Source organism: Pyrus communis, chromosome 1 (genome assembly GCF_963583255.1).
Source record: "Pyrus communis chromosome 1, drPyrComm1.1, whole genome shotgun sequence".
Taxonomy (NCBI): Eukaryota; Viridiplantae; Streptophyta; class Magnoliopsida; order Rosales; family Rosaceae; genus Pyrus; species Pyrus communis.
Window position 1 is genome coordinate 13,865,353 of NC_084803.1, and position 121,143 is coordinate 13,986,495.

Genomic DNA, 121,143 nt, shown 5'->3' on the forward strand with positions numbered 1-121,143 from the left:
TTGTATAGATGTGACATCCCACATCGCTCAGGGGAGTGATCCTTAAATGTATATTCCCATCCCTACCCAGCACGAGGCCTTTTGGGAGCTCACTGGCTTCGGGTTCCGTAGGAACTCCGAAGTTAAGCGAGAAGGGGGCTAGAGCAATCCCATGATGGGTGACCCACTGGGAAGTTGCTCGTGAGTTCCCAAAAACAAAACCGTACGGTAGCTGGGTGGCTGCGACATAGTCCAGGCCCAGAATGCCAAAGCGGACAATATCCGAGAGGTTGGAGTCTGGGATGTGACAATTTGGTATCAGAGCCAGACTCACGGCCATGGTGTGCCGACGAGGACGTCGGGCTCCCTAAGGGGGGTGGATTGTAGTATCCCACATCGCCCGTGAGGGCGTGGTCTTTGGGCCTTATATATCCATGCCCAGAGCTTTAACTTCATAGAGGCCTTTTGTGGACTACGGTCCACAAGAACAAAACCGTGCGGTAGCTGGGTGGCTGCGACATAGTCCAGGTCCAGAATGCCAAAGCGGACAATATCCGAGAGGTTGGAGTCTGGGATGTGACAATTTGGTATCAGAGCCTATCCCTGGCCGGAAATGTGCCGACGAGGACGTCGGGCCCCTAAGGGGTGTGGATTGTGACATCCCACATCGCCCAGGGGAGTGATCCTTAAATGTATATTCCCATCCCTACCTAGCACGAGGCCTTTTGGGAGTTCACTGGCTTCGGGTTCCGTAGGAACTCCGAAGTTAAGCGAGAAGGGGGCTAGAGCAATCCCATGATGGGTGACCCACTGGGAAGTTGCTCGTGAGTTCCCAAAAACAAATCCGTGAGGGAATGGTAAGCCCAAAGCGGACAATATCGTGCTACGGTGGTGGAACGGGCTCGGGAAGTGGTCCCACCCGGACCGGGATGTGACAATAGACCCTTGTAACTCTAATAGGCTAGGGTCTCTAGACACAAATTCATCCATTATTTTAACTTCCAAGTAAAATCGAAATTTGAATTTGCTACACAAAAATATTTCTCAAAACATAAGAAACAAAAATCATGGCAAAACTAATCATGCATGCATTACTTGACAAATTCCCAAGATTCTCATCGTGCCTTGTATTTTACCAATCATGACACTGCACTCACGCCATGTCTTCTCGATCGAGTTTAATCAGACATTCTGTTTTCTATGAAACGTTTATTCGATATTCCTTTAAGATTTTTTTTTTTCAAAAATTAATATTATTAAGGGGAGGGACTGAGGAGGATTTAAAATTGTTATAATAATTTAGGAGATGAGAAGTTTAGAATCCAAACGCATAAATGAAAACTCAATATCTTATCTATTGAAATATTGGACCACATAGAAATATTCCTTAACTATCGATTTTAATCAGACATGATTTTGTTTGTGTTATCTATATATATAAGAGGGATGTTAACTACCTTCACCTCTTCCCTTTCCCATTCATTCGATGCCATGTGAATTCCACCATCACTAATTTTTTAGGACTTCCCCATTCATTCGATGCCACGTAGATTCCACCATCACTAATCTTCTAGGACTTGAGGTGTATATGAGAAAACAAAATAATCAGTTTTTCAAGACATTAAATACTTAGTTTTTAGTTATGGTGGAGGCCATGTGGCAACGAATGAATAGGCCGCGTTGTGGCAACGAATGAATATGCCGCGTTGAATTCTCGAGCATTTCATGAGTCTCTGAGACAATCCTTGGGTTCCATGTAGTAGAAGCAAGAGTGGGAGAGAGAGAGGAAAGAAAAGAAAGAGAAAGTACAGAGAGCAGGGATGGATGACACCAGTTAAATTGCCGGCAGGTGATGAAGGTTGGTGCACTAGATGGTTAATCGGCATCTCAGATTGATGCTCGTGAGCTTCTGATTATTGTAGTGTGAATTTTTAAAATAATTGGCATTTTTAATTAAAAAGAATAAAATATGCACATGTTAAATTTTTATTTGTGGAACTCCAGTTCAGCATATATTTCAGGTATATGGAAAAATTTCTCTCATTTCAGACCTTTTAACTCCCCACAAACATTTCGACTCCCTTTTTTTAAGGACATAATGAACTGCGTTGAAATCTCAAAACTTGCAATTAGTTAAACTTCATGTCAGTGAGCCTAATGAACTTTTGTAGTAGTTCATCATAAGTTTTTGAAATGAACACGGCCTATTTTTTTACTAGCCAAAATTTTTGGGTTCATCCCAAAGAGATGTAAAGAACTTATGAAAAGTAGGTCAAATGTCTGAAGGCAATTTATTCCTCCACCTCCTAGTGTAAAGATATTTTTTTATAAAATGAAAATAATAACTGGTGAAAATAAGGTAAAAAATCTGAAATAACCCTGAATACAAGTCATATGCCATACATGTGACTTATTCTAGATGGAAAAGTTAATGGAGTTAAGGTGATATGATAAATTAATGATTTCAGAAAATTGATATGACACTTAAAATGTTAGTTCTTATAACAAATTAAAAAATGTGTATAAGTTCATATGACATTTTAAAAAATTTCCTTATTTTTATTGTTTGGGTTTTCTTATATGTTTAGGGTTTGGGCCAGACCGTTTAAATTTGGTTTTCGTTTAGAGATTAGGGTCAGTTTATTATAAATAGTATGTTTGTTATTCAGTTGAGAATAAGTTAGTTAAGATATATTCTTTTTCTATCTATGCAGCCTTATTGGCAATTTACTGTAGTTCTTTGTTTAACAAAGTTTACCTCTGATTTTCAAATTTAACAAATTAAAATGTGGGTTATAACATAAGTCAAATAGTTATACCCAACGATATGAATGTCATATTATAAAAAACTTCCATGCGATTTGGATGTTTAACTGATGTTACTTATTTTTCCTTTTTTAATGAATCGATCGAGATCCACAAATCAAATTGTCTAGAACAACGAGTTTCAATTACGGAACCTCGTGCTAAATGTTGAAAGAATTGTAGTCATGATGAAAGAATTACGGCATGAACTACATAAAATCTTGTCAAACAATAAGTAAAGTAAAAGTGAAACCTTCCAAACAACTATTGCCAGTTTATGACGTGTTCGAATTAACAGGTAAATAGGTAAAATATGTTGCTATAAAAATGCTTACAATATAAAGTTGATGAATATACATGTGAATCTCTCATGATTATTGAAGGTTCGAGTACCAACTAAAGCTTGCAAATACATATAGGCATTGGATCCTCTTTCTTCTTGGAATTAATACTATTACTGTTATCTGCAAAGAAGAGCAGAGGAGGAGACAAAACGTACGCAGGTAGGAGAAGAGGAGGATCGTACGTGGTCCATTGAAGGATAGATATTGCTTGACGTACCCTTTGTAATTTCCAGTGTGATTCTCGTTGTGATCAGTAGGCTCTTATTGCATTCATAGCTACATAAAACTATAGAAATTGATAGACCCAAAAAACCCTAACTAGTAGTACGATTAATACTCCAACATTCATAACAACATTGTTTAGCTAGCCCTTCTTCTCTTCATCATCATTTAAAATTCGTCTCTAAAAAGTTTTTTTTTTTACTTAAAAATAGTTAGAATTATGAAATTTATATGGTTAAATGATATCACATAGTCATGTAAGGAGAAATGACTCTTTACATGTAAGGCCATCTCCAGTCATGTAGGGCTAAACGTAGCTCTCGACTATATTTTAGCTCTCTAAAAATTAATATTTTAAAGATTACTTTAGGGCTAGATTTTTCCATCTCCAACCTTGCATGACTATATTTTATGGTGGTACCACATACACCAAATTCATGCACCAAATATATGTATCAAATGATGGGGCACATTCTTAATCACATATATTTTTATTATAATTCTTAATCAAATTTCAACTTGAATTAAAGTAAAAATTTGATTGACGCCACATTATTTGTTGCACAAATTTAGTGCAAAAATTTAGTGTGCCTAGCATTTATTCATATTTTACTCACCTTCATATTTTATTACTTTTTGGAGTGGAACTGTTATTAGTAACTCCAAAAAATCTTATTCTACACTCTTTCCAAGTATATTTTTTCTTTCTAATTATAAAAAAATTTGGAGTCAAATAAGATTTTTGGAGTGCCAATGACGATTCCTTTGCCTGATGCCAAACTTAGCCTAATTTCTTCAGTCCAGTTCCTTTTAGCCATGATTGGGGGCCTATTTTGTCAATTTAGGGCACGTTTGTTTGGCTTCCCTAACCTCGATTGGACTGGACTGGATTAGTTTTTAGTGTAATCCTCTGTTTGTTGGCTACCAGGACTAAGTTTAATGGTATTAAGTGGGACTTGTTTTCACTAACTCCGTCGTTAGGTGGTCTTAGTGAGACCCCCAAATATGAGTGGACTAGCTAAGACCGTCGTCGTCTTCCTGCTCGCTCGCCTTTTCGTGTTCGTCTCGTTCGTCCTGCTCGCCCTACTCGCCATGCTCGTCTTGATCGTCCAGATCGATCTCATCCTGATTGCCCGACTAACTACATCGACCATGCTCGCTTGCTCGAGCAGGCCAAGAAATCGTCAGTCTTTCTCTCACTTATTATTTACAAATTCCATTTGTTGTTTTGATTATGTGAAATCTGGATTGCATTGATTATGTGAAATCTGGATTGCTTTGATTATGTGAAATATGGGTTGGTCTTATGTTGTGAAATTGCTTATTCTTCAATGATTTCTGCTTCTGGGTATTTTATGACGTACTTGTACGAATTTGATTTCCCCTTATGGGTATTTATTATCGGTTATGGTTGTATATTTATTTCGGGTATCTTCTGCTGAAAATTGGTGGAAATTTCGTCCCCTTAAATTTCTTTCCTTTTCTGCAGCCAAAGGAGAGAACTTTGTGCAATGGCTTGATTCAGAATTCTCATTCGGTAAAAATTATCAAAACCTAGATATTGTAGCTAATTGAATTCTCAAACTTTTTAACCAAACAAGTTGTAGTATCTATTTATATGGATCCTTGTCTAATGACAAGTTAAGCATAGAAAATATATCTCTAGGCATGAACTTTTTATGATTTGTAATTTTCTTTTATTTCAAGGTTTTAGGCAAACTTGTGTTGTTTTACCTGCTTTATGTTAATATAATCAAAAGTAGGCTTGCTAATTACTAATATAGATTTTGTTCTAATTTGCAATGTATTTTCTTATTGTTAGATTGAATTGAGATCTGATACTTTTTAGTTGAGTGAATTCGAAGAAGAGTAAATAACACACATAGAAGAAATGGAAATGGTTGCTTCTCTCTGCAAGTCACATATGAGCTATATGGATTCTCATTAGATTGCTCTTTCACACCCTCTCACACACAAGTCGTGCAAGGATAGATATTACCGTTATAGAGAATGCTGGATCCCTCTCTCTTTTAGCTTAGATCATAGCCACTCATCTAACTAATAATAAGAGTAAAAAAACACATGACACTCATGGCCTTTACAAATTAGAGTTTTACACTTGGCATTCTTTGCACAAGTGAATACATCATTTAATCCACAAAACTTATTCTAATTATATCAACTCACAACTTCTAATTCAACACTCCCCTTTAAGTTTTGAGTTGATTTCACACCAAACATGTCCTTGAGATAGTTGAACTGATCCTTGGTTAAAGCCTTAGTGAATATGTCTGCCACCTGCTCTTTTGTTGGACAGTACACTAAGTCAATTATCCCTTCTTGCAATGCATCCTTGATGAAATGATATCTTCTGTCAATGTGCTTGGTTTTCTAGTGAAACACTAGGTTTTTAGTGATTGCAATTGCAGTTATGTTGTCACAATGCACTGAAGTTACTTCATTTTGTAACTCCCCAAAGTCTTCAAGTATGAATCGGAGCCAAATAGCTTGTGCACTTGCTTCAAAAGCACCGATGTACTATGCTTCTGCAGTGGAAAAAGTTACACCACAGACTCCTATGAGAATACTCCACTGCCAAAAGAGAAGGCATAACCAGAAGTGCTTTTGCTGTCATCAACAGATCATTCCCAATCACTGTCACATAATCTAATTAACATTACATTCTTCCCCTTCACATACTCCAAACCATAATCCAAAGTGCCTTTGATGTATTTAAGCACTTTTTTGCCTGTTCCAAAATGTTTGTTTGTAGGACAGTGCATAAACCTAGCTAGGAGACTTGCAACGTACATTATATCTGGTCGAGTGGTAGTGAGGTATAACAAGCTTCCCACAATCCTTCTATCTTGTTCTTCACTTGTTGGACCACTACCATCATCCTTGCATAGCTTATCTGATGAAACAAGAGGTGTGAACACAGATTTACACTCATTCAAACCAAACTTATTCAACAAAGAGGCTGCATACTTATTTTGGTGAATAAATATGCTTGAGTGAGTTTGAATGACTCCCATGCCAAGGAAATGATGAAGAAGTCCCAAATTAGTCATTTCATACTTGATCATCATGCCCTCCTTGAATTCCTTCAATAACTCATTGCTATTCCCAGTATACACTATGTCATCTACATAGATTGAAACAATTAGAATTTCCTTGCTTTGGTGTAGAGAGTAGCTTCACTTTGGCTTTTCACAAATCCACATTGTGCAACATAGGTGTCAATTTCTCCATACCAGGCTCTAGGTGCCCGTTTGAGACCATAGAAAGCTTTGTGCAGTTTATACACTTTGTCTTTCTTCCATTTGATCACAAAACCATCAGGTTGCTTTACATAAACCTCCTATTCTAAAACACCATTTAGAAAGGCAGATTTGACATCAAGTTGATAGAGTTTCCAACTCTTTTGTGTAGCCAATAAGAGTTCTGATTGTATCCAGTCTAGCAACTGGGGTAAAGGGCTCATTATGGTCTAATCCTGGTTTCTAAGCATATTCCTTTGCAACAAGCCTTGCCTTGTTTTTTTGCACAGTTCCATCAAGGTTGAGTTTGGTCTTGAACACAAACTTTACACCCATTATAGGCTTGTTAGTTGGTTTTTAAACATATTCCTTTGCAACAAGCCTTGGCTTGTTCTTTTGCACAGTTTCATCAAGGTTGAGTTTGGTCTTGAACACCCATTTTACACCTGTTATAGGCTTGTTAGTTGGTATGTCTACCAATTCCTAGGTTGCATTTTTCTCAATCATGGAGAGTTCATCCTTCATGGTTTTCATCCAAGACTCATCCTTAGCAGCATCTTATACTTTTTTGGTTCCATAATGCACAAGTTGCACTGAGCAAGTGCATCATCCATTTTCCTCCATTTTAATGGAGTATGGTCAATAGCTTGAGTATCTCTCATGCCTGCACATGGCTGCTAGAAGACTCACTTGAATGTGCCTGTGGGGTAATTTGTGCATAATCAACATCACAAAGAGCTTCTCTCAATATGTTAGGTGACAAGCAATTTGAGGCTTGAGTTTCATCTTCTGTAATCTCACTTCCTGGTGCCTCAACAAACTTCCATTCACAGTTGGGCAATGACACATACTTCTATGTGCTTCCTTGCCAATCCCAAGTTGAGTTTTCATCAAACACAACATCTCTTGACAGAATCAATTTCTTAAAGATTGGATCAAAGACTTTGTATCCTTTCTCACACTTTGGATATCCAACAAAGATTCCCTTGATACTCTTAGCCTCTAATTTATATCTTAGCTCAGATGGTGTGTGAACATAACAAATTGAGCCAAAGACCTTCAAATGGGCAATACCTGGTTTCTTTCCATTATAGGCTTCAAAATGAGTTATGTTGTCAAGAGACCTGGTAGGGCATCGATTCAATATATAAATTGCAATGTGCACATCTTCTACCCACAAATAGTAAGGCATCCCTTTATCATGTAGCATAGACTTAGCCATTTCAACCACTGTTTTATTTTTCCTCTCTACCATTCCATTTTCATGTGGAGTGTATGTAAGAGAAAGTTGTCTTTGAATGCCTTATGTATCACAGAATTGGTTGAATTCAGTAGATAAGAACTTCCCTCCTCTATCACTCCTCAAACATTTCATCTTCAATCCACTTTGTAGCTCAGTCATTGCCTTGAATTTCTTGAAACAAGTGAAAGCATCAGATTTATATCGAAGGAAGTATACCCATACCATTCTAGTTGCATCATCTACAAGCAATATAAAATACTTATTTCCTCTTATAGATTCATTTCTCATTGGCCCACACAAGTCAACATGAACCAATTCGAGTGGAGCGGAGCGCTAGCCCTTTGTGCTTGGCCACTTAGAAAATTTTCCCTGTTGTTTACCATATTGGCAGCCCTCACAAACTACATCATACTCTTCTAGATATGGTAGACTATGGACCATGTCTTTATCCTTCAACTGTTTGATTCCACCAATATTCAAATGGCCTAATCTTTTGTGCCAGGTCCATGTACAGTGGGCAAAACTAGTCTTCAATACAAGCTGTTTCTCAAGCATTAGAGATAAGGGATAACATCTGTTTCCTTTCATTTTCACACTAATAATTTGACAATCGAGAGAGGAGCCATAAAAAGCGTTGCACATTCTTTCACTAAACACAAGATAATACCCATGTTCATCCATTTGCCCAACACTGAGCAAATTCTCCTTTACACTAGGTAAGCACATGACTTCTTTGATGTATTTTCTTCTCTGTTAGTTTCAATTGCTAGTGATCCCATTCTTGCCACATCCACTAGTACACTTGTTGGCATTTGAACTTTCCCTGAAACATTAGTCTTCACATCAATAAGGAGATTGACATTCCCTGTCATATGATTGCTGCAGCCACTGTCTATATACCATTCCCTATTAACTTTTGTTTTAGCAATAACACAGTTTGCTTTCTGACAACTCCATTTGATTTGCACAGTTTGCTTTCTGAACAGCTTCTCCCACAGTACATTCCCTGGCCCAATGCCCAAACCTATCGCAGTTGTGGCACTTACATTTTCCTTTATACTTACATTCACTATAATGGAACTTGGAGCACACTTTGCACTAAGGTTTTACAACTTCTTGACCTATGATATGAGAATGAGTACCATTATGTGCAGCATTAGTAAATGACTTTTGCTGAAACTTAGGTTTTGAGTCCCACTTCTTACCCTTTTGATTCTAATTTCTCTGTGGCTTAAATGTACTAGGCTGAGCATAACCTTGACTCTGTCATTTTGATTTAACAGTGAGAGAAGCAAATGTTCTTTCAGTTGCATCAGAGGAATGCAAATCAAACCTTTACTCTTGACTCTTCAATATAGCTATCACTTCTTGCAAGTCAACATATTCCAGACTTTTTGTATTTTTCTATCACTAAGCATATAAGATCATACACCTTAGTGAGACTAATTAACACCTTTTGAACTAATCTTTCATTTGAGAGAGTTTCTCCAAATGTCTTCATTTGATTAATCAGATCATTTAAACGAGTAAGATACCCAGACAAAGATTCATCATCATGCATTATAGTGTAATCAAATTCTCGTCTAAGATTTTGAAGTTTCACAGACCTTACCTGATCCCCACCATGATATTCTCCATATAATAGATCCCACACTGCTTTTGCTAAGTCTGTGTTTGCGATTCGAGAGAAGGTTTGTCATTTTTCATGAAGGTTGCAACCTTTTTCTCATCATCTTCACCATCAGTGTCTATGTCTTCCTCTTTCTTCGTCTTCTTCTTCGAATCAAGAGTCGTAATCCCTTTCTCCACCAGATTCCATACCCCATGTGACTTGAAAATGGTGACCATTTTTATTCTCCAGAACTTGTAGTTCTCACCGGAGAAGATCGGAGTCCGAACTTCAGCACTTCCAGATCTAGCCATCGCGAGCTTGAGTGTACCTAGAAACACATAGTTCTCAAATTACAAACAAACTCTGGCGAACTTCACCTGACCCTGAGCGAACCCAGAAAACCCAACGTCGGTGATGTTCGAATTCATAGTCCATGCCCAGTTGTAACCGCAACCTGATTCTGAGGTCATGTTAGATTGAATTGAGATTTGCTACTTTTTAGTTGAGTGAATTCGAAGAAGAGTAAACAGGACACAAAGAAGAAATGGAAATGGTTGCTTCTCTCTACAGGTCATAGATGAGCTATATGGATTCTCATTAGATTGCTCTTTCACACCTTTTCACACACAAGTCATGCAAGGAGAGATATTATCGTTAGAGAGAATGTTGGATCCCTCTCTCTCTTAGCTTAGATCACAGCCACTCATCTAACTAATAATAAGAGTAAAGAAACACATGACACTCATGGCCTTTACAAATAAGAGTTTTACACTTGGCATTCTTTGCACAAGTGAATACACCATTTAAACCACAAAACTTATTCTAATTCTATTAGCTCACAACTTATAATTCAACAATTATAACTTCAAGTATTTTGGAATTTGTATATTTTAGATTATGGGGATCTGTTGTAGTGGAAGGATATGGTGATCTTAAAACGAACTGATACTCTTGCTACTTTTCATTATGTTGATGCCAATAATTGTATTTCTCAATCCATCTACTTGGATCAAATGCTACAGCTGCCAGCTATATATACAATAATAATTTAGTACTTTGTTTTATTGAATCAAATTGAAAGTATATATGGCTGGTGCCTCTAACATGGAAATCGCTATGGAACATTGTAGTCTAAAGGGTAGATTATAGACCAATGATGTTGATACTGAAAATAGTGGTGAAGTTATGGTTCATTCGTTTAGTTGTTACTGCTCCTATTCTTACTTTTAACTTAATGGCTGGTGCCAATTCAAATTTGAATGAAGTTGAAGCTATGGAATGACTAAAGATGATTACGTGTGATTCTGCATTTGCTAATTTCTTATCCTTTGTAATACTGCATTTGCTAATTGGTAACATCTTATTGTTGTATTGAGCTTTGATATCACCGACCAGTAGGTAATATTGAAATCTGATGCCAATGGCTGGCTTTGTAAAATACTTTGCTAATTTGGACGTTGATTCTATTAGTCTGCCAAGTTTCTTATTACGTTGGTTTTTATTTATGCAGGTGATGTTTATGCATTATGACAGAAAGCATTTTGACCAGACAAGTATCAAAATAGCATAGTTTTGAGTTTATTTGTTTAGTGAGCTGTATTTTAAATACCTTTACTTACAATTCTATGTTAACATTGGGATGAATGAATATGGTATTATTCATCGATTTTGGTAGGCTGTGAAGAAGAAATGGAAATTTTCTTCCTCCAAATTTGTGGTCTAATGAGTTTGAGTTTTTAACAATTTTGGGACATTTGGTTTGCTGAACGTTTCAATGTTTATAGATTTCTCAATTTTAGAGGCTTAGAGGGATTTTAGACCAAAAAGTGAGAAAGTTGGATGAACTGATTCTGAATTCCTAAGTTGTAGTTGAAAGCACTATTTGTTTTTGCAAATTGCAATGCTACAATGCACAAAAACTCAATATTTTCTTTCGTTTCCAAGCAATTGCCGTTAAGTACTCTTAATGTAATTATATCATTTGATTTGATTGTGGGTATTTTGCGGTTAAGTTGAATGTAATTCTATTGTTTAAATTTGCAATTTCATTATTTTTCATTATCCTGGTTATTAGTTCGACATTGCATCAAACACTTCACTAAGTCAGTCCAGTTTAGTCTATTATAAGCCAGTCCAACTTAATTCCTGAAGCTAGTCTCGTCCGAGATAGTCCGGTGCAACAAACGCACCCTTAGGCCTTGTTTGACAACTCGGATTGTACTGATTATTTCTGTTGGATAGGATAAATAGCCATCCAATAGTACTGACTAAATTAGTCGAGCGTTTGGTGTAATATTAGACTAATGACCGTATTATTTATACTGTGTTTGGTACTGAACCGGATAAGAAGGGGGAAGAAAAAAAAATTTGACAAGTTTCGCATCTCAAACACTGATCATACTTCTCATTCAAGTTGTAGAACGCATCAATCTCTATAAAAAAAAACATCTGCCTGAATTCTCACAAACTCTTTTTCATGCTCATGAAGATGATGAGTTTCACATCTCAAACACTGATAATACTTCTCATTCAAGTTGCCCTTCTTCCAATGTTGCTCCATTGCAAGGTTTTCTTCTCAATGGATGCCAATCTCATCACCCAAACATGCAGAGTCTGTCCTCTTTTTCGTCCACTCGGTGGGTTGGGATCGAAATTCCAGAAAAGGGTTCAAAGGTTTTGGATCAAAGAATCGCAGGAATTCAAATAAAAAGGAAATGGCCTTTGAGAGCTTCGAGTCTCAGGTATTCGACCCCAACAATAAACCCTAAATTCGAAAATTTTAATTAAAACACAAAATTACATAATCAATTGCATAATTATAGAGAAAACAATAACTAGATTCAAACAATTGAAAGAAAATTGCAAGAAAAATAGGAGGGGAAAGAACAGAGGGAGGGGTGGAACCTGGGAAGAAGAAGAAGAATGAGAAGACAAACCTGAGAGCGGTGCGTTTGGAGAGAACCGGTGCGGCTAGAGAGGAAGGAGAGAGCAAGAGATTTTCTTGTACTGTCTGGAGAGGAAGAGAGAGCGAGAGTGCGTTTTTAGGAGGAAGGAGAAAGCGAGGGTACATTCTCAAGAAGACGACTAAATTGTACCGTGATTTTAAAGGGGATAAGGAAACGGGTGCTTACCGTATAAAATAAGTGGGCCTAAATTATTTAATCCGGTGGCTATCTAATACGAACGAACACCAAACACCGTACTTCGTATTATTAATCCTATCCGGTATCCTATTTGGTGTACCAAACACGACCTTAGGGTTAAATGTAGTCTGAAGCCCTTGGACGGAGATGGCGTAAGAAGCCTGGTAATATCCCATTAATATAAGAATCAACGTGCAAAACGGCATCACACTAAAATACGGTTCGACTGTGCAATTGATATCCTCGATTAGAAGTAAACTTGGATCTGCCTTATTAAAGTTAAATGAATATGCATGCAGCTGCCCAACATTAAACTACTACATTGAACTCCCAAGTCCCGGAGTACATATACTAATGGACTAATTAAACATGGTTAAACTAAATTAATATTTACAGAAGGCCCACATGGTAATGAAATTAAATATGAGTGGAAATGGTGCCAACCAGAATTTTGATGAAGATTTGGTACATGTTGTAAATTAAAGAGACCTTAGTTAGTGAAGATATTGGAAAGCGTGACTGTGGATGATTAGCTACGCTTTGTTGTTGATTGGTTAAGCTCTGATGGGAAACGTGACTGTTCATGATTAGTTAAAGATTGAGGTAGAGATGGAGAAATTTTTTATTGTGACGGAAACACAAGTGGCACACCACGTGTTTTAATAAAAGTGATAGGAAATTTTTTTTTTTTAACTTATTAACTTTTTAGCATATATATTCTACCATTTGTATAATGACACATATTCTATGTACCGATCACATTGAAAAATCTCTTGTAGAGATGAAGATCTCAGTCATTGAATATTTATGCTGATGCCATGTGGTGTGGGATGATTTGGATTCAGCTCTGATAACTGTGTCCGTTGTTTCTGTTATTTGGAAAACAGTCTATGCCATAGAGAATCTATGATATATAATTGTCGATTTTTGTTGTAGTTTTATAATTTACAGTACTGGCAAATCTTTCATACATGAGATTCCACCAAACATGAGATTTGAGAACAATGCCATGCTTGTGCATTAACAAGTAATTTTCTAACAATGTCATGTACCTAATTGGTATACTAGAGATGCACGTAATTTTCTAACAATGTCATGTACCTAATTTAAGTCTGAAAAAAAAAAGTTACTATACATTGGATTTTTATCGATGGTTGAGGTTAAATGCTTAGGTAAGATTAGAAAAAAGAAACTGATACGTGCTAATTATGTTTCTCCTCATTCATTATTCACACATTTATACATGCGGATACACACACACACACACACATTTATATATGCGGATTTATATATACACACACACATATACCTTCATGTACGTGTATATCAAAGCATATAAGTGAGAGAAACAAAAGATACTCTACTATTATTGGTAGAACCTTATTTAGTAATAAAGTAAAATATTACTCCACAACCCCCAAGTGTTTGGCCTTCAAGTGGCAGCTAAGCTTTATTACCCTACTAATTTTTTTATGTTCGGATTACCGTTGAATTACCATTAAATTACAACATGTATTTTATTTTAAAAGTAGTACAAACATGTTAATTTCGTAGTCTTCTCGTTATAACACGTGAAATAATAACACTTCATACTACTACTTTCAGTGCACAAAAATTAATCCTGCTAAAGGCTTTCACATGCATGCGCACATATATATATGTCCCTGCACATCACCATGTGGAGTAGTCTAAGGCTCTAATCAATCAAACACAGTCCAAAGCTAGACTGTTGTTGTGTTTGAACTGAGAGAGAGAGAGAGAGAGAGAGAGAGAGAGAGATGGGGAGAAAACCTTGCTGTGATAAAGAAGGGCTAAACAAGGGAGCATGGTCAGCTTGGGAAGATAAAGCCCTTACCAACTACATTGAAACAAATGGAGAAGGAAAATGGCGAGATCTTCCTCAAAGAGCTGGTGTGTTTAATTGTGTGCCTATATACTTACATATTTAGATTTACAATATTTATTTTTTAAATTTTTTGTCGTTCATATATATATACACTTTCAATTAGGGTTCAAATTAACATTAATTATTTTACCGCAGGACTAAACCGGTGTGGAAAGAGCTGTAGACTGCGATGGCTGAATTATCTTAGGCCTGGCATTAAGAGAGGTAACATTTCCAGTGAAGAAGAGGAGCTCATCATTAGACTGCACAAGCTTCTTGGAAACAGGTATGTATGTTTGCGTGCATGGAAGATTGAGTTCAACTCCATTTTTATGTGTGATTATGGTGTTCCTCAATTCAATTCTGATTGTCGGTCATCTTTTGGCGTCAACAACATCTATTTGAACATTAATATTGAAGAAATAATAAGATAGAAGATTAGGTGTTGTTAGGTCTTTTGGATTAGAATCAAAGGAGAAATTTTTTAGTGTACCGGAAAATATGTCCGTCCTTATCTATATTTATTAAATTGAGGAAGGAATTTAAAAAATAAGAAAAAGTGGGAGTACATAATGAACATTACTCTTCATAGACAAATAAAGCTCACTAGAACAAATACATACAGTAGACCTAAAGAAAGAAAAACATGCCACAATAAGGATAGAGAAAATGGAAGCCAGTATATATCCATACTCATTAAAGTAGATATATTTTGAAACAAGATTAACTTTTGAATTTTTACATATTATGGTGGTGTATGTATTTCATCAGGTGGTCATTGATCGCTGGAAGATTGCCGGGGCGAACAGACAATGAGATCAAGAACTACTGGAACACCAGTCTGAGTAAGAAAACGGAACAAGGAAGTGACAAGGCTCCTCATGAGCGTAGTAGTACTGCTAAGTCAAACGAGTACACACCAAAACCGAAATCAGAATCAAAGTCACATCGGACGGTCCAGGTGATTCGAACAAAAGCATTTAAGTGCAGGAAGGTTGTCATCCCATCACATTTGGACGGTCACGATCAAATGGTTGATAGGTCAAATGTAAACCCTGGTTTGGTCCCGTGTGAAAGCCCTAGTCCATCAGGGGCTCAGGATCATCAGGAGGACTCACCGCTGTGTGGTATGCTAATCGATTTCAATATCGATGACCTCATATCTGATTTGCTAAACACAGATAAATTTCTTCAAGATCAAATCAATAAATGTGATCAAGAAATGGAAGATGGAATCACCAAGCTTGAAGATTTGACGGGTGAAGCAATGCTGGAAAATTGGACGGCTACTGATCATGATCATCACGATGACCCGATATTTCAGCCAAATGATGATCAAGATCGTGTCGACCGCCTCAATGCAATTTCATATTTTCTGAATTCTGAAGACGGTGATGAAAAGTGAAGGCATTAAAAATCGATCAAATCCTAGCTAATGTTAATGTTGACAATAAAACATTCCTTTAAGAGATATCCATTTTAGTTATTAGTTTCTGGTTTGATTTCCGTCGGTCAATAAGTGGGAGACATGTACTTTCTTTTTTGGTATGACTAGTTTCAGAACTTATATGGAGTACAATGCACATGTGAGCATGCTGAACACATACCATGCACATGCATGTGAGCATACAAAACACGTACGTGTCTTCAAAATTGTTTGTATATTTGCTTGCCAAGCCACGGGTGCGGCTATAAAAAAGAGTAATGTTAGGTAGACTAAATTTTTGAATCAAATTCACAAATCATATAATATGTCACTGATGGAAAATAAGCACGCCAATCAACACATAAATAATAATTCAATCATTAATAACCAAGTCATATGATTTTAAAATTTTGGTTTGAAAAGCTAGTCATGTGAGCTTCAAAGTTATAACACTTTATACTTCAAATGCATTAGAATTAGGGATCGTGCTACATAATTTTATCTAAAGACAAAATCTTTATACACTTGTTGATACATTCTCTAATAGAGATGAACCATACCATATATATATATATATATATGTATATGTATGTACATTCAGGGCGGATGTTAATAAAAGCTAGAGGGGGCACGTGCCCTCTCAAGTTTTCGGATGGGGGAGATTGTGGTCTTAGCATGAACCAAGGCTCCGCTAAAATTGCAGTCACCTTCCATCACTCAATTTGATGTTGAATCGAACAAATAATAATCAAATATCACCACAACCAGCAACTTTATCACTTGCTTCTCATTCAAAACTACCAAAAGGCGAATTTAACACAAAATTGTTTAGTGATGATTTTGGCAGCTCATGAAGAAAAAATCCGTCTTCCCATATGGCTAATAAATTTAACCTCCCAACCTTATGCATATTTAATTTATCTATTTGTTCACTATAATAATATTGGTCCTAAGGACACAATTAAAATGGCACAAAGGGGAGGGATGTACGCTAAGCAGACAATAGGTATATAAGTTGGCCAAGTGTTTGACAAAACATCTCACTTAAAATAAAATATAAAAAACAAAAAAAAAAAAGAAGGTTTGCGTTGGGCACTCTTTTTGGAATTCGACATTATTGCTTAGTTGCCCCCCCCCCCCCCCCCCAACCCCCTCAGAAAAAAAAAGAAGAAAAAGAAGTCATTTTTAGTTTCGTCCTTGTGTACGTTGAGTTTCAAATTGAATGCATTGAAGAAGATTAAATTAATAAAAGTGTGTGAGAGGTAAAAAATAAAAACGTGTATGGATAGTATTGTTTATGCACATTGATCAAATCATATGATTACAGAAATACGCGATGCATGCACCTTATCATCGTATATATTACTAAAATACACACTGGCGGAACAACAACTAGACTACTTTGGCCTGGCTATACCCCATGTAGCTTCACCTAGAAAAATAAAATCTTGCTTACATTACAATCTAGAATAATTAGTTTTGTCTCTTTTCACTTTTGTCTCATTTCTCTTCTTCTACATACTTGTAGTTCTTGACAAATTCAAGGATTTTTAATACATTTGTCTGTTAAAGTTCAACGGAAACAAAGTAATGGACTAATTTCTTTTCAAATTTCACACATCTCTGTTTTCATAATTAATCGTGAACAAGAAAAGACATCAAGCTAGTCCATCCTGTGGTAAATTCCTAGTTTTGCCCTTGAAAAAAGTTCTAATGCAAGTATATAATAATGTACGCACGTGAAAAAATTCAGCAAAAATCATCACTTCATTTGTTGTTGTTGTTTTTTGTTTTTTTTCATGAAAAAGGACGAGAATCCCATAGGTATAGGAACGTAGGATCCAAGTTGATGACAATGGATATCCAATGACAATATTGTACCTCTGCATGAAGCCTCGTGGTCCAGGCCGGGACCAGGCTACAACAGCACCACCCGACTTTCAATATATACCATAAGAATGGAGGTTGAGGAGGTAGTTTCGAATAACATGTGCGACTATTATGCTCGAGATAAGATAACTTATAATAATTATGTACGATTATTGGACATTATCAAGCATAACAAATTTGAGTCCTCCGGAGTACTAAGTCTTTAGGTATTTTAGCAGTTAAATTCTAATTTTTATATATTTAAACATAAATTTAATAGAAAATTTTATTTGAACCCATTTAATCTTTTTCTACACCCAATTTAAATTTAAATTGTTAATTTTCTATTTTACCCTATTGCATAATTACTATTAAGTATGTGGGTTTCAATTTTTTTTCATCAATCCGGAATGGGTTGTTAAACTTTCTGCAATTGGAAAATTATAAGAAAAAACTCATTACCAATGTTCTTAGATTATAAACATCCTTGCTTATTGATAAATATAAGGGGATGAATTGTTTGATTTGTTGTTTATGCACATTGGTAGAAAGAAAAAAGGTAAATGTCTAGGTTTGGTAGCAGAAAAAAAAAAAAAAAAAAAAAAAAAAAAAAAAAAGAGCCATGGAAATGCTAGTGGGAAGAAAAGAGAAGCAGGGGGGAAAGAGAAGCGGGCGCCCGGGGGGGGGGGGTGGGGGGAATGCCTCTTTAAAAAAAAAAAAATCAATTACAATGTTATTTTATAAAAGGAATGGGTGTAAAGATATTGAATTGGATTTGAGAAGGTAGTTTATGTAATAAATTTGAGTTTAAAAAGAGAATAATTATTTAATAAAAAATAATATGAGCAAAAAAAGTAAATTGTGTATAAAAAGATATTATATGAATGCAAATAATTTTTTTCAAATTTAATAGTTAAAACCTCCGGAATATTCGCTATTCCATAAGTCATGAATAGACCATAGATTGCACGACCCGTTTCAGTCATCAGCTCCAGTAATTCCTGTTAATTTGGAATCTTGTCCTCCCGTCCATACATGTCAATGGTTTTCCACGATTGATCATAATTATCCGACCATTCATTACTCTCTCTCATGAAGACCATTCAATCATCACGTGTCAATTACAACCTAGAATTTTTTTTTTTTTTTTTTTTTTTGAACAAAAGATAATATACAACCCTTTCTCTCATGACCATTCAATCATCACGTGTCAATTACAACCTAGAATTTTTTTTTTTTTTTTTTTTTTTTGAACAAAAGATAATATACAACCCTTTCTCTCATGACCATTCAATCATCACGTGTCAATTACAACCTAGAAGTCTTTTTTTTTTTTTTTTTTTTTTTTTTGAACAAAAGATAATATACAACCTAAAAGTTTTTCGATAATAAGGACATTGAAAATAAATCATACATTAATGGAGGAAAAATTTTGCATGAGTTTTTAAGTAAGTTGAGCTGTTTATTATATTGTTCAATTGGTTTTATGACGAAACTTCAACTTTTTTCATGGTATTAGAGTAGATTATCGACACACGTGAGGGGACGTGTTGAGAATAAATTTCACATTAGTGGTTGGCGGGACTCTTACATGGACTTATTAGAAAGTTGAGTCACTTTCTATATTGCCAATTTGATTTATAGTGAAACTTCATTCGAAAGAAATGTGTATATTTTTGGCAAGATTACTTCTCTCATTGTGTGATCAATGCATTAATTTTACAACTAAAATATTTTGGAACATTCAAAATGTTCCTAATAAAATTCTAAAAATGTTATCATACACTTCTTTCTTGTAAGAATAATATATATATATATATATATATATATATATATATATGCGCGCGTACACTTCTTTTTCTATCTTCTACTAAAAACTCCCTGAAGCCTTCACATTCTTCCAGCCTTATTTTACATCTTTCCCGACGATTTGGGTTGATTATTTGTGAGCCCACATCTCTGTCTCTCTGTAGTTGTTGTGAGTCTATTTAACCACATTGGCGTCTCAGTGTTAACTGGTGTAATTAATGTTTCAAACCAAAGTTTTCCAATGTCCCGTCATTGTTAATTGGTCAAAGACTGAACTGATTTTGTTTGAAATTTAAATTCCATGGTGCATGAAATGATGACAAGTAGCTAATTTCCTGGTTTTCTAAATTGGAATTTTATGTTGCCATATGATATGCATGTATATGATATGGACCATTTGATTAAAATTGTAAATATTTTATTCAGGCACCTCTTTGTATGTTTTTTTTCTCTCTCTCGTCGACATAAAAGAAAAAACGAGAATAAAAAAAGGTGCATGAAACAGTAAGACTAGCGTTACCTCTTTGTATATGACTTTGACATACACAATAGTACCGACCACTCCTATTAAGATTAAATTACACAACTACGTCTAAAACACTTACAAGCTTAAATTACATTTCAGTAAAAAAATAGTAATTGACTTGACAGCCAATAATTACGTCTTTATTTGTTATTTATGTAGTATCTCATTCCTATATGTATTTGTAGGAATCACCATTTTCAATACATCAAATACAGTTAGACTAACTACGATGATATTTCAGGAAAAAAAAAAGAACCAAAATAAAGCCACAATCATGATGCATATTATTTGGACTCACCCAAAAGTTCTTTGTCAAGTTTCACACCATAATCTCTGGCTTCAATTAGTAATGGAGCCGCCTTAGTCTTCTTGATCTCGACTTGCTTGTAGATACTTCAACCCACGTTTAAGGGAGTATTTGAGAGAAAGAGAAGGCAATTTCAACACGAGTGTTGTTCGATTGACTTGTACTTGTTCTCTTCTCTAAAAATAAGAAAGATCCGATGAAAAAGTGAAGGATTTCTTTATTAACACTAAAAGAAAACGTTTCATCAATTAAAACTTTCTCTCCCTCCACTCTTTTCTCTTCTCACTTAAATTGTCAAAGCAAGTGACCTTTATCGTAGTAGTAAAAATGTATTGAGCCTTTACATTATGACGTGGATTCAAATCCCGTCAATAACTAACATAATATTTAATCAACAAAAACTATTGTTTGACAAAAAAAAAATAAAAAAAAAAAACTTTAAAATAAATAATGTGTACCCTTAATCACTTTTTGGGGCCTAAAAAAAGATACAACTATCTATTGTAAAAAACTAAATCTTTGTTTGATATTTTATCACTAGGTACTGTAATGTAGTGGTATTTCTTCCACTTTTAGGTTACATAAGACCATCTCCAAAGGAGATGTCAAATTTTGAACATAAAATTTAAATTTTGACAGCTTATGTGGCATTTTGACATATTTTAAAGTTTTGTTTTCCAACCGATATGTCAAATTAAATTATTATTTTATAAAATAAATTATTAAACATATTAAAATTTAATTAGTAATCTGTTCACCTTCCTTGATTGAAAAGAAGAAAAAAGTAGGATAATTGCATCGGTCAACTCAACATTAATTATAATAAATGATTAAACTAATTAAAATTGGATAAAATACATTTAATAATTAATAAAAAAAACATTTGAAGCTATTTTCAAATTTGACAGCAAATTTGCTGCCAATCCATGTCATCGCCACATAGGATTTGATACTTCAGTTGGAGAATATTAGTGTGGTTTTTTTTTTACTGTTATAGCTGATGTGTACATTTTGGCATCTATTTTGGAGATGCTCTAAGTGCCCTTCTAACAGCACTACCATGCACTTACAAACATAATCTTTCATACTCTAACATTAGGTTCGACTCCTGTGGATGTTTGAACAAGATTATTGAGTCATTTAGTACTATAGTCTAGTGATACTTTTTCATCTTATTTTAAACAAAATTATTGAGTCATTTAATAATTACCAACAAAACCAAATTGTTCTAACTTGTAGTTATATTTTGCAGTAAATGGGTATGGATACAATGTTATGTCCTATTTAGAAGCACGAGTTTTATACACAATAGTTTTATACAAAATTTAAACGTGCAAAGATTCATTACATCTCTATATACAAATTTTAACCACTGATTTTTTGGATCACTTAATGATACTAGGGGTGCAACTCAGACGGGTTGGAAGGTCAACCCAACCCTAACCCAACATTCACAATTCAAGTTCGGGTTCGAGTTGGGTTTCATTCGGATCCGAATTTAATTTGGTTTGCGTTTACTTGGGTTGGGTTCGGTTGCCCAAGTTTTTTGAGTTTAATCCTTTAACAACTTATTTTGCAATAATTAAAAAAAAAAAAATTAAGTCAAATAGAATCAAAGCTAGTTAACTTTAATATCTTAAATTAGTCAAAACTTCAATTCAGTTCCAAAAATTGATATCCACTTACAAGTTAAACCAAATACGCAAATTTTAACCATGCAAAATTTGAATTAAAAATACAAGAAAGTACTATAGCTTGTACTAAAAGATAAAAAAGAGCAACACTTCATATCAATAACACCGAACTCAAGTTTTGTTGTCCAAATCCAATTTGCATTCCTATTAAATCAGAAAAATAGTTAGTTGTATATTATATATGGAATACATGAGGACCTATAAACTACCAAATAGAATGAAACCCCAATGCTAAAAGCTTCAACACTATCAACTATACCTATAAATGAAATTGTACCAAATATTATAATGGTTGTTGGTTGTTGGACTTGGGTGTAATATGTGTATTAGTTCATTTGGGTTATAAGTAATGGTGGATCCACATAGGGACCTGGAAGGTTCTAGGACCCCTCAAAGACTCCTGAATCGTTGCTTTAAAAAAAAAAATTTGAATCCCCATACCTTACTCATCCCTTCCCCCATCCAAAAACTTAAACCCCCAATTTTCACATATTGAATCCTCAATTTCCCAACTCTCAAAACCCTAAAATCCTACCCAATCTCGTATGTTAATTTTACTCCAATATCATATCTCAATTTGTTTCAAATATCCACACCACCACTGTTTGGTTCAAAATTCAAATAAGATTTTTTGGTATTCTAATCTAATCTAATCTTAACTAAATTATATTATATATTGATGGAGATTTATAATATATTATTGATATAATTAGTGATATGTTTTATGTTTCTATACTCATTTAATTTTTTGAATTTTGTTTATTGATTAATTGGTATATATTTTTGTTTTTTTTTTCTTCTATTAACGTGTAGTGTAGTGATAAGAAATATGGAAAGGTTTTTCAAGCCAAAACCAATAGCACCATCTATTTGTTTGGGTAGTTCAAGTTCAACACAAAATGAGTGTGATATTGATTTGAATAATCGTAAGAGACCTTGGAAAAAGAATTCAAACAAAGGATTATTTGTTTGAACCCGATTTTACACTATCTACCCGAGTAATCGAGGTCGTTGGACGAGCATAATTTTAAACCGTTGAATGACAAAGTGGTTGAAATGATTTTCAATTATTATTGAGAAATAATGTTGTGATTTTAATCATGATATTATCTCGTAGTAATATGTTAAATTATTTAAACCTAATATTTGTCTAAATCCCAGCTAGTTTGACCACATGGAATATTGGGATATGCATGACATCAATTGGATGGGTGCATGTATGGTTAGATCATGCAGAAGCCTAGATAGGCTTGGCTTGTGGTGGTGATATGACAAGCCTAGGATTCGATGGTGATGGAGTTATGATGAGGTAAGAAGCCTAGATAGGCTAGACTTTTAATGATAAGGGTTGAAAAGTCATGATGTATGGATCAGATGAAACTATGAGATGGTGATAATTAGAAATGAATTTAATATTCATTTAGATAAAGCCCATGAACATAGGTTTACTGGAAGGCTAGGTTCTTAATGCATATTTCTTGGGTTGGAGCTGTGAAGATGAATGGAGGAAAACAAGTGGTGAAGCCATGTCACCAAAGATCAAATGCAATCCTTTAACGATCAAGTCACGTCAGATACATGGGAATTTGAAATAGGACTCTACCCGAGGATCAGGCCGTGCCAAGCAAGTACATCAATCCTATAAATATAGAAGCAATGGCAACGGAAGAAGGACCTCCAATCCAACACACAACTGCCCTGCGCAAACCTCTCAAACACTTTGAGATTTTTTTTTTTTATTTTCCTTTTCCCGCCGATACATCTTCATTTTGGATGAACAACACTGTGAATGCAATCGGCGACCACCTTCGGTTTGGATAAACAACACTATTGCCGTAGAATCAGCTGACCATGAAGCACCTTCAGTTTGGATAAATAGCATTGCGTCGAGGCCGACTGGTTATCTATCTAAGTCTCGATCGAGAAGGATTTTCGAATCCTTATTGGCAGAGGTCATCTCATTAGCCTTCTCGGCAAAGTGAGGTGTTACCAGGTTACTACATTTGGCACCTTGAGATCCGAATTCGATATTGAACTTCGCAGAACTAGCAGCCTTGTCTCCAGGCTCGAGAACCAAAAGGCCGAGAATTGTTCCTTCCTCGGCCGCAATCGCAAGATCAAGAAGTCAGCAGTGCACTCAACGCAACATCAACAAATTTTACTCCTCAGCCGACGAGTTGACACGTCCCGCATTCAACCGAATGACGTAGTTAGCTTCTTAGTTACTCGGCCTACGCGCCATGTAGGCTTTGTAATTTTTACGGTTAACAATTATCCTCCTAATATTCAAGATGATGTCCAAAGAGAATATTTGCAAATGGAACATTTTCAGACTATGAAACATCTCGTAGACGCTTGAATTAGAATTTTATAACTTGTAATGTTATTTTGCGTATGATTTATGAATGAAATGTATCATAATTCAACTTTTAAATGTTATTTTTATCTTTTTTTTTTTTTTTTTTTTTTTTACCTTTATTATTGTGACTCTCCAAGTTTTTAAAATTTTGAATCCGCCACTGCTTATAAAGGTTGGAGTGGGTTGATAAATTGGGTTGGGCATAGGCGGCCAAAGAATTAACGCAACCCAACCCAACAAAAGACCGGGTTGAAGTTGGATTGAGTTTGAATAGGTTATAACTAAGTAACAACCCATTTATTTGGGTTGGCGCAATTCAAATTGTACCCTTATATAATACATACTATGAAAGAAAACTGAATAAAGTACTTGAAGTTGATAAAAATGTGTCCATCATGTGGAGGCAAATATCATAAGTACATTTTCACCCGACAAAAAAAAAAAAAACTATTATAAGTCGTTTTCCTCATCCGGGACATCTACCATATCATGAAGATATATTTTAACAATAGGTCATAGGGCCCTAGAATAAAAAGTACATGCGATGACATTATCTTTTTGCATTTCGACATTTCTTTGGAGGAATAAAGTGATTGGAGATATAATCAAGTTTGAAAGTTTGGTGGTAATTATTGGATCCAGAAAGCAAAACTTACCATTTTAGCGGGACACAATGATTTGTTTCTCGGAGGAGGATTATTTCTCATCTTAATCTTTTTTTTTTTTCTCTTTTTTCTTATTTGAACGATCACAGTTAAATCATATCAATATTTTATATTAATTTTTTTATAAAAATAATAACACAAAAAATAATGTATAAAAGGAAAGGGGAAGAATAAATGACAATGAGATGATAGAGAATCTTACTACCTGTTTCTCACGCCATAGCTGCAAGGTAAAACCTAAAGTCAATGATTTGGTAATATACCAACTACCTAATTTATTACTCCAATATACCAACTACTCCTTGACAGTTGACATCTAGGGCTCACCCTAGATTTTTGTCTCCAGCTTTTAAATTTCAGAGCTTAAATAAGATTTATTTTTTTATTTTTTATTTTAACATGGATTGTTTTCAAAATCTAATTCAAATTCATATTACTAGAACTTATCATATTTAAGTATTTATAGCACATTTATTTATTTGTAAACTTACCATAAAAAATTCTCTACCCATCCACATTAACTCTTTGTGCTTCAATCTTATTAATAGATAAAATTGTATTAAAATTTAATTTCTTATAATTTACAAAAACAATTTATATATATAAAAAAAAACTCATAGGTACAATATTATCGGTACATAAATTTCGGTACAATTGCTTTGGTATATAAGTTTTGGTACGATGTAGCGGTACATAAGTTTCGGTACAATTACTTTGGTACATAAGTTTGAGTACGATGTATCAGTACATAAGTTTCAGTATGAATGCATCGGTACATAAGTTTTGGTACAAAATATCTTGGCACATAATTATAATACATACATAGGTATGTAATATGCATATATATATATATATATATATATGTATGTATACAGCTTTTTTTTAGGGAAAATTAGAATCCTCTAAAGTTTTTCTATATCATTTAAATTAAACATCTGTGCCTTTTTAAAATTTGATTAAAGTGCTTGACCAATAATTACCTCTATTTTTTAAAATTAAAATAAATTTTGAATTTATTCTTTTATCTGTATGATGCACATTTCCTTCTTTAGTGGAGATATTAGTAATTAAACTGTATTTTCTCTTCTTCCAAATATGTTTTTTCAATCATAGTTTTTCTTTTTTTTTTTTTGGTTATGCAAACATTTAATATTATTTCTTTTTCCAAATAGTTTTTTCTTTTTCAAATAGTTGGTGATCAACATAAAAGCTCTGTGTAATTTTTTGAATTTTTTTTTGTAAAATTATATATATTTTTTTTTTGCTGTTTTTTTAAGTATAGTTGTTGACGAATTATTATTAGGTACAATACATAGCGGGTACGTTTGAATTTACAAAAATCATTAATTAGTACGATTATTTGCAATTTTGGTACGTTTGATTTGATACATATGGTTAATATTGGTACATTATTTTTATTTTGGTACGTTTTATTTTGTACATATTGTGTATTGGTATGTTTATATTATTCTCAATCCTATTTTCTTTTAAGGTACTAAAATGCATAGATGTTTGATCTAGAAAATTCAAAACTGGGATGCCTATATCAAAAGATCTTTTTTATTTTATTTTATTATTATTATGGGAACTTAATAATAATTAGCAAATAATGTTTCTATTGTTAGAATCAATATATAACCTACATACAAAAGCTCAATAATTATTACAACTTAGAATTAATATTTGATAGTTACAATTAAATGTCAAGGACTAAAGTTAGGTTTTTAATCTAATACACAGTTTTATTCTAAAAGTAACCTTCTTCATGAATTGAAATAGAATTTCTATTTATGTTTTCCTTATATTCAAGAAATCAAAGTCACGTTCCAATTTCAAACCTAAATTCAACCAGGAGCTTGCATCTGATCACGTCGGGAGAATTAGAGGACTTTGTATGTGTTTATAGATATTTTGGAATTAATTTTCACATTACCATTTAGTTCTACGGTGAATTTCAAGTTCATTCATTGTATGAGAACATGTAGCTCAAATGTTAACCAAATAACCCCCGTGCTCCCACATTGCTCATTACGATCATTAGAACTCTAACTTCCTTAAACCTACAGTATTTAGAAAATAAGGTTACCTTCTAATTCCAAAGCTAAACTCGAGCTCCATAATTGGAAGTAGACAACTTGGAGGAGAGTATTGCCCACTCAATGGTACGCTTCAATCATGAACAAATTTTTTTAGAAATTATAATAAGATTCCAAACTCTGCTACCTTTTGAACTTCGAAAGATCATAACTTGCTTTTGAATAATTTCTACAGTGTGGATGCAAATTTCTATCATCTCTTTTTTTTTTTGGACAAAAATGTACTTTTAAAATAATAACACTTAAGATTAAGGTCAAAACCTTCACACACCCACGATGATTTTTTTTTGAGGGGCGAGGGGGGCTTTGGCCGAAGAATATCAGTTGCCAAAGTTAGAATTCTGAAAATAATGTGTTTAGGAGTTTGTGGGTAGCAAATGACTTAGCATTTTAGTGTGATAATATGGATATTTATAGGGGAGTGGCCAGCCTTATTTGGAGAATAATGGCCGGCCATATATGGTGTATTTGGAGAATGCAAGATATTATGTGATCATATCTTGCAATTAACATGGTAATTAATCCCAAATTAAATAGGAGGTTTTGGGAGTTACCTTTTGAATAAAATCAATAAGGGATTGATGAGGAGTGATGAGAGGGATTTCAATAAATACCATATTGATCACCTTTGACTCTTCCTTTTTATTTTTTTTATTTTTGAGTCAAAAGCGATAGATTTTGAATTGAAGAGAAGGGGTAAAAGTACAGCAGAAGGAGCAATCATGGCTTCGAGTTACAATCCTCAAATAAAACATCTAAAATAATATATGGAGGCTCTTCGAACAGAGAGCAGGGCCGGAGGACGAGAGACTGTAGCGAGCGAGTCTATGAGCCACCTCGTTGGATTAGCGTCTGATATGACTAAAAGGGGAGAGGTCCGGTGAAGAGGCAAAAAAAGCTTAGATGATCTAGATCGAATCACTCTTAATGGTTAAATTATGGAAACCCCTGGAAGACGCAAGAGCTAGACCCTCCCGAATTGTAAGAGCTTCTGCAAAGAGGGGGGAGGGAACGTGTGTAGATGACTTTGATAAACCAGCCACAAATTTTCCAGCAGAGTCACGGATAACCATTCTCATTCCCCTGATGAAGCGATTAGCATCCCAGGCACCGTCAGTGTTCAGTTTCCACGGCCCCTGTCTAGGCCCAGTCCACAATGATGATGAAGAGGTCGGGGGATCGCGGAGAGGCAGAGAAGAGAATGTGACTAGTAAACAGTTTTGCCACCAAGAGATCATGCGAGAGACTACGGCATTGGGAGGGTCACATTTTCCGGACCAGAACATGGAATTCTGAGAAGACCAGATGGCATGGAAGAGCATCAAGAGTAAATCAAACCTGTGTTTGTCCAAAATGGGAATCAGGGACAACATCCATTCATGGATTGAGAAGGAAACATTTCCCTTGGGAAGGTGCCCTAATACCGAGAAGCTCCAAACACTGGTTGCAAAAGGACAGTCATAGAGGATATGAGCACCAGTCTCGTTTTCACATCCGCATAACACACAGCTAGAATCAGAAATGATATGACGTTTAACTAGATTTGCCCTTGACGAGATGATGTCCAAGTAAAGACACCACACATTCATCTGAACTTTTGGCGGGACATTTACACCCAAAATTCATTTCCAAATAAGGGAACTATGGGAATCCCCAGAAGAAAAGGCAAGGTGGGATCTATTCGTGACCAAATCAAGTGCAATATAATAGGCATTTTTGACAGAAAATAAACCTTTATTGTCAAAATGTCAGATAACCTTGTCATCCAGAAGGCACAGACTGATAAGGAGTGAAAGGATGAGGTTGGCTTCTAGCTTAGAAAATAGTTCTGCTATAACTTCTTCCTTCCAACATCTATTTTTCGCATCAATGAGATCGCTGACCAAACAGAGATTACAATCTGGGGGCTTGGGAGAAAAGATACGAAAAGATGATGGTAAGGGAAGCCATTTATCATCCTAAATCCTTATTTTTCCACCAGAACCAACCCTCCATCTCGAGCCCTTATTTACTACCTCCCGACCCTTGCAAATGCTCATCCATAGAAATAAGTCGACAAACTTCACAATCGCTTAGGAGAATGAAGATGAAGGGAAATATTTGGCGCAAAATATCTTAGCCATCAAAGAGTCAGGATCAATCTGAAGCTTCCAAGCTTGTTTAGTTAACAACCCGAGGTTGAACGCATAGAGGTTTCTAAATCCAAGACCCCCATCATTTTTGGGAAGGCAAAGCTTGTCCCAGGCTAGCCAGTGGATTCTCTTACCTTCCTCGGAGCTACTCCACCAAAACTGGGCCACAAGGTTGTTAAGGTCATAACAAAATAATTTGGGTAGTAGGAAGCAGTTCATTGCATATAGAGGAATTGCCTATGCGACAACTTTGACCAAGATTTCTCGTCCCGCCGAACTGAGGAACTTCCCTTTCCAACTTTGGAGGCGCTTCCAGAGATGTTCCTTAATGAAATTGAAACAGTGACCACGGTTTCATCCTACCAGTTTTGGAAGTCCCATATATTTATCGTGATGAGCCACCCGGGTTACCCCTAAGTGGGACGCCAAAGCATCCTGGACATCCCGCTTTACGTTTCGGCTAAATGAGACTTCACTTTTTTGCATGTTAAACATCTGTACTGAGGCAACCTCATACTTGCGAAGGATAAACAATATTTGCTGGCATTCCTCCATATTTGCTCTTGCAAATAAGAAATTGTCATTGGCGAACATGAGATGGTTAATCCAGGGTGTGCTAAAGCAAATCGAGACACCTTGGATGAGACCATCCCATTCCTTTTTCGTAATCAGTGCCGAAAGGCCTTCATCACATAAAAGAAAGAGGTAGGGTGACAACAGGTCGTCCTGCCGAAGCCCTCTTGATAGGTGAAGATTGATCATAAATGCATAAGAAACCGTTGAGACGCAGGTCATTATCAAATACACCCAGTTCCTGCAGAAACCAAGTCGAAGAAGGACGTTTCTCAAATAGCCCCACTTAATTTGGTCACAAGCTTTGCTTATGTCTAATTTCAAATATAAGAACCCATTTTTTCCCCTACGCCTCTTGAACATGAAATGAGAAAGCTCCGAGGCCAGCATGATGTTATCGGAGATCTGGCGGCTCGGGACAAAAGCACTCTGATGATGAGAAATGATATGTTGGAGAATGGGCTTGAGGCGGTTGACAATAGCTTTGAATGCAATTTTGAAGAGCACGTTGCAAAGACTGATGGGTTAGAGTTGAGACATATCTTCCAGTGCTTTAACTTTTAGAATGAGGGTGATGTAGGTGAAATTTACTTTCTTCAAAAGGTTGCCCAAGTTTAAGAAGGAAAGCAAAGCTGTAGAGACATCATCGCCCACAATGTTCCAAAATTTTTGAAAGAACAGAGGGGGGATTCCGTCAAGGGTTACATCTGGAACACTGCCGTCTTGATTTGATTGGCTTTGAATTCGCACATAAAGAAAGCATTCATGTCCTCTGTTACCCGGTTGTTAATAACATCAAGAATTTCCCCGTCCAAAGAAGAATGATTGGATGAGAAAATTCTTGAAAAGTAGCCAGTTATCACTTCTTCCATCCCTAAGTCATCCTCATGCCAAATACCGCTACATCTTTCAACCCAACAATTCAATTTTTCCCCCGGTAAGTGGATGCTCTTCAGTGGAAAAAGTTGGTATTCCTATCGCCATCTTTCATCCAGGCTATCCTGGAACTTTGCCGCCAATAAGTCTCATCTTGAGCCAGAAGTTGCAAGGCAAGGGCTTGTATTTCTGCAAAAGAGGAGGCTGAGAACGGTTGAGAGTCAATAAATTTGAGTTTTGAGCGAACCTGGCTTAATTCAGTTTGGTGTTTCTTGAAGGTTGCTCAGTGCCAAGACAACAGGGCCAGTCGAGGGTTCTTGATTTTCTCAACCACCTGGAACATAGGATATCCGTTAACATGTTGGGCCCAGGTCGAGCGAATCACATAAGCACAATCCAGATGATAGGTCCATTACTCCTCGAAGTGGAAGGATAGACGATGAGATTAACGGGTACTAGCCCGAGGCCTAGTAGTAAGAGTAATTGGGACATGGTCAAAATTAAGAGGGTCAAGGTGACGAACCACCAAACTTGGGAAGAGATGTTTCCAAGAATTGGTGGCGATGAAATGATCCAGCCTTCCTTGATGTCTCCACTCCTAGAAGTCATCCATGTAAAGGGGTTCCTCTTAAACCCCAGATCTCTAAGGCTATAGTCGCCCACTGCTTCTCTAAATTCCAATAGTTGGTTGAATGGCCGATTGACGCCTCCCAATTTCTCTCCCAAGTAAAAAATTTAGTTGAAATCACCCCCACCACCCACAGGATTGAACTTGCAGCAACAATCTATCTCAAAAGATTCCAAGAATGGTGTCGGTTCGCCTGACTTGGGCTTCGGTAGAATCCGGTAAATCTTCAGTGATCTGGGTCGCCCACTCCTCCAAATTCAGCATCAATATGGGATTGTGAACTGGAAAGGATATGGATGTTACAATCCTCTTTCTAAAGTAAGCAAAGACCTCCAGACTGGCCCGAGGCATCAACACCAAACAAGTGGTTGAATTTTGAGAAATTGTAACGAATGAACAAAACTTTTAGTTTTACAGAGAAATACCAATTTGAGATTTTCCAACGACATCAGGGTTTGCAGCACCTAAACTCGTCAAGGGTTCCCAAGCCCTCGACAGTTCCAAACTATAAGATTCATGGTTTTCGGCAGGGACAAATATTGGCTGCCGCTGCCGTTTGAAAGAATTCCTTACCCGCCTAGTTCTTTCTGCCCAAGAGCCTCGCCTTAGTTGCTTCTTCAAATTCTCTAGAGGGGCTGATGACTACCTCTGAAAGATTACTTTCGTTCAGATCGCCAAATCCAATATGAGGGTTCGTCTTCTGGTGCTGCTGACCCCTTCTTTTTCAAGCTTTTGATTTAGGCTTTACTGACCGGCTCATTGATAACCTAAGAGATTGGCCATTATTCACTTTAGGCTTTTTGGGGGTTTGGCCTGAAGGGGTAGTGGTTAATGGTGCATGAGAAGTTCCTCGTTTAGTCCTAGTTAGGATGTAGAGGGCCAATGTTTTGGGATGAAACCGTATTTTGGGCTGGATCTATTACCTCTTCAATCCGAACTCCTGGGAGGTAGCAGTCCAGAATGCTAAATGTGGGCTCTATTTCGCTTAGGTCGTGTGAGGCTTTTAGGAGCCCTTCAGCATTTGCGAAAGCCCAAGAGGGAAGGTTACGTGGATCACACCAGTCCTTTCTAAGGGAAAGCCCATTCACAACTATGATCAAAGAGCCGTTGCGAAGTTAGGTCCCATAGCTGTCAGGATGCCACATATGTCCTAGTTTGGTATCCTAGGACTGTGCTGCATCAGATGGGGCAATGAATCAGAGTTGCCAAACGTGACATACGTGGCAGAGGGCCCAGGTACCACCAGTGATTTAGGGTCAACATTTGTATTGTCTGTAATACTGGCCATGAACGTGGAAGTCCTGTCGTTGCTTTTGCTGGGAAAGAAATTCAGTCGCCGGATTTTCCCATGGCTGATCTGGAATACCATAAAAACTATCTGGCGTCTTCCAAGAGCTCATCCAATGGTGCTTATTAGCTCCAGAAACCAGAAGTGGTTTCTTCCGTTCCGGGAATAGTAGGGTACAGGCTCTCGGCGTGGCTTTTGCACGAATGTCCTCTCCGAAAGGGTTATCGTGTCCTCGATTGGGGTTTCTCGGCCACGGACAGCCGCTGGAATGACCAAGTCGACCGCATTGAGGGCAGAAGTCTTGGAGGCCCTTACACTCCAGACGGATAAATCGTGAGCCATTACTCAGGCATGGTATTGACACACAGGTCACGAGGGGTTTTGAAGCATCAAAATCTACCTTGAGTTGGAGGAAACCCCTAAAACCATCCTCCAGAGGATCCTCGATTTCCATGGCAGCCCCTAATCTTTCCCCCAAGTAGCGAGCGTTCTTCTTGGTGCATAGGTTTCTAGGTATACCATGGGCTTGAACCCAGAAAATCGCTCGGTATGCTTTGATGTCGTCTAAAGAATGGTACATTGGTCATGGCTTGATCGAGAATGCATAGCCCTTGACAAACCAGGGGTTCCCATGTAGGATTCGTCGGGCCACAGACTATTTGCCCACTTAGATGGAATACACATTTGGCTTTGCTCTGAAAACTCAAATCGCCCCAAACTTGTTCCATGTATACCGTAGTACGTCTTTCACCACATTCTGGGACGATTCCTGGTCAGTGATCAGGTGACCAGCCAGTTGAATGGGACTCTCTAGGCATTCATCGAGGTCGAGGCTATCCTCGAAGCAGACAAACATACACTCAACTTCTTCATCTTGGAGAGGCATTGTGACTTGAACCGGTCTGAAGAAAGCACATGAAGACCAGGTCTTACACTAGATCTCACAATGGCCTAGGAAAGGCAATAATAAAACCCAAAAGGCACCAACAAAACCCCGAGGGGCACTAGTAAACCCTGAAGGGCACCATCCAAAAAACTTACAAAGTTCACATTTAAAAATCTTACAAAATTCAACACACTTGCCTTCCACAAACGCATGGAAATGCTCTTAGAATGGCAGATTTGCAGCTGATTTGGTCTTACATCTTTAATTTGTTTGTGTCATGCCCATGCATGATTCACCTTTGACTCTTTCTTGATTGAGCCGTTATTGTCCATTGCATGTGCATGGAAATCCCGGTGTGCCTCGAGAGTAATTTTGTCTTACCCAAAGTCCACGTGTCACCTTCATAATTTTCTTGATTATTTTTTGCTCCACATACAGCATGTAAAAGAAGTTATAGGAATTAGAAAGCATTTAAGCTATATATATTACTAGCTAAATGTATCCTTTCTAATTTTATGTACAATCGCATTACTGTGTGCATACTATATATGTATCGCTGAACAGTCTAGATGACTAACCAAAAAATAAAAACAAAGAACAATCCAATTTTGATTTTAGTTTTGATTTTTGATTATCTTTATAATTGCTAAGCGATCGATCTATATGATCATATTTGACTAACAAAAAGAAACAAGGTAGTGAAAAAGGCAGAGACTGTAAAAAACACATGTACTACCGAACATATTTTATTTCATTCTGTGCATGGAAGCCAGGGTACACATCCACCTCAGTCAACCAATAATTCATCTTTGTCCGACCCATATGCATGATCGATAATACAGAGTGAATTCGATGAATATAGCATATGAATCAAAATGAATAAGTATTAAGCCAGGGACCATGCGTAATATGTGTAATTTTTTTTCTAGAAACTACGTAATGTGTTTAATTGTGTAGTGCATAATCAAAAGAAGTAGGAACTACATGCAATATATTGATGGTGACATGAACGATTCAAATCGATCCATGCGGTGCGGGGACCTCATGAGTCTGATTCACACACTTTCAAGTGACTTTACTTCCGAGATGTTAACACTCTCTTGGACACCAATCATGGAGGCATTAATAATAATATTCGTACATACTTTTTAGAGAGAGGGAGGGAGGCGGCTGTCCCTAACAAACTTTCAAGGGTTTTTTGGAATTGGAATGTTAGTTTGAGAGCAAGAAGCAAATGAGGCAGTCTCAAAGTGGACAACAACAGTATGTGCATTCAAAATATTTTACATACATTATATTTTTGTTTGAGAGTAAATGGTATGTTTTCATCTAACTGCTTACAAATTATTATCCTACTTTTATGTTCTTCTTCCAAGTGTGCGTTAATATTTAATTACTCATTTATCAACAATAAGTTGTGGAAGATTCTTCTGTCCTGACTTCTTTGTCACAAAATCTACACAAACAGCCATACGTAAATAATCCACCAACTCTGCTAACAAAGATAGTATAATAATGATGATAAATAATTATTAAATTTGTCAGTATTTCAGTGATGAAATAATGTGCACCAAAGAAAAATTTAAACCGAGAAAAATTAGGTAGTAAATAAAAGTTCATGGCCCGTTTGTTTGGCTTTGCTAAGTCTCATTAAACTAGATTGAACTAATCCTTGGTGTAGTCCTGTATTTGTTTCACGCATGGACTACGTTTAATGAGACTCGCCTATAGACTAAGTTCGACTAAAAGCTTTGCTGGAAGGTCTTAGCGAGATCCCTCAAAATTGGACGGACTGCTAAGACAACTTTGCTCCACTTCATCCCTCCTATCTACGTTTTCCTCGCATTCCACAATCCTTTTCAAACCTAGATCCTGTAAAATTCGAAACAAATAAAAAAAAACACACACACACACACACAAATCTACAGGGTTTCCCTCTTCAAAATTAGATCTAACTCCCAAAATTCGAACCCAGAAAACCCCAAAAAAATCTACAGTGGGATGAGCTTGAAATTTTCAATCCCAAATGCACCCAGAAAACCCAAACCAGATCAAACCTCATCTCCCACCTTCTACCTTCGAGCCAATCACACATGCACCCCACCTCCTTCAATCTCTTTGTTGCTCTGTGTTTTGATTTTAAAATTTGCAATCAATTTTGTGGGAAGAAGTGAAGAGGCAAAGAGGATTTGCAATCGAAAATGTCAGTCTATTCTTCTAAAAAGTAAAGGCAGCATACGTGATCATTACTTAGGGAGAAAATTGTAGCAACAGTCCCTTAACTTTAACCCAATTGGAGCAATAGTCCTTCAACTAAAAATTCGTGACTATTGGTTCCTTAACTCATCAAAACGTGCAGTTATGGTCCTTTTAGTCAACTTCATCAGAATTTTGTTAAAATGACTCATGTTAGAAGGATCATTGCTACAATTAGTTCAAAGTTGAGGGATCATTGCTTCAATCGAGTTAAAGTTAAGGGACCATTTCTCTATTTGGGTTAAAGTTAGGGACCATTGCTACAATTTTTTTCATTTCGTTTTCTATATTTGTGCCTTGATTCAACCTCACGTGCATGGCACATGACTTATTTTAATGGAAGTTTTAACGAAGTTGACGAAAATGACCATAGCTACACTTTTTGATGAGTTAAGGGACCAATGGACATGACTTTTTAATTGAGGGACCATTACTCCAATTGAGTTAAAATTGAGCGATTATTGCTACAATTTCCTCTTAATTAGGTTTTAAAAATTAAATTATTTCAAAATAATATTTTATAAAATAATATAGTTGTTGCCACTCAATACTACGGTGTGGTGGTATTCCTTTTTACTAGGAAGTGAGAGGTCTTAGGTTCGAATCTCATGGACGGTGAATTCGATACCAAATTAGGTTGCCCATTGTGTGACTTAGCCAAACTCCCCCTCCCCTTAATGTAAAAATATCGATATATTAAAAAAAAAAAAATATATATATATATATATATATAGTTGTTTTTTTTAGGCAAAAGTAAATTAAAATTTAGTAAAAAAATAATTTGAGTCTTAAAAATATCGTAGTTCATAGTTCAATCTCGTACTACACCAAACACTTCACTATTTTTATCCTACTTAGTCCAAGCCAAGCTAATCCAAGTCAAGCCAGTCCAGCTTAGTGCTGAAGCTAGTTCAATCCGAAATAGGCTGGTGCAACAAATGCACTCCATATATTTTCTGCAACATTTTATTTTTATGGTTTGTATCCAAAGGTTTAGAACCCTAAATCTAATCGAATTACGCGGATCATCTTATTCACTTTCTCCGCTTGACTAATTCCAGTGACTTATGATATTTGTTTTCGCATGGTTGTGCAATACCAACCAATACATATTTTTCTGTTAAAAAAAAAAAAACAAAAGACCAATATATATTATGATGTTCCCAAATTCAAAAAGAAAAACACAATAGGAACTAAGTTTTTTATATTAATGGCATTTTTAAGTAAATAGGATCAACTCTCCTCATTTAAAGGCCTTGTAGATAAGGAGAAATTTTTTAAAGTGCTTGGTATTCAAGCGAGTGTCATAAAATAAGTGAAGCAGGATGCATAGGCGGAGTCATATGGAGGCTAGAATAGGCAAGGGCGCATCCTGTAATTTCACTGATTTATATGTGATGTCTGCTAGTTTATACAATGAAGAGTATATGATCTATTGGTGTAGTAGAGTTTAAAGTTTCCAGCAAATCATGGATTCGAGATTTGTTTATGCAAACAATTATTTGATTTTCTTACCATCTTCTAAGCCTTATAGAAGATCCATTCAATCTAGAGGAAAATCCAATTATGTTGAAAGAAAAATCGCATGGTAATAATTTTAAGCTAGTCAAGACTTTAAATTTTGTTCGAATCAAAGGTGTTAATCATTTTTTATTAAAGCTCGTAAGCAAGCTCTATTCTTATGATATAATCATCTCAATACTAAATTTTTCATACAAATTTTAAAACTCCATCAATCTTGTTTGATTAAAATTTTCCATGACAATAGAAAACAACCAAAAAAAACCTCTGATTGTTTTCGAATTAATTATACTTGTAACTTTTTTTTTTTTTTTTTTTTTTTTTTTGTTTGGTTTCTTTCATTTAGCTTAAAAGCCCCTTTTGGAATAGAATTTTAACTTTGCCATTGGCAGCACATAAAAATATATCATTTTCTCAATTTAAATTGTGACATGTACAGTACAGCTTGAATACCGGACACTTACATCAAATTCTAAGCTTTCTCATTAGTCAGCATTGTTATTTATCCATTTAATAGTCTCAAATGTGCAAAGCAGTTTTTAAGTGAGTGGGATCAATTCTCCATTTGGAGGCCTAGCTAGTATATGAGAAGATCCGCTCTTAATCTGAACATTTGGACCTTTTAACGAAGACGTTTGAAAATATAGACATAAAAAGCTAAAGCAAATTCTAGCTTTCTCATCATTAACCTTGTCATTTATCCCTTCGGTCTCAAATGTGCAAAAAACACGACCTAATTGGTGTCGACCGCTTAGAAAACTGGACGGTGGAAACAGGTAAATAACAAAAAAATGAATCATGTTAGGTTTTGTTTTAGAGAGAAATGTTTTGACAGCTTGTTTTGCAGATTATTATTTGTTAAGTTTTGTTTTAAAGGAGTTAGGTTTTTTTTTTTTGTCAAATGATATATTTTGTTAGATTAGATGTTAGGTTAGCCACCGACGGAATTTGAACTCACGCCGTCATGCAAAGGCTTAATACCTTTCCACCACTGTGGTAAATGACCACTTGCGAGGAGTTAGGTTTCATGTCCCTCTTTTTTTCCTTGTATTTTTCTTATTTTCATTCTAGAAGAATAAGTTTATGTTCCATTTTTTTAATGTATTTTTCATTTTTTTTTTTTCTTATATTAGAAGGGCCAGGTAAGGTTTATTTTCTCTGGCTAAGATCAACTTCTATTCACTATTAAAATTCTCTCGCATCGTAGATGTTTTTTAAATAAAAAAACACGATGTAACATGTCATTCAGCCTACCACGTGACACAATAATTTTTTTTTCCATCTCAATGTGGTGTGATAATTTTTATTTTTATCTTTTAATTAGAGCATCTCCAACGAAAGTTCAACAAGGTAGCTACCTTAGGAAAAAAATTAACTTTTTAAACAGCTGCTCGCTAGATGTAGCGAGGAGGAGACAAAAATTCAAGGCTAACCAAACATATTTTAATGTTATTTCGCTGTACGCTCGCAAACCAGCCGTTTTCTAGAAGCTTATGAAACTCAATGAGACCGCCACGAGTATCCAATATGCACTAAGTTTACTAGCGATAAGTTAAATAGCAATCGCTATTGAACTCGACTGACTGCTAAATTAGGATTGGAGTGTTTGATAAAAATAAAAAAATAAAAAACCTAATGAAAAGTACTTGAAAACTTTGAGTTTTAATGATAAGGACAAAATAAAGGGTAAAGGGTATAGTACTAGGATTGACTTTTTAGTGTAAAAATATGATTTTTCGTTAAAGTAAACAGTACTGTGAACTTTTCGTTAAAACTACCCAAAAAAAAAAAAAGCATTGGAGTGATGGCTGGCTAAAATAGAAAAAAAAAAAAAAAAGAAGCTAAATCTAAGAGTGACGTTCTTAAGAGGAAATGGTTAGCATTGTCGATTGAATCAAGTGAGATGGTCTCGTTATAAATCTAGGACCATAGGTATTGGGTATTAAAACAACAGCATTATAGCAATTGTAGTAATAGTTCCTACACTTTATCTAGTTTAATTTTTGTTTTCAAATTCTCGTATTAATTTCTTTAGTTCTTAAACTTAACACGTATTGTATCATTGGTCCTTTTCATTAATGTCGTCTATTTTTCTTTTAAATTTAGGGGTATATTAGTAACTTGAACCCATATCATTAAAAATGAATTTTAAAATGAAAAATGAAAAAGTCAAAAAAGAACCCAAAGAATTATAACTTTTTTTTTTTTTTTTTTTTGTGTAAGAAAAATGAATACATAGGAATTTTTTTCGCAGTTCAATATGTGATTTCTTAGTTGGTCCAATCACAGTTCGATCTCCTGCTAACTTTGAAATTACATAGCCTAATATTTACAACTTGCTAAAGTCTGATCATTTTCCCTTTGTATTTTTATAGTTCAAATTTCATTTTGTTTTAAGTTTTAGATATTAATTTATAAATTTTCATTTGTTTTGTATCTTCTTCTTCCTTTTTTTTTTTTTTTTTTTTTTTTTTTTTTTTGAAATTTTAAGTTAAAGTTCCTAATATACACCTAGACTGAACGGAAAAAAAAAAAGACAGTGTTAGTGAAAATGACCAATGGTGCAACACATTATTAAATTCGATGACTAAAGAAACTAATATGAGAGTTCAGAAACTAAATTTAGACTAGAAATAAAATTCAGGAACCATTGCTACAATTAAGCATAACACAGTTTCCGCACGCTATGTTGTGTTTATATTATTACGAGTAATGCTAGGAAGACTAAATTTATAAACTAAATTTGCAAACTAAATAATATGTCACTAATAGGAAATGAGCACATTTACCAACGTTTAAATAATAATCTAATCATCAACTTCCATGTCATTTAGTTTACAAAATTTAATCTACAAATTTAATTTCTCTAGCATTACTCAATATAATACAAACACAACATAGCATGCGGAAACTGTGCAGCTATATAACTATCCGATTCCAAGGCCAAGGAGACCAAATCAAATACGCCTACGTCTTGGGGCTGCAGAGAGAAGGTCTCTGAGTGAAAAGTTATAGTTTTTGGTTGTGCAGCTATATAAGTATCCAGATTCCAAGGCCAAGGAGACCAAATCAATAAGCATACGTCTTGGCCAAAAGACCAGAGGCTGCAGAGAGAACAAGTCTCTGAGTGAAAAGTTATAGTTTTTGGTTGTGATCAAGCACCAAAAAAATAATGGGGAGAAGCCCTTGTTGTGCAAAGGAGGGCTTGAACAGAGGCGCTTGGACTGCTCATGAAGACAAAGTTCTCACTCAATACATCAAGCTCCATGGTGAAGGCAGATGGAGAAACCTTCCCAAAAAAGCAGGTAACTATTAAACCAAAATGCTAATCAGAATCATTAGTAGCTTACACATTTTTTCTAGTTACATTGGAGGGTTTCGAATCCTGAATCTAGCTTACTCCTGCGTACCTACCCTCACCGCTGGGCTAACCGCTAGTTCATTCCTGGGTTTATGTGGGTTTTCTAATTAATTAGTGCGTAATTATATAAGCAGGTTTGAAAAGATGTGGGAAGAGCTGCAGGCTTAGGTGGTTGAATTATCTGAGGCCAGACATTAAGAGAGGCAACATATCTCCAGATGAAGACGAGCTTATCATTAGGCTTCACAAGCTTCTGGGGAACAGGTACTTCTCTCTGATTTTTTTTTTTCTATTTTTTATTTATTTATTTATGCAAGGTTTTTTATTTTGATTGATTTTTTATGTTTTATTTTCAGATGGTCTCTAATAGCTGGTAGGCTTCCAGGGCGAACAGACAATGAAATAAAGAACTACTGGAACACAAATTTAGGTAAAAAAGTTCATGACCAACAACAACAAAGATCTGCTTCAAATCTCAAGCACCACAAAAATGGTGAACCAAATTCCAAGAACGCAAAAAGTACGGACATGGCATCACCATCATCCCTTGTTTACCGTACCAAAGCTGCCAAGTGTACCCAAGTTTTCATCAACCCACAGCCACACAAAGTCCTACTTGCTCATGATCATCAACACTGCACTGAAGAAACAAACACAGTACTAATGTTTGATGACAAGCCAGCTGCTATGGATGATGACCACATTAATAGGGCACTGTCGTTTTCTTCATTCTCTAATATCAATGCTGATCAAGAAAATTCAACCTCGGATTTTTTGGTGGATTTTGACATAGCCAGTCTTCTGAATTCGGATTTCCCTGAAATTAATCACGATTACTTGAATCATAATAATAGTGACAATATTACGTCACATTTTGTAGATGAAACCGCTCAATTTTTTTCAGAGGAAATGCTGCAACATTGGAATAATGGTGGTAGCGATGATGGTGATGATCAAGTTCAAGTTCAGCCAAATTTGGCTCTCAATTTCCATTCCTTCACTTCTTTTCTGGGTTCTGATCATCAAGGGGAAGAATGGCTTGGAGTTGGAGAGAGTAGTTGAATAATATTTCCTTATTATATCATTATATTTAACAGTGCCACTTGTGTATTTTTCTCGTGCTCCGTACTTGAGAAGAAAACCTTACCATTTAAGTTGTACTAAATAATTGTAGGAGGACCCTTAATTATATAATTAAGAATCGAATAATATATTGATGGATCATCTTGTCTCCATTATGTCCTACTTTTCTTTGTTTTATATGATCGGTGCAATTGCTTTTGAGATGTACTATTTTCCGATGGAATATTGCCCTTACGGTGTATTTCACATGTTGTCCTGCAGCGGAACAAGAACCTTTTGATTTGTAAGTTGAACTACATGCCATGAAAAAAAAGAAAGAAATGCTTTTTAGATAAAATAGTTTTAAGATTGACATAACTCTTCACTCTGATTTTTGAGATTTAAAATCAGTAAAAGTGGTCTTTAAGATTGTCCACTGTCAATCATTTTGGTCATTTTGTAAAAAAATATCCGTCAAATTGAAAAAACCACCGGTTCAAGCGAATGGGTTGATTTTATAAAAATATCCTCAATTTAAAAGATATTTTCCACGGTGGACAATCTCATGAGCATTTTTGCTCACCACCATTTAGTATAGTGTATGCTCATCACCCTATCTATCACCGTTAGATGAGTTTGAATTTTGATATTTGTGCTTATCTACTACATGAATCTCGAAATTTAATCTCATCTAACGGTGATAGATAGGGTAGTGAGCATACATCATACTAAATAGTGATGAGCAAAAATGTTTCCTAATAATAGAAGAAAAAAGGGAAATCAGTAGAGTTTTCACGCATGCTGATAAGAATCATCGACGTAGACCACACAACAACTGATAGATTTTAGATACATGGTTAATACTTAATTCTGTGGAATAAGTTAAATTACATATATGATAGGTACTCAGGGAAAGGGATCTCCCCGGATCCCTTCCATCAAATTCATTCAATCACCTAATCCGGACCCTTGAAATTTGATCAAACGGCTCAAGTTATTATAACTTTTAAAGGAACCCTTTGTTTTTAGCCATTGGATCAAATTTCAAGGGGTCCGAATTGGTTGATTTGGTGGATTTAGTGGAAGGGATATTGAGATGATCCTTTTCCGGTATTCAGATACTACTAGCAACAGTGCTTGCGCGATGCTGCATGTCTTAAAATTGTATAAAATATGCAGAAAGTTCTAAATACATACAATATGCAATACTATTTACATGTAGAAAACTATTTACAACCATATGAATTGGCGGTTCTATTGCCATTGTTCTAATATTTACATCTTTTCCGAATTGAACTCCTAACTGTCCTTCACCGTCCAAATTTTTTTGTATGTAATTTTATTTACATACAAAAAATAATATTTGATGTGTATATACATACTATTTACACACAAAAATTTGGTAGATAGTCCCTATTGATATCCTCATGAAATATGCAGATAAACAACCTATTTTACCTAATCATAACCAAACCGTGTGGTTGCAGTTGACTTTAAGTCGTCAATGAAACAAAAATACCTGAAGTCGAAGATAAACGTGAACGTAGAAACCTTCAAGCCCTAAACAAAGTGGCCCTGCTTTTGCAACAAAACAATCCTTTTATTATAGAAAATTACAAGAGAAACTTTTAAAAGTGGAAACAAAATTAAGTCAAATGATTAGGGCACCAGAATTTTCCTTGACCATACACAAATAAAATTTAAATTAAAAAATAAAAAAAATAAAAAAAAGCAATCTCATACGGAGATTGAAAACTCATTAAACAATTTATTAAGCATATATAGGTTCACCCAACAGATAATCTTATTTAATCACACTATTTAACTTATCAAATTGATTATTTAATCTTATCATGCTAAACAATTGTTCTGACAATGCCCTCTCATCCGAGTACGATAAACCAAAAATTCTTCAATCTCTTGCATGTCCATTTCAGTTCTTAAAATCGAATGAAAAGATTAAAGTTTCTTTCTTACCGAAATTCACCAATTTGAATCAAATGCACCAAAAAAGCATACATGTTCTTTCCTTAAATTATACATATATTTGAGAAGAATCAAATAAAGACTAAAATACAAAATTCTTTCTCTTTCTCCCCTTAAACAAAATTCTATACATGCATATAATTATCTTAACTTCCTGGAAACGATATTCGATAATGTGCAAACGTAGACATTATAATGCTCAGAAAATAGGCCATCTTTTACAGTGATAAACGGTAAGCTTAAGAAATTAAATTACCATTTCACTCAAGAAGTATAAAGTTCGAAAAGGGTAAGTAAATAGACACACAAAGATATATATCTTTGACGCAGTCTACCTTGGTCGTCAATGGATGTACAGCATCAGGAACACTGAAAAGCCTAGCAAATTTTCGTAATGGGGCTGGAAAATTGAAGTTCAAATAGTAAGTTAACAACTTAAAACACTAACTGGGATTGTAGCATAGCTTGTATTTCTGCAATATAAATAGTGACAAAAAGAATTAAATTCTTGAGAAGCACTTGAAAAAATCAAAAAATTTAGAGAAAAAAAAGTCATTAGCAACCCCCATGGTTGTTGTTAAGACACATATATCTACAGATATAAACTTTATCTCACCTCAAAGAGAACGGCAAACAACCACACTCAATCGCCTAATGAAAAAAAATTGAACAAATTAGGATTCAGTTGGTATTAAATTGAAATGGGTTGAATATTATAAAAAAAATGATTAAAGAAAATACATAATTTATATCTTTTGAGGGAAATCAAATTACCTAATTGAAATTTGTTGGAAATCAAAGGCTTTAACCTCGTATTGGAAATCAAAGCAGAAATATGTAAAAGAGCGGTGACATACCTGTGGAAGTCTCGAGCATGGAAAGGCTCTGGTTTCTTGCAAAACAACGGAAAATAAAATAAGAAACCCGCTAGAAAACTCGACAATAGATTGGTTAAAAAACACTTTAAAATACTATTTATACCACTTGGTGATGATAAACATTATTTGTTTCCGGATGAAACTAAGTATCCCAAAAATTATCTTTTCCATCTCAGAACATTCAAAATTTTCAATAGAACATGGATTTTATAATGTTGGTTAAAATTATCTACACTACACACATGCAGATTAAGGCAAATACAAAGCTAATTACGGAACAAAAAAATCATAACTTGTGTTTAACATGCATAACATACTTTAACTTACCAATAATGAATTTACATGCCTAGCATGGTTGGGGGAGTCTGGGACAGCGACAAAATAGTTGCCTCAGCTGCAATTCAATTCCTATGCATCTGCTCATGGATAACTCATATGTAAAAGAGGGTGTTCGTGCCCAAACGCGCATACTTTTAAAAGCACAGATATACGTATGCAGGTATAAATAAACGACAAAACAGAATTGTTAATTCTAACAAAATTGATAGCACCGAGTGGAAGTTTGTAAGACTCATTTGCACGAAGGTGCTCTATAGAAATTGAAAAGATAGAAAATTGATAGTTCATGATTTTGGTAGTCCATATTAGATTAGCTTTAGATTCTACCAGTTTATTGCATGTCTTTTATCCATAATTCATGTCCTAATTTATCTGTTTAGGTTTTAGTTCTTGCCTTTGGGGGAAAACCTGAAATCTCTACCTCAAACGCTCATCTGCAATCACACTAATGCAACAAATTAATCAATCAATTTCAGAAAAATAGAGCACAAATTAACAAACCTGAACAAATAGGATCGGGATGAATCTTAGAACATACCTGAGTTCAATTCAACTTGTCCGACAACAGTCCCAGCTTCGGGATCACTGATGATAACATAGACCAACACCCTGAAGAACTTGATTCGATGAGAAGGAATAGGAGGAAGAAGAAACAACCCAAGTTTAAACATCGTGGAAAAGAAACTGATGTCAGTACCATAGAGTTTGATTTGGGGATGTCTTTTCTGACTAAACATATAAACCAAGATTGTGTAATATGAATCACAACCATCCAAACACAAACTGTAGTTCATAACTACTGTACAGAGTATAACTCTTACCTACAAATCTAGCTTTACACAAATTGAAATGAATTGTAGTGTTTGACAAAGCCTAGGTGGGCGATTTTATTAAAAGATGAGTTAGGAAGCCTTTGAAACAGAAGAATTCAATTACTGCAAAATGCAAATTAACACACAACAAAGAGAGATTGAGCCATTCAATACGCCTAAAACCGAAGTCGTTAAGTTTCGTTCGAATCAACACAAATTCGAAATAAAACATATATATATATATATATATAATTGTTATACAATGTACCTGGTCGTGATTTCAAGGCATGGCGTGCCTGGATTGGACTGGAAATTCATCAGAAAGGCGGTTTGAACTCCAAGGTCGGAGACGAAAACAAAGACCAATATTCTCAAGGTCTTGCACCGACGATTGTGAGATTGAGATAAAACGGTTGAAACCAAATTTGAGGGCTTTGACAAAACATTGAGAAATCTTGGAATTGAATCACTAAGAAAACATGAAAATTTAAACACCAAAGAAGTTAATCGCTAAAAAAAACATTAAAACCCAAAATCAGAGGCCAAAAATCCATAAAATTAAAAGATTTAAAATATGGATTTTATTAATCAGGTAGTGAATCAGTAAAATACCACACATGCTACTGAGAGAACTAAATCAAACAACAGTAAAAATTAAACCCTACTTTATTTATTTTTTTAATTCCAAAAAAGGAAGAGGGTAATGATTTTTCTTCACAAACCTTTCTAACCCAATGAAGGACGTTCCTATGAAGTCCTTAAGTGAACATATCTCTTCTGGGTTCTTCATTTACCTACACAAAGAATCAAAAAGGTAAAAACCCAATAAAAAAATCAACCTTTTTTTCTCTAGAGATTCTGACAGAGAAAACTGGAGAGAAAATTGAAGAGATGTGCACTAACTTTCTAAGAGATAGGTCTAAATGGAGGGGATGCTGTCCAACGGATGAGGATGAGGAAGGAAGCTAGAGAATAAGGGAAGAACATGCCATCGTTTCTATTTTTCCAGAAAAAAAGATCTGCACTGGTTCCGTCGTTTTTAGCAAGAAAGTGAGAGAGAATACGCCATCGAGAGAACTCAAGAACGGCGATGGGATAAAATGCCCCTTCTGAGAACATGGAATGGAAGCAAATGGGCTTTTCCATTGCTTTCCTCGCCTTTCCACTGCTTTCCAATTCGTGATGACCAACACGTGTAGACGTGGGGCAGAAAAAGAAAAAACCGATTGCAGGAAATGGCGCGAGAGAGAGAAGCAAAATTAAAAGCAGAGAAATCGAACAGGAAAGGCCATGGATGAAGAATGCATGGCCATTGAGGGCAAAGTTGTCCTTTCGCTGTGCAAATGGGATAAAACATAGAACCAAGAAGAAGCTGAAGGGCAATTCGTCCGGACACTATAGATCAATAGTGCCGTCCTAAAACTCAGTTTTAGTACATATAAATTTAGGGGTAATCTCAATTTACTACCATGAAGTTTCATGATTTTTAATATTTGGTACATGAAGTTTTTTTCATCCCAGAGTTATACCTCAAGTCTTAATTTTGGAACAGTTTCATACATCTGTTAAGTTTTCCGTTAGAACTTCTGTTAATTGATATCGTGGCATTTGCGTGGCACAACTTTCTTCACATCTTAAATTTCAATAATTTGACTTTTTCACTCCAATTTGCATGAGGGCATGCCCTATAAAATTTGAACGAAGATCCTCTTTTGCGGGAATTTCAAAAATTTTTAAATTGTGTCTATTTATTATACATTATGCAGCCAATTTTTGTAATGCATTATTTATATTTAAATTTAAATAAAATTATATAAAATAATTTATAATCATATCATGTACAATGAACAAACACGGTTTGAAAATTTCTATGTTCCACACAAAGAAGATCCTCATTCATTTTTCAAGAAAACGATAATGTATTAGTCAAAAGAATTGGCAATCATAGAGGATCTTGACAACTCCGTCAGTATCATTTGTCGTATACGTATGCTTATTGTAACCAGAGAAATAAAGAGAAATATGAATACGACAAATGATTGGTAAGTTTCTCTTTTCAGTCATCTACGTCTTGCGTCATTTTACAGAGAATAAATATATTGTGTGTTTATTTCCTTAATAACGGAGAAGATTTCCTCCATCATGGAAATAATTACGTATCTATTTGTTATCGTGTGACTTGCTACGTGATTTGAACTTAACATAAAATTATAGACAACCTACTTAACATAACATTTTTAAGGATAATGCATGTGTTCTTCTCATGGAAAAACCTACTTGTCCCTCTACTTACGATTAACGAATCTTACCGTTCAAACATCATTATTGGAATCATTCATTCTCTTTATCATCATTTAGAGATCATATATGCCAAAAAAATCTTTTAATTTGGAGATCATTTTCATAGTGCCAACGAGACTTCCTTATTTCTTTGTCAATATTGTGCATATGGACTTTTAATTTGGTTTTGTCTCCTAATGTTCTAAAACGTGTCAACTTACTCTATTGTCGAATATGTCAAATTTAGGTTAAATTGAAGCTTATTTTTGTCCATTTAAGTGGAAAAATTGTCCGATTTTAAAAGATTAAGGAGACTCAAGACCAAAGTAAAAGTCGATATGGCAAATCAGAATGCCGTAAGTTAATTGGGCATTTCTAAATTTCTCCCCCTTCTTGAAATACAAGCAAAATATCAATGTATTTGGTTAGGACAACACCAAGATTGATCATCATGGACACAGAGCTGATGGAAGAAATTCTATTAAACAAGCAAGGCCATTTGCTAAGCCATCATATTGAATCCTCTCATTCTCATCCTAACTAGAGGACTTGCAAGTCTAGAGGTGAGAAGTGGGCAAAACATGGAAGGATTATCAATCCTGCTTTCCACTTGGAAAGACTCAAGGTTTCTATTGCCTCGAAAATCTGTTTCTGCTTTCAGAGACTCCATTCTTTTTCGGAATGATTCATTCCTTGTATTTGTCTTGTAGGAAATGATGCCAGTTTTTGCAGTCCCTAAACCCTGATTCATTCCTTGTGTTCCTCTTGGAGAAGGACGCTGTGCAGATGTTATTTCCCAAGCAGCGTTTGGAAGCACGTACAAAGAAGGAAAGAGGGTTTTCAAGCTTCAGAAAGAGCTTCTAGTGTTGCCGTTTGAAGCAATGACTACCTTATACATTCCTAGTTTCAGGTTCATTTCTATTGTCTAAAACCTAAACCTATCTATGCTTTCCATCTGCTATTAACTGTTTGAGTGCAAATTTGCTCAAACAAAAAAGAACCAGAGAAAGAAATTGGCCAAGGACATCACGTCAATGCTACGAAACATAATTGAGAAGAAAATGAACGCGATAAGGGCCGGGGTTCAAGGGTTGATGACTTTCTAGGAGTGCTCTTGCGGTCTAATAACCAGAAGGATTCATCAGAAAATGCAAGCAACACGAAAAGCAACGAGGTATCTGACAGTTGAAGAGGTGATAAGAGGAGTGCAAGCAGTTTTACCTTGCCGGCCAAGAAACACCTCAGACTGGATAACATGGTCATGGACCTTGATTGTCTTAGCCATGCACCCAGACTGGCAAGAGAAGGCAAGGCAAGAAGTCCTTCAAGTTTGTGGGAAAAATGAACCTGATTTTGAAGCTATAAGCCACTTGAAGATGGTGAGCATCTCGTTCTGCATGAAAACCCCTTAAAATCACAAAGAACTTTGCAGCTCCTTCTAAATGGTTGTGTCAAATTCTTTTGCAGGTAACCATGATACTTAATGAAGTTCTAAGGCTGTATCTGCAGGCGATACCTGGGTACCAACACACTTACAAGGAAACCAAAATCAGAGATCTCAATATTCCGGCAGGAGTTGACATTACTCTCCCAACCCTACTCATTCACCATGATCCCTGGCTGTGGGGTGATGATGCAGGGGAATTCAAGCCGGAGAGATTCTCTGAAGGAGTCTCCAAGGCATCGAGGGGACAGCAGCAAGCGTTCTTTCCATTTGGATGGGGTCCAAGGACATGCATGGGCCAGAATTTCGCCATAATGGGAGCAAAGGTTGCTTTGGCTATACTTCTGCAACACTAGCTCTTGCCTTCTTGCACTCATGCTCCGTATACGGTTACTATTCTTCAACCACAACATGGAAATCACATTGCACCAAATTTAGCTAGGGTTGCACAAGCCTGTCAATACGAAATCAATATTGTGGTTTGAAATCACAAATTGTGTGGATTTTACATTTCGGGTTTGCTTGTGCTAAAAAAATATAATGTGTTGTTCATAGTGAAAAAGTCCAGATTTAGGGTTTGCTTATTAAGTTCATTGTCTTCTGAGAGCCCCAACAAAGATATCACCACCATTAGGATTGTCTGTTCCAGTAATTCTGCGATTAAGAAAAATGCACTCGAAAGAGATCGACCCAACAGAGTGGTAACACAATGTGATCTTTGACTGCAGTGTCTTGTCTGCGGCATTGGATTCAGATGTAATGTCTATCAAGAACACCCGATTTACAAGAGCAGAAGATTTCCAATGTCAAACGAAGAATTGAAGATGTAATGTTATTTGCAAACAGAGAACTTAGAAACATCACAAGCACATAAAGAATATGGACTTTATTTCAATGCCATCAGAACAAAAAGGGTTAGTTGCAATACGTTCACTTGAAACAATCCACTCTTCTGCATATTATCAAGGTGTTTAGTCTTACCTATTGGAACTTGTTTTCTTGGATAATGTCGAAGGAAGAAAGTGCCACAGTTTTTCACTCTCACAAACGAAAACTGTATTGTAAAAGGGCAAAAAAAGAAACTACAATAAACCATCTATACTTTCCAAAACGGAGTCAATATCTGGGGTTGCAATGGCTCACTTATTCAGCTCGCTGATAATACCAAATCCCTTCTCGTTCTCATTAATAACCACAACATCCTGGGCAAAACCACACTTCATTCCTGAGGAGACCTGCAGAATATCGACAAGATTTTATACAAGAACGTAGTTAAGTCGAGTTTGTTAACACACAGAAATATAAGATCTCTTTTAAGGTATTTTCAGCATGAACGGTTAAGGCTAAAGTGGGGAAGACAAGAGACGACATTTGATTTAGCCTCTTTATTACGAAATGTACTCACATCAAAAAGGCTATCTCCTAGCTTCAGCTTGATAGCACCACTTCTGTACACCAGCATCTTACCCATGTGGCGAGGTGGTAACCAGACAAAGCACAAAACTTTGCATATTGCATGCGCTTCCAGGTCGCCCTGAGCTTTTTGTTGCCTCAGGGCCATCTGCTTTAGTTGATCGTTTTATCGTAGGCAGATATTGAGGTGACTGAAGAAAGAACATACTTGTTGCCTTATTTTCGTCCTGTCAACAAATTCTCAAATTAAATAAAAGGATACAAGCATGGACTGTTTGAATTTTAACTGTCGGAATGCCAACCAATAGATCAAGATCATTTGCTGGTTTCTTGAATTTTCATCATAAGTTGACTCATCTGAACATAAGGTGCATTTATTGAAACACAAGTCAAGGTAAACCTTGACAGCAGATGAAACCGATCTGATCAGATGGAATGCAAAAATGAAATGACTCGAGCCAAGTGGTCATCCACCTCTTAAATGTGGATCCTTTAACGTAAAAAGCAATGCCTAGACAACCTTTAACAGCTAAAATGTGTCAAGTTGCTGCAAAAATGATAATCTTAATGCTTTCCTCGTGCGACGTAGTATTTCCTTTTAAGAAATCATTCTACAACTTACCAGGATCTCCAGAATAAGGCAGTCTGAGAGAGAGAGTTACAGGTTAATAACTGTACTGATTCTGCAACAACATCCAAATTTAATTCAAACTAAAGTCGGACACACATACAAAACGTTCAGTAAGAGGGATATAGAAGAAACCAAGAACTATGCATATTTGAGTCGTAACGTAACTTACCCATGGCCAACTGTATTCTTTCTCCACTTTCATGCCCGAGGCAGCAGCTGCAGAACCACAATCCAGGGTGATGTACTATAAGCATCTCATTAGCAGATAAACAAAAAGACTACATTGAAGGACACCATACCATCAGTATTCCCGCCTTTGGGATCACCATACACTTTCATGGATGTGGAATTGTGGATGCAGCACCACCAAATGCAGTTTGTGTAGGCGCCACTGCAAATTTAAATAACAAATGAAAAACAATTCTAATCCCCCAAAATTGTAGGCAATATTATCTGCTTCAGAAAATGCATATCATGACGTGCAACTTCCCCCTACTTAAGCCAAACTCAACCAAATCCAACAAAACATCAAAAGTATAAAAATTTATAGCATTATCGCAATTGGACTACCGATTATTGAAGTTGGTTAACTCCATTGAACTGAGTAAATTGCAGGAGTCCGATGACAAAATAAAGTAAACAATGATATCCGGCCTACTTAAATCCGGATTCAAGAGTCACAACGCAGAGTTAGAAGAGCCTACATTTCGTTTCAACTTTCGGCCTTGCATCTTTCCTATAAGATGAGAGCATCCAACAACGAAAAAACAAAACAAAACATAACATGAGATATTGTGATAAAACTGAAATTCAGTACATTTGCTCAGTGAAGGAAGTTGAGGATTCATTCTCAACACTCAACACATTGATATCAATCCAAAACACAGTTCCATACACTGAAGCGTTTCAGCCAATCCCTAGCCTTTTCAGCATCAGACTCCTCAGTCGCATGGCCCGCTTCATCGAAGATCAAGAGATTAAGAACAACACAAGTTAAAAATCAAATTAAACCAACAAAGGGCATAAAGGCATTGCTTTCGAGTTTTAACTTTTAACCATAAGTGGCATACATTTTGACTTCAGGTTTCGGAACCCGGCGTGGGGCAGTTTTCGGTATGAATCTCCTCTGCAGCGAGCAAACAAATATCAGAAAAAACGCAAAAAGTAAAAACTTTTTAACGATTGAAACAAAAACAAGACAGAATTGACTAGCTGCAAAATATATATATATATATAAGTACTTATCAAACAAACCTTTCTGGGAGCTGGTTCTCCCTCCATTGGAGATTAAACGGCAATCTTCAGATAAAATATAAATAAAATTAGAGAAAAAATTGGTAACCCATGATTGTAAACAAGAAACCCAAATCAAAAACATGTTCAACCAATGCCAAAAAAAAAAAAAAAATGATTTTGGTCAAGTTGGTTCGCGCAAGACTATTGCTTTGGGCTATTTTTTATGCAGAATGATGATGGTGGTGGTGGAGGCTAACCTGCTAATCTGTATTGGAAGAGAGAGTGGTGGCTGATGGACACAAAGCCCAACAAACAGAGGTTTTATAAGGGCGGTGAGGCACTGTTGTGCTAGTGAGAATGATGATGGTGGTGGTGGAGGCTAACCTGCTAATCTGTATTGGAAGAGAGAGTGGTGGTTGATGGACACAAAGCCCAACAAACAGAGGTTTTATAGGGGCGGTAAGGCACTGTTGTGCTAGTGTGCGGCTTCACTTGGACGTGCGGCCCTTTTGTTCAGCACATATGGAAAGGCCCGGGTTAAAATGTGCTTGTGGATTGACTTGGTTAGTCACGACTCGTGTTGAAAGAGATAGGTATAACGGTTTCACTCAGGATTTCGACATTACTATCACGAGACAACATAATGTTATGTGTTTTAACTTTTAACTTTCTCTCGTAATATTGTATTATTGCTTTAAAATACCACGTGGCGTTCCGTACTATTAATATAAGAGCATCTGTTAGCTTTTTTTTCATACGTCTTTGTGTTATTAGCACAAGACACCACCGTGACAATGAACCAATGTAGTAAAATTATCATTTTTCAAGAGGTTTATTATTTTGTGGGGAACTCCTAATCATTGTTTTGTTTATGTATATGTACATATGTACGCCTTGCCGATTATTTCAAGAGCTTTATCAACAGAACAAATCCTTTTCTTTTTCAAAAAAGAAAACTTTTCCCCACAAAAATGGTTCCGTTTCTTGTCAATTCCTCTCTGATGGAAAGAGATCCTCTCCGGATCTCTCCCACCAAAGCTCAAGGATCAAATGATCTGAACTATTGAAATTTGATCTAACGGTTAAAATTATTATAACTTCTAAAAGGACCCCCTTTTTGTAGCCGTTGGATCAGATTTCAAGGATCCAAATCACTTGATCCTTAGGCTTTGGTGGGAGAGATCCAGAGAGGATCTCTTTCCCTCTCTGATATCATATGTTCATAGTCTGTCAGAGAAACAAGAACGAAGTTCTGGACATTAGGGATGTGGAAATATGATCATGTCGAAATGAGCACAGAAAATAAACGGAGAAACAGCGTTACTCCAAACCCTAATTAACAAGGTGATCGAAAAGGTTCTCAAGATACTACCATTTGATTTCTTGTCTTCCATGGACAATCGAACCCGCATACTTCATTCCTCCCCAACCTCTTATATTCAAACAGGAGTGCCAGTGCTAAGAACATACGGCAATGGAATCATCCGTTCATCAAACTAGTTGACAAGTGACATGACATACATCAAATTATTTTTCTTGCTTCCTAATTTCTTGCCGATTGCTGCACTGCTTGAACGGTTGCAATGAGTTGAGCCATAATGGCAGCATACTGGACAGCAGTATGTTGTGAAGTATATTGGTCTCCAAGGCCATACTCGGAAAAGTTTGGTTCCACATGCATGAAGTGTCCTGGCAATGATCTTTTCGCCAAAGCCTGCTGCCAAATATCCATGAACTCTTCCATGACTTGCCTCGCTTTTTCCATCGAAGAAATGGGAAGGTACTCCAGCTGCAGAACATAAGTAACTTCAATTAACAAGGATCTAGTACAATGACAACATGAAATTATTTCTCAGAATTGCAAATTTGCCTTTCTATGGGAAGTAATTGAAGTTAACAGGGAGATCCAGAAATCAATCCAACGGAAATATTTGACGTCGTTAATCTATAAGGTGAAAGCTTAGAACAATAATAAAGAAACCGACTTTTCATAAATTGCCAGAGCTTGGTTATTCACACTGCTCAGCAAAGAGTACTTCAGCATGTATTCCAATCTAGCGTGCAAACAAACTCTAATCGAGGTATCTAAACAAGAAAACTACTTTCGTCAGCATTACTATCAGCATTAACTCTTCCAACAAAGAGATCCTAAACAACCGTCAAAAACACTCGAATAAAACAAAAAGGCACTTCTTAAATTGCAACCCTAGTCAAATTTCTAATATATTTTAAAATGCACATCTAACTTCTTAAACACTCATAAGTTTGCTAAATATCGAAATGGCGAACCCCGTGAAAAGAAAAACTAATCAGATCTCAACCAAATTTAAAGCCTAGAGCAAGTCCATACCTCCATAACTATTCCTCTCAAATTTTCTGAATGAGTAGGAATAACTTTCCCCACTCTCAATTGGAAGTCCCCGAGTTGATAATGAAACCCCTACAGATTAAACCATAAACCACCAAAGAATCAAATAAAACCATTTTCTCAATTTCAACCTCCAAAATTCAGAACACCACACCTTCCAACTACACCAATTGAAGGGGGAAGGAGGGGGAAAACCTCAAAATAAAGCGAGACCCTTGATTTGTAAGACTGTAACTTCTCCATAATCGTCTGAATTGATGAATCTGCCTCGAGAATTATCCGCTGCAACCGCATTATCAGGTAGTACTTACTGGGTTGCTCCGGCAGCGCAATCCCCAGAAAATCACGCGCGGCCTCCCCCGTTAAAGAGGACTCTGATGATGCACATACAATGTACCATATCAAAATCTAATTTTTCAAACAATTAACAAAACCCACAGACAAGATAGAAAAACAAAACAAATAAAAACATAAAATATGAGATATTTAGTAATTTACCTCGCAGTATGGGTTTGTAGAAGGTGATGGTGGCTTTCCACCTGCCTTCCTTGACGCCATTGATGCTCTCGACGCACTGCGTGACTTCGTTTATGATCTGACTGTTGACCGTCGTCCCTGCGTTGGGCTGCCAATGCAAAACCCTAAAATTGCAACACCGCAAAAATCAAGCACAAAACTTTATTATATATAAATTGTCCGAATATGTGATTAGGGTTTTCAGTGATTACCATTTGAGCGGCATTGCCTCGGATATCGGAGGTTTCTGATTAGGATTTTGCAGTCGATGTAGGACACTGACGGAGGAGATGAAGGGTTTTAGTGAGATAAGCAGAAGTAAAAGAAATTGGGATGCAAATGCATAAGCTCCAGAATCAATGAGCAAAGAATTTGAGAGGTAAACGGAAGATGAGACTGAACAAAAATCTACAAAAAAAGGGGAAATTTCAGGTAGCAGGAGAGAGAGATACCTGGAGGCCGAGCTGAGAGGAAAGACAGATGGTAGAGGAGGGAGAAAGGGAGGGTGTAAATGAATTTTACGCGATTTTAAGAAGACAAATGAGTGGGATTACGTTTGATTTTCGTTAAAAGTCTATTTAAATTACATTTTGTTAATTTACTTTCTATCGTTTGTTTACCAAAAAAAAAAAAAAAAATTTCTCCAAGTTTGTTAAACCATTCTTTATTAATAGATTTTAAAATTAAAGTATAATTGAATATTTTTATTAACTAGTTTAAAATCTTGAATGCATACATTCGGATTTTTATGAAGTATTATATGTATTTTTAATCCTAACTGAATCACTGAATTTCCATAGATTAAATTAAATACATTTGAATATGTAAATTTTTTTCAAAATCCTTTAAACTTTTAATTGAACACACATAAGCCCTTTTTTATAAACTTTTTTACATACAATATTCATCGTTTTTTCTAAGTGAAATATTGTAAGTTCGATTGCTGCGAATTATGAATTTACAATTAAGTTATTATAATTTAGTCATCAAAATTTCAAGTCGTTGAGATTAGCTCAAGTAGCAAAATACATGAAATAATGTTGAAATTGGGATAAGTTCATTATTCATTTTCTTAAATGTAACTAAAAGAAAATTTTTAGCTCATACATTAACCTTTTTTTTGTTTTCTAGTACGAGATATTTTTTTGTGTTTCCACGACGCGGCTCAATACACCGCTAGTTCAATACATTTTTAACAATAGCGAGCATCTTATGTTCTCGAATATGACTATCATAAATAAAAGTTTTAAATTAATAATGACATCAACTAGAAAAATTATTAGACATTGACTTATATGTCTTTCGAAGTTTAGTCGTGAGCATCATGTGATGAAATTAACAGAAAATATAATAGTTGGCCGAGCACGAATACAAAGTTTATAGGGACGAGATCGAATTCAAAGTTTTTAAAGGGCGAAATCAAATTCAGTGTTTTTCAAGGACTAAATCGAATTAAAATTGAAAGGTCCTAAGAGCAAAGTAAAACCGAGGTTGAAAATTAAGTCCCTTTTGTTTATTTTATTTACAAAGGAGTCCCTGCTTTTTAGCGCGAGGCGGTTTAAAGAAAGTACAAGAAGAGAGCCTTGGTACATGAGGAGAGACAGCAGAAGGCAGAGAGTGACTGTGTGAGCGTCTTCGTCTTCTCTCAATCTCCAACCCCAAAATTCCCAGAAAAGTTGCGTTCTTTGCGTCCAATTGGCGGCATCCGTTCACATTCTCCGGCCAGTTCGCGAAGCCGAGAAGATATGCAAGGCGGAGCTAGGGTGCTTTCTCAGTTTTTGTGTGATTTGCGGAATCAATGGCGTGCGTGTACGTACCGGTGCAGAACTCGGAGGAGGAGGTGCGGGTGGTTCTGGATCAGCTCCCTAAGGAAGCTAATGATATCATCGACATCCTCAAGGCATTTTCTGCATTCAAGATTGTACTAGAAGGAGACCGAGAAAATGTTACTGCCCTTTTGGGTCTGGTATATTCATTGAATTTATCTGATTAACAATGCAATTATGCCTGCCGTTTTCATGGATTACATGCATGAAAATGTGATGAAAATTTCAGTATATGAAAAGCAAAACAGAAGATATTCGTAGCTTTTTACTTATTGCTCTTCCCTGTCTATGCTTTATCAGTGCATCAAAACTTGAACGCTGTCTCTTTTACTTTCAATAATTCATTCTATAGTCTTTTGATTATGGGTGCAAAACTTTTGTTGGGTGTCCACCATGTGATGTACTTGGCTATCCAGGAATCCATGATCGATTATGGTGCTCTGGCTAGCAAAATATTTAAGAGGAAAATTGGCAAAGGTACACTGGGGTGGATATTTTAACGGCAGATAGCAGCTAGGGAAATAAAATTTACATTGAGATTCAGGGGGAACTCATTTGAAATATAACAGAAACAGACCTGGTTGCCCCAGAGAGAACAAATTGGGACTCACTTGGTTAGTGGATAAACACTTCAATTTGTTGTGATTTGTAAACAATTTGCCGCTGATATCTGCAGGCATGCGTTGAATTCAATCGTGGGCACTATTCAGATTCATTGGAGCTCTACAAGGTTTGTATTTTCAATCCCACTGTTTGCTAATGGAAAGAACACAAGAATGCATACATTCTAACCTCTAGAATTTGTTATTTGTCTTTGAATTGATTGTGTTTGAGTTAGATCCAGAAAATGTTGAGGCTCTTGTTGCACTTGCAATTCTTGATTGGATACTGTTTATTTAGGTCGATTGATTATTGATATCATGGGCATCCTTCTCTCTTTCAACGAGTAGTCTAACATTCAGGCTATATTATACTTAATAACTGCTGGAATAAGGAAAGGAATGGAGAAAATGCAGAGAGCTTTTGAGATATACCCTTATTGTGCAATGGCCTCGAATTATTTGGCAAACCATTTTTTCTACACTGGTCAGCACTTTCTGGTTGAGCAACTAACTGAAACTGCATTGGCTGTGACCAACCATGGACCGACAAAGTCACATTCCTACTACAATTTAGCACGATCTTACCATAGCAAGGTTAGGAAAAGCTATGCTTTTTACTTTTTAAACGAAAAGGTCTTTCTTTTTCTTGGTATTATAATGTTGATGGGGTTCTTCACATTTTCTATATTGTGTTGGTTAAACATTTTGAGGTGGAAAGAGTTTTCTGCTGTACAACGTCAATGCTTTTTGGCGGCTTCTATGCGTGTCTCTGTAGATGTGGGTTGATTGTTCATTGAATGATTAATTTTAGGCCACATTTTGGTTCCAGATGCTACTATGCTTTCTAATGTGGTGTCTAGCTAAACAAATTCCTAAGGTGAACCCATGATGAAATTGTCAGTAATTTTAGTTACTAACTTGCTGCTGGAAATGAACACTTTCAAACAAGTGAAGATAAATTGTTAGTCTTGAGGCCTCATTTGATTTAATGCAATCAAGGCCATTAATTTTAGCCATGCAACCAGGATTCTAAATGTTACATCTGTTTGTTGTTGCTGGATTGCAGGGTGACTATGATAAGGCTGGAGTTTACTACATGGCATCCGTCAAGGAGATCAGTAAACCCCATGAGTTCGTATTTCCTTATTATGGTCAGTTACCATCAGCCATTAACAATCTTCTGTGCTTACACTTGTCATGAGAGTGATGTGTTGGCATAGTATTTGTAACGATTATGATGTATGTAATGTACCTTCTGCAGACTTCAACATAATTTCTCTCTCTATTTTTTTTTGTGGATCCACATCCTTTGTTGTCATTGTTTGCATTGGCATGCATACTTCAACCAGGCCTATGACATTTTCAGCACATTGTTGAAGCATGATTAGTCATGTAACATTGTTCGCATTCACTTAGTTCTTTCATAATATTGGGCTCTTTGCGACAGGTTTGGGACAAGTACAACTGAAGATGGGATATCTTAGAAGTTCGCTGTCGAACTTTGAAAAGGTTTTGGAGGTTTACCCTGTTAATAGTGACACATTGAAAGTGAGTTGAAACTTGAAATGGAATAATGTTAAATGATCCATTTTTTGGATTGTTTTTGTACCTTTTCAATTTCCCTTACCCATAGGTCCTTGGGCACGTATACGTTCAGCTTGGGCAGACTGAGAAGGCCTTGGAATTTATGAGGAAGGCCACAAAAGTCGACCCAAATGATTCCCAGGTAATCAATTCTCTATATTACTCTCTGATGTGTTCTGACCTTGTGGATTTTTAAGAACTGGTTTGTGTGAATCTGCTAGCTGAACACCTAAATCCACATTATGTTGAGCTCTTGACGATGATAAGCAGAATGGAGACGCCGATCTTGACGATGAGGATTAAGATCCCTTCATTATGTTGAGCTCTACAAGATCAGCGGTAAATATGTCTTACAATTCTGAACAAATAATAATCTTTAAATTAAGGCATGAACTTTCTTAGTTAGACAGTTGATGTGCCGGTGCTTTGTTTTTCTGTTGGTCGTCCTGTTGGCAATTGTCAGTCGTCGATAGAGATGCATTGTGTGGTTCAGCAGGAACGCCGTGCATCTGTGACGGGTTGATTTCTCCTTGAGTTGAAACGACAGTGCATAAGCTGAGAGCTTTCTGCTTTCTGTTCTTTCCGAAACTGAGGTATTTGATGGACAAAACAAAACCCACTCAGATTCTGAGACATGTGAGGATTGAGACCGTGAGACGTGAGAGTGCACATCACATCTAACTTCTCTGAACGTGCTGAAATCTGAAAGCACTTCTATCTGAAAAGCACTTCTCTGAAAAGCACTTATACCTAACCAGAGACCCACTCACTCAACACTGGCTTCTGCACCATTCAGATTACATAGTGCTGCTTCTGCTTAAAGCTTCCTCTGCTGCCTCGTTTCTATGACTAAACAACTTTCACGCCATGCTTTCTTTTTTCTGGTTCTGCAGGTTTAACTTTTAACAACTAACTTTAGCCCCAAGAAAGCACTACAATATCGAAAGGGTCCATTCCCACCTTTTTTCCCCTTTTCTCCGCTATTTCATCGCAGGCTAGTGATTTTCACGATCTCTTTTAGCCTCTATTTATAAAATATTCATTTTGGAGTGCAGACGGCTATCCATCTTTGGTACCGAGTGAAGAGGATTTTCTGCACATGCCTAAGTTTGTAGAATCATTAGTTAGAGTTAATTGTAAATTATGATTTAAATGCTTGGGATCCAACATAAATATTCTATTTAATACCTGAAGAATTGGCAGCTAGCTCTTTTGTATGAAGCAGCAGAGTGGTTGGCATCTTTTGAAAGCTTTTTTGGGACTAAATTTTTGTGTAATTTTATAAAAACAGTAGTGTATCTGCATTGTCCAATTCACCAAAATATTATCTCTGTAAATCTACTGCCTGTCATATTTATACTTTTTAAAGGAAATATATAGCTGGTGCACGTGCATCTCTTCCTTTTACCCTTTGTTGTTTTCCTTTTTCTGGTTTCTTTTACCCATAAATATCTGAATATATGGAAAGGGATGTGATATCCACGTACCTTTTTTTACTTCTCACACACCTTTTTAATTTTCGACCATCGGATCGGATGAATTGAAAAAGATCAATGAATAGAAATTAACAAAGGGTGTGTGAGAAATAAAATGGGGTGTGTGGATAGCACACCCCATATGGAAATACAAAGGTTAAAAAAGAGCAGGAGGACTGTAAACAGAGCTAATTTAAACGTAGGGCAGTGCTATCTACACACTTATTTTTACTTCTCACATATTTCTCTCAATTTTTTATCATTGCGTCAAATGGATTGAAGAATATCAACGGACAAATTAACAAGGATGTGAGAGGTAAAAATGGATGTGTAGATAGCATTACCCTAAATGTAAAGGATCAGTTTCTTAAATCTGCAAATCTCAGTGTTGCACGCATGGAAATTCACAATACACATGTCAAAATGTAATTTTTCTGACACGAGTGATCGCGAAGCCAACTGTTTTTCATTTACCTCCTAAGGAATGAGGAAAACTTATGGACGCTCAAACCGAATCATTAGTAGGTCAACTCTTACAAAAGCATGTATTTTAGTCATATTCAATTACACGTTGGTCACACCAGGTGCAAGAGTGTCAGGAAGCCTTACTAAAGTTTCCTTTTGAAAGAGGTGGAGGCACATCCATGGTCCTGATTCCTGAGGAGTCTTTTTTCGGCTAGCTCTCAAGAAAGGAGAAAAGTTTGTGTAGAAGCACCTAGACCGCGTATTGTAAAACATCTGTCACCAAAGTATGAGACCCCATGTATATTGATTTAAGTCGACTCCATTTCCGCGTTCATCCACCTAATGTGAAAATACCCTGATTAAACAGCTTTCTCAAAGTTTTGCTATAGAGAAGAAGGAAAGGCCATTATGATAGGAGTCGGATTCTCTCTCCCCTCACGTGTTCTACTTTCATTTTGGCCGTCCAAAAACATTTATAATATGCTAGAAACGAAAGTAGACACACAGAAAGGGGAGGAGAGAGAGAGACTTATTTTCCAAATTATAGTGGCTGGTGGATGTATTTATAAGGGTGATGAATGCTTGTAGCCTTGGGTTCAGAGATTTCCAAGGAAAGATTGGAGTTTACTCTTTTGCCAACAGAACCTGGGTTGAACTGTGGAAGCTCAGAGTCTCAGAGTCAGCACTGACAAATATTTTAGCCAAAATCTTGGGTCCATTTGGGTCCCCTCCTCAATTATGTCTTCAAACACAAAACATCAAAAATAATCTGATTCAACCAAAAAATAAATAAACCAGATTTGGGCTGACTCATTTGGAACTATTTATGATGAAGACCAGGACATCAACCAAGATTGTCAGAGATTGTCAGAGAAAGACTTAGGAGTTAGGACCCTTCATTTAGAACACAATAATCCGATTCAACCACATTCAGACATAATATTAAATTAAAATAAAATAATTAAAAATAAATATTCCAATACTAATTAGACATTGCATTACACACACACACTAAAATGAAAATAAAGTAGTGACACCCTGCAAGTACAGTTTTGGCCTTTGATTCAGAGAACGAGTACTGGAAAAAACTCAGCCATCTGCAAAAAACCAAAAACATATGGAACTTATTAGACAAAGATCTCAACTGGGTCTGAATAATTATGGACACTGTATTGGCTAATTAACTGAGGTGACTGTAGTCACATTAGCTAAAGCAGATGCACCCGAGTTTGAATCTCTTTCCGTAGTTTGAATTAATTTAAGGGCTTAGAGTAAATATTTGCTTATATCATAAACAAACTCACAAGTAAATGCATTTGTAAGTCAGCTTACTATTGTGATGTCTTGAGGTGAAGACGGGGAAGTCATGACCAGACGTAGGAATGGAGATTGAGAGCCTGGTGGTGGAAACCGATCCGCTGTTCGATGATTTATCATCCAAATCGAGCCACGAATCTTTATCTTTAGGGGGCCATTCGTCGAAGAATCGATGAATGGTCTTCTGGGATCCTTCATTTCGGTCCATAGCGTAGTAATGCTGCTGCTGCTGATGATGATGATCTTGCTTTTGATGTTTGATGCTCTGAAGCTGCTGATCCTGCTGATCACTCTGAAAAGCAGAGCAGCTTCTCTGTTTCGAAGACGAAGAAGTACTAATTGTGAGCGGTGTGAACTGCCAGGAATCGTCCAAGGATGAAGAGCCAGAGAAGCGTCTCACTGTGCCTGAAGGCTCTGAGAAGAATGCATGTTCATCCACCTCCTCCTTCATCCCGTAAGCATACCTGTTTCTTCTCCAACCAATAACAACAAAAACACAACTACAATCAACAAATTTTTTCTTGACAATACGATATTTTAAACTACTTAATTTGCATAGAGGGCAAACAAGCTCAATAGTCTAAAGAACGAACACTGCTCTGGCCAACCGGCATAAATCACAGACAGGCACATTGCTCTCGCCAACCGGCATAAACTCACAAAGGGCACACCGCCCGGCCGACCGGCTTAAACCAAATTCGTCTACGTTGCTATGGTCAACCGGCCTAAACCCACAAGCAATAAATAAGGACAGGCACACTGACATGACCGACTTAAACTTAGGACGTGCACACTACTCTAGCCAACCGGCATAAGGGCCGGGTAAGCATCGAGGACAAACACACCGCCCTTAACTGCCCTAAAATGCTTAAAACAGATGCAGGAAAATAAGTAGCATAATTTTGTGTTTGGGACAAACCTGTATTCTGAGCTGGGTTGGGGATAAGAACCAGAGTCCAAAAACAAGGAAGTAGCGTTTCTCTCTTGATGTGGGAATCCAATTCCGGGAGGCCTTGGAGAAGGTGAGTGATGATGATAGAGGAAAGGGTAAGGGTGGGAATCAGAGGAGGAGAGAGAAGAGAGCGATGAGGAAAGGGAATGAAAAGCTGCAGGACTTGGAGAAGCCGAACAAGTGTTGATTTTGGTGGTAATTGTTGAAGTGTTTGATGACTTTGATGTTTTGAGAACTTCCACAGGCTTTCTTGAACGGTTTTTCCCTCTGTGCATGTGCCTCTCGCAGTATTTCGAATCCAGAAACGCCTCTTTTGAGCACCTCCATTTTTTCCCATCTGTTCTTCTGCACCTTCCTGGCTCTGGGTCTATTTTTCTTCCTAATCCCATCTGGAAACAGTTCCATCCAACTGCAAGAAAAAGCCCACAACTCAAAACTTCAAAGTTCCATTCATTTCACAAAACCAACAAATATTATGCACTCAAAACTTCAAAGTTGCATTTCTTTTACAAAACCCAGAAATAATATGCACTCAAAAGTATAAAGTTCCCTTCATTTTAGATTGAGAGAGGGAGAGAGGCTTACTGTGAGGAGGGTGGTGAGAGAAGATCTTTGGAGGGAGAGGGGAGTCCAAGCTACAGGAGCTTCTTTTGAGGGAGAAGAGGAGATCAGGAGGGATGGAGATTCCAGAAACCATGTACTTGTAGATAAGAGCTTGGTGCTCAAGCTCCTGCCACTGAGATGGAGTGAAAGGAAACCTGCCGCTTCTTCCAGTGCTACTCATACTATTTTTTAATTATTTCCCAAATCAGAAGGAAGGAAGAAAGAGCAGAAAACCAGAAACTTGGTTTTCAAAGAAACCAAAGACAAAGAGAGAGAGAAAGAAAAGATGAAACCTGAGACTGGTTTATTTCAGATTTCAGAGTGCAGAAACAAAGAAGAGAGAAGGGTTGGGGGGAGAGAGAGAGAGAGAGAGGGAAAGAGAGAGAGGAGAGTTGCTAATAGGTATATTTATTTTCAGGGACCATTTAGCTGCAGAATCTTCTGTACATGGATAAAACTAATGGTTCTGATTACAGTACTGCCGCTGCTGCCTCTGCTGCTTGCCATTGCCATTTCCCCACCTCCCCTCTCTCTCCTCTCTCTCTCTCTGACTCTGCAAATATTATGACTGTACCTCTGTTGCTTCTGACTCTGCATCTAAGCTGCTGCAGCTGTGGCAGCTCTTGTGTCTGACAACTCTACGGAAATGCAGAAACTAAAGCCAAGTGAATATGTAAACAAATAAACAGTAAACACTTATTAGAAAAAGAGTAACAAAAAAAATCATTATTATTAGTAGAAAAATGATGTTTTCTTCACGATCATTTTTTCTTTCTTTTGCATTCCTGTTTATTTATTATTTTTATTTATTCACTTTAAAAGCTAAAATTAATAGACCAACAAAACAAGTTATTAATTACTTGCATCTTTTAGAAAAAGTAATAATTTTTATTACAAACGATATTATGTGTCACTATTTATACAAAAAAAAAGAGTATGTTTGAATTCGGGATGAAATAAATTGAAAAGAAAGATACTAATTACTAAAATAATCCACCCGTGCCCGAGAAATGAACATTCTTCATTCAAGCATATTGTAGCTTCACATACCAAAAAGTAATTCGTTAAAGAAAGTGAAAAATCTCAGCGCACACGTTAAACTGTGATTAATAAAACACAAGAAGTTTTACTTCGGATGCGAGTAGCAAAGTATTTTCTTTAATATGATTATTCTCTAGAGAGAGAGAGAGAGAGAGAGAGTTGGTGTGTGCATGTCTGGGTGGCCTGATCAGAGATTGTACGGTGTTGTTGGGGCTTTTACTGCAGCTACTAACCCTTTTACTTTTATTTTCTTCTGTTCCTTTACCTCAGGGAGAGTCAGAGTCAGAGAGAGCCACTTACAATCTGGCCTTTCTCTATTTCGGAAATTTAGAAAAACCCCAGTGATTCAGATTTCAGAGCGGCAAGACCGCTTCTGGCTTCTGATTTCCCACATCAAACACACCACCACCTCACCTCACTTTACTTATTACCCCTTCTTTCTTCTTTCTTTCTTTTTTTCTTTTTCTTTTCTTCAATTTTATTGTGATTTTTATTTTTATTTTATAGTTTTATGCTTTTGCTTTTGATTCAAATGCACAATAAATTTTTCAGTCTGATCGTCACACGAGATGGTATATCATGTGTCTTTATAAAAATTTTGGGTTATATGTGTTAAAAGGTTAATAACTTAAAAATTAAAATTTTTCACCACTTACATAAAAACATATGGTGTACCATCTGTGTTCCTATCACAACTAAAAAGTTCTTCAAATGCAAAGATTTTACACTCTTGCTTGCCTTGCCTTCTTCTTCATACACCTTTTTTTTTATGCCCAATCAGGCAAACTATAATCCTCTATACGGCCCTTCTTTTTTAGCCACTTGTAATGCGTAGAGATGGCAAATCAAACTGAATGGATTTTTATAATTACTCATTAACAATCTAATGAGTTGAACTGTCATCTCTAGCTTTCTGTAGCGGTTCTAATATTTGTAACACCGCTCAGAAGTGCACCATGCTAAAGAGAGAGCACCAATGTCATTAATTTGGCAAAATGATTTTCACTCTTTTATTCATTTGCACACTGCCTCTGTTTCTAATTTTCTTTTGTTCTCTTTTAATTTATTTAATCTAAAACGGAAAATAAATAAGATGGTCGAAAATCACTCTCCTTAATGTATGGTTAATTATCATTATTACTGATCTAAAGGAAACATTCTGTTGTTCTTTTGTGGTTTCTCACTGGATTAATTTCTTATGGACAACTTCAGTCATTTATTTATTTTTTGGCTGAAATGCCAAGTTTTCAATAAATGGGTTTTTCAGGCATATCATGGCAGACCCATGATACAAGTAGCAGGACATTGTATACAGACTAAATATGAACATCTGTTTTATTTATTTTTATTGTAGGAAGAAAATAAGAAACGAAACTCATTTTTTCTAAAAAAAATAAATAAATGTATGACCTTACCCAAACCCAAAGGATGGCCTACCACTAACATGCAATATCAATTTTTTATTTTTTATTTTTTTTATTTTTATTTTTTTGTTAAACGATAGATTTATTAGATTAGATGTTAGATTAAGAAATCGACAGAATTCGAACCCACGTGTAGTTGTAAGGGCAACACTCCTCATCGTAACTGTAATAGAGCCACTTGCTATTTATTTTTATTTTATGAGCTCTGAATTGGTCTCTTCATACAAGTTACTGTCCAAGCCAATGAAACTGTGGAGCATGGAATCCAGATCTCGTCATATTCTTTTTGTGAGGATCTCATGGATCCGTCAATCCTGTTCGTTCATCGTAGATCGTGCGGTCAGAAATTATTTAAATATTTTTATTTAAAATTAAACACAAATAGTTATTTGACAAAAACTAACTGTACCATATATGATAAACAGATAAGATTCATGAATTTCTAGGATCCTCACCAAAATGATCCGGAGAGAATCCTGTTGCTGGAGCATGCAAGTTGAAAGATGATGACTCTTTAACAGTAGACGACTGGGTTCTCTGATTACATCACCAGAGGCCCATGGCTATAAACAAATTGGTGAAGTACTTCCTTTTTTATTCTTACGGTTATTAGTTACAGTTTTACTTGGGGGTTTTAAATCATATATTGAGTTCTGAAATAAGAAGAAATAATTTTCAAACTCTCGTTTTCACTTTCTGCACTTGTTATTATGTTGTTTGATTCTTCTCAAATTTATTCGACCTAACAGCTAAAAAGAGGAGTGCAGAAGAAAGAAAAAAGTGCAGAAATTATCTCTTGAAACAAGTCTTCCTTCAAAAATAGAAGTCATCAAGTGTTATGACATGTGCTATAGAAGACGGATTCACATACACTTGAGATTTTCCTGTGACGATATCTAAGTCAATAGCACATTTGTTAAAAATATAACTTTTTCACATAATAGTGCAATAACATTTTGAGATGTGGCAATCCTGTGACGATATCTAAGTCAATAGCACATTTGTTAAAAATATAACTTTTTCACATAATAGTACGATAACATTTTGGAGACATTGCCACACTGGTGTCCCATCCCGAGTATAAGTCCTCAAGCTTGGTATAAAAGTTAAAGTGAGAAAAAAAAACAAACCATGTATTAAGTTCCCATGAAACTACTCGTGTTGTACGTTTGGAAGTAGCACTATGTACTGAATCTAGTACGCCCTGTCTGGCACTGTTCCTATCTCCCCTGGCAGGCCCAACACACATGCATTTTCTACTGTGTGGGCAGACTACAATTACGGATTTGGATTCCATCAGGATATTCTAATATCTTAGTCATTTATTGTATATCGTGCGGTCAAAAATCATTTGATTTTCTTTATTTAAAATTAAACACAAATAGTAATTGACAAAAACTGATCGCACGATGTACGATGAATGGTTAGAATGTGAGAATTCCTAGGATCTCCACACAGAGGATCCGGAGAGGATCCTCATCCCACAATTACACCTTTTTCTTCACTTCTCTTCAAAGTAAATATTATGATATTTTAACCACGACTGTTACAGCATCCAGAAGTAATATAGGCAAAAAGTACTTCTACTCGTAAGAGTGTCTGCTAAAAGCCTAGAAGTTAAATCAATCTAAAGCACAACAAAATTTTACAAAATCCTATCGCTTTTGGGAAAAGTATTTACCAGTATGTCTGCTCGTAAGTGCATCTACTAGAATCCATTTCACTAGAAGCACAAGAAAATTGTACCAAATTGCTTTTGGGTTATCCGAAAGCACCAAAAACACTTTCAGCCATTCCAAGTGCAGGGCCAAACATGTAGTTAGCACACTAATTGATATGTACCCAGAACCAGAATTACAGCATCCAATTAAGGGTCTCAATAATCACCAACTCAAATAAATAAACCAACGGAAAATCTCACTACTGGTGGAGGTAAATAAATAAACAAAATTAGTATTTACAACTAAAGCCGGATATACTAGAATTTTTTGTTTAGTTCTTTCATATGTTGAAATACAGATTCGTCATGATACATTACGCAGCAAAGCAGGCAACCTTTTCATCCGGAGAAGCGAAGCTCCGTTCAAGAAGCAACGATTGAATTCATGAATTACGGAACTTATAATTTTACATTACTGAACTTACGTTCAGGTTCACAACACAAAAATATAACTCAAGGCCTGACCTCGCATGGCAGCGGCACTATTCCTTCTGGAAGAAAGAGAGAACGAGATCCGTATGTACAGAAAACATCTGTGTGTCCACAAAAAGCTGCATGGCATTTAGGGAGGAAAAAGGATACATCAGTGTGCTTTCAGCTTTATACAATACAACTCAAAAGAGCACCCAGAGTAAGCATTGAAGAAAGATTACAAGTCACTTTCAGAAATAAAGTAAAAGGGTGGTTAAGATTTATCTTGAATAAATTGATTACAAAATACAAACACAGAACACCAAAACGAACATTATCCATTCTCGACCGAGGTCATGCCTCTTTCAGAGCTTAGATTTATGTTTTCTTTGACAATTTTACTACTCACATAGACAAAAGAAAATTATCTCAAGGAACGCACCTTCATAAATGGTCGATCGCGACTAGGAAATGAGTCGATGAAACTCTCCTTCAGAAGTAATGATACCTAATCGGAGGGAAATCAGTGTCAGATCTGTAGGACTATGAACGTGCATTCACATATGAATGTTAACTAGATCTTACAAGCTAGGAATTTCCACATTCAAACAAAATTGACCATTTGATCTGCACCATTATCATAAAAACTGAAGAGCCAAATGAATGGATATAATGATGCATTATGCTGACGTTCCATATATTTGACATTTCGACAGAACTTTGTCCATGCACGTATATATAATTATGTATTTTTCGGGAAAATTATCTTTTAAAGTACTAATCATTACAAAGAAGGTCAAGGAAAAATAATAATCCTCTAAGGCACTTGAGTCCTTAAAAGCTGTCATTGTTGGCCAACAAACTGACCTTATCATCATTGGACTGTACATTAGTAATTGTATGTGAACGGAGGTTCGAGCAAAGAGAATCCAAATAAGTTCTCAACACTCCTAGGAAACCCTTGGCAGCTACAATCTACAACCAGCAAATAAATACATGAAAATTAAAGGTAGATGAGTAAATTTTTTAAAATCAGACACAATTGAACAAAGCATAACACACCTGTTCTTCTGTGCATTCGTACACTGGCCTTTTCCTACCCAAAAAACTCTCTCCCACAAGCTTTGCATGATAAGGACTTAAGGATGAAAATAATTCCTTATGTTGTGGTAATTGAGGTATTGTCGGCGACTTCACCTATTACATCATGAAGTGGACGAATTTAGTTTTTCTTACGAATACTTGCATTTTAATAAACATTAGTCATTAATCATACACGAGAAAAGAGAAAGTACATGACAAATGATTGAAAAAGCATGAGAAAAAGTTAAACACAAGATGCGTCAATATAAAGATTTTTCCTTTCAGTTTTATGGGCAAATTGCAGATTTGCCAACCTAAGGCCAAATTGCAGATTTGTCCATGCCCTGAACCCACAAAATTATTCTTAGAAAGAGAATTGTCTGGCACTGAAACATAATTATCTCAAAAGATGAAAGCATTCGCAACAATGCTATGCCCCTTAAGGCCCCAAAGAATGCTACTTAAGTCTCAACTAATATTCTTTTATAGTGACAAAACTATATACTAGTATTAAATCCTTGAGATCATTGCAATGAATAATGACCATATGACTGAATTTAAGGTACAACTTATATGAGCCTTTTATGCATGTTCCACGAGTAATAAAATACAATTGCTTGAAAACAACAAACCTGGTTCTTGTTGGCGTCAACTACAATTGTATTGGATAGTTTCGACTGTACTTCATATTTGTTCTTCACACCAACCTACAGAAGAAATATATGTTTAATAACCAATCAAAGTTAGATACGATACTAAGGCTAACTAGAAAAAGGAAAAAGATGGCTTAGTTAGTGCAACGGGTTTAACAGTGATGTGTGTGTTCGGGGTTTTTGCTTGGTGGGGAAGGGGCACCACTGTTTTATATTTGTTATATTACTTGGAGAAGACAAAACAGATAGAGGTTTTCCTTCCAAAAATAATTTGAGAAAATGATGGATCCAGATAGACCAACAAATACAAATTGACAAACCATAGGCCTCTTCCCTCAAATAATATGCATAACAGATAAGAACTTGAGAACTCACTATGTAAGGGACAGGTGCGTCTAAAAAGTCCAGCATGTCATTTGGTAAAACCTGGAAAGTTTATGCACACTGTTATTCACATGAAAACAGCAATGCATTTAATATATTTATAAATAGCTTGCAGGCAGTAAGCAAACTATACCGGCATCAGAAGGCTTTGCCATTGGTAGGGGCGGATCAGAGGGATAATTGATAACACTGAGGCCGACAAGATACCCTGCACACATCAGAAAACACAGATGTAAAAAGAATACATAGATTGGATTGTTAATCTTCACCAGGCCTATAAAAACTTGGAATAATGTCTAATACATACCAAATTGGAACAAATGATTACAATCTGCTTCTCCAACAGTGCTCCTGCAAACAATGTTAATACCTGCAAAGTATGAGGACAATCAAACCCAACGTCAGCCACGAAGCAAGCCTCTAAGAAAGTAACACAAATTGGCATTCATTCATATAAAGGTATAGTCAATATGGCATACTTATGTTGAGCCAATATGAGCCAATAACTAACATTTTCAAGTCGTAAGGAGCCACATATGCATGCAATAGCCCATACTGATAATGCAGTTGCTTCCTCCTCTACCAAGAAAGCACTTTGTGCCTGATAACAACCAACAGAAATACAATTCAAATGAACACGAATGTTATTAAGGAAAAAGATCAAGTAAATTCACCACACATGAGATAAGTTCGTAAAGCTATCATCAGTCTCTACCTCAGCGAATTCTAGACTCGTACTGCATGACCTCAGATCAATGGTTGAGCCCGCAGTACGTAAAATGTTTACTTTTGGTCTATGGTATTCCAAGGGATGCAGGTGGTCCAAGGGATGAAACTTAACAGTGGTACCTCTAGCAGGGCAACGTAATTGGTAGTATTCACTTATTATCTGCAATGATCCATGATTGTTTGCCTGAAAATTTGGGAAAATTTTGTCAAGAGACATTAGGTGATTCTCATTAAAAAGAGCTTCAATTCATATCTAGATTCAAGAATAAAAAGTCCTTTTTGCACCTTGGCCCATTCAAGAATATCAATGAGGTCAGAATCATCTTGGCCAGAGAAAGATGCCTCGTCCGTCACTGTAAAATCAACATCACTCCTAAAATTTCTGTCCTCACAAGGAGAGCCTTGAAAACTGCATAAAACACTTCCAAGTAATAAGTACAGAAGCTTAGACCTTAAAGTAGCCCATATCCTTCATAATTACCAACCACCACCACCCAAAACTTCAAGGGAAGAAGTACAATTGCTACCTGCAGGAAGAATCAGAGCTTTCATACTGATAGAAGCGCAGGAGAGGTAGGACAGCATTCGGTAATCTCCTTTCTACAGCTTGTTTGTTTGTAGAGAAGTCATCAACGTAGACCTCAGCATTCACACCGCCAGGTTCTCTTTTGCAACTAACTATCTCAGTTTCAGGTTCAACCGGAACAACAACATTTCCACTAACCCTTCCCTTTAACAAGTTAAAATTCCCATCAACCATTTGATGATCTAGGTGACTCCCATTTTCTGCAAATCTCCCTGGTTGAGAAAACTCCGTTGTTCCATTCCGCATGTCCTCCTCAGTTCTACTACTTAGTGATACACCATCTGAAGTTTCTTCTGTAGTATCTTCAAAATTTTCACCACTGTCATAATCCTTTGGGCTTTCTAAATCTAAAAGATCTATTCCTTGTGTTAATCGTTCCAACCTTTCCTCTGTGAAGATGCTACAGGAAAATAGCAAACATATTCAAGTTGAGTAACATAGTCAAATGATAAAGATGATTGTCTAATCATAGGACCTATCAAAAACCAAAAGGGGGGCATATGTATTCCCGCGCACAACTATGAGCCAGTGCTAGATCTTACTTTCAATAGTCCTTTAGCTGACAGTTAAAAATCTTATATGTGTTGTTTAGAAGTCACATCGGTTCCACCTTATAATGAGAAAGCTACCATAATTTTTTCCTGAACGAACTAAGAATTGACTCTTTCGTTTGTTTTTAGATTAGTTATAGCCCGACCTTCGATCTAATGCATAAATAGATAGCAGGAAACACACATTTATTTTCTGCATGAATAAGTATGAGCATCCAAAACAACAATAACACACCTGTTCAATACACCAAAATGTAACTCAAATGCTGGAACCCTTGAGAGAATGCAATAACATCTATGAGTGGTTAATATATGACGGCTCAAAGATGGGCGAGAAGGATGTTTCTCTGCAATCATGGAAAGCAATCCAGAGGGTTTTTGCACTACTTCTTCTACTAACATGCAGCATCCATACAAAGTTGAATCATCAGCAACCTACAAACCAAATATTGTACAAAATGGGTCATCAGGGAAATGAAAGAAATAATTCACATTAAAGCAAAATTGAATTCTTTAGGTTCAAGCAAAAGGAATAATTTCTTGTCACGTAAAGAAATTAAACTAATATAAATAACATAAAAGAAAAGGGATTATCTTCTTAAATAATGTCTCGTAACTATAACTGACAATCCATAATATCCTCTTAAACATATAAAAATCTTATCAAATTTAAGGAAAAAATTCAACCCGAGTAAATATGCTTTGCATTTTTCTTAGCAATCTTCTTCTCTGTGGGCACTTATACAACTCTAAGTAACCAGTTGTATGAATTATGGCCAAAACAACGTTGTTTGAATTATAATTTTCCGGCAACACCACTAATGCTTCTATCCTACAGCACCACCACTACATATTTATATGTCAAAAGGCAAATGCTGCAAAGTAGAGAAATTTTATATTGAATTGAGGAAAATCAATAACAAAAGAGTCGTGGATACATAACAAGTTACTAATTACCTGTAATCTGAATACAAAGGACAGATCGCTCCTTTTAAAATGCTCCTGAAAATAAGCATCATCATGGTCATACAAGTGTCTGAAAAGTTACATATATTTCAAATTAAGTAATAAAACAGTTTCTGTGTAATAATTTTTGTTAGGACACGACGAAAGACTTCTATGTAGCAACAGTATACCATCCTGTTCCACTTTTAATAATTATCTTATAATTAGCAGAAACAGTTTAAAGTCCCATAGAAAGAAGAGTTGTTAAAAACATCCTAAAACCATAGTAAACTCAATCCACAAAATTTCAAATTAATCTCATTTTCTAGTAGAAACTTGAAGACTAGCTAGTTAAAAAGCTTTTACATATGATTCTCTCTGGGAAAAGGTATGAAACCAGATGAAGATTTATTGATAAAAAGCTAACAGAAAGTAGCATAAGCATTAATTAACAGTAATACTATGAGAGCACAATGTAGCACAATACCTGTCCCAGAAGAATTTCATTTAACTCACTCATTGAAGGAGTTCTCTCAACAGCATGAACCTGAAGTCATTCACATCCAAGGGATCAATATCAGAAAATGATTATTTCCACGGTATCATTCACATCTGAGGTGTCAACAGGATGAGAAAAACATTGTCAAGAAAAAACCTAACCTCTATGCCTCCAGGAAAGCAAAATGAAAGGAGATCCTTGTATTGTAGAGGCAGCTGCTTTTCCGGAGGATAAACAAATAACACCTGGAAGTAGAAACGCATGTTAACACCTAGCACTCAAATTACTTCCAAGCATCACTATGCAAACATATTGGCCATTTGGCAACAAAATCCCCACCTGAGGTTCGATATTGGGTTCTACACGAGAGTGATTCTGACTATTAAATCTTCCTGGACCATCAGACTTTCTTCCAATGTATTGCCTTTGAAGTGCCTGAATATCACAATTAGGATGAAGCCCCATAACTACCATGCTCTCAAAAAGCCTCGTTGGCTGCTTTAAAGACTTATGATCCTGCACATGTAAATAACAGAGGTGTTACGGAATCTCTTGGATGAAATTTTGGCTTCTATATGCGAATGTATTTGGAAACTAACAATACAGAACTTGTTTTTAAGATGAAGTAACTTTTCTTTGAATCATTTTAATCTATAAAAAAATGGAAGTAATGTGAAATATAGTACGTAAATTATTTATCTTGATTCTTGATTAACCCATTGCTGAATTGCATACAAATAAGTTTCATGGAAACAAACGGGTCACTGTACGAAACCGCATACCAAATACTGCAATGCCCATTGCCGCTTCTGGCTAGTCAAAACTTCTGGATTGTAAGTACCTCGCTTCACTTCAGGAGGATGTTGGAAACCTTTTAGCACTTTTGTAACACGGCGTTGTAACCTCTGAAGTGGACTGCCACCACCACCATCTTCGTTCGACGAGTATACAGCAGATGGCCGCGGAGAATGAGCCGCAGTAGCAGAGGCGGCTACAGCAGCAACTGCTCTTGCAACATCTTCCGTTTGCGCAAAAAACGAGGCCCCCCAACTGGGGCTACTCGTCTCTTCATCTTTATTCATACTAAAGGGCTTCCCTCCTATCAAAAAAATCAACATTGACATCAATTCACTCAAAGCCGGAAGCTTTGAACTCACAGAACATAACGAAATAACAGGTACTTTATGATTCAATAGTTTTCGGGCTGCAACTCTCCAAAAGATCAGTTTCCTGTTGTTCCTACTTAAATCTTTAACCTTTGATGTTCACTTCAACCTTTCCGGATGATTAATTTCCAAAATTAACAATAAATTAAATAAAAAAAAATAAAAAAAAAAACTTATTCTTGCTGGATTAAGCTCGTAAATCGAATTAAAAGTGCATAATTATGCTAACGTTATTCCTCTGCCTTAAAAATCGATCAGTTAACTTTCTGCTACCAAGCTCTTTCAGTTACACAAGAGAAAGAGAAACAAAATTCACATTTTTTTGCTAAACTTGAATTTTCCAGCTCAATCAAATAGGAAGAAATTGAACACAAAGTCCATGAAGTTCGAGCGTAAAACACAAATAATCATCAGTGATTAGCAAAAATTGGATAATTGGAAATTATAATCACAAAAAATGGAAACCTTAGAACCTGCGCAACAAATTAATCCGAAAATTATGAACTGACCTCTGAATCTCCTTGAAATTCAACGGAGAATTTAAGAATTTCAGGAGGAGGAATCTCCGGCGGCCATGACGAAGCTTTCTTCTTCTTCTTGTTCTTCTCCTCGAACGAAATGATGGAGGAGAGGACGAGGAGGAAGGTGTTAAATTAATAATCGGCTTTAAGCTTAATTAATTTGATAAATTAATTGGTTTTAATTGCATTTTCGGACCAAAAATGAACAGAAAATACGAAGAGAAAATCGAAAAATAAAAGCAATTGACTGTTTATATATAGAGAGACATTTGATTTGACTGTGCGTCGAAAAATGGAGGAGAAAAAAAGGAGGGACGGTCAGTAACGGCAGTCGGCAGTTGTTTCTTTGGTTCGCGTTTGTGCGCGTACCGTCTGTAAATTCTTTCTCTTGCTTCGGATGACAAGTTTGTGTTTGGTTACGGCTGCATGGGCATCCCGCAAGTACTACTCACACTATCACGTATGGTTATTAATTTAAATACCGTAATGCAAATATCATATCAAATTTAGTAATTATTGATATACGGATGATACATATTTCTCCTTTGATAACGATAATTTTTTTTAATAAAACGATTGCGTTAATGGGTTAGATAATTAGTTGTCAAAGAGAACAAATTAATCAAACCAGCACACTTAGTGGGTTTTTCCTTTTTGTCATTATTATATAGCATTATCTACCTCGATGATAATATTCTAAACGAAGTTGTTAAAGAGAATGAATGGATCAAACCCGCACATTTAGTGGGTTTTTGTTTTTGCCACCGCGTTGTAGAGTCATTTGCCTCAATGACAATGCTCTAAATGGAGTGTTAGACACACAGTGTTACAATAATACATAATTGTCAAATTAGTTATCAGAATTTATAACATTTCACTTCTAAGTTGCAAAACATTACTACTTATAATTCATATATTTATTTTTAATATGACGATATCTACCTAAGGGGTGAAGAAAAAAATCGTAGCAAATTCGTCATATACGAGACTCAAATATACCTCTCAGTTACAAGTAAAAAATAATACTACCAAACCATCTACTATGTGGTGCGTGAGTTAATTGTGGAGTTCAATATATGCCTCATTTGGTTTCTAAAATTAGATTGAAATGGATAATCCCTCAAGATATTGTAAAGGTAAAGTAGACTAGTAAAAAAAAAAATTAGGCCTCACGTATTAAAATTTTAATAATATAACAATCACGTATTTAAAAAAATTAGGCTTCATGATATACTTCTTGTGCGTCACATTAGAACTCAATTCCTCCCGTGTAGTTAATATCGTTTGTTCAAAACAAAAAAATTTCTTGATTATTTATATATTCTCCTTTTTTAAATATCATCTTTTTTTTCTGTACTAGCTGCTCTCTCTGTTTGGTATACACCGGCGCGCAGCGCGCCTTTCCTCGGTCCACATTTTGGGGTTGGTGAGGTGTAAATACCTATACTGTTCACAGGGGGATATGGGGACACGTGGCGCGATGGGTTCTTTTACTCATTTTTCTTCTTAATATTTTTGTTGTTTATTTTTATTTAAATTTTGTTTATTTAACTTACAAAAAAACCAAATTTGTTTTTCTAACTAAAAAGAGTTAGGCATTGGGCAATGGAAGTGTAGGGCATGCTTAGGGTGACAAAATTGTCCCCTTGCTAATCATGTTGCTGGGGTGGGGACCACATGCCACTTCAGCTAAAAGATTAGCTCTAAGTTGGATGACCAACATGACTTCATCATTGCTAACGGGCCGCAGTAGGACACTTCAGCTCTTCTAGCTTTCAATATCCAAATTGTACCTACCAAATCCTAGCAAAGAAATGGAGAAAACAAAAAATCAAATTATTAGGGTTTGTGCATTTGAGGAGTATGGAGTAGTGAAAATGCTTTAGTTTAAATATAGATAAAATGGGTCAGTATTGCGACAGATCTAAAGTTTGATTTCTTCATAATATACTCGAATATTTTGAAAGTTTTGGTACAATCAGTTAAGATTAATACATCCTAAATTTTTAAACATGTAAAATTGATGTACAAGGTCGTTCTGTGGGTTAAGTAGTCAGTGAATAAGAATAGGTTAGCCGAATGATGAAAAAACTCTTAGATGTAAATCACTAGAGATCAACTTTTGTGTAAGAAGAGGAGATTAGATGATAAAGCATAACTTATCCAAAAGACAAATAGAGATTGATGTTACAAGAGAATCAAACCGCCATAATTATGGATCATTAAAATGCAATTGTAGCTCTTAGTACTAAGGAATGGTTGGAAGTATGAAGGGCTATTTCCATGTTAACCAAAAGGAACAACAAACGGGACATCTCCTCTTTCTTTTTATTTTCCCTTTCACAAATGCTAAATGCAAAATCATGTACTTTTTCAATAATATATTCATATCATGTTTTTGTTGATCCCCATCTTAATCGACTTTGATTTCCAATTGAATACGTAAAGATTTTCAATTTTATATGTACAATATATTTTTATTACACACGATATTATACACTAATTTATACTAAAAATAAGAGAAAAAAATGTGAACTCGAGATATGATAGATTGAAGATAAAAACTTTAACCATCAGGACAATCCACAACTTAAATATACAAATTTCAATTCCACATAGATTTTTTTTTGTATATGTATTTACGAATATTCAATATGCATACATTTATATAGATGAAAGAGTTGGGGGTGTATTTTTATGACTTTTCATTGCCTTGTCATGCCATGCCATTGCACATGTTCCCAAGTGGCAAACGTGCTGCTGACTTTGGTGGCACGTATCAAGCCAGACGAGTCTCAAGTCTCTTGCCAATGCAATTATGCACCTCTTGGAAAGTATACAGGTTAAGGATATTTTGTGAGTATTGAGTAAACAAGACATTGCTTACACGCCTATCCTTCTAAAGATTTAGACCGCTATCGCATCGATTAAGTCCCCGTGTTTAATACGAGAGATTTTTTAATATGATCAGAACATTAGATAGTACATTATGTGTTTTTATATAAATGGTAAAATTGTTGTATTAAAATATTAATAACATAAAAAACAAAATTTCCTACCACTTATATAATAACATGTAATGTACCATTTGTGTTACCAATATAAAGAAAAATTTCTCGTTTAATAGAGTAAAGCATGCTTTGCTTTTAGGATTGGAAAAGAGGAATTCCCTTATTATTGGTGCTAGTGTCCTAAGATCATGTTTTGGAGTGCAGTTTATAAGATATGAGTTCAATAGTTAATGTAGTGTTTCGTGTCAATAATAAAATATTATGTAGATAAAAATTTACGCATATAATTGTATCATTAGGATAGAACACAACGATGATGATTTATATGTGCCATAAGTCCTTATTGGCAAATTTTAGGTCTTGATATGAGTTTGAGTTCAATTATAAAAATCAAACCAACATTTTGAATTCAATAGGTATGTACCGCATTTCATTTCAATTCATTATTAGACCTCGTCACTAGGCCGTCTTAGCCATCTTAGTCTCATAGGTCAAAGATTGACCAAATCGACAAAGTGGGCCTACTAGAATGTCGTACAAATTGGGCCTAATTCAATCACATTTCTCAAAACCAAATCAAAATCTTACCCATTTCCGACCACAAAATCGCTAACAAACGAGAACAGAGTCCAGTCAACTTGACGGTCAAACACGTCATTAAGTAACAGTCTATCAGAGTACTTTCAGTGTTTAAGGCTACTTAAGCAATAGGCAACTTAATTCATTTAAATAAATAGTAATTGTTTAAGTTGAATAGCCTAAACAATTCGTATTAAAATATTAGTATTTTTTATTTTATAAAATAATAAAAGATAACTTTATTTTTAATTTTGAATAATAATAAAAGATTACTTGGAAGGATTCGAAAATATCGAAATGTAGTATAAAATGAAATAACATAGTTACGTATTTATAGAAAAATTATAATTTTTTGTATATTTTTAATTAGTTTTTTTTTTATCATTTTTATAATTTTTAATAATTTCTATAATTTTTAATAATTTAAATTGTGGTTGACGTTCTGATAACGTCAGTTTTACGTCATATAAGCAAGATGTTGCGCTAGACGATTATTGTACTTCTCCATCGAGCTTGCCTTGAGTCCAATTGCCTGAGTGGGCTGACGTGTTTTGAGGAGGGAAGAATAGTGGATTGGGTTGCCTATCCCCAAGGCAATAAGTTACAATGGAGTTACTCTTAGAGATGACATTTTGTACACAACTCTTTAACCCGATCCAATTCACTCGCTAAAATCAATATTTGTATGAATACTTAACGGGTCAGGTTAATAACAATTCATCTCGTTAACAACCAGTTAGTAATGACTCAGTTTGGTTCGGTTCGGGTCTAACTCACAAAATCGTAAATCACCAGCTGAGGAAGAGACCCTTTTCGGCTTTTTGCACCTCATTCAACTCTCCAGCTTCTCCATGCATTTTCCCCCTCGGGCCCCTCCCTCCATTTCTACAGGTCGATCCCTCCATTTCCACACGTCGATCCCTCCATCATCCCATGTGGAGAAAGAGAGTAATCCAACCGGATGTTTTTCCCCATCGTTTTTTCTCTATTTTTCTTATTTGTGTTCGTTAAAGTGAAAGTTTGAAACGATAAATTTATGTGAACATGTATTAACAGTTGAAATGGATGACCCCTTAATTTAAGGTTTAGATTTACGAGCTTAATGCATTGAGTTTGAATGCTTTGTTGACTTAAAGTGTCGAATAGAACTCAACCTAAACCCATAAAAATTAAGGAGTTTTAACAAAACATTCATGATATTGTTTATTTTAACAAAAAATAATACTTTTACTTTATAAAATTACTCTTAATGCTATTCATTTACAACACCAACATTCAAAGCACATCGGGAAGTACAATAATCCCCACGTGAATTTCATTGCCATGTCATTTGTAAAGGCCAATGATTCACTCCGTTGTGAGTCCCACCAACGATGACCGTCCACCACCATTAAAACCCACAAACGAGGAGCAGCAGTAATCAAAGAGTCCACCATCATCGCAACGCCGTCGCCTCAGGAACCACGCGTCCACAGCCGTCGGATCACCGACATTCCCTGATTATAAAGTTCCCTCCTTTTCTTCTACTTATTGTAATTTCTATTCGCTTCATTTCTCGTCCTTGGATTTTAACCGTTCGATCTGAGATCGGCAAAAATGGCGGAGGCTTCGTCGCAGGGAGGGCCCACCACTCTGTTTTCTCCGTACAAGATGGGGAAGTTCAATCTCTCTCACAGGTCAGTCCATCCTCCTTGTTCTTGATGATCCAGTGCCTCGCGGCTGCATCAAGTTTGCTGCTCCCTTTTTCAGGACCGTTCACAGTTGGTCGGAGGTTCGGATTTCTTTGGAAATCCGGGAGGGCATATTTGTCAATCTATTGTTTAGTTTAGGATGTGTTTTGACGGGTTTGCCCTATTTTGCAGGGTTGTACTGGCGCCGATGACGAGATGCCGGGCGTTGAACGGAGTGCCGCAACCGGCGCTGGCTGAGTACTACTCTCAAAGGTCAACTGTCGGCGGCTTTCTCATCAGCGAAGGCACTATAATCTCCGACACTGGCGCCGGGTAATTTTGTAATTTCCCCTTGTTTGTCATTGGTTGGGGCCCGCATTATGCGTCTTGAGTGGCGTTTAAGAGATTTGGATCCTCTCTGGAGCTCAAGGAGAGGATCCTTCTAACAACAGCTCTTTTAAAATTATAATAATTATACCTGTTACATGAAAATCCAACTACCATGTGTTGGTTAGGAGGATTCTTTTCTTGGGCTCTGGGAGGATCCAAATCCGAACGAGAACTAGAAGTAGAATTAGTTTGTCAAAATTGACTGTACTAGTTTTCTATAGTACTCGATACAATAGGTAAGACAATGTCTAGTATAATCCTTGATTTGTTTCGTCTAATCGTCTAATATGTTACGTTGTCAGATTAAATAAGTAAGACTCTCTTATGAATGGACTTGTTTAATATGCAATTTTGGTTCACAACCTAATAACGTAAAATGTCAGACGGTTAAATGTTAGTGCCCATTTGTGTCCTTGGATTTCAAATTTGGGGATTTAGATATATTACAAGGTTAAATTGTTTTCTAGATTATTACTATCTGTGCTTGCGACGGTTTGAATGACAAACGAAGGTGGAAAACAGAGGAATTTCAAACGATTCCTCGCATAAAGTTACTTCAAATTTATTTTACATACACTTCGTCGTGTTATTTCGGATCCATTCGTTCTTTGATATTTCTTCTCCAAATGGTGTGTCTTAACGATACTGAATTGTTAATGTGGAAGCAGGTTTCCGCATGTTCCTGGGATTTACAACGACGAACAGGTGGAGGCATGGAAGAAGGTGGTGGACGCAGTTCACGCCAAAGGCGCCATTATTTTCTGTCAACTTTGGCACGTCGGTCGTTCATCTCATGAAGGTAAACTTCACATTCTCTTAATTGTTAAAGACTTAAAGTAGATTTTGGCTTAAGGTTTGGAGCAGCCAACTGATTGGTTTTACTTGTAATTTGATTAATGATTTAGTTTATCAACCCCGTGGGGGAGCACCAATATCATCAACCAACAATCCCATTTCAAAGAGGTGGAGAATTCTTTTGCCGGATGGCTCTCATGGTCCTTACCCTAAGCCTCGAGCCCTTGAAATCCATGAAATTCCCCAAGTTGTGGAGCAATATCGTCAGGCTGCCTTGAATGCCATTCGTGCAGGTTGGTTTCTATCGCCATTTTTCATTTCTATGTTTCCTTTTCGTATAGCTTTGAGGTCTTATGATCAATTTTCTTTGCTTAGGTTTCGATGGAATTGAGATTCATGGGGCACATGGCTATCTCATTGACCAATTTTTGAAAGATGGGATCAATGATCGAACGGATGAGTATGGTGGATCGGTTGAAAACCGGTGCAAGTTCTTGATTCAGATAGTTCAAGCAGTGGTTGGAGCAATAGGTGCTGATAGAGTTGGTGTCAGAATTTCACCGGCTATTGATCACATGGATGCCATTGACTCTGATCCACTTATCCTAGGTCTGGCAGTGATTGAAAGGCTCAACAAGCTTCAACAAAACTGGGGCTCAAAACTGACCTATCTTCATGTAACTCAGCCTCGTTACGCAGCTTATGGTCAAGCGGAAGCTGGAAAACCTGGCAGTGATGAAGAGGAAGCTGTGTTTATGAGGACTTTGAGGAAAGCATATCACGGTACATTTATTGCTAGTGGAGGGTTCACTCGAGAGCTTGGAGTGCAAGCTGTGGCTTCTGGGGATGCTGATTTGGTGTCCTACGGTCGCCTTTTTATTTCAAACCCTGATTTGGTCCTGAGATTTAAGCTTAATGCACCCTTGACCAAGTATAACAGGAAGACCTTCTACACACAAGATCCTGTTGTTGGGTACACTGACTACCCTTTTCTGAACAAATCAAACGGGAAAGTGGAACCCCTCTCCCGTCTTTGATTTCAATGTTTTGCAATTTTTACTTGTACCATTTGGATTTTGAATTATTTGGTTCAAATAATATAAGGTTATTTGGTTGTTTACATGATTTTGAGATGATTTAGCTTTTGTTTAGGAATACTTCTGACAACGCTAAAAAGTGAAGAAAGAATACTCTTTTGACTATTTTTGGCAAAAACTGAATAGCGCTTCTGGGTCGTGGAAGCATTTAGTGACATTGATTACGAATGCCTAGCGTGACATCAGTTTGTTTCCCTCTCAGTGCCTGGACTGCTGAGGGGTTGGGTTCAAAGAGCCTCATCTTCCCGATACCATATATTTTGTAGAGATTAACCACTTTTGTTTCAGAAGGCAGGTCACTGCATTCTATAGAAAACACCTGTGTCGGGTGAAACTTCGATGAGGCCTATATGGTTGTGGATTGTTGCTGTAAAGGATAGAATGAGTGCAATCCAGTGCAGCACTTTCTGATCACTGAGGGCAACTAAATAGCTGAGAATATTTCTGAATATTTTTCATCCCATTGAGAGGAGACTATAATTGCAAGAGTTGACCTAGCAAGGACTAAATCCTTAAACTCGCAATTTGCAGCAGGAATAAGAGTTTTAAAAGACACTAGACGCAAGTCAGGTAGCGGGCTGGAGCTTAGTGTCTAGGGGAGGCTTAGACGGTGGTTTAAGTAGACTAGACGGATTTAAGAAAATTTATTATATATCATATAAATAAGTGTCTGTTTACAATTAATATATATAGCTAGTTAGTTACTCCAATGCTAATTTAGCAGTCAGTTAAGTCCAAAAAGGAAAGGTCTATTAAGTAACAACCTTATTTAGTGATTTTCGTTTTGGACCCTTCTTGTTTGGTGAAAAAGCCCATAAAAATAAGTCCATTCATGTTGATATTGCAAGTCGTCATTTAGCCTAAATGTTTATTCAAAATGTAATCAATAAATGAGGTGGTTGATGTATTAAGGGATTAAAGTTAAATTTTAATCTTACATATGGTTTTTGTCTCAAAGTCATCATTTATAAAGATTAGAATGAAGTTTCCTAGAAAATATTTATTCAAGTTCGAATAAATACACTATATCCCACTTTTTACTTCTTCATTCGCTATATCAATGAATATCATAGTATCTCTAAAAAAAATTAACCAGAACAATATATATATATATATATATATATATTTGTAATAAGTTTAATGCCTAGATGTGGTTAATTAGTCTGATAGTATATACTAGTTGGGTAGAGCAATGCACTTCCACCATCGCACTCGAGTTGAATTATTCATCTTAGAAAAATATTTAAGACACAAATTTCAAGATCATGGAGACTTTTTATTAATTTCACGATGGATACATAAGTTTTCTTGAAGGTTTGTCTTTAAAATACAGGATAAACAGGTTGCTTGTTAGGATAAAAAAGTCCCCAATGTTGCTCCACGCCACTAGGTTTCTGATTCTCGTTGAACATGGCAAAAATGTACCCTTCAATGTAAGCACCAGGTTTTTTTGGAGTCCCTACCTTCGATGTTATGTGTTTCACAAAATGCCTGTTATATGTCCCTGCAAGTTTTGGAGTGGTGAAATTTCCATTCCCGTCTGAAGGCCATCCACTCTCTGACACCACAACACCGACATCACCCCCTCCGGCTTTCTCCATTGCCGCAAAAAAAGCATCAACCATGGCATCAAACAGGTTGTAATAGCTCAACGACCCGTCCCGAACCACGGCGCTTGTTGCAGTAAATTGGGCGTAGTCTAAGCGTACATCCGTAGGGTCTGATGCATAGGCGAAGTAAGGATACACATTGATCATAAGGGGTGACCTTTTCGCGGATAAAAAAGAAAGAATGCCACTCATAACACTGCTTGCTTCTGATGTGAAAGCACCACTCGAAGGCGGATAGGAAGATTGTAAGGCATTTCCGGGCAAAACGGTTGTCACCTTAATACCGTGTAAGTTTTTATCGTCGAGGATTTTTTGTAGATAATTCATTACAGGCAAGACATACCCTCCCAAGGAACCAGGAATAACCTCATTACCAACAGCAATGAAGTTGAAGTTAACGCCATTTAGGTAGGGTTCCACATTGGTATTAAACCATGAGTTCACGGCATCTTGACTTGCTGCCAAATCTGCTAAGTCTTGGTTTCGAATATCCAGGGTGATATTGATGTTGCTTCCTTTCAGCGCTTGGAGTGCTGCGGTGTTAGGTTCGAAAAGCCTCATTTTTTCAATCCCGTATTGTTTGTAGAGGCTAATCACTTCTGGTGCAGAAGGCAGGTCACTCCCTAGCATTCCATAGCAAACGCCTATGTCAGCTGATGCTTCCATATGGCCTGCATAGTTTTGAATAGTTGCTACAAAGGAGAGAACGATTGCAACCCAATGCAATGGTGCCATCGCTTTTGATCACCGACGGCCCGTTGATCAACGTGTCTACACTTGATTATGCAGCAAAAGATCCTGTAAAAAAAAAATAAAAAAATCGAAAAATCGAAAAAGATAATATTTCATTCTAATCAGATATAGACGATGAGATGGTCATGATTAGAGCTGAAGTCTACAACTAAGTTGACGTTGATGAAAATTGACATTGTTATAAGTGAGCATGCCTACAATATTAGATGTCGAATAAAAAAACTAACACCCTATTCTAAACTATGGGACGGGGATTCGAAATTGAATGTAGAGCTAGGAGCACATTGCTCAAGTCAACTTAACTAGGCATAAGTTTGCAGCAAATTTATCAAAAAACAGAGCCTAAAAACTTTGATATTTAGTGGATAACAGTATATATAGGGGGTGTGATATTCACACACTTTTTTTTATTTCTCACACACCTTTTTAATTTTCCTCCGTCAGATCGGATGAATTGAAGAAGATGAAATGATAGAAATCAACAAAGTGTGTGTGAGAAGTAAAAAGAGGTGTGTGGATAACACACGCCTATATAATATGAAGGTAACACAATCTCAACGAACTTAAGGGTAAACCGGTAGCTACTGGCTGGATTAGATTACCTGATTAATGAGATGAGTAACTGAGGTCTCTCTATCTAAAACAACTTGAGCCTTGGATTAAATGAAGAGTAATCTTTTCCATATATATATATACTAATAAAAGTACAACACTCAATTAATATGCCCTGATTTGAGATGCTTGTCTGGTTAATTGTATCCTGATTGTTTAACTTTTCCTCAGATTTTCTTTTATGCATGGGGGTTTTCTGTGGATGCCGCTATTCAATTTTAGGTCAGTCCTGTTCATTTTTATTTTGCCATATTTTTTCACTCTTTTTTTTACATTATTTAATTTAATTTGGTTGCACTAATCACTCTACTGGACCTCTCTTTGTTCTTTTACGTATGCAATTAATTTCTGCAGATTCTTTTCTTCCTGAAATATCGTTCATTGAAGTTCATTTAAACAAAATCCAACAGTGAAATAGTACATTAATAATTTTGTAATACAATATTTAGTTAATATTTTTGTGTGTATAATCAATGGGAAGTTTTTCATTTTTTAATGGAAATAGAGATGAATTAGACGAGATTAGATATTCATCAATATCACATGAGGCACCAACCTTCTCTGAGGAGAAAATGACCATTGAACCCACAATCAATGGGAATATATTAGTGTTTTGGACAACTTTGCAAACAAAATTTATGTACGGAGATTTTGTCTCTTTGGCTGAAACTGAAGGATGGCTGGCTTAACACCCTTCTGATGATAACCTTAGCCATAAGCTCACAACCTTATCTTGATGAATGCTGCTATACCACAAACCGTAAAATACAATTTTAGGATTGCACCAGCAGTGCACCTATAACTACTACTTGGGTCTTGAATCTCGTTTCTCGAACATAGGATGGATTCTATATGTCACTGGGAGTATATCTTTCTTCGTGTGAGTATACCACTGCTAGGGTTTATACTCACACAAGGATATACTCCCGGTGACACCCAAGTGCTAGAGTTTACTTTGAGATTAATATGATATAATGCAATCTGCAATATTTATAGTTAGTCTGCATTGACTCATATTGTAATGATAAGGTGAAATATTGAAAAATATTAAGTTACTATATATACATGGAGATAGAATTTGAAGAGACTTTTCAGAATTCCAAATAATGAAATCCAATTACGCCGCGACAAGGGGAATTTCTGATATCCACACATTTTCCCATTTCCTGCCCCCTTTTAGCTGTCAAAATGTCTTCTTATGCCTCCCCATGCATGACTCAAGGACCACAATCTTTCACCATTTTCGGACTCTCCTCGTTAATTTCAACCTTGGATTCTTAGGTCACAATTGCAAAGTTTGATGTAGAAACATTTCGGATTAAATTAATTCCTTGCATAGCAGCTGGAGGAGCAAGCTAGAGTCTTTGAGTACATCAATTTGGTTGCCAATCTGCAATGCAGTTGGCTGTACTGCTTCTGCTTGATTGATATAGAGCTAGAGAACACAGTCGGGAAATCTGATATTCGTTTAGTGGAACACTGAAAAAAAAATCTTATAATACTACAAGGGATTGTTAATTAAACTACAAAACATTTAGGAGCTCAAAAATAACAGTATGAGTTAACTGTGGGTCGTTAGTTTTTGTGTACATGATGTCTTTATGTTATTGCATTTTTCAAAAGCGAAAAGATGCTTCTTGTTGTTATGTGAAGAAAATATCTTTAACCACATGCATCACAGTTTGAAATCTGTAGTTTGCTTTGTTCGTAGACGTATATACGTATAATATCACTATCATGGGCATATTCCAAATAACAAATTGCAAACGGCACAAGATCATATTCACTTTATCCCACTATATAGAGTCCTAATTTCCTCATCAAGAAACACCCGAAAAAAGGCTAAAACTGAAAAAATACCATTCGCTCGGAGAAGATGACTTTCCCTATCTTCTTCACATTTGCTCTCCTCCTCTCCTCCTCGTTTGCTTCTGTGCAAGACTTCTGCGTTGCAGACTACAAAGCTCCGGAGGGCCCTGCAGGCTACTCTTGTAAAAAGCCAGCAAAAGTTACGGTAGATGATTTCGTGTACTCAGGCCTTGGCATTGCCGGCAACACCACAAATATCATCAAAGCTGCAGTCACCCCTGCATTTGCTGCTCAATTTCCTGGTGTGAATGGCCTCGGCATTTCACTTGCACGCCTAGACCTGGATGCGGGTGGAGTTATCCCATTCCACACACACCCTGGGGCTTCTGAAGTCCTAGTTGTTGCGCAAGGAACAATAATTGCTGGGTTTGTTTCCTCAGCTAACACGGTTTATCTGAAAACTCTTAAGAAGGGTGACATTATGGTGTTCCCTCAAGGCCTATTGCACTTCCAAGTGAATGGAGATAAGGCTCCATCCCTTGCATACGTTAGCTTCAGTAGTCCAAGCCCCGGTCTGCAGATTCTGGACTTTGCACTGTTCCAAAACGACTTACCTACTGAATTGATAGCGCAGACCACTTTCCTCGATGTTGCTCAGATAAAGAAGCTTAAGGGTGTTCTTGGTGGTACTAATTAGATTGTCTCCTTTCCATCCTCCGTCTTCGGGGGGTTATTCCTTGTCTTTTTGTTTGCTTGTTGTGATTGAGAATAAAAGAGTGCTCTATTTGTATGCTTGTAGAAGTATTATTCTATGCTTCCGTCTGACCAATGTAGCAACAATTGTGTTGAAGGCAATGCATCCTCTGATCGATATTCGTTCTTTTTATATAATTTCTATTTTATTGAGGTAACCTGCTTAATTTTTCAATCAAGAAATAAGAACACTAGTGTACCTTATCCGCTGCAAATTGCACGAGTATCGCAATGCTTCTGATTTTGGATAACTCATATATATAACTCCACCTCCATCTCATGATCGACTTCTTTCAATGAAAGTTTCCGGGATTCGCACCTACCATAAACTCCTACCCAGTCGTGAACTTCCTTTACGTTTAAGGAGAGGAAGGGGAGTTCTCATTACACAGGATGGATTCGTTCCCTATTCCTACGGCTTAGAAGCCTCAAGCTCCGCCCCCTTCACTCTCTCTATAAAAAAAAAGCCCTTTTCTCCTTAGCGTTTCATACTAAGCTCTTTGATCCTTGAGGTTACTTTATTGTGCTTAGGGTTAAGGTTAAGACAGGTAGTATACTATATATGATGATTCGGATCGGCAAGAAGCCCTCTAACATATGTAAATATCAAACATATTATGAAATTATGAATGATGGCAGCGTTGTTGAAAATTCACAATATAAAACAAATAGCAAGGAACCTCAAACATGAGGCACTTGAATTTGTAGTGCAGGAAGTTCATCGAGTGCCCAAGGGCAATACCGAAAACCCTGCTAAAAACCAGGTCATTATCCATATTCTCTGATATTATTGTTATTTTTAATCCATAGTTTATTGTAGATTGGTTCATATTCATGCAGAAGCGATGTTGATGCAGCGCAAATCAAGGGATTATTTCTCAATTTGTAATAAATTAGGTATTTTATTTTATTTTTCATATTTACTTAATTAAACAAGGAAATTAAGTATTTTCGTTATTTATATTTTATTTCATGTTAAGACTGTAGGTTATTTTTTTCTATTTAAGCACAATGTAATTTAGGATTTAGGAGACTTTTGGAATATTATTATTGAATTTTACTCTTTGAGAGGCAAGGATTCCTTTCGTTTTATCCCTTTCTAGTGTGTCCGTTTAATGTGCGGTTGTTGTTGATGTGTGCACTTCTGCATCTGTATCAGATGTGGTGTTGGATCCATCTAGTAATGATTAAGGTGAAGGGAGAAGAATCTTACAGTTAAGATACACACAACGACACAGAACTGGGAAAGACTTTTGACCATAAGTAATGAAATCCAAGAACCCTGCAAGAAGGGGAGTTTCGGATATCCACAGAATTCCCATTCCCGTGACGCCTTTTTGTCTGTAAAAATGTCTTCTAACCCTATCTCAAGGACCACAATCTGCTCACCATTTTCGAATTCTCTTGATGGACTTCAAATCTTAGGACACAACCTTGGACCCTCTAAGTAGATAAATAAGTTCGCAAAACACGAAATACGTCTATATCTCGTTAATGTATTGATTGTTTTAGTAAAACAGTTACAAAATATGTTAAATAATTTATAGTTGATAATTAATTATATATAACAGACTGAAAAAAGCTTACTAGTTTTGCATTATGTGTGGAACACCATTTTTTTTTTTAGACAAACGATATTATCTACACTAAGGGGGAGAGGGGTGAGCTTAGCCTTGCAATGAGCTAGCAATAAAGTGACTCAAAGTCACCTTTGGAAAGAATCAAATCTAAGACCTGTCACTTATAAGTGAAAATGAATACTACTAGACCGTAGTATTAAGTGGCGTGTGGAACACCATATTTTATAGTACTAATAGATGGGATTTTAGTCGAATGACGAAATATTTGGGAACTCGACTAACAGTAAGTCAGTAGTTTTTCTGCATATCATCTTTCTGCTGTTACTGCATTGTTAAAAACAAAAAGAGGCTTCTTGTTGTCATCTGATGAAAATATCACTCACATGCTTCACAGCTAGAAATTTGTCCTTTGCCCCCATCGTATAGTTTCGAAATACAATACATGTGAACCCTAATGGGCATATTCCTAACAACCAATTGCAATGAGCTCAAGATATTTTCATATCCCTCTATATATATGTTCCCAATTATCATGAAGCATATCTTAAAAACAGCTTTAGCAATCACACAATTTTTGTGCTACGTAACGATGACATTCCCTATCTTGTTCACATTTTTTCTCCTCCTTTCCTCCTCCAATGCAGCTGTGCAGGACTTCTGCGTTGCAGACCTCACAGCTCCTGACGGCCCTGCAGGCTACTCTTGCAAAAACCCTGCAACAGTTAAAGTAGATGACTTTGTTTTCTCGGGCCTAGGCGTTGCTGGCAACACTACAAACATCATCAAGGCTGCAGTCACCCCTGCATTTGCTGCTCAGTTCCCTGGTGTCAACGGCCTTGGCATTTCACTCGCGCGTCTAGACCTGGCTGTTGGTGGAGTTATCCCATTTCACACACACCCTGGAGGTTCGGAAGTCCTAATTGTCATCGAAGGGACCATCTGCGCCGGCTTTGTTTCCTCAGCGAACACAGTTTATCTACAAACTCTTGAGAAGGGAGACATTATGGTTTTCCCTCAGGGGTTACTGCACTTCCAAGTGAATGGAGGTGAGACTACGGCCCTTGCATTTGTTAGCTTCAGTAGTCCAAGCCCGGGGCTGCAGATTCTGGACTTTGCGCTGTTTAAAAATGATTTACCAACGGAACTGATAGCGCAGACTACTTTCCTTGACGTTGCTCAGATCAAGAAACTGAAGGGCGTTCTTGGTGGTACTAATTAGTAATTAAGCTCCCTCATCTTTGAATTTCAGACAGCATTATCACTAAAGATTGTATCTTTCTTGTTGTGTTGAACGTCCCATTTCGGTTTCCTTTCAGTGGTGGTTTTGGTTCGTTGCAGAAGATTACTTCGTTTGATTTTTGTATGTTTGTGGTAGAAGTTTTGTTGTGTGTGCTTTGTTGTTGAAGGCAAATGCCCTATTTATTTGAAACCCTAGTTCTTATTTGCATATCTTAAGATTGAACAAATGCATGTTTCTTTATATATCTTGTAAACTTTCAAGCAAGAATCATGGAGCTAAGGTACAATCAAACCCAAATGAAGAAAGTGTTGAACACAATCATACACTAACAACGGCCCTATCAACTAATTTTCGTCTGGTTTAAATTTTTGTGGGTTGTTTGGTTGAATTTTTTGTGTAGCCTCATCGTCACATGATGTTACTTATCCACTCGTGTTATAATGCAGGTATATATATCTATATACAGTACTATACCCAATTTCCTTATAAAAAAATGTACAATCCACAAATTATAACGTGATTAATATCACCACGTAGTTACTTCCTCAAGAAGACTTCAATCAGTAGCATAATTAAGCATAAATGTGGGCTTACTTTCTGCAGATTAACCAAAATTTCATGCCAAATCCATTTTTGCACGACCAGTAGCATAATTAAGCATCAATGTGGGCTTACTTTCTGCAGATTAACCAAACTTTCATGCCAAATCCATTTTTGCAAGACGGTCATCGATCAAAATCGCGTTTTCCTTCCCCCTTCTTTTCTACATCATAAGGCACTATAGTTGTTTATTTTTTTTTTTTTTTGAACAAACGATATTATCTATACTAAGGGAGTGGTGGAGGAGTGGGCTAAGTCTTAGAATGGGCTAGCAATAATATGGTTCAAATACGCTTTTGACGAGAATCGAACATAAGACCTCACACTTACAAGTGAAGAAAAATATCATTATACCGTATTACTGAGTGGCTATAGTTGTTAAAGAAACAAAAAGATCTTGGCACTTTTCAATCACTTTCCTTGGGCACTTTCCAAGAAAACATTAGGTTAACAACTTTATAATGTTATTCATACCATGTTTTTATTTCACATTTCTATACCACCTTAGGTGGCATCTGATGTGGACAGCTATATCATTTAAAAAATTTGCAAAACCCAAGGAAATGAAGGAGAAAGATTCCTCGTATACCACAATTATCATTTGATTAACTAGTTTTTCTTACTTATTAGTTTATTAAATAATGAACTAAATTTAAAAATCTGATTAATTCAAATGATGTGGCTGTCCGCATCAAATGCCACCTAAAGTGATATGAAAATGTGATACAAAAACATGATATGAATATCATTACTCTTATTTTCCTTAATTACCCATCAATAAATCCACATCAGCAAATCACTACCTTAGGATGTTGGATCAAGGTCTATATATATACATATATATATATATATATATATATATTAACGATATTATATACACTAAGAAGAGGGGTGGGCTTAGCCTCGTGATAGGCTAGCAATAATGTGGTTCAAATTCGTATTTGGCGAGAATCAAACCTAATACCTCTCACTTACAAGTGAAGAGGAATACCATTAGATGGTAGTATCAAGTGGCAGATCAAGGTTATTTGAATTCGTACAACACCATTTTATCCATACTCTTATTTCCTCATTCTGCACTCCTTATTTTCTCTCGAATTGAACAATAGAAAAGAGAGTCAATGAACAAAAATAAACAGAGAAACGCACGAGACGGAACTTGAGGTGCGAGAAAAATGACGTAATGTGATGACCACGGCGACGAAGGGTGAGCAGAGCCTACTGCAGGAAGGCCCAAAATGGCGGGTGGGTTTGGTTTGGCCTTACTGGATTAGCCCTTTAACAATGGAGGTTGGTGGGTGTGTGGGTGTGGGTTTTCTTCTTTGAGCTTGAGAGTGTTTGAAAATCTATTATATAACGGTAAAGTGAGCTCCCGGAGTACACAAAATCCGTTATACTATTCCTCATTTTCTTTCTCCTTTACTTTTTCTTCATGAAGCTCATGTTCTTTTGCTTTTGAAATGGAATGATACTTGTTTTTAGTAGACTTTCAATCCTAGTAGTAGTCGATATTTATGTCATCTACAAAATTATAGCATAAACACTTCTAATTTTGTGTGATACTGAAAATATCGTTACACATGTTATAATACGAATGGCTATTTAAAATATGAGTAAAAAGAAATTGAAAATGAAGTTAATTACCAAGGAAGATGGATATTTAGGTGATTTTATTTGGACACACACGAGTGAGTTTGCTTTGCTAGCACTCTCTAAGATAGGTGGAATCCACATACAATATTAAAGGGGAACTGTTATTAGCACTTCAAAAATTTCATTCTACACTCCTCACAAATGTATTTTTCTTTCTAATTATAGAAAGTTTGGAGTGTCAAATAAGATTTTTTGAGTGCTAATAACAATTCCCTATTAAAGTCCGTATATATTAAAATGCGTATTAGTTTTCAGTGTCCAAATATTGTAATTATGATGAGATGTGATTTTCACACACAATCTTTAGCTTCACACACCCCTCTCTATTTCTAGCCGTCAGATTAAATAAATCAAACGAAAGCAACAAATATAAATAAACATGAGTGTGTAAGAAGCTAATAAAAACGTGTATAATTATCATTTCTCAGTATTTTTATAACTAAAGCTATAAATCCCATAGGTTGCAAGTCTTTCCGGCCTCACTTGATTGCGTTGTATTTCCTAACATGACTGACCTCTCGAGTTACCACTAGACAATGAGGGCGGCTTACAATTTGGATGGTAGACTAGTCACTGATCTAATCCCAAAATTAAGGTTATTAATCGACATAATTTGTCTAATTGAAAAAGACCCGAAGGAGTTGGTGAATGATAGATCAACATCGAAATCAAAGCTTGAACCCCAAGTTATAATATAATCCTATTTATATTTAAGACTAAGTAGTTTATGCATATAAACAATATTGATTTATAAGACATGGTCCATCTCCAACTCAACTCGATTGGACAAATTAAATTCGCAGAATATGTATCATATTATATTTGCCAGTAGGCTTACAGCTAAGATGCATATCATATTATCACTGTTTTGGTCCCACCCCTCCTATTAAAATTCTATACAACGTAATCCCTAACTCCGCATACATGAGTTAGTGTAATTAGTTCAGTTGTGTTGCATACAAGTTCGAATTTCTGTCTTCCAAAAAAAAAAAAAAAAAAAAAAAAAATCTCTCAAAGTAGATGCTGATGTTGAATCTGGTTCTTTATCTTTATATCTTTGTTTCTTTTTCTAATGAATCCTATCTAAACACCAATCACCAAGGATGATCCTCTTTAATTATGCTAAATTGCCAATCATTGAAATCAAAGCATCTATGATTAAGATATTAAAAACGATTCTATACCTTACTTTAGAGGGTAACGTTAACAAGACTAAATTCAGAGAAAAAACTTATAAATAAAATGATGATGTGTCATCAATATGAATAAACACGTTCATCAATGTTTAAATAATAAACCAAAATTCAACTTTCACATCCTTCCGTTTTCAAAATTTTATCTATAAATTTAATCTCTGTAGCATTATTAACTCGGATCAACAATTGATATAGTCGTACAGTTAACACCCATACACATAAATTTTCAGGTGTCTTTCTTTAGTTATCAAATTGCCACCTCAGCGGACTCATAACTTTTTCATCTTTCTTCTTTTGGCCAGTAGACAGATTATTACTCTTTTTAGCTTGTGTTATATATTAAACATGAAAATGATTTTCTGATACATTTTTTTGCTTTCTGCACACCTGTGTATATATTTACATTTTTTCAATTCTTTGTTTATTATTCAATGCAGAAGTAAAAAATAAACATGATTTGGAGAAAAAGAAAAAAAATGTACGGACATTATTTCCCGTGTTGTATTAAACATTTCCACATAAATATAAAATTTTAGAGTAAATGAGAAAGAAATAAGGAGACTGAGCCAGGTTAGCAGGGTGGCAATCAAATGGAAAAGAAAGGAAGACAACCCCTTTCTCTAAGTCTGAGTTGTAAATGACAGACTGGCGTAGCAAGGTCAAGCAGGAAGAGAGAGAGAGAGAGAGAGAGAGAGAGAGAGAGAGAGAGAGAGAGAGTATATATAGACAGATAAATATGCTGTTCATATATAGTGTGTTTCTGTATATATATTCCTTCTTTCTTTCTCCTAGAATTGTCCCTCTATTATCGCCTTGGATTCTGCAGAGTTAGAGAGAGAGAGAGAGGGACGAGACAAAGAGAGAAGAACCATGAGTCTCTTTGGCCTGGGAAGCAGGTTTGTTCCTAATGATCCCAACTTTTTTAATCCAATACATTCAAAACTAATCTGTTTTATTTATTTATTTTACATTCAGGATCATGAATTCTATAGAACAAAACTTTTTTTTTTTGTCTCAAGATTTTTTTCTTGGGTTTTGTGATGATTTTGATATCTCTGTCATATATGCATGCTTTTCCTCCTGTCATATTTTGTTTTGATAGAGGTTTCTGCTATATGGGCACCATTCAAAATTCAAAATTTTATCTGTTTACTCATTGAAATTTGGTTCAGGAAAACAAAAAGGGTTTTTTATTCATGTTGTTTTATTGCCTTTGAGACAATAATAAAAACTGTTACTTTGTTCTTTGTTCGAATCCGGAACATGTTTTTATGTTTTCGTCCTACCCTGAATCACATATTTGATAATTCAGCAGAAACCAGAAGACATTCCGGCCGAAAAAGAGCGCTCCATCCGGTAGCAAGGTTGGTTTATTAGTTTAAAAAACTTCATTTTAATTCTTAAAACAAGATGAGTTTTAGACTATAACCAATCCAATTTTAGTCCTAGTACATTTAATCATCTCATTTATTAGTTATATTTTGATGTTTTATTTATCTTTTTATTCCTATTTTAATGTATTAATTACATTTGAATTTTATTTTTATTTCATTTATCATAATATATTTTAATGTTTACATTTAGGTAACTAATTTTTTTATAATATATAGTCCGATAACAATCTTGTATGTTCTTCATTTAGGTACATTAATACATTTGAATATTTTAGTATATCCATTGATACAAACATATAGGTACATTAATTCATCAATAGAAACATATACATGCATTTCGGTATGTACATTTTGGTACAAACATCATGAGTTTTTTTTTTTTTTTTTTTAATACAACGATATATTTTATACTAAGGCAAGGGGGATTTGGTTAAACCACAAAATGGTTAACTTAATTTGGAATCGAATTCGCTATCCACGAGATTCGAACCTAATACCTCTCATTTGAGTATTGACTTTTAGGTACATTAATTCAATATACTATATTTCGGTGTATACATTTTGGTACATACATTTTGGTATGCACATTTTGGGACATTAATTTAATATAATACATTTCGGTACATACATTTAGGTTCATTATAATATATTTCGGTACAATCATATGAATACAAATATTTCGATACAAAAAAGTCAATTTTATATATTTCGGCACAATCATTTCTGTAAACTTATGTATTTATATATTTTTGTATCACAAATTTCTTTTAATATTTTCTCATTTATGTTCATTTATAATTAAAGAACTAAATATGTGCATATTAATAAAATTGAAATTTACTCTAGAGGGATTAAATAAAAATACATATTAAATAACAAAAATTGAATATAAATTTTGATAAAAGTACACTTAGGGATTAAATTCAATATGTAATCTAGTATCAGGTTTTTTTTTTAAATTTTAATCTTTTACAAGAACTAATGTTCAAAAACCCTTATTAGTTATTACATCCCTCGGCCAACCCTAATCATGTTTCCTTATTCCTGTGGTTGGTTTGTTTTTTATTTCTCAAAGGTTTTTCATGAATTTTTTTTTTTCCTGATGGAAGAAATATATATATGTACTTTGATAAATGTAGGGTGCCCAGCTTCAGAAACACATTGATGCTACCTTGGGCAGTGGCAACCTGAGGGAGGCGGTTCGTCTGCCTCCCGGCGAAGATATAAACGAATGGCTGGCAGTAAACAGTAAGAACTTCAAGATGATCATCGTAATCATTATGGTGTTAATGTGTGCATGTTTACATATCAATACAAAATTCACTGGGAAATTGTTATTGCAATATATTTTAACTTCTTTCAATTTTTACAGCTGTTGATTTTTTCAACCAAGTGAACATTCTATATGGAACTCTCACGGAGTTCTGCACGCCAGTCACTTGTCCGACAATGTCTGCGGGGCCAAAGTATAGTTCTTGATCATCCAGTAATTTCTTTTTACAATTTTGTTAACTCTGATCAATTCTCCCCATTCGACAACAGTTCCTTCGATAAGCAATTTTTTGGGAACATATTTCCTAAGTGCTAAGTTTGGTTAAGCTCTCCACAGGTATGAGTACAGATGGGCTGATGGAGTAACAATCAAGAAACCAATTGAGGTCTCTGCTCCAAAATATGTCGAGTATCTAATGGACTGGATCGAAGTTCAGCTCGATGAGGAATCCATCTTTCCTCAAAGATTGGGTAAGCAGAAAACTTTTCTGAAGCTAATTAGACCTGAATTTTGATGAAGCTCCCTCCATCAACTTATCTGCTGTTATGTGCTACAGGAGCACCCTTTCCATCCAATTTCCAAGATGTCGTCAAGACCATTTTTAAGCGATTGTTTCGTGTTTACGCGCATATCTACCATTCTCATTTCCAGAAAATTGTGAGCTTGAAGGAAGAAGCTCACCTCAACACCTGCTTCAAGCACTTTGTTCTCTTCACATCGGTAAGCTCTTTGCCTACGCATGACGCAGCGCTACCTCCTTTCTTTCGTAAGTTTAAGTTCTTCGCTCCACTTCTCTTTGTTTTATGTTCATTTTTTCACATTGTGACGCAGGAATTCCGCTTGATCGAAAAAGGGGAGCTTGCGCCTCTTCAGGACCTGGTTGAGTCGATTCTACAGCCTAAGTGATTTCTAGAATTTTGGTCTGATGTTTTTGGATTTTGGTTCTGTTTTTGAGCGCACATTTTTGTCAGCTTCTACTTGCCCATGCAATATATGTGCAATGAGATGCCTTGTTTTAGCACCCTCTGTTTCTCTATCCGTCTCCTGTCCTTGTTGAGGACCATTTCCTTAACTTTTGGGAATTTTAAGAAAGCTGTTTCTGGTTGTAATTTTATGTTCCAAGCAATTATCTTACGTCAAAATCACAACCGTATAAAGTGTTTATTCAAAATTGCCAGTCATACATCAACTTGGATGATTGGATGTAATTGGTAATATCATTCAAGTTTACTTATAAGTGACTCGGATTCACCCATTAAATTTCTTGGAATTCTTTAACCCACGTTCTGTCGTTAATACATCATATATTTATATACTACGATTAACAAAAGAACATAATTCCTCAAATTGCAGCTTGTAATTAAATTGATATTCTTTGAATTACATTTTTGTACTATTGAAAACTTGAAGTAATAGATTCAATTCGGTATCAACCCTTTGTATCCCTATCAATTTTGGAGCCCCCTACCTGCTCAATAAAAATGCTATGGACAAAAAAAGAATGAAAAAATACGTGCAGAATAAAACATCAGTGTAAATCTAATTGCTGTGGTACACTGGCAAGGAGGTTCTCGGTTCATGGTATCAATCTTTACTTTCCAGTAGTCGTTGGGAGAACGCACAAGTGACTTCTGTGTTGAACCTCAAATTAGGCTGCCAAGAACATCGTGTCCCAGTTTAAACTGCTCGAAGGTTTGTTTTTTCACCCCCAACGATGCCAAATTACCTACTCATTTTTTTTGCAGTTGGAAATTTAAGATTGCCACCCTCATGCCGATTCGTTTGACATAATGGCAGCACATACCTTGATGTCTTGCACGAAGCCGATCTCATGCAGTGATTTAATGCAAAACCTTTTAGCAGCCTCTACTTTTTCCATCTTGTTTCACGTATACAGCCTGGATATGGATTCGCGTAAAAGCTTTCCTCCAGTTTCGGAAACTCACCAGGCTCTCTCGGATATGGAGCTCCAACTCTGTCTATGTGAAGCTTTTTCACCTTGGAACAGAATTTGTTCCAAGAGATTTTTCCTTCGTCAAACTTATCGACAAGTTTTACAAAATTCATCCTGCATCCACAATGGAATGGCACTTATTGTACGCTGAAGATGTAACGAAAGAAAAGAAAAATAATTATACTAAAAGTAGTTGTAAGAAAATAGGTTATGTATTTACCCGTCTGGATTGATGGTCTTCTTAAAGTTCTCAAAGTGCCTATGACCTTGCACTGCTTTTGCCATGTTTCCGTCATATGTATAAAGAAAAACATCACTCTGTAAGGCAACAGCATAGTCTATACCAGCCAACATGTTCTGATGATTCTTGAATGGACTCAGCTCTTCCTCTTCGGTGAGAGTGGAGTGGGAAAATATGTTGGGGAATTCATCCTCAAGATGTTGCATACTTCCATTCCCATAAGCTTCACCAGCTACCAAGTAAATCCTGGTAGTGGATGGAAGACCAAGCCCTCTGAGCAAAAGTGAAGTCTCCCTTGGCGTCAGTGGGCAGCCCCCAAGCAACCTTCTCTCTGTCCCATTAATTTCTTTCTCCTTCCAGTGGCTGACTTCATATCGCATTCTACTTAGTTCTTTGTCCTCTTCTGCTGTCAAACTATGACTGCAGCCCGTAAACGCAAGCATATCCTTCTCATACCTGATGAAGAAATTACAGTTTAATAAGAGGGAGATAAGTTTACAATAAGTTGCTGAAATCACCCTACTTATCAAAGAAAGCAAACGAAACCTAATTTTAGTAATGCAAATTCATTATATATTGGAATACAAATATTTAATATAAATCGCTATTTCATCTCTGAAAGATCACTAACTTCATGAGCACCAAAAGAGTGAAACGGTCCATCTGATATTAAAGTTTAAACTTATTAACACTTGCCTCAAATGAAGAGCAAGATAAGGGCCTCCATTTTGCCGCATTCTAGAAACCAAGGTTTTTCCAAGTTCTTCTATTGGAGCTGAATACTTCAATGCCCTGTAATTCACACGGCACTTCAGCCTTTGGATGGAATTTGGGAGGTTATTATTGGCAATCCGAGAATCTGTACAAGTGAAATAGATTACTTTGTGCTGCTTCAACAGTGGGAGAACCTCTGACTTATAATAACTAGCCTGTAAAAATGAATGTTAATCACTTGACAGTAATTAGTCTAAAAATGGTAAACATGTGATACGTTGGCACTTAAGAGTAGCCACTCTTGTGCATTGAATGGCAATTTAATAACCAAAAATCTAGATCTTTTTAGAATGTAACACCGCATCCCTAATGATTGCTTATCCTATGTTCCTCTAACAATGATGAAGGCTTATCCTATGTTCTGCCACCAAAGATGAAGTAATAAACATTCTCATAAGATATATAAGTTGATACTGACCTTTGACCAAGATATGAGTGTTTTGTTGAATGGCTCGATTCCAGCATAGGCAGAGGGTAATGTCTCAACTATGTGGATATCATCCTTTAGAGTTTCAATGAAGTGTTGCCAATCAAACAGATCTTTAAAACCACTGTAATTAGATATGAAAATGAAGTATTAGTTCGGAGAATATCACTAGGAAAATTGAATGTGTATCATCTGGTGCATGAAGAGGGCTGAATAACCATTCGGGACATTCAGAATTATATGGAAACAAACAAACCTCTCATCAGCCCAGTAGGAAGTGTGATCAAGTGAAGGTAGGACAAGTGTTGCCTTCATAATCTTAGCAACAGCAACCATATCACAAATCTGCACTCTAAAATTTCCATGCAGCAGACTAGAGTAATATATAATAGATTATCAAACTGTAGAAACAATCAAAATAGACAATAGCCAGACCCCAAATCTCATCTGATTCAAGCTGCCATTGGCATTTATAAGAATGTAACCATTGGTCTTCACGTCCAGCTCTGCCAAAAGATGGAAGTAGGACATGAGATAATGAGAACCTCAAGCTCACAAAATCTAAACAAACAAAGGCAGGAAGACAGCGAGAGAGAAGAGTAAAGTCATATAGTTGAATGTGTTGCATACTTTTGTGAATTTTTGACAAGTCAATGCACTGACTGTAATTCTCACTCTTTGGTCAGGACCAGATACTTGTGTGCTGAACCAGAAGTCAGTTTCACAAATGAATAATCTAAAAGGCCTACAGAGAAAAGAACGAGAACATCAAAGAGTCCATACATAAGATTTTAAGGCTTACTTCAGCGCTTTTCTCTTCAACAACCACACGGTTCACACTAGGCGGCATCATTATAGTTTGTTCAACATGACCTCCTCCATCCCGATATCCATATTCATGAGAGCTTTGATCCATCCGTTTTAAAAGATTCATGGAGTCAGAACCATCCTAAGTTTAGAAGAACCCGTATTATGACAAATTGAAAAGGTACAGCTGAACATGAAATCCAAGAGCAATCAGATAAACAAAGAATCCAACAAAGTACACATGCACATACAATGAAAAATTTTCGCGTATCGGTATTCAGCAGAAAACTACAAGTAACATTTACTGACAAAAACAATCTCATCAAACATAACATATACAATCTCGAAAGTATTCACTCACTCATTCATTCAAACACACACACACACATAAAAACATACATATAAACACAGTAACAGACTGGATTTAGAAAAAAAAAAAAAAAAAAGAACATACTAACAGACAACCATTTTTCTTTAATTCGAGCATATTCTAACTAATCTAAGCTAAGGGGAGCGGATTCAAACTGCTCTAGTCAACTTAGCTACGACATACAAGCATATATTATAGAACATTATATTTTGCCAACCTGATTGGACGTAGCAGTTTCAATAACAGATCCAAACCAAACAGTTGCACAAATCTTCAAAATCCCAAGAAACAAACAAATCCTACAAAATGCAAAGAACATCCAATGGCCAAGCTTCCTCTTCTCCCTCAACCCCAAGTTCACCACTGCAGATCCAATTGGCCTTCTCAGAAACCCCCTCGCTGCAACTCTCTGGCTCACATGGTTGTGGGTCTGCTTCCTTTCCAAAACCGAGTCAAACCCATCACCCGGAACCGAGTTCCCGCCGATTTCAGATCTGGGAGAGTTCAGCTGGAGGTCAATCTCGTACTCGCCGGCGCCCCCGAACACGCCATTGCCGCCGTTGGTGCCGCTGCCACTTCAGTTGTTGCTGTGTGAGCTGCCGGTGTTGGCGACGGCGGCGCTGGCGTTGGGGTTGCGCTTGAACGAGTGAGCTCGGCGCGTCATTGCACCGGAGAATCTCGGGCTGTTGACTCGCTGCGAGACGCCATCGCTGGCGTTGTGGAGATGGTGGTGGTGACCCATGTCCTGAAACTCTGTAAAAACTATAGAACGCCGCGTTTGTAGTGATCAGTGTGGTGTTTATTGCTACAGTTGGTGATCGGATTGGGTTGCGATCGCCATTAAAGCTGTCCAGAGAGCAGCAGCAGCCAGCCTTTCAATGAAAGTCCTGTAATCCGGGCTTGGTGGGATGAATGGTGAGAGAATCAAAAACGGGTTCGGGGTCGAATTTGATTTGTTTAGTAAGGCAGTAGCCAATGACGATGGTGACACTAATTGCGATTGGAATACTTGGATCCAATATTCACCACGATTCCCATTTTTTTTTCCTTCTTCTAGAGGGAAAAAGGATAAAAGTTTTTTCATGGAAATATAATCATATAAATTTATCTGTCAATTTTTTAATTTTTAGATGTCAGATCGAATGAATTGAAAAAAATTAATGGTAAAAAATTAACAAGAGTGCGTGAGAAGTATAAATGAATGTGTGAATATATGTTCGTTAAGTGCGTCCTTTGCTCTTGCTCGTCTCTTGTAACTGATCGAGTTTCTTTATCGCTTTCCCGCTTTTTTATTAACGCAAGTAACTCAATTCATTTTTTTACGAAAATTCCGGGGTTTATGCATTTTTCGGAAACTAAAGCAGTCACTCGTCAAGCTAAAAGCTGAGGAGTTCCCTCACTATGAAAGGTCCCCATTGATGGATGAGTTCCTAAACTAAGACATTATTATGTTGCGTTCATCCACCAATGAAGAAAATGCTACAATTTTCCTTTCTGAAAGGAACAAAGGTACTCGACCAAATCAAGTCTTTTCAAGTACAATAGACACTAGACATTCCACAGCACTTTTTTACATATATATATATATATATAATAAATATGTGACATCACTTTTTTACATAATTTTTAACATGTTATTATCAAATGAGCTCTACAAAAATGTGTCAATAATTATGTAAAAGATGTTGAGATGGATTCATGGTGTTATATTCTTATTTCATTTTGGGGGTGGGGTGGGTCAATTGCACTATATCATCGTAATCACAATGGTCCAAATGAGATGACAAGAAGAGTCTAGATTTTGGGGTGTGCTATCCACACACCCTTATTAATTTATGTCCATTGATTTTTTTTCAATTCTTCCAATCTGATGGTCGGAAACTGAAAAGGTATGGGAGAAGTAAAAAGGGGTATGTGGATATCACACCCTTAGATCTTTTAGAACACGTCTTCTTTTATATAGTTGTTATTTAATGTTATTATTTTGAACATATTTTGTATATTCACTTATGTTCACTAGTGTGGATATGTGACCAATTGTAAAGTAAAGAGAATTGAAAGGGACATTATTATTATGTTATACATCCGGAACATAATCTTTACATCCATAAATTGGACATTTGTCTCAACCTATGATTCCTAAGAGAGTGTTGTCAATTTCCTATTAGACTTTACTCTTGTTCTCTAATGACACAAATTTGTAACATACGCTTCTTTTATGAGCGTTTTTATTGAAAATGTTTTTTTTATAGGTAAATAAAAATTCTAATTCCAGTGGTTTTATAACTTTGAAACACTTTAGTCTATTGTGTTAAACTATTATCACTAACTCAAAAGTGTATGAAATATTTAGTTCTATGCATCTTTCCAATCTAAAAAGAGTTTCTTTATTCGAATTTCGTTATCTCCATCTATTAAACAAGTATAATGCTATTTACACATTTATTTTTAAATCCTATATACTTTCTCAATTTTTGTCCATTAATCTTATTAAATTCATTCAATCCTACGCCCTAAAATTAAAAGAAGTGTGCAAAAAGTAAAAATGAGCGTGTAAATAGTAATACTCTAAACAAATTACGGTAGGTATGAATACGTGTATAAATTAATGTCATAAGCGAAGTGGAATCAAACTGCCTGCCAATACTAACTTTTACATATATATTTTTTGGGGTTGGAAAGAGAACATTCATTAATTAAGAAAATTAAGTACAAACAACAAAGGGTCAAAGCGAAAAGTGAGCAATAACCCAAAACATTCAGGTAGGCCCAACCAAGCTTATGCCCAGCAAAAGAAGCAAAGCAACAAGGGAGTTTTAACGAAAAGTTCGCGGTACTGTTCACTTTAACGAAAAATCACATTTTTACACTAAAAAGTCAATCCTGATACTATTTATTTTACCCTTTATTTTGTTGTATATCGTTAAAACTCAAAGTTTTCAAGCCATTTTCATTAGTTTTCCTAAGCAAACAAAAGGAAACCCTAATCTCCAACACTGGAGAGCAGCCCGCCGCATACACTAAGATTGCACCAAATTCCAAATCACACACAAACCATAAGATTAATCTTGAAACACCGAACCAAATCGAACCTTTGAGATCCAAACCATCGACAGGAACACCTGCAAAGCAAGTTGTACCTTATATTATACTTACATCAAACTAGTAGAGAAAACTATTCCTCAACCAATGACAAGTTAGTAAAATTGAAATTGAAGTTTAGACAATTGAAAATTAAAAGAGGGAAAAACCTATGGAGGACTAAATGGCAATTGATGTAAAGTTTAGGGATATGTTTGTGAAATTGTGATGGATTTAGGCAAATTTTGGATTTTAATATTTGTGGTGGCAATGAAAACGTGCGAAAAGAGTTGCACTTGCGCACGCCATAGATATTATTGTCTGGCGGGAAAATCGAAGCAGGCCCAAATTAAGCGTACGGATAAAGCTTCTCTCCTTGCGAAAACCCTAATTAAGTGGAGTGTCACTTCCAATTTCTCCGATTCTCTCCGCCCACTTTCCACTTCCGTATCCCGTCATTTCGCGGCATTTCTCTCCATCAATCAAATCCGATCAAATGACGGTTCTTAGGTCCCGCGAAATTGCCTCCCCCAAAACGACGCCGCCTAAGTCCAAGACGCGGCTCAAATTAGAGCCCCCCACGCCAGCCCAGACCCACGAGTCCCCCACTCCTCCAGCTACCGCTTCGACCTCCTTCTCCTACCAACCCCGAAACCCTAACCCTAATTTTGGCCCCAATCCCCAAAAAGGATCTCTTGGGTTGGGCTCCGGTTCGGTCCCTGTAACGGAAGGAGTGATGCGGCGGCGGAGTATACGTCTCGCTTCCAAGTCTCCGGGTTCTGCCGAGATGGTGGCGAGAGGGGGCGGCGGGGAAGAAGGTGACGATCGTGATTCGAATGGAGAGGTGGGTTTTAATCTGTTTGGGAACAGGATTATGGTTTCGGGAGTTGAGGAAGGGACTGAGGAGTTGAAATTGGTTTCCGGAGGACAGGAGAAGGTAGAAATTGAAGAGGGTAAGAGGGGTTTGGTAGAATTAGGGCTGAGTTATGATTTAGGGATTTTGAGGGATTGCGGTGAGAAGAAAAGGAAGTTGGAGATCGATATTAATTTTCCGGCTTCCGAATGTGAAGGCGAGGATGTAGCGAGTACGCCGTTTTTGAGTCTGCGGTTAGGGAATAAAGTGACGAAACGGGGTGTGAATGGTGGTAGTAATGGAGCTTTGGTGATTGATTTAGTTGCTGATGAGCATTGTACCGTGACGAGGGAAGATGAAGTTGGAAGAGGAGAGAGAGGGAAGAGAAAGTTGGGGGAGAGTGGTTCTGTAGTCAATGGTGTCGATGTGGTGGTGTTGGATTCGGATTCGGACTCGGACGGGGAGAGGGCAAGTGAGAACGTATTGAAGAGTAGTAATGCAAAAGGGAAGATGAAGTTGAGTGATGTGATTGAAGATTTCAAAGGTGACCCGACTCCCAGTGAGAATGGTACAGAAAGGGGCAGAAGGAGATACAGCAGCAAAGAAAAAGGGAAAGGGAAATTGGTTGGAGAAGCGGTTTTATCGAGTGGTAACGATGAAGTGGAATTGGGTGTGAAATCAGAAGTTTTTAGTTCAGTTGACAATGTGTTTACGGTTCCTATTCATATAGGAGATAATGTAGCAGTGGACAATGTATTTTCGTCTCAGATTCATATAGAAGAAAATGTTGCATTGCACGATCAAAGGCAGGTAAATAACAGTAACACGAATACAAGAGAGAATGTATCAGATGGAAACGTATACATGGAGCGGTTTCGCGAAACAGCTAGGCGAAATGCACGTCGATTTGCATACTTTTCTGCTGAAGAGGAACAGGTGAATCATTTGCCTCCTGATGCTGAAGTAGCACGGGATATCGAAGATTGGCCTGGTCCCTTCTCTACGGCCATGAAAATTATTAAGGATCGAGCAGAAAAAGATGTGCAAGTGCCCTCTAACAAGACCAAACAATCATCAGTGAATTGGGTTCCTAAGAAGTTTCCAGATCGTCCCCTCCCTAAGATTTCGGTCCCCTCACTGCAAGATCTGTGTTTGGTGGTTCTCGCTAAGAATGCTGATGCAATTGTTTCACTTGACCACGTGGCAGATGCTTTGAGGCACCGGCTAAGTCAGATGCTTTGTGATTCTCGAAAAATGAACAGTCATTTATTCGAACTTTTTGTTCAGGGATCTCCAACAGAGGTTCGGTTACGGGATTGCTCATGGATGACAGAGGAGCAGTTTACAGACTCTTTTCAGCAGTGCGACACCACCAATTTAACAGTACGTTCTCTTATTTTGGTTGAGCTTCTGTTTTGCATATATAATGTTCATTTGTATCTGGTGCATGTGTGATGTGTCAGGTGAACTTGAAATACTTAGTTTCTGAGTCAACAGACAAGCTTGCTATGTATGAATGCAATTATGGTTCATAGGTAGTTGATGAGTATGCTCTTATTGTATTGTGTACTCATTTAACTGAACTGAGCTTTTATCCTCAATTGTTAGATTCTGCTTCTTATAGTACTGACACTCCTGTTAACTGGGAGCGCAGAGAGAGAGAGAGAGAGAGCATATCGATTTGTTATGATCACATTCATATCTTAATGTAATGAAGGATGGACTGATCATAATTCCTGTGTTAGAGCTTTCAGTGTCGATTTTGTTGCGACAAGGATGTAGTGGGAAATTATTGGTGCTGAAAGTCTACTTCGTATGGTATTGATGCTTCTGTTAAATGGGAGCAGAGGGAGAGCAAACATATTTTTTCATGTTTTATCCTGATAAACATAGCTTAGCAACCTGCATTAATGTTTTAAAAAAGGATTCATGACTCACTGGAAGCCATTTCTGTTGTTTAATCAGTAATATGAAAGTTCATTGTTCATTGAGTGTAGACTTCCAGCTTCTTGTCTTGTAATCTGAAATTTTTTCTCTGTGGTGAAATCAGGTGCTACAACTTGATCAGTGTGGGCGCTGTATGCCAGATTATATATTGCATTCTACTTTAGCTCAGTCATCAAATTGCTTGCCCAACCTAGTCACTTTATCCCTAAGTGGTGCATGCCGTCTTTCGGATATTGGGCTTGGTAAAGTTATATCTTCTGCCCCGGCACTAAGATCTCTAAACCTCAGCCAGTGCTCTCTTCTCACTTACTCGAGTATTGGCACTTTAGCTGACTCATTGGGATCAGTTCTGAAGGAACTTTATCTAAATGATTGCCAGGGCATTGATGCTATGCTTATGCTACCAGCACTCAAGAAGCTTGAGCGTTTGGAGGTTTTTTCGCTAGCAGGCTTTGAAAATGTTTATGACAGTTTTATTAGGGAATTTATTACAGCTCGTGGTCACAGTTTGAAGGAGCTTGTTCTGACTGATTGTGTGTAAGTATTTCTAACACATTGTGCAACTTTTGCATTGAATTCTATGTTGTTTTTCTACTTATGCGGGGTTGCTTTAATTTTGTGCAGACAATTAACAGATTCTTCTGTGAAAGTGATAGCTGAAACCTGTTCGGGATTATGTGCGCTTGACCTTGCTAACTTGAACAAATTGACTGATTCTACTTTAGGATATCTTGCAAATGGTTGCCGAGCAATTCAAACATTAAATTTTCTTCGGAATCCATTTAGGTGATTTCCTAAATGAATAGGTTTAGTTTTACTATTTTCCATCAAAGTGGATATGATTATTAGTTTGTTTTTGCTAGATTATTGCAATGCTAGTACTTACTCCTGTTGAGACAGATTGCTTATGACTAATTAATATGGTATGAGAATAAATGGAGTAGTTCTATTTGTGCTGACCTTTGATGAATTTTCTGGGTTGGATTGTCGATCCCTGTTAAGTCGATACTAGAACCTGCTATTTTTATATTATTATTTGCTGATGTGATTTTAGTTTCATTTTGGTGCTCACACGATAGGCATTCCTCTGAGCGATAAACTTACAGAACAATCTATTCCCTGTGTGACAGTGATGAAGCCATTGCTGCATTCCTGGAAACTTCTGGAGAATGCTTACAGGAACTTTCACTAAATCATATCCAGATGGTAAAACTTTGCTCTCTCTCTCTCTCTCTCTCTCTCTCTCACACACACACACACACACACACTCACATCTTGTATAAGAACAGGAATATAAACATTCACAATGAATTTGTGTGTGCACCCAAACTCACTCGCACTCACACTTTCGATAATGTATATGCATGCTAAATTGCATGAACCAAAGTAGGGGTTTGACTGTGAGAATCTGCTCGCCACTTGATTGAGCAGTAGGCTTGATTTTGAGTGAGACCCTGGGCTATATAGTCACAACTAGTTGCTCCTACATTATAATATGGATTGGGTTCATTTCAGGTCGGCCACAACACAGCCATATCACTTGCCAAACGGTCAAGGATGTTGCATACCCTAGATCTATCATGGTGCCGGAATATTACAGACGAGGCCCTGGGTTTAATCGTGGACAGCTGCCTATCACTGAGAATACTAAAACTTGTCGGATGCACTCAGGTACGTACAAACTGTGATCAGTGTTCTAATTTTCTATCGCGTCTTGACAATCTGTAGCATGATAAATAATGTTGAATGGTGCTGGTTGCAGATCACAGATACTTTTCTGGATGGACACTCAAATCCAGAGGTGAGAATCATTGGCTTGAAATTTTCTCCGATACTAGAACATCTCAAGGTCCCCAATCCTCACGAAGGTCCATTGCGTTATTCCGCCGTCTATTGAATTTAGTCCCCTGTTCGGGTCATTTTCACAACGACTTTCGAGCAACCGGAGCTAAGTGAAATTGGCCATTAGATGTTCGACATATTTACGAGTTATTTGTAATCAAACTTGACTTTGATAGACGAGGAAGTGGAAAGATGGATATTTTGGTTGGCATTTCATATCAGTCAAGTCGAATGCTTTCTTTCCTGCACTTTCGGAGAAATCTGGTATTTTCAATTTTCAACAACCCAAAAGTGTCATTTGATAAAAGTATTACAGGAGCGTCTCTAAGTGCTTTTCTCATCTAATATGAGAGCTGATCTAGTTAGACTGCCGTTAAGTATTCTACTTAAAGAGATGAGACAAGGGTAAACTATCACCTTTTGCCCTCTTGGGCTCTTCAATTGACCAAGAGGTAAATGTTAGCCCTGTCGAAAAATTAGTAAAATGTGAATAAAATGTTAAAAAAAAAATGTGAATCTACATGTATTATATATCTATATTCTATAAATAAAAGCCAATGGAAAAGTGAATAGTGATTTTGATGTCATCAAGCTTCAACAAAAATATTTGGACAAAAATGCTTCCAAAACAAAAAACTTTAAAGGCATTCCAAAATAATGCATAAAAAATGTAGGGGCATTTTTGTCATTTTAATAGTATTTTTTTAATAATTAATTATTATTATTTTAATTAGTATTTCACAATAAGCTAGCAATAATGTGATTTAATTTCTTTATTTTTAAACACGTTTAAAACATCTTAAGAGGCGTGCAATACCGATTATAAAAAAGGTCACTCGCACGCAGATAATAATGTGATTAAATTAGTTGTCAATGATTGTTTTTTTTTAACAAAAGGTATTATCTACATTAAGGGGGAGGGGTGGGCTAATGGAAAAGTGAGTAGTAATTTTGGTGTCACCAAGCTTCAACAAAAATATTTGGACAAAAAAAACTTCTTGTATGGTGCGCCTCAATGTTATATTTAAAGGGAAAGATAGCTAAAACCCTAATTAATTTTGGAGACAAGGGCATTCCAAAATAATGCATCAAATAAGGTTGGGGCAGTTTTGTCATTTTAATAGTATGTTTTTAATAATTAATTTTTTGTGGTTTTTTTTTTAAAATTAGTACCACACAATAAGCTAGCAATAATGTGATTCAATTTCTCTATTTTAAACACGTTTAAACATCTTAAGAGGCGTGTAATGCCGGTTATAAAAAATGTCATTCGCACGCGGATAATAATGTGATTAAATTAGTTGTCAAATGATTGTTTTATTTTTATTTTTTTAACAAACGATATTATCTACATTAAGAGGGAGGGGGTCGGCTGAGCCTCACAATGGGCTAACAATAATATGATTCAATCAGTTGTTTATTAAGTATTATTTTCTCTATTTTAAACACGTTCAAAACATCTTAAGAGGCGTGTAATGCCGGTTATAAAAAAAATTATTTCGCACACGGATAATAATGTGATTAAATTAGTTGTCAAATAATTATGTTTTTTTTTAAACAAACGATATTATGTACACTAAAGAGGAGGGGGTGGGCTTAGCCTCACAATGAGTTAGCAATAATGTGATACAATTAGTTGTTTATTAAATATTATTTTCTCTATTTTTAAACATATTCAAAACATCTTAAGAGGCGTGTAATGCCGGTTATTAAAAATGTATTTCACACGCGAATAGTAATGTGATTAAATTACATTAAATTAGTTATCAAATGATTGTTTTTTTAATTTTATTTTAACAAACGATATTATCTACACTACGGGGAAGGGGGTGGGCCTAGCCTCACAATAAGTTAGCAATAATGTGATTCAATCAGTTGTTTATTAAATTTATTTTCTCTATTTTTAAACACATTCAAAACATCTTAAGAGACGTGTAATGACGGTTATAAAAAAGGGTTTTCACACGCAGATAATAATGTGATTAAATTAGTTGTCAAATGAATTTTTTTTTAATAAACGATATTATCTACACCAAGAGGAAGGGGGTGAGTTTAGCCTCACAATGTGTTACATCCTGGCCCGGGCCCCCACCACATCCGAGCTCGCCTCCACCGTAACACGATATTGTCTGCTTTGGGCTCCGACCACGCTCTCACAGTTTTGTTTCTGGGAACTCACACGAGAACTTCCCAATGGGTCACCCATCCTAGGTTGCTCTCGCATGAACTCGCTTAACTTCGGAGTTCCAATGGAACTCTAAGCCAGTAAGCTCCCAAAAAGCCTCGTGCTAGATAGAGATGAGAATATACATATAAGGCTTACAGGATCCACTCCACAGGACGATGTGGGATGTTACAATCCACTCCCTTAAGGGCCCGACGTCCTTATCGGTACACCTCCGACCAGGGATTGGCTCGATTCGGGGTTCTAGTAGACATTCCGGGTCAGGATGTGTCATAATGGGCTAGCAATAATGTGATTCAATCAATTGTTTATTAAATATTATTTTCTCTATTCTTAATGTAAATCATATAGATACCGCTTTTATTATGTGAATTCAGTTGCTTTAATTGATTTACGAGGGGATTATTCTAGCATGATCTAAGATTATTCATATACTTCAAATATTTGACTTTCCTTTTGTCAATTTACCCATATAAATATATTTAAAACGTGTAAATCGTGTGATAGCCCATTCCGAAAATTTTAAAACGTCTGCGTGAAAAGACGATTTTGCCCCTAGTGCGATTTCTTTACGTTTTGTGGTTGTTTTTGGCTGATGGTGGACCACACATTCCCCCCCACACACACACACACTCACCCTTTCCCTGTCCCGTGCCATTTCCCATCCAAACGTACGGACACACCCCCAAAACCCATGACATCTTCACAGATCGAAGGAACAGAGTACATATCCATGCTCGTGATGTCCATTGGAGTCTAACCATACCCATTTCAGGTAAGGATACCTTCGTTTTCACGTCGAACTCGGGATACCCGATTTTTGGTACTGTTCATGCACACGTAGATTCTTATGTTTTTGGGAATTTCAAGCTTGTAGGAAGCTTGGTGAGGTCCTTAGGAGGCTCGGGGTGGTTCGTTTGAAGGTTTTGGACGTCGGGATCACGAGTTTCGAGGTTGGCCGGAGTTGGGGGTATTTTCTAGGCGAGATTTCGTGGATTTTAGCACTTGAAAGTGGTATGATCTTGTTCCTTTTGTTGTAAGCTTCATTTTGGTACCAATTTTGTGAAATTTGTTTGAAAACGAAGAAGATAGGACGATTTAAAGATTTCCCGATTTTCCGGCGCCGGAGCCTCGTCGGAATATTCCGTCAGTTTGGACGGAATATTCCTAACGCCGTTGACGGAATCCGTTAAAGTTAACGGGAATATTCCTGACGCCGTCAGCGTGCCAGGCACGTGCCTGCGCGTGGCTGGCGCGTGTGGCCGTGCCTTGGCCGGTGTGTAGGGGCGCATGCGACGGTGAAAAATTATTTTAAAAATATGGGGATGTTCCTGAGGTTGAGTAGATCACGTTGGTGTATTCATACACCCCATTTGAGCATTGCATGAGAAGTTATTTCTTAAGATTGGTTATGTGCTTTAAAATTAACGTTTTTATAGTTGTTTCGCATATAGGTGAATCCTATCCCGAGGACGAGCGTGGTCACTCGAGGCAGGGGGTTACGACCCTTCCACGTACCAGTGAGTGGGCTTTTTGTTTTCCGTATATACCTATATACTTATACTTTTCCCAGAAATTGATTTAGAACGTTTATTTGTTATATGTCATGCCTATAGTTTTGCCGTTATTTATGCATTGTTAATTGTTTTTATATATGTATGTTTGGTCTTGCGGACGCACAGGTAAGTGCCAGGTGAGTTGTGATTTATGTTTACTTTCAATAGTGATTTGAGATGCATAGAGAGCTCATAACCTGCACCCCCGGTGTTAGTGCTCCCGCCCAGAGTTGGGCTCAGTCCTTCACGTGATGTTCACCTCCCGCACCATACGCTCAGCTTGGATCCAAGTTACGTGCACAGTCCTGTCGTACAGACCACTTTAGGTGGTTCCGACTCGTAGGTGACCCGCGATTATTCGCACAGCCTTCACGTGATTGTAGCACTTGAGCGTATATATATGTTACACCTAGGCCTGTCGTACAGACCACTTTAGGTGGTTCCGACTCGTGTGCAGGTCTAGTTAGTGAGATTGAGATTTGAGCTCTATATTCAGCCGTACAAGTCACGTTAGGTGACTCCGGCTGACAGATTATATGATATTGATGTGTGATTACCTGAGCACTTGCATTTTACTTTGAGGTTTTGGCATAGCATATTCTTGAGCATGATATATATATATATATATATATATATATATATACACACTCTATTTTCTGGGAAGTATACAGGTTTTATGGCGAAGGGTTAGAACTTATTAATTAAATGGTTTTCGAAAAACTTTGTTTTTGCCCACTCACGCTTTTGTTTTGCGCCCCTCCAGGTTCTAGTTGGCTAGCATGTTTGGTGGTTTTCCTGAGGATTTTCCCGGCATATCTGACAGACGATCACCAGTGTAGGATCACCTTCAGGTGTACTTTTGTTGCGTCGTTTTCTCCTAGACTGCATTAGGCTTTTATGCTCTGAACTTAGCGTCGCACTTACGCTTGCACTTGTTGTTATTACTTTATGTAAGACTAGTTTTTATTTATTCGTACTATTTACATTATTATTTTATTAGCTTCTGCACTGTACACATGGTTACGTCACTTCCACGTGACGGCCAGCATGCCCTGATCTCGATTGGGGTGTGTCAAATCGCACATAACACGCTACAATTCAAAAAATGTCTTCGTCATTTTAATTAGTTTTTTTATGCTGTTTTTTTTTTAATTAGTACCTCACAATAGACTAGTAATAATGTGGTTTAATTTCTCTATTTTAAAACACGTTCAAAATATTTTAAGAGGCATGTAATGTCGATTTTCGCACGCGGATAATAATATGATTAGATTAGTTGTCAAATGATTGTTTTGTTTTTTTTAAACAAACAATATTATCTACACTAAAGGGGAGGGAGTGGGTGACACACCCCGATCGAGATCAGGGCATGCTGGCCGTCACGTGGAAGTGACGTAACCATGTGCACAGTGCGGAAGCCAAAAAAAAAATAATAAAAGTACGAATAAATAAAAACCAGCTTACAAAAAGTAAGAACATACATGTGCAAGCATAAGTGTGAAAACAAAGTTCAGAGCACGAAAACCTAATACAGTCCGGGAGAAACGACACTACAAAAACACACCCAAAGGTGGTCCTACACTGGTGATAATCTGTCAGATATGCTGGAAAAATCTTCTGGGGAGCCACCAAAAGTGCTAGCCAACTAGAACCTGGAGAGGCGCAAAACAAAAAGTGTGAGTGGGCAAAAACAAAGCTTTTCAAAAACCATTTCATAAACAAGATTCTAACCCCTCGCCGTAAAACTTGTATACTTCCTAGAAAAATAGAATATACATATATATAGTCATGCTCAGAAATATGTCATGCCAAAAGCCTCGAAATAAAATGCAAGTGCTCAGGTAATGTCAAATCAATGCCATGTAATCTGTCAGCCGGAGTCACCGAACGTGACCTGTACGGCTGAATCTAGAGCTCAAATCTCAATCTCACTAACTAGACCTGCACACGAGTCGGAACCACCTAACATGGTCTGTACGACAGGCCTAGGTGTAACATATATATACGCTCAAGTGCTACGATCACGTGAAGGCTAGGCGACTAATCGCGGGTCACCTACGAGTCGGAACCACCGAAAGTGGTCTGTACGACAGGACTGTGCACCTAACTTGGATCCAAGATGAGCGTGTGGTGCGGGAGGTGAACATCACGTGAAGGACTGTGCCCAACTTTGGGCGGGAGCACTAACACCTGGGGTGCAGGTTATGAGCTCTCTATGCATCTCAAATCACTACTGAACATGAATATAACTATAACTTACCTGGCACTTACCTATACGTCCGCAGCACCAACATACAAATATATATATGCTACTAATAATGCGTAAATAAATGGCAAACAATAAGCATGGCATATAAACGTATAAACGTTTCATTTCACTTTCTGGGAAAAACATAAGTATATAGGTATATACGGAAAACCAAAGGCCCACTCACTAGTATGTAGAAGGGTCGTAACCATCTTGCCTCGAGTGACCGCGCTCGTCCTCAGGATAGGTCTCACCTATATGCGAAACAACTATAAAAACGTTAATTTTAAAGCACATAACCAACATCACGAAATAACTTCTCATACAATGCTCAAATGGGGTGTATGAATACACCAACATGATCTACTCAACCTCAGGAACATCCCCAAATTTTTAGAAAAATTTTCCGACGCCGTACGCGCCCCCACGCGTCGGCCAAGGTACGGCCACATGCGTTGCCCACGCGCACGCACGTGCCTGGCACACTGACGGCGTCAGTTAACGCCGTCAGGAATATTCCGTTAATGCCGTTAGGAATATTCCGTCCAAACTGACGGAATATTCCGTCATCTTCTCCGGCCAAACTCCAGCATCGTCACCGGCGCTGGAAAACCGGGAAAACTTTAAAACCTTGTATCTTCTTCGTTTTTCAGCCAAATTTCACAAAATTGGTACCAAAATGAAGCTTACAACAAGATGAACAAATCCATACCACTTTCAATCACTAAAACACACAGAATCTCGCCGGGAGAACACCACTAACTCCGGCCAAGCTTGAAACTCACGATCCTGACGTCCAAAACCTTCAAACGAACCACCCCGAGCCTCCTAAGGACCTCACCAAGCTTCCTACAAGCTTGAAATTCCCAAAAACGCAAGAATTTACGTGTGCATGAATAATGACCAAATCGGGGTATCCCGAGTTCGACGTGAAAACGAAGGTATCCTTACCTGAAATGGGTATGGTTGAACTCCCAATAACCTCACGAGCACGAATATGTAATTTGCTTCCTCGATTTGTGAAGGTTTCAATGGTTTTGGTTGTCGTCCTTACAAGAAGAATAGGAATGGGAAAGAGAGAGGGCTCGGGACAGGGCTGGGAGAGAGGGTGAGTGAGTGTGGTGTGTGTGTGGTCCAAAACCAGCCAAGCAACACCCAAAAAAACCACATAACGAAACAACCATAATAGGGGCAAAATCGTCATTTCACCCATACGGTTCGAAAGTCCGAGACGGGCTGTCATAGTGGGCTTAACCTTACAATGGGTTAGCAATAACGTGATTCAATTAGTTGTTTATTAAATATTATATTCTCTATTTTAAACACGTTCAAAACATTTTAAGAAGCGTGTAATGCCGGTTATAAAAAAAATCTTTTGCACGCGGATAATAATGTGATTAAATTAGTTGTCAAATGATTGTGTTTTTTTTTTTTTTTTTAACAAATGACATTATCTACATTAAGGGAGAAAGAGTGGGCTTAACCTCACAATGGGTTATCAATAATGTGATTCAATTAGTTGTTTATTAAATATAATTTTTTTTTCTATTTTTAAACTCGTTCAAAACATCTTAAGAGGCGTGTAATGTCGGTTATAAAAAAAGTCTTTCGTACGCGGATAATAATATGATTAAAACAAACGATATTATTTACACTAAGGGGAAGGGGGTGTGTAATATCCCACATCGCCCAGGGGAGTGATCCTTAAATGTATATTCTCATCCCTACCTAGCACAAGGTCTTTTGGGAGCTCACTGGCTTCGAATTATATAGGAACTCCGAAGTTAAGCGAGTAGCGCACGAGAACAATTTAATGATGGGTGACCCATCAGGAAGTTCTCGTGTGAGTTCCCAGAAACAAAACCGTGAGGGCGTAGTCGGGGCCCAAAGCGGATAATATCGTGCTACGGTGGTGGAGCGGGCTAGGGAAGTGGTTCCCCCCGGGCGGGGATGTGATAATTTGGTATCAGAGCCTAACCCTGGCCGTGGTGTGCTGACGAGGACGTCGGGCCCCTAAGGGGGTGGATTGTAACATCCCACATTGTCCAGGGGAGTGATCCTTAAATTATATTTCTATCCCTACCTAGCATAAGGCCTTTTGGGAGCTCACTGACTTTGAGTTCCTTAGGAACTCTGAAGTTAAGTAAGTAGCGCACGAGAACAATCTCATGATGGGTGACCTATCAGGAAGTTCTCGTGTGAATTCCCAGAAACAAAACTATGAGGGCATAAACGGGGCCCAAAGCTGACAATATCGTTATACGGTGGTGGAGCGAGTCAGGGAAGTGGTCCCCTATGGGCCGGGATGTGACAGGGTAGGCTTAGCCTCACAATGGGCTAGCAATAATGTAATTCAATAAATTGTTTATTAAATATTATTTTCCCTATTCTTAATGTAAATTCTATAGAGACTGATTTTATTATGTGAATTCAGTTGCTTTAATTGGTTTATGATGGGTTTCTTCAAGCATGATCTAAGATTATTCATTTACTTCAAATATTTGACTTTCCTTTCGTCAATTTATGCATATAAATACATTTAAAACGTGTAAGTTGCGCGTAGCATGCCATGATTCAAAACATACCTTTTGCACACTCGTGAACGCGTGCTTGAAGGCTAGTTATATATAAAGCCAACACAAAGTGAATAGTGTTTTGGTGTCATAATGCTTTACCAAAAATAATTGGACAAAAATGCTCCCAAAACAAAAAACTTCAAAGGCATCTCAAAATAATGCATCAAATAAGGTAAGGGCATTTTCGTCATTTTAATAGTAATTTTTTAATAATTAATATTTTCGTGCGTTTTTTTGTTTCTTTTTTTTAATTATTACTTCATAATAGGTTAACAATAATGTGATTCAATTTATCTATTTTCAAACATGTTCAAAACATCTTAAGAGGCGTGTAATGCCGGTTATAAAAAAAATCATTTGCACACGGATAATAATGTGATTAAATTAGTTGTCAAATGATTTATTTTTTTATTTTTTTATTTTTTTTTGTAACAAACGATATTTTCTATACTAAGGGGGAAGGGAGTGGGTTTAGTCTCATAATAGACTAGCAATAATGTGATTCAATTAGTTATTTATTAAATATTATTATCTCTATTTTAAACACGTTCAAAATATCTTAAGAGACGTGTAATGCCGATTATAAAAAAGGTTTTTCGAGTTGAGAGTTGTCCCAGATTGGTGAGGGACAAAGTTTGCTATGTGCTTATATGATTTTGGGCTACTCCCCATATTGCCAATTGGTTTTATGGTAGAACCTCAATTTCATCATGGTATCAAAGCCAGGTCGTCCACGTGTGAAGCCCAACGGCCACACACGCTCCACGTCACCTAGTTGTTGTCCACGTGTAAGCTTGAAAATCCGCCACACGTGAGGGGCATGTTAAGAGTTGTCCAACATTGGTGAGGGACAAGGTTTGCTATGTGCTTATATGATATTGGGCTACTCCCCATATTGCCAATTGACTTTATAGTGAAACCTCAATTTCATCATTTCGCACGTGGATAATAATGTGATTAAATTAGTTGTCAAATAATTTTTTTTTTTTTAACGAACGATATTATCTATACTAAGAAGAAGGGGGTAGGCTTTGTCTCACAACGGGCTAACAATAATGTAATTCAATCAATTGTTTATTAAATATTATTTTCTCTATTCTTAATGTAAATTCTATAGAGACTGATTTTATTACGTGAATTCAGTTGCTTTAATTAGTTTATGAGGGGTTTCTTCTAGCATGATTTACGATTATTCATTTACTTCAAATATTTGACTTTTCTTCAAACATGATTTAAAACGTTTAAGTCGTGCATAGCCTGCTGTGATTCAAAAAATGTCTTCTACACGCATGTGAGCACATGCATGAAGGCTAGTTATATATAAAGCCAAAGGCCAAATAAATAGTGTTTTTTGGTGTCACAAGCTTCACCAAAAAGTAATTGTACAGAAATGCCACTCAAACAAAAACTTCAAAAGCAACCTAAAATAATGCATCAAATGTGGCAGGGGTATTTTCATTCATTTTAACAGTGTTTTTTTTAATAATTAATTTTTTTTTGTACAATTTAAAAAAAAAATTAATACCTCACAATAGGCTAGCAATAATGTGATTCAATCAACTATTCATTAATTATTATTTTCTCTATTTTTAGACGCATTTAAAATATCTTAAGAGGAGTGTAATGCCAATTATAAAAAAGTTTTTCGCACGCGGATAATAATGTGATTAAATTAGTTGTCAATTGATATTTATTTTTTTTTTTAACAAACAATATTATATATACTAAGAGGGAGGGGGTGGGCTTAGCCTCACAATGGGCTAACAATAATGTAATTCAATTAGTTGTTTATTAAATATTATTTTCTCTATTCTTAATGTTAGTTCAATAGAGACCAATTTTATTATGTGGATTCAGCTGCTTTAATTGGTTTATGAGGGTTTCTTCTAGATTGATCTAAGATTATTCATTTACTTCAAATATTTGACTTTCCTTTTGTCAATTTAAGCATATAAATACATTTAAAAAGTATAAATCGCACGTAGCACGTCGTGATTCAA

At 36.5% G+C, this 121,143-nt stretch overlaps 13 protein-coding genes, 2 long non-coding RNA genes and 1 pseudogene across 17 annotated transcripts; 8 read left to right on the forward strand and 8 right to left on the reverse strand.

Annotated features, from left to right (window-relative positions):
• The first annotated feature begins 14,386 nt into the window (after window positions 1–14,386).
• Window positions 14,387–15,898, forward strand: LOC137707748 (transcription factor MYB1-like). Its single transcript, XM_068446691.1, has 3 exons — window positions 14,387–14,519; window positions 14,650–14,779; window positions 15,265–15,898. The coding sequence occupies exons 1-3, from the start codon at window positions 14,387–14,389 to the stop codon at window positions 15,896–15,898; spliced, it is 897 nt and encodes a 298-aa protein (XP_068302792.1).
• A 12,254-nt stretch (window positions 15,899–28,152) lies between these two features.
• LOC137707830 (uncharacterized) lies at window positions 28,153–29,931 on the reverse strand. The gene is made up of 3 exons (XM_068446790.1): window positions 29,788–29,931; window positions 29,614–29,735; window positions 28,153–28,753 (listed from the first exon to the last, which is right to left on the reverse strand). The coding sequence occupies exons 1-3, from the start codon at window positions 29,929–29,931 to the stop codon at window positions 28,153–28,155; spliced, it is 867 nt and encodes a 288-aa protein (XP_068302891.1).
• A 10,457-nt stretch (window positions 29,932–40,388) lies between these two features.
• LOC137717087 (transcription factor MYB1-like) lies at window positions 40,389–41,982 on the forward strand. The gene is made up of 3 exons (XM_068456399.1): window positions 40,389–40,709; window positions 40,900–41,029; window positions 41,122–41,982. The coding sequence occupies exons 1-3, from the start codon at window positions 40,577–40,579 to the stop codon at window positions 41,825–41,827; spliced, it is 969 nt and encodes a 322-aa protein (XP_068312500.1). The 5' UTR covers window positions 40,389–40,576; the 3' UTR covers window positions 41,828–41,982.
• A 7,288-nt stretch (window positions 41,983–49,270) lies between these two features.
• LOC137707924 (cytochrome P450 72A397-like) lies at window positions 49,271–49,922 on the forward strand. The gene is made up of 2 exons (XM_068446904.1): window positions 49,271–49,501; window positions 49,590–49,922. Exons 1-2 carry the CDS (start codon window positions 49,271–49,273, stop codon window positions 49,920–49,922), a joined length of 564 nt encoding a protein of 187 aa, XP_068303005.1.
• Window positions 49,923–50,467: 545 nt separating this feature from the next.
• LOC137729596 (uncharacterized) lies at window positions 50,468–51,832 on the reverse strand. The gene is made up of 3 exons (XR_011068017.1): window positions 51,780–51,832; window positions 50,972–51,662; window positions 50,468–50,801 (listed from the first exon to the last, which is right to left on the reverse strand). It is a non-coding gene; the product is annotated as an uncharacterized lncRNA (long non-coding RNA).
• Window positions 51,833–52,345: 513 nt separating this feature from the next.
• LOC137731156 (uncharacterized) lies at window positions 52,346–52,906 on the reverse strand. The gene is made up of 3 exons (XR_011068242.1): window positions 52,865–52,906; window positions 52,681–52,736; window positions 52,346–52,567 (listed from the first exon to the last, which is right to left on the reverse strand). It is a non-coding gene; the product is annotated as an uncharacterized lncRNA (long non-coding RNA).
• A 1,285-nt stretch (window positions 52,907–54,191) lies between these two features.
• On the reverse strand, window positions 54,192–56,255 carry LOC137748413 (mediator of RNA polymerase II transcription subunit 20a-like). 2 transcript variants are annotated; one of them, XM_068488567.1, is made up of 6 exons: window positions 56,183–56,255; window positions 55,943–56,008; window positions 55,713–55,855; window positions 55,410–55,588; window positions 55,197–55,286; window positions 54,192–54,635 (listed from the first exon to the last, which is right to left on the reverse strand). In XM_068488567.1, exons 2-6 carry the CDS (start codon window positions 55,954–55,956, stop codon window positions 54,390–54,392), a joined length of 672 nt encoding a protein of 223 aa, XP_068344668.1. In that variant the 5' UTR covers window positions 55,957–56,008; window positions 56,183–56,255; the 3' UTR covers window positions 54,192–54,389. The 2 variants fall into 2 exon arrangements, with proteins under 2 accessions (XP_068344668.1, XP_068344660.1); XM_068488559.1 differs by having other exon boundaries at window positions 55,943–56,078.
• Window positions 56,256–62,578: 6,323 nt separating this feature from the next.
• LOC137728715 (growth-regulating factor 1-like) lies at window positions 62,579–65,189 on the reverse strand. Its single transcript, XM_068467466.1, has 4 exons — window positions 64,537–65,189; window positions 63,919–64,360; window positions 63,015–63,469; window positions 62,579–62,779 (listed from the first exon to the last, which is right to left on the reverse strand). The coding sequence occupies exons 1-4, from the start codon at window positions 64,733–64,735 to the stop codon at window positions 62,772–62,774; spliced, it is 1,104 nt and encodes a 367-aa protein (XP_068323567.1). The 5' UTR covers window positions 64,736–65,189; the 3' UTR covers window positions 62,579–62,771.
• Window positions 65,190–68,946: 3,757 nt separating this feature from the next.
• On the reverse strand, window positions 68,947–76,613 carry LOC137738664 (uncharacterized). The gene is made up of 19 exons (XM_068478141.1): window positions 76,256–76,613; window positions 75,363–75,679; window positions 74,920–75,096; window positions 74,742–74,825; window positions 74,569–74,628; window positions 74,094–74,138; window positions 73,372–73,571; window positions 72,527–72,985; window positions 72,285–72,408; window positions 71,986–72,183; window positions 71,782–71,871; window positions 71,578–71,640; window positions 71,404–71,478; window positions 71,262–71,312; window positions 70,866–70,940; window positions 70,213–70,347; window positions 70,018–70,125; window positions 69,593–69,658; window positions 68,947–69,290 (listed from the first exon to the last, which is right to left on the reverse strand). The coding sequence occupies exons 2-19, from the start codon at window positions 75,660–75,662 to the stop codon at window positions 69,222–69,224; spliced, it is 2,379 nt and encodes a 792-aa protein (XP_068334242.1). The 5' UTR covers window positions 75,663–75,679; window positions 76,256–76,613; the 3' UTR covers window positions 68,947–69,221.
• A 4,513-nt stretch (window positions 76,614–81,126) lies between these two features.
• LOC137741366 (12-oxophytodienoate reductase 3-like) lies at window positions 81,127–83,832 on the forward strand. The gene is made up of 5 exons (XM_068481089.1): window positions 81,127–81,533; window positions 81,720–81,860; window positions 82,586–82,716; window positions 82,823–83,005; window positions 83,088–83,832. The coding sequence occupies exons 1-5, from the start codon at window positions 81,454–81,456 to the stop codon at window positions 83,747–83,749; spliced, it is 1,197 nt and encodes a 398-aa protein (XP_068337190.1). The 5' UTR covers window positions 81,127–81,453; the 3' UTR covers window positions 83,750–83,832.
• A 1,299-nt stretch (window positions 83,833–85,131) lies between these two features.
• On the reverse strand, window positions 85,132–86,154 carry LOC137733151 (probable glucan endo-1,3-beta-glucosidase BG4). Its single transcript, XM_068472313.1, has one exon. It carries the CDS (start codon window positions 86,152–86,154, stop codon window positions 85,132–85,134), a length of 1,023 nt encoding a protein of 340 aa, XP_068328414.1.
• A 2,478-nt stretch (window positions 86,155–88,632) lies between these two features.
• LOC137715041 (auxin-binding protein ABP19a-like) lies at window positions 88,633–89,479 on the forward strand. Its single transcript, XM_068454260.1, has one exon. It carries the CDS (start codon window positions 88,661–88,663, stop codon window positions 89,288–89,290), a length of 630 nt encoding a protein of 209 aa, XP_068310361.1. The 5' UTR covers window positions 88,633–88,660; the 3' UTR covers window positions 89,291–89,479.
• A 1,952-nt stretch (window positions 89,480–91,431) lies between these two features.
• LOC137714319 (auxin-binding protein ABP20) lies at window positions 91,432–92,373 on the forward strand. Its single transcript, XM_068453563.1, has one exon. The coding sequence runs from the start codon at window positions 91,444–91,446 to the stop codon at window positions 92,143–92,145; it is 702 nt and encodes a 233-aa protein (XP_068309664.1). The 5' UTR covers window positions 91,432–91,443; the 3' UTR covers window positions 92,146–92,373.
• A 4,010-nt stretch (window positions 92,374–96,383) lies between these two features.
• Window positions 96,384–99,399, forward strand: LOC137719811 (MOB kinase activator-like 1A). Of its 2 annotated transcripts, none has more exons than XM_068458828.1 (7): window positions 96,384–96,511; window positions 96,928–96,979; window positions 98,149–98,257; window positions 98,382–98,475; window positions 98,619–98,752; window positions 98,839–99,002; window positions 99,114–99,399. In XM_068458828.1, the coding sequence occupies exons 1-7, from the start codon at window positions 96,486–96,488 to the stop codon at window positions 99,186–99,188; spliced, it is 654 nt and encodes a 217-aa protein (XP_068314929.1). In that variant the 5' UTR covers window positions 96,384–96,485; the 3' UTR covers window positions 99,189–99,399. The 2 variants fall into 2 exon arrangements, with proteins under 2 accessions (XP_068314929.1, XP_068314932.1); XM_068458831.1 differs by having other exon boundaries at window positions 96,393–96,511; window positions 96,931–96,979.
• Window positions 99,400–99,629: 230 nt separating this feature from the next.
• LOC137715793 (O-fucosyltransferase 35-like) lies at window positions 99,630–103,892 on the reverse strand (annotated as a pseudogene).
• Window positions 103,893–106,269: 2,377 nt separating this feature from the next.
• LOC137744333 (uncharacterized) lies at window positions 106,270–110,823 on the forward strand. The gene is made up of 6 exons (XM_068484173.1): window positions 106,270–108,172; window positions 108,840–109,273; window positions 109,361–109,522; window positions 109,867–109,942; window positions 110,252–110,407; window positions 110,499–110,823. The coding sequence occupies exons 1-6, from the start codon at window positions 106,433–106,435 to the stop codon at window positions 110,631–110,633; spliced, it is 2,703 nt and encodes a 900-aa protein (XP_068340274.1). The 5' UTR covers window positions 106,270–106,432; the 3' UTR covers window positions 110,634–110,823.
• Window positions 110,824–121,143: the final 10,320 nt, after the last annotated feature.

Coding starts and splice junctions, on each gene's coding strand:
- LOC137707924 (XM_068446904.1), top strand. CDS start 49,271: ATGCAAGCAACACGAAAAGCAACGAGGTATCTGACAGTTGAAGAGGTG. Junction 49,502..49,589: donor CTATAAGCCACTTGAAGATG/GTGAGCATCTCG, acceptor ATTCTTTTGCAG/GTAACCATGATACTTAATGA.
- LOC137717087 (XM_068456399.1), top strand. CDS start 40,577: ATGGGGAGAAGCCCTTGTTGTGCAAAGGAGGGCTTGAACAGAGGCGCT. Junction 40,710..40,899: donor AAACCTTCCCAAAAAAGCAG/GTAACTATTAAA, acceptor TTATATAAGCAG/GTTTGAAAAGATGTGGGAAG. Junction 41,030..41,121: donor CACAAGCTTCTGGGGAACAG/GTACTTCTCTCT, acceptor TTTTATTTTCAG/ATGGTCTCTAATAGCTGGTA.
- LOC137707830 (XM_068446790.1), bottom strand. CDS start 29,931: ATGGAGGAATGCCAGCAAATATTGTTTATCCTTCGCAAGTATGAGGTT. Junction 29,736..29,787: donor CTTTGGCGTCCCACTTAGGG/GTAACCCGGGTG, acceptor CAAAACTGGTAG/GATGAAACCGTGGTCACTGT. Junction 28,754..29,613: donor TGGTCAAAGTTGTCGCATAG/GCAATTCCTCTA, acceptor TTCTGATTCTAG/CTGTGTGTTATGCGGATGTG.
- LOC137748413 (XM_068488567.1), bottom strand. Junction 55,589..55,712: donor CTACAAACCCATACTGCGAG/GTAAATTACTAA, acceptor GTGCATCATCAG/AGTCCTCTTTAACGGGGGAG. Junction 55,287..55,409: donor GGGTCTCGCTTTATTTTGAG/GTTTTCCCCCTC, acceptor TTTAATCTGTAG/GGGTTTCATTATCAACTCGG.
- LOC137733151 (XM_068472313.1), bottom strand. CDS start 86,154: ATGGCACCATTGCATTGGGTTGCAATCGTTCTCTCCTTTGTAGCAACT.
- LOC137719811 (XM_068458828.1), top strand. CDS start 96,486: ATGAGTCTCTTTGGCCTGGGAAGCAG. Junction 98,476..98,618: donor ACAATGTCTGCGGGGCCAAA/GTATAGTTCTTG, acceptor AGCTCTCCACAG/GTATGAGTACAGATGGGCTG. Junction 99,003..99,113: donor ACTTTGTTCTCTTCACATCG/GTAAGCTCTTTG, acceptor ATTGTGACGCAG/GAATTCCGCTTGATCGAAAA.
- LOC137707748 (XM_068446691.1), top strand. CDS start 14,387: ATGGGGAGAAAACCTTGCTGTGATAAAGAAGGGCTAAACAAGGGAGCA. Junction 14,520..14,649: donor AGATCTTCCTCAAAGAGCTG/GTGTGTTTAATT, acceptor ATTTTACCGCAG/GACTAAACCGGTGTGGAAAG. Junction 14,780..15,264: donor CACAAGCTTCTTGGAAACAG/GTATGTATGTTT, acceptor GTATTTCATCAG/GTGGTCATTGATCGCTGGAA.
- LOC137738664 (XM_068478141.1), bottom strand. CDS start 75,662: ATGAATAAAGATGAAGAGACGAGTAGCCCCAGTTGGGGGGCCTCGTTT. Junction 75,097..75,362: donor AATGGGCATTGCAGTATTTG/GTATGCGGTTTC, acceptor TTACATGTGCAG/GATCATAAGTCTTTAAAGCA. Junction 69,659..70,017: donor TACAGTCCAATGATGATAAG/GTCAGTTTGTTG, acceptor CCCTCCGATTAG/GTATCATTACTTCTGAAGGA.
- LOC137744333 (XM_068484173.1), top strand. CDS start 106,433: ATGACGGTTCTTAGGTCCCGCGAAATTGCCTCCCCCAAAACGACGCCG. Junction 109,274..109,360: donor CTTGTTCTGACTGATTGTGT/GTAAGTATTTCT, acceptor AATTTTGTGCAG/ACAATTAACAGATTCTTCTG. Junction 109,523..109,866: donor TTTCTTCGGAATCCATTTAG/GTGATTTCCTAA, acceptor CCTGTGTGACAG/TGATGAAGCCATTGCTGCAT.
- LOC137715041 (XM_068454260.1), top strand. CDS start 88,661: ATGACTTTCCCTATCTTCTTCACATTTGCTCTCCTCCTCTCCTCCTCG.
- LOC137714319 (XM_068453563.1), top strand. CDS start 91,444: ATGTTCCCAATTATCATGAAGCATATCTTAAAAACAGCTTTAGCAATC.
- LOC137741366 (XM_068481089.1), top strand. CDS start 81,454: ATGGCGGAGGCTTCGTCGCAGGGAGGGCCCACCACTCTGTTTTCTCCG. Junction 81,534..81,719: donor AAGTTCAATCTCTCTCACAG/GTCAGTCCATCC, acceptor CCTATTTTGCAG/GGTTGTACTGGCGCCGATGA. Junction 81,861..82,585: donor ATCTCCGACACTGGCGCCGG/GTAATTTTGTAA, acceptor ATGTGGAAGCAG/GTTTCCGCATGTTCCTGGGA.
- LOC137728715 (XM_068467466.1), bottom strand. CDS start 64,735: ATGAGTAGCACTGGAAGAAGCGGCAGGTTTCCTTTCACTCCATCTCAG. Junction 64,361..64,536: donor CTCTCACCACCCTCCTCACA/GTAAGCCTCTCT, acceptor TTTTTCTTGCAG/TTGGATGGAACTGTTTCCAG. Junction 63,470..63,918: donor CAACCCAGCTCAGAATACAG/GTTTGTCCCAAA, acceptor TGGTTGGAGAAG/AAACAGGTATGCTTACGGGA.